Below are 139,416 nucleotides of genomic sequence, written 5' to 3' on the forward strand. Positions count from 1 at the left end.
TAATTTATAGTTTAGATTCCTTAGTGAGTCTATTTCAAAATAAATTAATGGTAACCTTATATGAATTCTGTACAATTAGATATTTGATTTTTAGCGCCAAGAGGTCAGATCTGTCGAGCTGTGAAACAGGGGATACTTTAATGAATAAACTGTACTAACGTGCTAAGTAAAAAATTCTGAAAATTTTATGGTAAGTAGGAATATGAGTCTAGTTTCACGGAAAATTTACGGATTTAAATTTTGAGTTTCGTAACTCAAGTTATAATTAAATTAGTGACAGTTGCGCAGGTGGACAGTGTTGTTATGAACAGTGAATTTAATTTTAAAAGCAAATTTTTATGCTCCGAATCGGTAAGTTAAATTGGATGACATCTCGTACTCGATTCCGGAGACAGTCTCGGGTAAGGGGTGTTACACAAATGCTTCAAACGGAACCATATTTCAAAAATAACTTTAAAACTTAGACATGAGGACAGTACTTAATCAATTTGGTACCAATTTTGTGCGTAGTGAAGGTGCTGATCCTTCCTCATACGTAACTGACTCCCGAACCCGTTCTCTCAAATTTCGTAGACCAAAATCGTTGTTTTAGTAAACCAAAATGTTTTATTAAAATGACCAAACTTCTTGGTGATCCAATCACACCTAAACAAAAAGGATTTGTGGTGACTCTACAATTTGTTTTAAAAAGTCGATCCCCGTTCATTTTTATTGAAAAATGGATTCGACAAGAATTCTACCTGCTGAAGATTAAGTTTAGTGTAGCCTTGGCTAATTTTTCATATTTACCAAAAAAAATTTGAAGAATATAAAAGAGTAGAGAAATGGGATTTTTAAGGAGAATTATTAATAGGTTGGATTATGTCAATTTATAACTTTGTATAGAGTGGAATATTCTTTAAGCAGTAGATACTTTTCTACTTTTTGTTGTAGTTTGTAGCATAATTTTTTTAAGGGTGTTTAAATAGTCGATTCAGTTAATACTTGAATTAAATTAGCATTAACCGAATTAATTAAAACTATAAAAGTTTTAACTTTAACCGTTAATTGAATCGAATTTTTTTTCAAAATCTTTTAATTGATCGAAATAATTTCAATTAATATGAGCGGTTAACCGAATTAACTGAAAATTTTACATTTTTTTCTTTTGTTTTTTTCAAATAAGTTTGAAACGATAAAAAAAAATACCATTGCAATGTCTTTTTTTTTGCTTTTAATTAAAAGAACAAAAAAAAACAAATAACACGATAACAACACTAATTTAAAATCATCATAACAAAAACTATATTAAAAAAATTAAGATTTGAGTGATGAAATGAAAAAAAAAAGATGAAAAATTAGAAAAAATAAAAAAGAATAGAAGATGGTTTGGCATCAAAGAGATGCCCACTTGCTTCTTTTTGGGTTTAATGATGGAAAGAAAAAAAAACTTAAGGCTTCTTTCTTTTATGTTTTTTTTACTTTTTATTTATTTAGTTAGTTTAAAAATATATAAATCTATTATGATATGTTGATTCTTTAATTTTTGTATTTTGGGTTACATAATATATTAAACCTATTTAATATATTCGTCTTATAATATTTTGTTATTAATAATTTTAGTTAATTATCTAATTTAGAATCGAAGTATTCATTAATCAAAATTTAAAAAATATCTTCATAGGTTCCTCATTGAATTAACTTTTGATTAATTGAAATAATTCTATTAAGATCGAACTATACAAAACACTACGTATTAGATAATAAAAAATTTATTTAAAAAAATGGAAGAATTTAGTGTAATTAAGTATGTTTATAAATTACACTATTTATGGACTAAGTTTTAGTAATCTGGGTAAATTTAGATTTAAATATTCTTTATTTTTAAAGTTGTATAACAGATTTTCCAACTCCATAAATAAATAAAAGGTATAATTAATTTTAGTATTTATATCTTTTGTTAATTTTATCTTTATTATTATTAGTTAAATTTAATTATTAATCTTTAAAAATTATATGTCATGTTAATAAATAATTGTTTTATATATAATCTATATGTATTTCATGTACTAACATAGATAATACTATTTATTTTACATGCAACTTAAATAAATAATTTAAAATTTATAAAAATATTTTAAAAAAATTATTAAAATAAAATAATAGCATGAAGTACAACATACTACTATGTGAATAGTCATATTTAAAATTTTAATGTTTTGATCATTTTCGTTAAAAATTAACAATTAATGATCAAATCCGATTTTTTTAAAAGATTGAAGGTTAAATTTAACTAAAAATAAATGAAAATATTAAATTCTAAATTTTATTATATGGTTGTTTAAATGATCATATGGACTCACCAATGCATTGCTACCATAATTGCTAAGCTCAAACTAGACAGCCCCGACTCTAACAGCAATATCCAGTATGATCATAGCTACCTTACCTAGCCGAATATGAATCTTCACCTTTTTTTTATTATTTTAAAATAAAATTAATGATTCATCAGTCACTTCACCCACCGTTTCACAAGTCTGCAAGTGTTCAGATTTCCGTGGTGTTTTAATAATAGCATTGATAACCATGGGCGTTGGCGAACTACTTTGTAAAGATTGACACTACTAGTACTGTTGGGAAAGAAGCTCATTTCAGTTTCAAAATATTGCAAAAGGGAGAGTTCAAAGATCGTGTTTATTCAAATCCTAGTGGTCATTGTGATAATTTCCAGACTCTAGCTTTTGATGCTGAAAGTTATGCTATCCTGGTGTTTTTTCCGGTGTTACTGGTGAATCTTTATCTGGTTATTGCAAGACCAAGCTAGGTATTAAATTGAATTATTATTTTTTAAAGGGGTCAAAAACAAAAAAAAAATATTATTCAAAGGCCTAAAAAGGCTTAATTGAATAAATTAAGAAAACTTCATTTAATCAAGAGGTGTCAAGAGATACCGAGCAAAGTCCAAAATTTGCTGGTGAAACAGTGGTGACGACGACAATTGCATTACATTTGCATGCTATATTTCGCATGCACGTTAAAGAGCAAAATTTTGATAATTCCATACCCTGTTTTTATTTTCTTTTTTGGCGAAAGTATGTGTCAAATGCGTGCATGCACACATGATGTATTACAATTTAATACAAAGAAGAAAACAAAAAAAAAATACGTTTTATCCATTGAAAGTGCCTTGCAAGTTATTGTTCAACGCATGATCACCAAAATCATGCACGTGTTGTGTTTGTGCATGCATGTCATTCAAGACTGAACCAGATTAGGGAAAACACCGGGAACCAAATTGGTATGAGTTATTTGACCTCATGAGCTAATGATTAATTTATATGCAAAAGTTTAAGGGAGGAATATGAGATTAGAAAGTAGAGTTTTTTGGTTAGATACGTAATGAAGTCCAGCGTTAAGCTATACGTTGAGGAAAAGGGTCCACCTTGAACTATACCCACCTAAGCCAAGAGATACAAGTCAAACGTTTACCCTTAATCCACTCTACTTATTATATTATGTAGTATATATGTTCAAAATTTCTCATTATCAAGAAATGGTGTATGCGTCATAAGGTGTTGAAATGAGGTCTGAGATGGACACGTTTACATTGGGTCTTTTTTGTAAAACATATTACTGACCAACAAATCAACGGCTACAAATCTAGGTTTTCAATCGAATGCACGTGTCTTTCAAGGCACTATGGTACGTTAACTTGTTATCATCATATTCATACGTCCTCCATGTCAAAGATACTTGTGCTCTCAAAGACTTATCTGAGACAAAGGGGAGCATGGTAAAGTAAAAGAATCCATCCAATATGAATACAAGGAGTCGTGGAAATTAAGGTTTTTGAAACTGATATGAAGACCATTAGTTACTAATGTAAGTAATGGATCTAAACAATATTTTATTATTACAACTTGCGACAATCATCAATCATGTAATTAGAATTCCATTATAATTGAAAAAAAAAAGTAAAAATGAGATTGAGAGATTAAGAAATTGTAATTAAGCTACCCTTAGATTTTCACATTTTCCTCTATAAACACCCCTATAAAGAATTTACGAAATGGTGATTATAAACCCATTTATTTATTTATTTGAAGATAGGGGTGTTTGTAAAGGAAAATGTGAAAATCCATGCAGGGTCTAAGCCAGAACAATTTTGTAGGTGGGGTCGAATGAAATTTTAATTTTTTATAGTCTATATCTTTATAATTTTTAAAACATTAAATCAATTTTTTATAATTTTAGAGGGGGATAAAGTATAATTTTACCTTTACTAATTTAAAATTTTAACAATTTTTAAAGGGTCTAAATAATAAATTTTCATTTTAAAGGGGCCGAGCTCCCTACCAGCCCCTCTAACTTCAGCTCTGAATCTAGGTGTAGCTTAATTACAACAACTTGATAAGTAGTAAGACTCTTTTTTATATCCGTTATTAAATCTAAACTCAATATTTTAAAATAAAACATTTTTTAGAGATTTAGATCAATCTTAAAACTATATAATATAATATGTGAAATTTAATTTTGAATAATTACATATATAATATTTTAATTAGATTTAATTTTCATAAATTATTAATATTATTATCATATATTGCATATAAAAATAGTAAATTAATATATTTTATTTTTTAATTATGTAGAATTAAATTAAAATTAATGTTTTATACATATAATTAAATAAAATAAAATTTTTATACGTATAATTACTGGAAATTAAAGTTTATATACACACTGAATCATAGAAGGTTATAATTCTCTTGAACTCTTGAAGAAGGGAATAATGTCACATTTATATAACCTTTTTGGATTTAAAATACAACAAGATTACCAATTTAGTGCTATTAATACGGAGATGGTGGTCCTATAATGAACATTTTCTTTTTTAGGAGAAAATTAATGAACCTTCTTGCATATTATATTCTCCTTGAATTTTTACGAGAATTACAAATTTCTCAAATTGAGTTGGGTACACCCATGTTGTGGGCTTTTCAAATCTTTCATTTCTATTTTTTTTTTGAAAAAAATTTATAATTTAAATTATTTAACTTAAAATGAATTATAAAATTATCAAAAAGATATAAATATTTTTACAATAAAATGTTTTATTTTTAAACTTTAGATTTTTTTTCAATCTTTTAACAATTAAATTATTAAAGACTTCATCAGAACCTTTATAAGTATGATATAGATAAAATTAAATTTAACTTTATAATAATATTAAATTTGGGTATTTAGTATTTGGTTAAAATATGTCATAAGTCTTTGTATTTTTTAAAAATTTTGAATTCAATCTTGAACTTCTTTTTTCGGGAATTTAGCTTCAGTACTTTTCAATTTTCATAATTTAGGTCCAACTGCTGACATTATTAATTTTCTTTTTGTTAAATTTGTTGGTGTGACATTTTAAAATTAAAAAAAAATCACCTGATAGCCTTTGTAATTTAAAAAATAACATTGTAATTAACTTGAATTTGACAAAAAAACTTTACAATATTAGCAATTGAATCTAAATTTTTATTACTAAATTTTTTAAGATAAAAATATATGGATTAAATTCCAAAATTTTAAAAAATACATAAACTTATGACAAATTTTAACCTTAATATTTAGGTCCTTCAATTAAAAATAATATAAAAATATGATTACGTGGCAAATAATATTATGAAACAAATCCATAAATTTTCCAAATATAATAATGTCAGTAAATCAAAAGGTTAAAATTAAGGGGCACATGTAAACGTAGTGATGACGAAATGGGTGATGGAATGATGGAGTAAGATTGAAACGAGGGAAGGCGACTGGGGGGTTTTGTAGGAAAATGGGATGAAAAATTTTTGGGTGAATACTTCGATATAGCAATTTTGATTGGGTCATCCATCATCCCATCTCTCTCTCTTTTGTGTATCTACTCACACCAGAACACCCCGTTTTAGTTCCAACGTCGCTTTCTTAAACCAACGGTGGACCCGGCCTGGGATCTCCATATATATATATATATTTACTAGGTTAAATTACATAATCTCCATATTATTTATTTATTTTTATATATCGGCCTTTGAAAGCTGCTCGAGGACTTTATATAAAGGTGGAAGTGGGGCTTTCGGGTCCTTACAGGTATAGAGTTGGTGAGATTAATTACTTGTCTTGCTATTCATACTACTTAGTTTGTGCTTAGTACGACCAAGTTATGGGTAGGCAGCCTTGTTGTGACAAACTGGGAGTGAAAAAGGGGCCCTGGACTGCTGAGGAAGACCAGAAACTCATCAACTTTATTCTCACCAATGGGCAGTGTTGCTGGCGTGCTCTCCCTAAGCTCGCCGGCCTCCGCCGCTGTGGCAAGAGCTGCCGCCTTCGCTGGACTAATTATCTTCGGCCTGACTTGAAGAGAGGCCTGCTTTCCGAGGCTGAAGAACAGTTGGTTATTGACCTTCATGCCCGTCTTGGCAATAGGTGATTGCTTGGAGCAGTTTTGATTAATATCTTTGATTGGAACAGCTTATAGTTAAAGCAATTAATTGACATTGGTTATTGTTGTTTTGTTTTATCAGGTGGTCAAAGATTGCAGCCAGGTTGCCAGGCAGAACCGATAATGAGATCAAGAACCACTGGAACACCCACATCAAGAAAAAACTTGTTAAAATGGGAATCGACCCTGTTACTCACGAGCCTTTAAACAAACAATCTAAGACCGAACAAAGTCCTTCCCATGGTCACAATTCTGCAGATAATCATATCACAGAGAACGACGGCACCGCCGCCAACTCGTCAGAGGATAATTCCAGTACTACACCAACTGAGAATTGCTCCACCACCGATGACTCCATTTTGTTAGACAGCATTTGCAACGATGAATCTTTATTGACAAGCTTATGGCTGGATGAACCTCCCCTGGCTGATGATTCATGGAACAGCACCGTACCAGCAGCTGAAACTTGTAATGATCAGACAAGCTTGCCATCTTGGGAAGACAGCATCGCATGGTTGCTGGACTGTCAGGATTTTGGGATCCATGACTTTGGGTTCGATTGCCTAAACGACAATGAATTAAACACGACCAACACGTACACAAAACAGTAGCCTGATCATGCCCATAGTTGGAAGAAGTTGTGAGTAAAAATTAATCAAAATTACCAAAGTTTTATGTATGTAGTTTGATTATCTTTAGGTCGGTTTTTTTTTTCCATCTATTAATTTCAGAATATTGCGGGAGGGTCCTCGCTTCTTCAGAGGTTTCTTACCTACCAATTCAAAACTGATACCAACCCCCATATCCTCAAGATGTGATATTTGTTGGTGCCTTGCAAATATTGTAATCTTTTCTTCTGTTCAAGACAATTATTATTCATCCAAATATAAAATAGAAAAAGGGAAAAAGAGAGAAGATTAGGGACACAGTGGGCATGATCAAAAGTGCTAGTGGGCTTTTGTGTAGTGATACCTTTTCTGTATATATATATTTGACATTTATATATGGAATAATGGCAAAAGGAGAGTTACTTTGTTGTGATTTAAGTTTTTTTTCCCTTTTTTCTTTTATGATTTTAAAACAGGAACTTGGGGTTTAAATCTTATTGTTTTTGATAAAAGAATAGACATATTTGTTATTGAACTACAAAATTAGTTTCTTTTCTCTTAAATAGCTTATTAATGGATGATCATATTCTCAAGATTGATTAAGATTTGTGGCCAAATTTAATATTATATCCCTCCCATAATTGTTAAATAAGCTTCTTTTACAGATAGTGACGGTCTCTTGTTTAAAAATTCGATAATCAACAATTTATCAATTCATAATAAATTAGTCTAAATTAACCATTTAAGTTTACGCGTTTACAAAAACCTGGATTAATTTCTCAACTTTCTGATAGTACAACAATCAAATTCAGACAAATTAAATTAGAAGGACTAATTTTTTTAATTTTCTTAAAGGAGAAAGATGAACTTCAGAATTTGACAAAAAAAAAAAAGAGAGAAGAATAAATTCTAGTACATATACAAGAAGAAGTATTTGCCTCTTAATAGTTAACTCTTTAAGTTGATTTAGGTAAGTGCAGAGTGCTAAGATCAGTCAACAACTTAAATGCAATAGGAATAGGAACACTGATCCGCTTGCTATAACATATTATTTTTTCCGGTCATGAAAATCTAAATTAATCATTCTAAGCTCAAAAATTTGCGACATACAATAAACTCTATCAAAGTCAATAAAAACTAATTCTGCAAAATCTAAATTCGAAATCTAAAATCGGCTTCTTAACATTTGATCCATAATTCGGTTGGAGCACACTCTCCATTACTAATTGTTTTCAACTTTACACCCTAAACTATTATAATTAGTTCAATCCCACTCCTAATTAAATAAGCAATAAGTTGATCATGCTGTTTCTCTTTGCAGCTCCCTAGCAGAGATGATATCATTTTTTAGAGTTTTATCATTATCTTTTATGGATTAATTAACATTTCTTTTGTCCATAGGGTCAAGCTTGTGTCACATTTATAAACAAAAAAAAAACAATTGTACTGAGTGCAGACAAAATCACAGATAAACATTCTTTTTTATACTCGATAGTGAGTGAATGCCATAACCTTTTGAAGAAAATTAGATTATTAATAAAAAATTATTTACCAATGGGAAATACTTGAATTATGTCATCATGGACTTGATATTAAAGATTTTTAATTCAGCCACAAGTTAATTGACTCATTTGTGACTTGTGATTAGACCTTAAATTCAAACAAGTATTTATCATGACTAAAAGGTTGATAATGAGTTGCTTTACACCACACAGTCTCTTGCTGATGCTTATATAATTTAAATCCTCAAGAAACCCTTAAAATAATGTTTAATTTCGACATACATGAATGTGTGATTTGCAAGCATTTGGTATACCACATTATTTAAAAGCTTTGTAATCATGGTTTTTCTTAGGACACAAGCTATGATGTTTCATTAAATAAAAATCATGCAAACAAAATATGATTATTTTTAACATGATTTGAGTGAAATAATGGAGAAGTGTACAATGACACTGAGAAAGGTGAGTGATCGATGGAGGGAGACACAGCATCTAAAATTCTTAACCTACATTACTCCTATGGTGACCTGATCAGATTTCACCTCACAAAGATATATAGGAAAGAAGCTGTGACTACAAAGTGGAATGTTCAATCATTTGGGTATATTTTTTTGTGGCTAATGTTGAATATGAGATTGATCAGTCGTCTTCTTTAATAATTAGACCATTTTTGTTAGAATCTTGGAGATTTTCAAGTATTCGTTTGAAATACTAGAAGAGTGTCCACTTCAATTGAGATGTGCAAGGAAATTTGTCTCAACAACTCTTTTTGCGGTTTTTAATTTTGAAAATTTTCAAGTAGACAAATAAAATTATCATTTCTCTTTGAACATTCAACTGATTACAATTTTATAATTAAAGTCTACAATTGGGTATAATTTTTTTCACGATTTTAATTTATTTTTTATAGGGACTTTTTTAATTTAAGTTAAAATTCATTGAAACACCACTAGTTCAATCGAAGGTCTTCACTTGCAACTGACAACTAGTCGCAATATATTTTCTCGTGCAGTAACAAACCATGATGAGTATCAAATTTCTTTTCAACTAAACAATGACATGTGATTGTTTCATGATGAGTATCAAATTAAACCATAATTCTTATACTATTTGTCGAAACCATTTTTTTTGGCGAAAAATGGGGTCGACTTTGGTTTTGAAAACGAAAATGGAGTCGCCACAAATCATTTTTATTAGGTGTGATCGGATCACCTCTGTAATGGCCTAAATTCAAAGTTATCAGAACAGTGGTTTCGTAACCACAAATCCGATTTAAAGAGAAATTTATTTCAATATTTTTGCATGAAAATTGATATGATAGGAAAATCGTATGAAAATATTGATAGAAAAATTTTACCGATTTAGTGGTTAGTTAGAAAAAGAAATTGTTGAAGAAATTGGGTAAAAACAAGGTATCGGGACCTGTATCTCGTAAAACTGAGTCAAAAATAATTTTATAAATATTTATGAAATGTTAGTAATATGGTATTAAAATTTTGTTAGGAAATTTTAATGTTTGGGTAGTCAATTAAATGAAAAGAACTAAATTGTAATAGGTGTAAAAGTTGCTAGAATGATTAAATAGCTTAAGAGTCTAATGAGAAAGGATTTAAAAGGTAATTAGACCCAAAATTTATTTGGCTGGACGGCAAAGGCATGAAATCAGCAGGAAAATTGATAAATTAAGGGCAAAATTGGAATATTACAAAATTAACTAAATAAAACTAGGACTAAATAGTAAATATCTAGATTTCTCTTCATTTCTCTTCAATTCCAGCAGCTAAAAACGCCAGAGGAGGGTTCTCTAAGCTGGTATTCCATAATTTTTGCACCAAGTGAGTTAATCCTTGCCTTTTTCCTGTAATTTTTGTGTTTCTAAGACTTTTACAACTAGATCCTACTATTAAATTCATTAGTTTTTGATTTCATGGATGAAATTGAAAGTCACCATGGTTGAGTGCTGTAATTTTATGATGAAATAGAAGAAATTAAAGCTTTAATTTGTTTATGAGATGATTTTATTAGGTAATTTCAATAGAAATTGATTTTTAGGACCTAACTGTGAAAATGCTTGGAATTAAAGTCTATTGCTGAAATTCTGATTCCTAAAGGTTGTAAACTAGTTTAAGGTGATAGAATAAAATGTTAATTGAGAAAAATCAGCTCAATTGAGAGGCTAATTGAGTAGGGACGAAATTATCATTTATTAAAAGCTTAAGGGGAAAATGGTAATAAACAGCTTGCACAAAAACAGTTTGAACAGCAGCAGTAGACTAACTTTGAAAAATCACCAGAAATTGCAGAAATCAAATTAGAAGATGAACAAAATATGGAATTAAAGCTTATTGAGTCTAGTTTCTCATAGAAGAAATAGTGTAAGCAATGGATTTGTAAATTTTGTGAGACATGGTCAAAATGAATTCGGATTCCCCTGTTCTGAATTTTAAAAATCATAAAAAATTGAATAACAATAATTATAGGCTTAAATTTATATGTATAGAATCCTGAATGAGTCTATTTTTAAGAGAAACAAACAAGAACATCATTTGAATCCTGTATGCAGAGATAATTAATTTTTAGTGAAGAAGGGTCAGAACTGTCAGACAACAGAACAGGGGTGACTTTAAAGAATAAACTGTACTTATTGGATAAACCAAAAATTTTGAAAATTTTATGGTAAGAAGATATATGAGTCTAGTTGTAGGAAAAATTAACTGATCTTAATTTGGAGTTCCGTAGCTCGAGTTATAAATAATTTAGTGACTATGACTCAAATAGACAGCTTTGAACAAACTATAAACAATAATAGTTGAATTATAGAGAATGTTGCATATGAACATGAAATGTATTAAATTGATAATTAAATTTATTTATTTAGATCCAGAAGATTCAAATACGAAGCTAGATCGAGAAAAGGAAAAAGTTCGGGATTAGTAGATTTTTTTTGTTTACAAATAAGTATCAAGGTAAGTTCGTGTAACTTAAATTATATTCTTAAATTAATGAAACATTGATATATTTGATAAAATGGGAAGAAATCCCGGTTGAATGAAAGGAAAATTCGATGGATCTCTGAAAAGGAATTGACGGTAAAAAGGATCAAGCCCGGACGGGTGATCTTATCCTGATATAGCCCTCCCGAAGAATATGTGTAAAATGGATTTAGCCCGGACGGGTAATCCAAATTAGGGTCTGAATTTAGCCTGGACTGGTAATTCAGATCCAAGCTCATTAGAGTAATTGTCGTTGTAGGGGATTTAGCCTGGACTGGTAATCCCGACAATACTCTATGAGTTTATATTGTAGGGGATTTAGCCTGGACTGGTAATCCCGCTGCAAGGTTGAGGTTCGTGGGAGTGTGCTCTCTGAAATGGAAATGTGCGCACATGAATATGATTTGACGGACCCGGAATTGTACACTAAAAGTGTATCTCTGAAAAATCCATCGAAATTCTGATAAATTCAACGGGATAAATATAGAAAAATAACAAGGAAATGGAAATTATGATATTGATGAGCTCATCAATCATAGTATATATTATTGGTACATGGAAATCATTGTACTAACTTGAATGTTAAGTTTGTGCATGTTAGGGTAATAATGCATTGAATGGATATAGGAATGTTTATTGTATTGTATTGAAAATATTAGGTAAGTATAATTCTTGTTACATGAGCTTACTAAGCACAAAGTGCTTACTCTGTTTCATTTTCTCCTATTTTGTAGTGTTAAGAGCTCGGAGGTCGGATTTGGTCGGAGACATATCACACTATCAATCTCAGGATTTCGGTATTTTGGAAATCAATGGCATGTATAAGCTAATAAAGTAAATGTTAACGTGAAATGAATGTAAAGTTAGCCATTAGTATAGTTAACAAACCTGGTTTTGGGTATGTGATGACGTTATTTTATAAATATGTATGAATTTATCTTGAAAATATGTTGAATTGGATTGGTCGATGTGGATTGTTTTTGGTTTAAAATTTCAGGGAAGGTTAGATATCTATAAAGGGGTTATATTGAGTTAAAAAAATTTAATTCGTAAACTCCGGTAATACTTCGTACCCTATTCCGGCAATGAATACGGGTAGGGGTATTACAACCTCAAATTAATCATTTTAATAAAATTTTAGTTTTACTAAAACGATAATGTTTGGTCTACGAAATTCAGAAAACGAGTTCGGGAGTCGGTTATGTACGAGGAAGGATTAGCACCCTTGTAACGCCCAAAGTTGGTACCAAATTGATTAATTAACGTCTTAATGTCGAACGTTGAAAAGATTTTAAAATAAATTTTAAAACACGATCCCTCTTTATTAACGTCGATTTTAAAAACGCTTGAGTTAGACTGAAAAGAATATTGAAGACTTTCTCATTTTGAAGTAATAAAACGTCATATCCCGTGAGTTAGGACACGACACTTTGCACCCTCGAGAATAAGTTTGCCTTTAATCTTTATTGCAACATTGTATATTTTAAAATCTAAGTGGATATTTAGCTAGTTAGGTTTAACAAGAAAATCGAAACCCCGTAAGTTAGGGTACTATTTCTTGAATTCCCGAAACGCAAAATATTGTCTTATTTTTAAGGTTTTCTTTTTGAAAAATAACGAGTGTGACACCACAATGTGAGTTTATTTTGTTTGGAATAAAATGAAACAATCTATGTTGGATATGAGAAACTTAAACATGACTTTGAAGTGATTTTAATGAAACGAAATGGAGTGATAGCATCGAACATGGCAGAATAATTTACAAATAAAATGTTATACAAATGAATGACAATAGTATGACAATGCAAAAAAACGAATTATGGTACACGTAGTGGCAATAATCATGTGATATATATACCATTTCAATATTCGCATTAATAAAAAAAAAGAAAGAAGTCATATAAAAAAATTTAAAATAAATAATATAATTTAAAATAAGTAATATATACAAAAAAACAATTCAAAAATAAAATAGTAAAAAACAGTTTAAAATGAACCACATGAAAATTTTAAAATAAATAACATATAAAGCAGTTTACTAAGTAACATATATAGATTTAAAATAGATAATATATGTACAAAAGTTTACAATAAATAATATATATAAAAAAATTAATAAATAATATGTGAAAAAGGTTTTTTTTTTAAAAAAAAAGAAAATAGTTTAACAAACTTTAGAATAGCAAATAAAACAGTTTAGACTAAATAATATATATAATTTAAAATAGATAATATATAAAATAACTTAAGATAATATATAATAAGCTTAAAATAAATAATGCGTAAAAAGAAATTCAAAATAAATAGTATATAAAAAATGGTGTAAAATAAAAAGGTGTATATAAAGATTCCAAAATAATAATATGTATGATAGTCTAAAATAAATAATACATATAAAAAGAATAATAGTTTAAAATGTGTATAATAAACTTAAAATGCATAATAATAAGATGTTTTTACAAAAATATATATGAGAACAAACTTAAAATAAATAAAACAATTTTTAAAAAAACTGAATAAATAAATAAATTAAACAGTCTAGGACTAGAGGTGATCATGGGCCGGGTCGGGTCGGGCCCATACAAATTTTTAGGCCCGTCTACTAGGCTCGGGCCCGGCCCGGTCCGAAATATGGGCCTAAAATTTTGCCCAAGCCCAGCCCGAAATAAAATTACTAAGCCCAAGCCCGGCCCGGCCCGGCCCATATTAATTTTTTTATTTCATTAAATAAAAAAAATTTAAAATATAATAAATCAAATATATTTAAAAACATAAAAATAAATATTAAAACAAATAAAAATAATACTAAAACAATTCTTAAAACAATACACAAATTAATAATATAATAAAAAATGGTTATATTAAAAATTTAAAATAATTAAAAATAAAATAAAAATATATTAATATATAATTCGGGCCGGGCCGGGCCGGGGCCAAAAAACTCTTACCCAAGGCCTGGCTCGTTTTCTAAATGGGCCTCGTTTTTTTTCTCAAGCCCATTTTTCGGGCCTATATTTTTACCCAAACCCTCCCATTTTTCGGGCGGGCCTTCGGGCCGGGCCACCCAGCCCATGATCAGCTCTATCTAGGACTAGACTGGAATCAAATTCAAAATTTAGGGTGCAAATTATAAAAAATAAAAAAAATAATGAGGATCGAAATGAGACGTGCTGAAACAAACAAGGACCAAATGGGAAAATAGTCCCATTTTCAGACACGTGTCCTGTTTCCAAGAGCTCAGCATGCTCGGGATTAAATTGAATCGCATGAGAAATAAGTGGCCAAAATTAAAAAATAACAGAAGGTAACTAAAGGACTAAATTGAAGCGTACTAGAAACTAGAGGGACCAAAGGGACAAATATCCCCAAAAGGCAAAACGCGCGAATCCCCCCTGGAGCTGGTCGGGTCGCGCGCGGGTATGGCCTATATGACGCCGTTTTGGCGCTGTGATGTTGGGTGCAAAACGACACCGTTTTGACTGTGTATAAAAGCCTAAATTTTTTTTTAAATCATCACTCTTCACCATTTTTTAAAATAAATTTCAAAACCCCCTTTCCATCCTCTGCTTCTTTTCTTCTCCGCCGTAGCTCCACCGCGCCGGAGATAAAAGTTTTTTTATTTGAATCTCACTTTTTCTTTCAAAGGAAAAGGTTTTCTTTTTTAAAAAAAAAGATTTGATTTTTTTTAAAAACCAAAAATCAGAATAAAAAGGGAAGAAAAAAGGGTTATTTTAGATTCTATTTTCCCTCTTTTAGACCCTCGTTGGAAACCCAACGGGTTTGATGTGTTTAAACGCCGAAGGTGGCGAGAAAACAAAATGACATGTATATTTATTTATTTATTTTTCTTTTATTGAAAATAAAAATAAAAAGGATAAAAACAACACCTTTTGAAACTCTCGATCTTTCACTGATTAATTTTTTTTGAATCGTTAAAAATCCCCCTCCTTCAATATTACATTCAGATCTGGCTCTTATAGCCATTTCAATACAATATTTTTAAGTTTCTTCCTACTGCTCTGTGTCGTCTGCTGCTATTTCTGCATTTGTTCCTTTTTTGTGCCTTCTTTTGTAGGTTTTGAAAGTCAACGGGGCGGGGTTTTTCCGTTTTGATGCTAGCGTGCTAGGGGAGTCGACCTCTGAGCGGAGTGCACGCTGAGGGCGCACATGGAGGCTGACATGGGAGGCATATGGGAGGTGCAGCGCAAGGGTTAGGGGCTAGGGTTTGATTTTCTGAAAATGTTTAAAGTTTTGGGCCATCTGGGTTTTGTTATTTTTTTGGCTTAGGGTTTAATTTTGGGCTTAGGTATTGGGTTGTTTAAATATTATTGGTTTGGTTTTGTTTTATTGGGCCTGAGCAAATTTGGGTCTCTACGCTATTTATTAAAAATTTGGGAGCAAAAATATAATTAACGAGATATAAAAAAAATTAAGAGTTTTCATAGGAAATAATATTTAATGTGATTATAGTCTTTAAGCTCACATCCCCATCCCAAAAGAATAAAATATCATATCATTTAACTCATAACTTTTGCAAAGATAAAGCTACAAACCATCCTTACAACAACGCGTGACTTTTGCGTAATATAGCTACAAACCATCCTCACATTAAATAAAATAAAAACCTTAAGGGATTACATCAATAAAATATTATGAAGGCTATTATATTAGGAGTCAGATTATAAGGGCCAATTTTTAACAGTAGAAATAAATGTAATTTTTAACAAAATGACTAGTTTGCTTTTTGATTTAACATACATGGACTCATTTGTCCAATTTTCTAGTAGAGAGGAAAAAATGCAATCTGACTCCTAATATAGAGACCTCTATGATACTTTTATCAGATTACATCCCCTCTAAACTTGATCTCCAAAAACAAAAAAAATTAAACAATAAATTTTAATTATTAACATTTCTTACTTATTAAAAATAAGCATAATGACAAATTTAACCTTCAATATTTACATGTTGTCAATTTGATCATTATTCTTTTTATGAGCTAAATTGGTCATTAACCTTTAAAAAAAAGTTAAATTGCTTTTTTAAACGGAAATGCTAATAAAAATATTAACTTTTTAACGACATTGGCGTGGCAATATGCATTGTAGTCTGTCCACATCTACTTCATATTGACATGAAATTATTTATCTTATATGGCATATCAACAAATAATTTAAAAATGATAAAACTATTCAAAAAATAAGAAAAAAATTCAAAAATATATAAATTATAAAGAAAAATGGCATAAAGTGCATGTGGATTGTAATGTGAGCTACTATGTTTAAAATTTTACGTTTTTAGTCAATATTGTTGTTTTAAAAAAAAATTCAACTCTTTTTGAAAGATTGATGGTCAAATTCGACTTTTTTCAAAATAGTGAGAGTCAAATTTAACTTAAAAAAATAATAAGAACCAAATTGATAAAAGATACAAATATTATAACCTAAATTTGTAAATTTATCTAAAATAATGTAATTTATCAAATAAACTTAAGTTTCATGTAATCTTTAACCAAGAGAATCACATTAGGAGGCAATTATTTCTCTAAACCCCCTCAAACTTTGAAGGTATATTTAAACAAATTGAGAAAAAGTTGAAGTTGATCCACTATATTTGATGTATCTCAAGCAAACATTTAAAAGGAAGCTTATATGTATTTTAAATTTTATCACAAATCATGTATTTAGAATATAGGTGTATTAAAAATAACATATAATAAATAATGAAATATAAAATTTGAAGTTAATATCAAGTTGATTTATGACACTAACAGAAGCAATGACATTATCCATATACACAAATTTGGTGAAAGAAAACATTTTATATTAAGAGTTTTTTTTTTTAAGTTTACTCAAGAATTATTATTAGTGTAGTGGTAAAAAATTTATTTATGGATCCATTAAATACAAGTTCAAAGTATGAAAAAACAAAAAAGTCATCAAAATTGATAATAGTAGTATAACACCCCAAAAATATCAATGTCATTAATAATAGTATTTCAAAAGATAAATAGCAAAATTTCCCAAAAAGTAAGAGTTATCCATTGAAGTAAAGTCAAAATTTAACATTGAGAAAGAAAGTATGAATACTGAAGGGTTATAATAAACTGCAAATTTATGAGAAATGGGTAAATTTTTCAAAAATGTTTTTTTATGAATGTGATATGGATATGAATTGATTGGTAGAGTTCGAAACTTTAGATATGGACTAGATTGAAAAGTGATGACAAGTATAGGAATTAAAGTGTAATCTTTTCATTTTATAGAGAACGGATCTAAATGTAATTTTCTCAACTTTTAGTAGATTTTTGGAGGCATAATCATAATATATTGGAATATCCAAGTGTTGAGGTATAAAAGAAAGAGAAAATCTGTGTAGATTAAAGAAGAAATATGTTGAATTTGGATTGGTTGATAATTAAAGAATTAAATTGAAAGTAAAAAATGGAAATATTTAGATTTTCTACATGTATACAAGTGGCAATTGACAACAACAGTAAAAAATATATAAATAAATAATAAAATAATGAAAAAAAGGAAAGGAAAAATATGGGAAAAAAAGCAGACAATTCTCCATCATTGTAAATAGGTCTTTGGGGAAGGTTTTCTTCAAAATTATTTTTAGAAAACAAAATATTTTTTTTTCTATTTTATTCAATTTGTTCTTTTTCTCAATTTTAACCGAAAATCTTTGAAATTTTCATGAAATTAAAGTGAGATTTCACATCAATGTAAAATTTAAGAGTGTTTTGTAACCAACCATGGAGACTTGAAGATAAAGATGGAAGTGGGAGAAAACATGGGTAAATTGTTTAAATTATTATGCTATATTTATTTAATTGTATAATATTTTGTGAAATTGCAAGAATTAAGTGTACTAATTAATACTTGAACTCAACAACTAAGTTCATTTTAGTATTTGAACTTAAATTCCGTCAATATTTGATTATGTGCCACATTCTCACTTGAAAATTAAAAAAAAATATTTTTAGGTGATGATATAGCACAATCCTAGAGTGTCACATTATCAAACTTTTATATTATCCAAGTTCAATAATTAAAATGAACTTAGTTACCTAGTTCGGGTATCTAAGCGAAAAAAGTATAGGTACCAAAACGGATCTAATTGTGAACAACTAAAAATTTCATTAACCCTATGAATTATTAAAAAGAATTAAGAAGGTTTTTTTTTTAAAATTGATTTGGGCTTTTTTATAATAAACCCAACAAGTTAACTCTAGGCCCATGATGACTCATTCTAACCAAATGGACTGTCTTAAAGAGGGAAAGAAAATAAGACAGCCAGCCACTAAGAAACGAAGCTTCTCTCTCCTTCGTTATAGGGTTTACGAATAACCTCGATTTCAATTGTCTTCTTTTGATATATCTCCGGCAATAAACTTCACCGTTTCATTCCATCCTAGAGAGCGGAGCTCCCTTCATTTGTCTGGTTTTGGCTCAGATCGACTACCGGGTAAGAATTCGTGCCTTTGTTTCACAGTTCGACTCCTTATTTCTCTTCTCCTGAAGATTCTTCTCATTTGAATCTTTGCCATTATCGTTTTTACACAGCTTTTCGTTTGGAATTAGGAGCCGACCATAGGCTGGTTGACTGAATCGGTTTCCGTATTCGGTTTTTTTTTTGTAAGCAATTGAAGGAATTGGAATTATAAATCCATAAATGGGTTTTGGATTTCTTTGTCTTCGTTGGTTCAGAAAGTGATCTGTTTGTCATTTATGCTTTTCGTTGGTTTAAAATAGTTAATTATTTTGGAGTAGCATAGGGATACTGCATTGCCAGGTATCAAATTGTACAATGTGCTTGTCACAGGTTTCGAGTGAGAACTCTTCATTAGTATCTAAGTTGTGACTTAAAATTTTTCATAATAACCCATGTTTTGTATCGGTATTATAGTGACTGAAGCGCTCATATATTTCATATACTAATTTTAATTTTATTATAGTATGGATGATCTATTTTCAGTCAATCATCCAGGACAGATGTTTGAGTTTTCATGTTGTCCTTTGTAAATCCTCTGGTCTCTAGCTTGAGTTATACGTGTGTTTTTTGTGCTATGTTAGGCACTCATTAGTTATTTGTTTTGCCTAAGGTCTTGAGCTAGATTCCTGGTGAAAGAGCTTGCTTAGTGAGAATAGGTGTGCTATGTTTTTAATCCATGGTATGTTTCTTTGTTGATGTTTTTAGGTATCTCATCTTGGGTTGGTGGTGACATGGGTGATTTTCCAATCCAAATTAGCACCAGGCTTATCGACCGACTAACTGAAGATGATGAGAAGGTGAAGAAAAGAACAAAGAAAACTAAAACCAGGGTGCCACGAGAGCCTCGACTGCCAGAAACTAAGGTAGATCAGCCGCAAATATCTGATGATTCTGAACAACAGAAAGGGACTAGTACAGGCACTGGATGGGCTGTTCCACCTCCCTTGTTTATGCCCGTAAACCAACTTCCTTACTCTGTCAGTGCAGAATTGGATGCAATTCGATCTGTCGTTAAAGAGAGCGAGAACGTAGTAGAAAAGCTGCGGAAGCAGGAAAAGAACATGGTGCAGGAAGCAACACAAAAAGCCAAGGATCTTCATGATAAGGAGTTCAAGATACCAGAACCAAAGCCTATGCCTTGTTCGGTTGAGAGTAATGCTTGGATGACATGCTACAAGGAGAATACTAATGACCTTACTAAATGCGCTCCTCTGGCGCAAAATTTTGCAGAATGTGCTCGCCGAGTCAGGCAGCTTGCAAAACCAGCTGATAAGTAGTCTTTGATAGGGGCAAATTTTCAAGTCATAGAAGGAGTGCAAGCCACTTGCCATTGCAAATAAAGCAGCGGACGAAAAAATCTACCAATTTGTTTTAACACCCTTGTAGGGTTACAGTTTGTGCCATTTTGGCATCTTTCGTCTCATACTTTTTGTTAACATCTTCTACTTCTCCCTAAAGGCTTTGTTTTGTTACTTAGTATGTTCAAAGCGACTTGAAATGATTGACATGATTTTCACCATTTTAATTTTGGTGCTTTAACACCAAATATTGTTTTCATTAATGTCACTATTTATTGAGATACAGCAAGACTCTAAATTTGGTAATTTTTTATTTTTGTATAATTAAAGTATGTTTTGTGTTTGTGCTATAATTTCTAAAGATTAATCCTTAATTTTGAGGTTTCCTCAATGATGTTGACATCTCTTTTTGGAATTTTGAGTGTGCAATGTCTTTTGCCACTGCATTCAACATTTATTGATTCAAAATTTTTAAATTTTAAACATATATAAATAACTCAAAAATTATTAATTTTACATTGTTAAAAAAATTTAAATAAAAAAAATTATGACACGGTTTAAAGGTTACAACGGATGTTAAAAAATGCACAATTTCAACAGTCATTTTTCCTTTTCCCATAAAATACTCTCCATCGGATCATAAGTGCTGTAAGAGGTTTACTCACTTGGGGCTGCCCTTGGTTTTGTGTGTGACAAGGTTTAACAGAACCCAAGGCTTGAAAAGGTAAATTGCTCTGACAAGCCAGAAGAGAAGTGATTCCTAAAGTAGTTGCTGTAGCAATTTTCGTGTTTCTTATGTTGACGTTGAGCAAATTTTGGTGAAGGACAACCCGCTAATTCAAAAGATAATGGCATCCATTTGATGAATTGCCTTCTAACTTACTTGCCCAAAGAATGTTGATGCCTTGAGGGGATGAGGTTTCGGGATTTTGACCATTTTAATATGGATAATTATTTAGCCTATCATTAATGGAGTGAAAATTCCACAAGGTGATGCTAAGTGTCCTTTTGATTATATTATTATATTATTACATTTTAAATATATGATATTATCTTAGATTTATTTGTTGTTTTTAATAATAATCCTTTTAAGATTGCCTTCCCCGCTAGACAAGCATGGACAATGATAAAAATTTGAATGCTTTTTATGGGCTAACCTTCCAAAGCACATCTATATTTTAACCTTCCTTGATTAGATACCCAATCGGAGCAATTCTCTTCCTAGGCTTGGAGAATTATCCATGAAAGTATTGATTTGCTTAAATAGGGTCTTCATTGGAGCGCGGGAACATGCATGATATTATGATTTTGCATGACCAATGGATTCCTAGTTGTTTGCTTTTGTTTTGCGTCTCCTCCCTTCTATCAAGGTCTTGGAATGATGCATTTTTATGCTCGTATATTAACCATGAAAAGCATAAAGCTATTGTGAAAATCTTGATTAAACACCTACTTCATGATCAACTTGGATGGAATTTCAAAAGAATGATGGTTCCTTTAATAATTGCTCTAGGTGTAGATCACTCTCGTCTCACTCCCTTCGTGCTACGACCGCAGGTTGTTCTAGTTGCTGCCATGGGCTACCTAGTGCAGGCTGAAGACATTTATGGGGTCCCAAAGATTTAAGAACCTGCTATGGAGGGCATGACACAATGCAATGGCAACAAACTAAAATATTGCTAAATGGATCAGTGGAGTAGATCCCTGCAGCCTGAGATTACGGAGTGGAAGTGAATTTGATTAAGCACATCCTCTTTTCTGTCTGTTTTCAAAGGTCGTATGGGATGCTTCGAGGTTTAGCTACAAACCTCTACAAGAGGAGTTCTCGAGTGTTAAATCATGGTGGGATAATATTAGTGGCTATTTTCAGTCTTTCATACTATTGGATTTTTTTTTCCAACCAGTTCAATCATAATTAAATAAAAAATAAAATACAATATTAGTTACTCACTTATTCAATTCATTCTATTTTCATCACCCAATTATTATTCGTTAGTTGACTAACAGGTAAGTTTAATATATGCTTTATTTTATTTGCTTAATAATAAATTTAACCTTTCAATATTTTCATATTTTATCAATTTGATACTAAATTTAAAAAATTCAACAAATTTAACTTACAATATTTATAAAATGTCATTTTAATCCTACTTGTCAATATTTTAAAAATATTTAAAAATCTCAAAATTAAAAAATATATATATAATATAAAAATATTTAATGTTTTTACCCCAATGTTTTTTATATAGCTGAATGCAGAATGCAAACAAAGTGGTTGAATGGATTTCTTGGAAACGAAGGTTGAGATGTAGTAATGCCAAAATTTTCAAGTTTTTAGAGGTTTTCCCTCGTCTTATTTATTGTTAGATGGTTTGTTTTCCATTTAAAAGAATTTATTGGAATGGAAAGATTATTGTATGAATAGTGTCTGGACATTACTTAGGTTGCGAAGGTTTTTTTAATCATAAATAATCGTTTGCCTGTTAATTTTTTATTATGTATCTATTGTTTTTTCAGACATTGTCAATTTCCCGGTGTGTTGCAGGCCCAAGTTTGAGATAAATGCTAATACTATTACTGGTAGACGAAGTTAAAAAAAAAAAAAAGAAAAAAGAAAAGAAAGGTATATAATAAAATAGAGATAAATGGTGATAATATAAGAGAATAAATTATTTTAGATAATTTTATTTTTAATTTAATCATCTTTTATTTCTTTGCTTCTAAATCGTCTTTTAGTCTTTTAGTTTTATGCTGTCAATTTTTTTTTAATTCTTTTAGTTTCTAGGCAGGTAATTATTTCTCATTTCTCATTTTCTTTTAATTTTTAATCAAATTCCAAAATTTGATGACACCTCCAGTGGTGGTTATAATTTTTCAAATTTCGATTTTTTTTCTAATATTTTTTCTAGATTTTTAATGGTTGGTTTCAGTTTTTCTATTTTCATTTTTTGCTTATGATTTTTTTTCAGCTTTTTTAATTTTTCTAGATTTTTAGTGGTTTGTTTCAGTTTTTCTATTTTCTATTTAAGTTGTTTTATGATTTATAAAATTTTAAATTAATAATGATAAAATTATATTTTGGTCCTTTAAAAATAATAAAAATTAATTTTAAAAATAATAAATAATAAAATTATATTTTTATTATTATAAAATTATGCAATTTAATTCCACCCAAAAACAATTTCTTACTCCCCCTAGATTTAAGTATTTTTAAAATTTATTTTGTTGGGGTTTTTTTCTCACATAGTTTGAACATTTCTTTCCCCAAACTTTTAATTATTTTAATTAAATTTAAATTAAATAGAGATGATATTGTAAAATAATATTTGAATGTTATTAAAAATTAATAGTGTGATATTATTTTATTAGTTAGTAAGGATGAAAGCAAAAGATCCTTGTTGCCATATTCCACAAATCACGAACAGCTCATTCTTTGTCTTTTGTGAATTCCTCCTTGATATATGCCTCAATCTGCCCACCCAGATCGTCATTCGTTAACTAGTTAGTTCCCTTTTCATTTCATGTCTCTCCTTTTCACCTTTGTTTTTGCCACTTCAATTTTCTGGTTAACATGGATGTACCTTAAATCCAAGAAGGGGAAGCCGCCACCCCCACCAGGCCCTCTAGGCCTCCCCTTGGTGGGAAACCTTCCCTTCCTTCGTACTGACCTTCACTCCTACTTCTCTGAACTAGCTCACATCTACGGTCCAGTTGTGAAACTCCAGCTTGGAGGCAAGCTTGCGATCCTGATAACCTCCCCATCCACGGCTCGAGAAGTTCTTAAAGACCAAGACATCGCGTTTGCTAACCGTGATGTGCCTGTGGTTGCCAAGGTTGTAACCGGCGGCCGTGATATAGTTTGGAACCCCTATGGCCCGGAATGGAGGATGTTAAGGAAAGTATGCGTTATCAAGATGCTTAGCAATGCTACTTTGGATAAAGTATATAGTCTTCGCCGTCAAGAAGTACGAGAAACCATAGGTTATTTATATAGTAAGGCCGGTTCGCCTGTAAACGTGGGAGAGCAGATGTTTTTAACTATCTTGAATGTGGTGACCAATATGATATGGGGCGGGTCCATGGAAGGGGAGGCCAGGGCGAGCCTTGGTGCAGAGTTCAGGCAAGTCATCTCAGAAGTAACAGAACTTTTGGGTCTACCTAATGTTTCGGATTTCTTCCCGGCGTTGGCCCCGCTTGATTTGCAAGGTGCAGTGAAACGTGTCCGAAAATCAACGGAGAAGTTGGACGCAATTATTGATAAGATAATCAATCAAAGGTTGGAGGAGAAGCAAAGTGGGCACACAGTAGAGGAATTCAAGGACTTTCTACAATTCCTATTAAAGTTGAAAGATGAGGATGATTCCAAGACCCCAATGACCATGATTCATATCAAAGCCTTGCTCCTGGTGAGTCTTCTTTGATTCTTTTTAATTATTATTTGTAATGATATTATTATTAATATTTTACAGAATTGATTTTGGTACCACTATGAGCAAAGCTCCTTTGGGTGCCCTTATCCAACAAAAGGATAAATTAGGAAACCACTTTTGGTATTGAGCCCACAGACAGTTACAAAGTGACTTCTTAAAACAGTTCATAGAAAGAAACGTTTTATTTAGATGAAAAAGTATTTAATAGGTAGGCCTACATGACTGATCCACCAGACTATTCATCGTGGTCTCTTTGCCAAAAAACCAAAAAACTAGAAAAATCTCTTTGGCATTATTATTGGTTCTCAAATGGATTCCCCGTGGTCCAGGGATCGGTAATTATTATCCTTGTCTTGTGTTCCATCATGGCCTCATTGTATTATAAAAACAATGATGAAATTGCATTCCAAATTTGCCTTGGTAACATTGATTATATTATATTTATATTGAAACAGGATATGGTGGTGGGAGGATCAGACACATCATCCAACTCAATTGAGTTTACAATGGCTGAAATCATCAACAAACCAGAAGTAATGAGAAAAGCACAGCAAGAACTTGATGAAGTAGTGGGCAAAGATAGCTTCGTGGAAGAATCCCACATTCACAAATTCCCATATCTCCTTGCAGTTATGAAAGAGTCATTACGTCTGCACCCGGTTTTACCACTCCTAGTCCCCCATTGTCCTAGTGAACCCAGCACCGTAGGTGGCTACGCCGTCCCTAAGGGTTCAAGGGTGTTCGTCAATGCTTGGGCAATTCACAGAGACCCTTCTATCTGGGAAAATCCATTGGAGTTCAACCCTGACAGGTTTTTGAACAGCCAATGGGATTTCAGTGGGAGTGATTTCAGATATTTTCCATTCGGGTCTGGCCGAAGAATCTGTGCTGGAATAGCTATGGCTGAGAGGATGGTGTTGTATTCGGTTGCCTCACTGTTGCATTCTTTTGATTGGCAAGTGCCGGAGGGTAAGAAGTTAGATCTTTCTGAAAAGTTTGGGATTGTTTTGAAGTTACAGAATCCACTTGTCGCAATTCCGACACCAAGGTTATCAGATCCAGCTCTTTACCAGCAATAGTTTTTAGATTTATTTACATCCCTTCTATTCCCGCTCATTTGTATTAATACAACATAAGCCTCCATCAACCATCAACTTACTAAACAAACCGAAAACATACAAGGCATGTTCATTTGTTTATGTTTGTTTAATAAATCATAAACCTTATTTATTGTTAATTATAATATCGTTGTAAAATGTAATCGTACTTTCCCAGGGATGCTGTTGTGATGCCATACGACTCGAGTCATAAATAGAGACCAAAAATGGGTTAGAGAATCCTTAGTTTATACTACAAGACACTTTCAAAATGATAAAATTTTCTGTAAATTACGAATATTTTATCATTCTTTTGATCATCCTAATAGATTGACTTTCGTGAGATATTTGATCAGCCACAGTAGCCTTCATTTTTCAAAAAGTATTTTTTGTACTACTCATGTTGCTCGCTGACACCGTGTCGACGCAAAATGACATTCTCTCTTGTGATTATTGATGCCGAATGGGCTTTAGGGAATCAAAACACGTTTTTGTCCTAAATTGAAAATCTCTTAGCAAGAGAAGAAGTTTGTCCAATTCTGGTTTTGGTACTTATACTATGCCTTAATTTTAATTTAAAAGTCCTCTTTTGGATAAAAAAATATTTATACTATGGATTTAGAATTTATATATATTTCTAAATTGTACAATTAAAAGGTTTATAGGTTGGAATTTTATCAATTACCATAAAAAAATCCAATAAATTTGGTTTAACCAATTTTTTAATTAATTCAATTGGTCTATTCCAAGTAATTTGTTCAAATTTAAGTTCAATATATTTGTCTTAATTAATACACTTATTTTTTTTAGAAAACAAATAGCATTGGACGAGTACATCAAAACGAATTAAAACCATATAAAGGCATCGCTATTAGACAACAAAACCCCTTGTACTAAAGTCGGGGGATCCTCAAACAACATCAAATTCGAGGGACTATTATTCACATACTTGGCCATTCAATTAACAACCGCAATTTGGACTCTCAGTATATGACGAATTCTTATCTTCTAATCTTATTTAAACAAACTATTGATTAATCGAAACTCAACCAGACTACTATTGGCAACACCACCCGCTAGTAGAGACTCCACAAGAAGCTCATTATCACATTCAAACTCTAACTGTCTGTAACCCTTTGCTCAAGCTATGTGCAAACTTTCAAGCATGACTTGTGCTTCAATTAGAAAGATTGTTTCCCTACCAACCATCGTTGAGAAACCACACAATCATCTCGCATCAACATCTCTAAATACCCCTCCAAACGAAGGTTATAACTAGTGGACGACTCTGCTTCATCCTTATTAAGTTTAATCTACCCTTGCTTCGATGGTGACCAATGCATAGCGGACACCATAAGTTTAATCTACCCTTGATTAATCTACCCTTGCTTCGATGGTGATAGTTAATGGAGATTTTTTTGGTGATAGTTAATGGAGATTTTTTTTTCTTTTTTGGAAGTTATGGGAGATTTTTTTTTTTAAATAAGGGCCCAATTTTTCTTATATAGTTGAATGCGGAATGCAAACAAAGTTGAATGGGTTGTTTTGTATTGTAATTGGGGATGTTGTAATCACTATATGTGGCTAACCTCATCCACCATATGACTTATTTTCATTGTTATCTTTGTAGTTGCCTCGGACCAACGGCGAACTTTTCGTCTTTTTTTTTTCAAGTTTTTTAGAGGTTTTCTCATTGTTATCTTTCTAGTTGCCTTGGATCAACAGCAAACTTTTCGTCTCTTTTTTCAAGGTTTTTTTTTTAAGAGGTTTTCTTTCATCTCAGTTATTGATTACATGTTTAATAATTATAAAAATAGTTACTTTTGTTTGCTTCAAATTACATTTTAATCACTTATATTTAAAATATTATGTTTTAATCACTTACTTTATTGTTTTGTTATGAAGTGGTCACTCTATTGTTAAGATACCTTCCTAACGACAGTCCTACGTAGAAATCCAAATAAGTTTTAAATGCCAACTTGGATGTCCTACGTGGCAGTCCAAATTAAAGTTATTTAATTAAAAACCTATTTTCATCCCAGCAACTGGACATCCAAGTTGGCATTTAAAGCTCATTTGGACTATCATTAGGGAGGTTATGAAGTTTAACAGTAGAGTAATCATTTCGTAACAAAACGATAATATTAGTGAGTAAAACTTAACATTTAAAACATAAATGATTAGAATGTAAGATAAAGCAAACAGAAGTGACTATTTTTTAAATTTATCGGTTTAACATTAGATAGTTTATTTTCCATTTAAAAATGATTCATTTGGTCTTTTAACACAAATTCAAATTATATAACTCCAATCCCTACTCTAATATTGTATTAAAAAAGATTTATTGGAATGGAAAGATTATTCTATGAATAGTCTAGGTATATTACTTAGGCTGCAAAATTAGATTGCATATTTTAATCTGAGTAATTATAGGTTTGTACTTCACGAGTTTGAATTTTTTTTAACTAATAAATAATCACTTGTTTTTTTCTTAATTTTTATTATGTGTTTATTGTTTTTTTCAGACTTTATCAACTTGGAGTTTTCCAATTGGATATTAGAGGTTGAATTTATGTGGAATAGAAATATCTCCATGTTATGAAATGAAAAGTTTGAAAATCTTAAATTTTATAAAAATTTCCATTTCAAAAAAAAATTCAAATTTTATTAAAAATTAATGGTAAGAAAATCAAGTTATTAAAATTAAAATTATGATATTTGTTATTTATATTTTAAAATTAAAATTTAAAAAATATTATTAATATAATAATATTTATCTTTTTTATATAAAATTTAAATGATTTAAAATAATTGTTATCTAAAAACTAATATACGTTTTTTAAAAGAGGGAATTATTTTCCAAAAAATGGCTTACTTTTTTTTTTATCAATATCAAACTATTTTCGATAAAATAAATATATAAAAATGAAAAAAAAACATATTTTATAAATATTTTTTCATGAGATAAATATATGCTCTAAATCTATACGTTCGATCGTATATATTTATTTTGGGCATAAAATAATTTTTTTATAAATAGATATGTTTTTAAAGATTTATTTTTATTTTTTATTAATATTTATTAAATATAATAATATGAAACTATAATGTTATATTATTAATTACTAATGTCACATCATTACATTTTAACAGTTTTAGAATATAGATATTAAAATGTGTGAGAAATAAATTAGAAAGATAAATAATATATATGTTTTTTTATTTTTTATTATAATGCATAAATTTAAGTTATGCCAAATATATAAAATCTAATTTACAAATTTTAATTTAATTTTATCTAAGATATAAATATATATTGAGAAAATATTAAGAGGTGAGGCCCTTAGCCACCATATATGGTCGGCCATTGTTGAGATTGATATGTTTTAAAAATATTGTTTTCGTGGCTTCCTTTCATTCCTACAGTAGTAAGTTGCTTTGGATTTTTTCGCCTGTCACTATTTTTGAAAATGAACATGGAAGTAGTGGACAATTATTTCAATTTGTAATTGTTTATTAGCCAAAAATTATTTCAATTACTAAACAAAATCCAATAAAATCCGTTCAATCAATTTTTTTAATTAATTCAATTAAATTCTTTTAATGGTTGTTTCAAGTAATTTCATCAAATTTTGGTTAAATGTATTTATTCTATTTGAAACACTCGTCAATTCTCAATTGGATTTATCGATTCGATCCAATTCTAATAACACTAGTTAAAATTAAAGAAAGTGAATAAAATTATATGATATTGAACTCAAATTTTTAAGTTTACAATATAATATTCTTATCGTTAAGTCATTTCTTCTAAATTATTATTATGTTGGTATTGTTTTTTTAATATAAAAAAGAGATGTTTTTAGAGTGAAATAATATAAGGAGTAGATCAGTCTTTTGGAGTACAGTAGTGACACCACAACGAACGGGGAGAGTCATGGGAGATTTGTTTTTGTTTTTATTTTTGATAGTAATGGGAGATTATTGACTTCATAAAGGAGAAGAAGCGTGGTGAAGAGGAAATCGTAAAGCAGGTTTGAAGGAGAGGGCTTTCCGGTCTAGGCCTTAATAATAAAAAAAACAAACGAGATATGGTTTACAATGTAAATTAAAGCCCAAATATAATACATAAATTCCAGGACTCCCTTACCCACTTCTTATTTTTTATTTTTCATAATATATAATGATAATTTAATTATATTTACGATGGTGTTTGATACAATAATTAAATTTGTTCATGATTGGATCATCCGGCCTAGCCTAAAGATTCACCTGAAAAATAGGAAGGTTTAGGAAAAATATAAGTCTTGAAAAATGAGTTTTGATAAAAAATAAAATTCATTTTCTAAACGAGTTAAGCCTCAAGTAAATTTTTTTTGGCCTGAGCCCTACCTAATTTTGCAAAAAGAAATATTACTATTTTTTTTACTGTTTTTTGATTATTTTGCTATTATTTGACTATTATATTACTACTATTTTATTATTATTATTTGGATATTGTATAACTCTTATTTTATTATTAATTTTACTAGTATTTACTTGTTAAGTTGCACTTATATTAATTTTATTTAGTTTTTTTTTTAAAATTATTTGTTGGGAAACATTTATTTTAATTTTTTAGTGTATTTGATGTATTATATTTTTGTAAATTTATTTTTATATAAAAATAATAATATAAAAATTTAATACTGACGGGCCAAGCTTAGGCAAAATTTTAAGCTAATTTTTTGGGTTGACCCAAGCCTAAAAACATGCCTAAATTTTTCTACTCGGCCCAACCCAGCCTGTGGGCATTCTACTAATAATTAATTTTTTATTTTATAAGCAACTTTCAAAACCTTTTGATTTTATTTGTGGAGTTTAAAAACTCTACTAGCAGTATACTAAATATTTTTTATTATATTTATATTTAATCGCATGTGTTTGAAGATTAAATTGATAAAATTTATAAATATAAGTTTAAATTTATTAAACTATTTAGTCTTAAAATTAAATTAATAAAATGTATAAATATTAAGAATTAAATATGTTAGTATAACAATTAGAAAAAATTCATGTCATCATCTAGTAGTGAGTAATTAAAAAAAATTAGTGATGAAATTAATTTTTTTATAATTTAATAATAAAAAATAAAAACAGGTTAATATATGGATGATTAATAATATAGTTTAGCCTATAATAAAATAGAGATAAATTAGAATATATATATATATATATATAAAAGAAAAAAAAAAGGAGAGAGTGAGAGATCGTTGATCGAGTTAATTGATTGAATCAAAACAATAGAACCGAATAGAATTAATGTAGAGAGAGTAGATTCAGCAATGAAAGGCGTCTCCTTGGCGCCGGGAGATTACATCCACTTCAAGTCCCAAGTCCCTCTTCACAAGATACCTGTAAGGTTCTTTCAAGTCCCTCTTCACAAGATACCTGTAAGGTTCTTTCTTTTCTTTTCCCTTGAATTTCAATTCTTCTTCATGAATTTTCTACTATTTTGTTTATGGGTTTTGTGGTTTTAGCTATTATGGTCTAATTATTATGTGGGGTTTTATGAGAATTCTGATCACGGAATTGCAGAATGTTGTTCTGGTGTGCCTGGAATTTGCCTAATTCTGTGCTTTGTATATTCTGGGTGTGAATTTCTTTCAACTGTGAATGTCTTGATTTATGTGAGCTTAGATTTTTACTCATTTGGATGGATTTTGTGTTCGATTTCAATTTGAAATCACAAGGATTGCTTTTTGGCTTATGCTAAATGATGAATTTGTTATCTCACCCGATGCTTATGCTATTTAGTTTTGTGTTCATTAAGGTACATTCTTTGTTTATGCCTTTTTCAATTCATTATTGTTATCGCTTCAGGACTAGGATGGTTGAGCAAACCTTGTTGTCGGCTATTGCATTTCTTTTTCACCAATTGTGGGTGAATCTCATTTTTGGAGTTTCTTATTTCTCTCACAGATTGGCACAAAGCAATGGCGATATTATGATTTTGGTCCCAAAGTAGTTTCTCCTCTCATATGTCTTCCTGGAATTGCAGGGACAGCAGATATCTACTATAAACAGATCATGTCCTTGTCCATGAAGGTTGTTAGCTTTTATTTTATTACATTTGACAAATTCTGGATAGTTTTTCCTTTTTATTTATTCTTTTTGCTTCTTTTAGTTGTTGGAGAAGTCCTTTGGGAGCTGATATAGGATGTTATATCCAAAAAAGAATAGAATGAAACCTCCATAGGCTATCAGTTGCTGTGTATGTCCATATTCTTGTCCCCTTATTGCTTTTAATATTATAATCTATTAGATACTTCATGGGTATTGCTTTGACTCTTACTTTTTCCAAGTACCCATGTCCAACAACTAGTTTCTGATCCATATCCATACATGAGTGTGGGGATATGATCCTCCAAGAACTCCCCAAATACAAGTACTTGGAAAAAAATTGGACGTATCCTTTTTGTTGTTAGAGAGTTAGTTCTTGGCAATTTATGATCTTATCTTCTTTTTTTTTTTCTTATAACTAGAGTTTCTGAAAAAAAGAAAATAACCATTGCCAGCATGAAGTTTCTCTGATTTTCTTTTCACTGATTGGTGGAAACATAAACTCATTTCCGAGTAATGATTTACTTAAAATATTATATTGTTTATTATCAAACATTATTTAGACAAGTGAAGAGTTTTTTATTCAGGGCTACCGGGTCATTTCTGTTGATATTCCCCAGGTTTGGAATCATCAAGAGTGGATTCAAAGTTTTGAGAAGTTCTTGGATGTCATCAATGTTCATCATGTGAGAGCTTAATATATCTGTGGCCTATGCCCTTTTCAGTGCATATTTCTTATTTACTATTCCTATTATATTTTTCTGAAATAAAGAGTAGGCTGTCTATGTAAATTGGAAATATATTGCTTCTGCTTTATTAGTTTCATAGTAAGTCCTAACAGTAATTTATGTTGAATTATAACATTTGTTTAGTAGACTGAGTAACCTGTTTCATACAGATACATTTATATGGTACATCTCTAGGAGGATTCCTAGCTCAACTTTTTGCTCAACATCGTCCAAGACGGGTTAAATCCTTAATTCTATCAAATGCATTTTTGGAGACATGCAGTTTTGCAGCAGCAATGCCTTGGGCACCTATGTATGTCTTTACATTTCTTTTAATTAAAATCAAAATTGCTTCATTTGTTTTTGTTGGATTGTGCATATCAGTAATTCATCTGCATAAGATTTGCATTACTACTGGGCTGTAAATTCGTCAGCATTTTGAAATCAAATAACTGCATGTGTGCAGTTTAGTGCCACATCAAGTTAGAACAAGTTTCCTGGAAATTATTAAGTTCCCTGTAAAATTGACTCTTTACTTTGCACATGCATTTCTTGATTAGTCTTTTCTTATTTTTCCTATATAAGCTAGTCTTTTCCATGGTATAAATTTACTTATTGCTATACATAGTTTCTTGGGTATTGAGTTCAATCAATATTCTTCTTTTTTTTAGATCCAGTTGTTATTTCTAGGTGTTTCTCCTTAACTGATCTTTATTACCTCTTGCATATAAACGAGAAAATGTTCTCAAGATATTAACTTGCCACATGCAGTGTTGGTTGGAGCCCATCTTTTTTGTTGAAACAGTATGTCTTAACAGGAATTCGCGATGGTCCTCAACAACCTTTTATTGCTGATTCTGTGGACTTTGTTGTTTCTCAGGTAGGTTTCTAGCCTTGCAAACACTAATCAGTGAATTTGCATCCTCTTCCTTTGTTTGAATTGGTCATCCTATCTATAAATGGTCTTTGTATTTCTACATGCTGCATGTTAGTACAAATGTAGTTTTGTTGGGCTTTTAACTTGGTTCTATGAGTTTAGAAATGTAAAACCAGTCAAGGTGGATATTATTCTGTTTATCATCTATATGTCAAGAAACTATTTGTTTTTCCTAAAGTTGCTCTCTCTCTCTCTGTCTCTTTCTCTCTGCCATTTCCTCTGGCTCTTTTTCCCTTTGTTTATTTGTAGTAAGAAAAAAATTGTTTTCTTTATTTGATGCCATTGAAAAAAATTGTTTTCTTTATTTGAGGCCATTTGTGACTATCATTTCAGGTTGAAACGCTGTCAAGAGATGACTTGGCATCCAGATTAACTTTGACAGTTGATACTGCAACAGTTGAACCTCCTCTACTTTCGGATTCATTTATTACTATAATGGATGTAAGTTATCTGAAACTTGCTTTTCATGGGTGCGCGCTCACTAACATGTTTCTATTTTTCATGCTTTTTAAGGAAAATAATGTTTCTTTGCTAAGCTGGACAAATGATGGTCTCTCAATTAATCCTTTCCTTTAGAAGTGAATGGAATAGATATTGTACTTGTATTTATTGTGATTTTATAACATTTTTTTTTCTTATAAGCACAACATGATTTCCTTATAGCAGCATTTGCATTCCATATACATATTCATATTAGGAAGTTGAAAAAACTAAAGGTAAAGCTTTATCTGATAGCTCTATTGTTGACATGGTTTTGTATATGGGCTTGAAGACAAACGACCACTCTGCAATTCCTCAACAACTCAAAGATCAGCTGAGTGAGAGGTATCCAGGTGCAAGGCGAGCTTATCTGAAAACAGGAGGTGATTTCCCATTTCTTTCCCGTCCAGATGAAGTCAACCTACATCTTCAGGTATATCTCACATATATAGTATCGTTAATGCATCGAGCAACTGTTTTTTCAACTGGTTTATCGAACATCGCAGCTACACCTGAGACAAGTTGAAGTTGAAGCTCAGCCAGATTTGGTTCAGAGCATCCCAAGAGGTGGCACCAGTGGGAGCCCTAGCAAAGAAAATGACAAAAAGAAGGATCCAGATGACCAACCAAAAGATAATGGAGGTATTAGAGGTTGTAAAACTGTTAGTTTGTTACAACTATTTCAGTTAAATAGTTTGCATATCTAGCTGATCTATTTGTGTATAAATACACCACCTTGGTATTCATTCAAGTCAAGCAATAATAATTTCAGTTTATAACTCTATACTGTTTCTATTTCAATATTTCACAAGCATTCTTTCATGGTATCAGTCGCTAGTTAGTTACCTGGGCTACCTTTGTTGTGTTCGATGAATCCTGTTTCTCCAGCTGAGTCTGCCAATCAGGCCACTCAGCCCACCTCTGCTCCTCAGTCCTCCTCTTCCCCTGCCCTTGATGAAAGCCAGTTCTGTCGCGTGGTTCAGTCATTTCCCAAACATGACACTGTTAAACTTACCACAAAACGTTCGTTCAGTGGAAACACCAGCTAACGCTTATTATCGAAGCTTATGGGCTTACCGATTATATACATGGGATGATCTCTGCCCCATCCAAGTTTGTTCACGATGCTGAAGGGAAGTTGGTTCCTAATTCTGCTTTTCTTTTATTTCAACGGCAAGACAAATTGCTTGCTTCTTGGATCTTATCCACGATCAGTGGAGAGTTTTTGTCCTCTTTTACAGGGACTTCTGCGGCTCACGATGTCTGGAGCAAAGCCTGCAGTCTTTTCGGCGCAGCATCCGGTGCCAAGATTTCTCGTCTTAAACACGAGCTTCATTCGGTCAAGAAGGGTCATCAGTCTGTCAAAGAATACCTGGGCCAAATCAAGAAAATTTGTGACTTACTTGCTGCGTCTGGCCATCCTGTTTCGACTGAAGAACACAGACATCGTTCTTGTGGGTCTTTCACAAGATTTTGACTCAGTCGTCTCTGTGGCATCTTTTTCACCGGAACCCCTGGCATTAGATCGGCTTATGGAAATTTTGCTCGAATGTGAAAGGCGGTAGCAACGATTCGTGACGGAGGTTCTTCCCCAAGCAAATCTGGTCCAACAGTCTTCCCAGTCTGGTTCGGCGTTAGGAGTTTCTGTCAGTACACCGACTGGCTCGAGTGTCGCCAGTTCGTTCTCTCCTGGAAAAAGGGGGTCGTTTCGCGGTCGTGGCCGTGGCAATCGTGGACGCCCTCAGTGTCAGATTTGCGGACGGATCGGGCACCTGGCTCAGCGATGCTGCTATCGCTTTGATCGATCTGTTGATGGCCCTCCTGTTTCTACGATTGGTCCTTCATCGTTGAGTTTCAGTTCTCCGTCGACATTCTACCCTGCATCGCCGACGATTGCTTCTCAGTCTTGGCATTTTGTGGCTGTCTCTAATCCTTCCTCTCCATCTGAATTTCCGTCTAATTTTGGGCCATATTCCACTAACCCGAATGTTCCTCCTGGGTCATCAACTGGGCGGCGTAGTTGTGGGCTATTTACTCCTGGACACACTAGGCCTGTCCATATGGGCTCCAATATTCCAGCCACTCACCATGTTGTAGGGCCTGCGTCTTGGTCCTCCAAGGCTTCATTAATTGGGCCTGCTGCTGGATTAGAAGACCAAGGTGCATCTGGTTCAGACTTATAGCCCAGAAACTATGATGAGCCATATATTCCTGTCCCGGTTAATTCCGTTGCACCCACCATGTGGTATCCTGGTTCAGGCGCCACTAACTACGTCTGTCAAAAAGCGGCCTCGTTACATAAGTCCACCGATTATTCAGGTAGTATTTCTCTCCGTATGGGTGATGGTACAAGTACTGAAATTGAAAGTGTGGGTCATTGTCAAATTGCCACTACTCGTAAAATGCTACATTTAAATAATGTTTTACATGTGCCTAAAATTTGGAAAAACTTTTTATCTGTCTCGCAATTTGCCCAGGAAAATAATGTTTATTTTGAATTTCATCCGTTTCACTGCCTCGTTAAGGATTTAAAGACTAAGGAAACATTATTACAGGGGCACATGCATGAAGGGCTATATCGATTCTCTCCGGATCAAAAACAGTCTGTTCCGAATGGCAAATCAACTGTTCTCACCGCTGAACTTGACTCCACCAGTTCCATGATTCCCGCAACCGAGTTATTTGAGCTATGGCATAGAAGACTTGGACATCCTCCATCCACGGTTGTTAACTCTGTTTTGAAGGCTTGTAATATTTCTGTTCCTAGTAATAAAATTTCTCGCATATGTACAGCTTGTCAACAGGGAAAATCTCACAAATTGCCTTTTTCACCATCTACTACTGTTTATACTTGTCCATTTGAACTTCTTGTTTCGGACTTGTGGGGTCCAGCTGCTATCAATTGTGGAAATAGTTGGTACTACATTGCTTTTATCGATGTTTTTAGCCGGTTCACTTGGATATTTCTTATTCAAAACAAATCACAAGCTCTTGATTGTTTCATTCAGTTTAGGTCGATGGTTAAGACACAATTTGGCCGAGACATCAAACAGCTTCAAAGCGATTGGGGAGGGGAGTTCCGTTCATTCACATCCTTTCTATCTCAACATGGAATCGTACACTGTGTCACTTGTCCTCATACATCTGAACAGAATGGAGTTGTCGAAAGGAAACATCGCCACATTGTTGAAGTTGGCCTCACATCGCTTGTACAAGCGCATCTACTATTGAAATTTTGGGGTCTTGACTTTACGTGTGCGGTTCACTTAATCAATAGATTACCCACCCCTGTTTTGCACCATCAGTCTCCATACTCGATTCTATATGGCACTTTCCCGACCTACGATCATCTTCGGGTATTCGGATGTTGTTGCTACCCATATCTCCAGCCATACAATCATCACAAACTTGAATTTTATTCTGAACCTTGTATGTTCTTAGGCGACAATTCACAGCACAAAGGCTACCAATGTCTTGCCTCTAATAGCCGAATATTTGTGTCCCAACATGTGGTGTTTGATGAGAGTAGGTTTCTTTTTCCTGAAAAGAACCTACATGTTCCTTCAACAACAAGCCATATCACTACTTGTTTTCCTCTTGTTCAACCACGATGCTCCAAGTCATCCAATGCTACTCCTTTCCACCGTCCACGACCTTCATCTCTTTCTCTGTCAGCCCGTGCTCTTGAATCTCCTCTTACAAATCATGCCGATGAACATCAGAGTTCAGATAATGTCACCTCCTCTCCCACGCCAATATTCCCTACTACGATTGTTGATCCTCCACCCCCATTAGAGAATACGTACCTTATGGTTACTAGATCGAAGGCTGGTATTTTTAAGCCAAAAGTGCTCGTGGTTGAGTTGTGTAAACAAGAACCGCGTACTATAGATGATGCTTTTGCTTCTCCAGAATGGAAAAAGGCCGCTCAAGATGAGTATGATACTATTATTCAGAATCGCACTTTGAGCTTGGTTCCTCTACCACCAGGTCAGAAAGCAGTTGGTTGCAAATGATTATTTAAAGTCAAACGAAATCCTGACGGTACTGTGGCTCGCCGAAAGGGTCGATTGGTTGCAAAAGGATGTTCCCAAATGCATGGGTGTGATTTTCATGAGACATTCAGTCTTGTTGTTAAACCTGCCACTATACGCACCATCCTCTCCATTGCTGTCACCACAGGTTGGTCATTACGCGAAATCAATGTGAACAACGCCTTTCTAAATGGGGATCTCACTGAGGAGGTCTATATGTAGCAGCCTCCCGAGTATGTTCAAACCGATTCCACTGGTCAAACACTTGTCTGTCGCTTACACAAGGCTTTGTATGGTTCTTTGATAAGCCCCGCGAGCGTGGCTTGATAAATTAAAAGGATTCCTTCTTTCTAGTGGTGTTGTTCTCTCGAAATCCGATGCCTCCTTATTCATTCAAATTACTGACGATTTGTGCATGTATGTTCTGGTATATGTTGATGATATAATAATTACAGGAGATTCTTCTTCAGAGATTGACACGTTTGTTCATCGTCTTCACTCTGAATTTTCTCTCAAAGATTTGGGGCCACTTAATTATTTTTTTGGTATTGAAGTGCATCGGTCTTCTGCTGGGGAGCTCCACTTGTGCCAAAAGAAATACATTCTCAACCTTGATCGGTGTCGTATGATTCAAGCTAAAGGTGTTACAATGCCCATGGTTAGTTCCTCTTCTCTGTCTAAGATTGAGGGTACTCCGCTTAATGATCCTTGAGAGTATAGTAGTCTTGCGGGTACATTATAGTATGTTGTTCTAACTCGTCCTAACATAGCTTATGTCGTTAACCGCATATGTCAGTTTATGCATGCTCCAACCAATGTTCACTTGGTTGCTCTAAAACTCATCTTACGCTATCTCCGTGCCACTGTTGACTATGGACTACATATACGACCGTCTACTAGGTTGTCTCTAGTTGGCTATGCCAATGCAAATTGGGGCTCAATTTTGATGATCGTCGTTCCACTACCAGGTACTATGTGTCTTTTGGTAGCAATCCTGTCTCGTGGTGTTCTAAGAAGCAGCACGTCGTGTCTTGATCCACAGCTAAAGCTGAATATCGTGGGTTAGCTACTACAGCTGCTGATGTTATATGGTTAGAATCTTTGTTGAAAGAACTTCGGTGTGAATCTGTTGATACACCAACCATTTGGTGTAATAACCCTAGTGCAGTTGCAATTGCAGCAAATCTTGTTCTACATTCCAAATTCAAACATGTTGAGCTTGACTTATTCTTTATTCGGGAGAAGGTCGCACATGGTTCCCTTATAGTTGGCGAGGTTCCTACATGCGATCAAGTCGCTGATGTTCTTACTAAGCCATTGTCTGCTTCTAAATTTTGTCGCCTTCGAAACCTTCTTCGAGTTTCAGAATTTGGATAGCCATTGTCTGCTTCTAAATTTTGTCGCCTTCGAAACCTTCTTCGAGTTTCAGAATTTGGATAGTTTGGTGAATATTAGAGGTTGTAAAATTGTTAGTTTGTTACAACTATTTCAGTTAAACAGTTTGCATATCTAGCTGATCTATTTGTGTATAAATACACCACCTTGATATTCATTCAAGTCAAGCAATAATAATTTCAGTTTATAACTCTATACTGTTTCTATTTCAATATTTCCCAAGCATTCCTTCAGGAGGCAACCCTGAAAGTACATCTGAAGAAAGCCATTACCTCTAAGTTCATTAGCCTTGATGATCAGATCCTTAGCAATGCAAAAATATGTTCCATGGGTCATGAAGATGCAATTATTTTGATGCAGTCTCAATACACTGTAGTCAATAGTATCCTTCAATCAGCTTGTGAGTTTTTTATTTCTCTTTGCTTCCCATTTATGTTGGGTCATCGTACGTTACTTCAAATAATGTTTGGAAATTCAGACAACTGATGTAAGTAGCATAGAACATAGTAGCACTTTCTTCTCCATTGTTGTTCATACAAGCAAACTGTTGCAGAGCCGCTATTGACAGTGTTGTACCTGTTCTGTTATTAAAGTTATTGTTATTTAATTCAGATATTTTTCTTCATAAATCACTGTTATCTATAACGCTTATACATTCTTCAACGCCTAAGCATATATGCAAATTACAATGTTCAAGCATCCTTTCTAGAAAAAATAAAGGGTGCTATATAGTGTTTGCTGTCAGTGCCAGCAGGTACACAAGGTTAAATTGCTGCTGCTGATTGCTAATAGTATAGAAGGAACCAGAACATAAAATCTAATGGTGAACCAGTGAAGGTGCGACTAGAAAGCAAAATGCCCTTCGTCTACTTTTGCACATAAAAGGCAACCTAAGACACTCCATTAAAATAATGGATCATGCATCACAGCCCCACAGCTTTATTAAAGCTATCAATTAAAGGACCAATCTAAGCTGGCAACGCATCTTTTCAAGCATGTGACCCCTAAGGAAATAGAATCACCTGACAACATGATTGCTTATGAAATCTCGCCATCTAACCTATTCTCAACAATTTGTAGATGAGGATAGTGGTCCTTGCTCCTCCACTCAACCAAACCTTTCTGCAACCATCACAAGTTATAGTTGGACCCCATACTTAAATAAAGAAACCCTCATAGCAAACCCACCTTAGACTACAGCTGATGCAAACTAATGTACCATCAGTTTATCACAAAGCATACTATTTCCTACATAAATCCTAATTCTGCAAACTTTATTGCCATTGGTATCAGTTGAGTTCAGATTGATGTAAGATGAATAAGATACAACACCGGAAATTGATGGAAATCAATGATCAGTTAGCTTTGAGCCCATAAGTCATTGCCAAGATGGTTGATAACAGTGATCCTACAGATCACTTTTAAGGTTCTTTGGAACTCAATGCTATAAAATTATAAAGATGGGTTGGGAAGAGGGACTTTCATAGACATATCAAGAACTATGTGCTCTCATAGAATTCAAGGATTACGTGCAAACATCAACCCCCCTTTCCCTAATAAGAGACAACTCAAGATAGTATTCAACTATAATTAATGCCAGCTTACAACCATTGGCCGCTGCCACAAAACGATACCCTAGTTTCATTTTGATTTCATCTTTCGCTATCAATGATACTGTCCTTAATAGAATAAGAAATTCCCTCATCCACAACCTGTTCTTGGCATCTTCAGTCATTGGGTAATTTGGTCTCTCAGAAGGCATTTTGCATGCTATCCTAATAACAATTAACATAAACACCTCTTCTCTCCTCTCCTCTCATTTCACCAACTCTATAAGATTAATAGATAGAAAACTATACAAACACAAAATTGGCAATAAGAAAGCAATAAATATTATATTACAGAAATTAATCTTAAAAATTTAGAGACGTTTAAAATACATAACTTTGGCATAAAGAACTGAAAGGACCAATGAAAAATTTGTTGGAACAACTAGCTCAAAAACATGGAGGAAAATATAGAAATTTATAATACAAAATTAAACCAAACACAAGAATATTAATATGAGAATACATAAGTACTACACACCAATCAAATTCTCTAAGAAAGAGTGTTACCATTAGTTCCAAAGGTTCCATAGAAACAAACCAAAAAAACAAAAAATTGAAAACACAATATCCTCCGCCGGATCAAAGCCTAGTTTCCCCCCAAAAAGAAAAAAAAACAAGCAAGCAAAATAAACGTTAATAAGCTTTCTCACTTAGCAACCATCCTGGCAATGAATTCCTCGTAACGGATCTTCCCATCTGGCCCGACATCCACTTCCCTGATCCACTCATCGAACTCGGAGGGCTCCAGCTTCTCTCCGATGCTAGTCAGTATATGTCTCAGATCTGCAACGGAGACAAAGCCAGTATTGTCCTTATCCAGAACCTTGAAAGCATCGCGTAGCTGCCTATCGAAGGGCTCAGGTTTCATATGCTTGGACATGAGATCAAAAAAGCGAGGGAAGTCAAAGGGCGCCGTGAGCTTCTCTTCAGCGATAATAGCTTTGAGTTGAGCTTGGGTGGGGTTACCGCCGAGAGACCTCATTAGGATCCCTAGCTCCGATGGAGCGATCTTGCCGTCACCGTCGGTGTCGAAGAGAGTGAAAGCCTCCTTCATTGATGAGACTTGCTCGTCGCTCAGATCCTTGCCCATTTTGTGTACGGTTTTTGAGTTGTGACGGAAGCAAACAGAGAAAAGTCGAAGAAAGGAAATAAAAAGTTGAAGTAGATTTGAAATAAGAGGACTGAAGATCGGACGGTTAAATGGTGTGTCTTGTAAGAAAAGCGATGTCGTTTCGTGAGTTATGAGGGAGGGGGGAAGGTGTCATTTCTCTTGTCCCATCTATTAGTGGAGATCCATTGGGAATTGAAAATGGGTCCACACCATTTCATTTTAATCACTGCTTAATAATAATCAAATAACATCAAGGCTATCAAATTCTAAATGATGAAACATGGAATCAATTTCAATCTATACTTTTAATCCAATCTTTTTTCATACATCTGTTTATCAAAATTCACTTCCTTATACCTTATATTTAAAACCTACACATTCCATCTTTCATTAACAGCTTGTTTTAAAGTTTCTTATTCCTCTCGGTTTTATCATTTATATTTTAAAGAGAATTAGTAAAAATTTACAAAATTTAGAGAATGTCTCAATTAATTAGCAAATAGTCTAAAAAGGCTTACAAAATTTAGAAAGCGCCTTTATAAATTTACGAAAAAAATATTAATGTCGTACAAAATATTAATTATACATATTATACTTGAAGTTGGAACCACCAACTAAAACCTAAATTCCTTTGGTATCCATTTGGCTACCTTGATTTCAAAGGATTGAGGATCGTGCCTCCTTCTTTGAGTAGCGCATTGTATCTACTGTACTTAATTGAATACATCCTTTAAATTATTGGAAGGGTTCAATTCACCATTGGTCGTCCTCGTAAACTTCAACCCTTATATTTTAGCATCGTTAATGCACTGGTATGTTGTTGGTGATTAGGCTCTTAGACGTGGTGACAGATCTCTTTGAATGCGACTATTCATCAAGCTTTTTTTTTTGTTGTTGTTGTATTTAAGATTTAAGGTTTATGTTTTCTTTTTATGTCCGCATGTTACGTTTGACTAATCTATTCTATAGTCTCTAAATAAAAATTTAACTTCCCAAAAAAAATCATTTATATCTATAAGTATTAATGAAATATTATTTCATTAAATTTTTAATTGATTTTAGAAAAATAATTGTAATTTATTTTTATTAGTATAAATTCTTTTCAAAATTCAGTTATTTGTCTAACTTGATACATTAGATATATCAACGTTTTTACTTGAGCAAAAACTTTCATTGACCATTATTAGTTGTCAAATACAAAGACTTTAGGCTTTGAGACTCAAAATGCACAGTTATATATGTGAATTTCCAAAGTTACCATATGCGATTTTCATATTTGGGTATTAGTCCAGTTTGTTAGTTTTAGTCTAGATTGTACTAGTTCATAGTTTATTTGTGCTTGTAATTATTCGATTCTACTTTGTGATTACTAGAACAATCCATGTTGTAATAATTTAATACGTGTGGTCACTCGAATATATATTTGTATTTATATGGTACTTGTAACACTTTAAATAAAATCTTATTTTTTTCATATTAAATAATAAATATAGACTTAATTTTATAAATTCTAAATATATTAAATATATGTAGAAGAAAATTTTGGGGGGGGGGTCGGTGGATGTTAAGGCCCAAAGGATAGAGAAGTTGAGGGTGGCCCAAGGAACCACCCCTTTGTTTTGGGTTTCCTTCTACTAAATAATTACCAACATTATCGGCCCAAAGCTTTTTAACTTAATTCCAACTTATTCTTGCTCACTATCAATGGCCATGGCAATTTTAAGGGTTTGCCAAGCCATAAATACATAAATTTTTAAGTTAATATCTGACTTGAATAAATTTTCTATCAACATCAGAATCTTTGTAAAAATCTACACTTCATTGTAATATTTGAATTACTTTTATCATCTAACTTATTTAAAATAGACCGTTTATATTTTTTAACCTATTTTGGTTATTATTTCGTTGCTTTTGATTTTAGAGTATTATTACTTTCTTATTGCACAAAATTGCATGTATTGATTGTATTTAATATCAAATATATTTTTAATTAATTATTCTAATTTAAAAATATTAATTGACCATATTAATTTTTAGAAAATGACTTAATTTTTTATTTTAATTTTAAAAATTTTTTAAAAACTTTTTTTAATTATTAAAACAATATACAATGAATTATTAATTTAAACGCTGTTTTAGAATTATGTTTTTGTCAAGAAAAATTATAGAAAACATTTTCCTTAAATTTGATATTGAAAAGATTAAAAATATTTTCTATTAAAAGTTATGATGTTCATTAAAATATGTTTTAAATTTGATTTTATAAAAAAAAGTGTTTATAGAAAAAATAATTAAAAATTTTCATTAAAAACATAAAATGAAAAAAACAATGAAAGCATTTTTTTAGTTTGACTTTGTAAAATAATTAATGGTGGATACTACCTAATTTTAAAAAATAAAAGTGTGTAAAGCATTGAGAGTTTGAAAATATTAAAAATTGTAAATAACCTTAACGATTTAATTATAAAATTTAAAAATTATAAATAACATTAATGTGAAAATATTAAAGAAAACACTTGAAGGGTGAAAATAAAAATTATTAGTGGTTTAATTATAAATTTTAAAATTTATAAATTTTTTTTTACTTTTTCTATTTTTTTGTCAATTTTTTTTTAAAAAAAAGTTCATCAATGTCCCAAATATATCAAGCGGCACCTAAATTTAATGTAACAAATAATTCATTTTTATAATTAATTTATTTCTCACTTTATTTTTTTAATTAATTAATTTGTAAATATAATATTTATATAAAAAACCTTAAAAATATATTTTTTATAAAACTTCTGAATTATTTTCATTTTAGTAAAGATTAAATATTTATTTTTACAAAATAAAAAGTTAAAATTAAATTGTATATTATATTCATAAAATTTTCAAATACCTCCTATTGGTTTTCGATTTTCCTATCAACCCTACTTTTTAAAGAGTGTTTTGGATTTTCCGGTGCCATTTTTTCCACGTCGTTTCAAGGTGCGATTAAGGAAAGTCACATCTTTCTTTATATTTTCCAAAAGATAAAATCTCTAACTCTCAACTCTTCCATTTACTTGCCCGTCATTATGGGCGATGTTTATGGATATTATTACACAAATAATGCCTTCATACTTTTTCTAATTTATTTTTTTAAACAAATATGTGGGATGTTTTACCAATGGCCAACTGAAACATAAAAATATACAGGTATTTATGAATAAATTACAAAGTGCAGTAATTCAATCAGATTCATCAATTTTTTTTTTCAAAAAATAAGTTTAAATTAAATCCAAATTCATCCAAAATTTTCTTTCCCGTAGAAAAAACAAGTCTTTGGTATCCACGACATTTGACTAAATTAATAGCGATAGTTATTAGATACCCATCAATCTCAAACACATGAACATGTCTGCGACCAATGATGAAAAGGATGACATTAAATCAATATTAGCATATTTCAGTCTTGTTTTTATATTGTGTACTACTGTACACATTTAATTATTTGTCTTAACGTCGTTGGAATTTGATGGGTTCAACAATTATAGTTGGAAAGAGATTAAATTAATTAATTTATAAATTAATACAAGTCCATTAAATTTGATTAAAAAATTTAATTAAAAAATATTTTTTTATTATTAATAAAATTTTAATAATTTATTTAATTAAATAGGACCAATCAATGAATCGAAGATTAATAATTTAATCCATCCAACTATAAAAATATTGTTAGATAATATATTTAGAATCCAGTATCAGCCTAGAGAAAGTTTTGCTCCAAATACGCGTATAGTTGTTTTCTTATGTTTATTGGAAAATTGCGAACAAGCCCTTTAAAGCGTATTTATTTGCCATTAAATTTAGGTACAACTCCAATGCCAACTCATTTTCCACGTATTTTGAGCACTTTTCTTTTTCCTAATCAATGGAAACGACAATGGTGCGGAGATATTTGAAAACTCCACCACCACTTAATGGAATGGCGCGGTTTTCTTTGTCATACGTCATCATGGCCAAATGGCTTTTATTTGGGTTGTATCTCCACTTTACTTTGACTTAGTATTTGAATTTGTATTTTGTCATCTAGATGTATACCATTTCACTAACTTTAATAGTGTATATTGACATGACATTAGTAATTAATTCATTGATGACACATGATAGTCTTTTAATATGCCACGTAATAGATATAAATTTTAAGAATTTTAAAAAATAAAATATATAAATTAATAAATATATATATTCTTTTTCAATGAATTGGACAAAAAATTATACTTTTTTATTAATTTATTTCATTAATTTTTTTAATTTATGCTCATCACATGGTATACTAAGAAATTACCACGTGTTACCATTAGATTGACTATCAATGCCATGTCAACATAAATTAACGATGTTAGTGTGAAGGTATCAACTTGGATGACAGAATACAAGTCAAGTACCAACTAGGTACAAAAAAAGTTTAGGTACCAACTAAGTAAAAAAAAAGTTCATATACCAACTAAGTACTTTTAGACAAGTTTAGAGGCAAACTACATCTTAACCCTTTTTTAAGTTTAAAACAAGGCCTAATTATTTAAAATATGCCATAAGTCTCTATAGTCTTTGTAAATTTAAAATTTAGTCCATGTGCTTTTATTTTTTAGATTTTAGTTCCTCAACTTTTTAGATTTCAAAATTAAAGTCTAATTGTTAACATTGTTAATATTATTTTGTTAAATTCATATTTATTACAATGTCATTTCTTTAATTACATTGCTACCAAGTGAGTTTTTTATTTTCAATATCAAAACATTACACCAACAAATTTAACAAAAAAAAATAGTGCTAACAATTGCACTTGAATCTTGAAATCTAGAAAGTAGAAATATTAAATTTCTAGAAATAAAAGTATAAAGACTAAATTTTAAATTTGTAAAAAGTGTAAGGACCTATGACATATTTTAACCAATTTTTTTTTTTTTTTGCAATTCCCTAAGTTATGATTCAAATTTTAAATTGGGTTAGAGCTTCAAAATAATTTAATCGAATCTTCAAAATATTAATATCATATTAATCAAGTCCTATAATTAGTCTAACTATTAACTTAAGTGTTAAACATTGTTTTAAATCTAACATTAAACATATTTAAAACAGATAAGCCAAATTCCAAATACATATATATTTACTACATGTTCTACATTATATTTGAATTTATACATTTAACATTTAAGCTAACCACTAAACAAACAAAAAAATAATTTTGTTACATTACTTTTTTTTTTAAAGAGATTGATATAATAATACTTCGAAAATTAAAAAAAAAACATTAATTAGTTTTAAAAAGTCCGGTGTAATTAAAATTTTTTTCTTGTTTCCTCTTGTATATACAAATAAAATTATTTGGTTTAATATAAAATTAAGTTAACGAGGTTCATTATTTTACCAATATATATTAAGTATAATAACAAAGCATATTATACTCTTTAAAAATTAAAAAAAAAGTTGGAATAATAGATAGGACAAAATTAAGAGGTGAAACCGATATTATCAATTTTAATTATTACATATTTCATGCATCCTTCTCATTTCAACTAAAGTTAAAGTCCAAAACAATAATGAAGGCCCGTGACTCTATTTCATTTCGACAGCTTCAACTTATTTGCATATTTAAAAAAAAAAAACCAAACACTTAATTATCAAATAAAGACTTGGTAATTCATTATATGCATATTAAAACAAACTCTTGCATGGAATAGATGAAAAATTAATGTATTCTACCTTAAACATTATTATAATATTAAAAATATATATTTTATACCCTACAACCATCATACTCCTAATACATGAACCCCACTAAAACCCTATATACGTACCCTAAAAAGATTAAGAAAAGCGGTTCTTTCCATCTTTTTTTCATCTCCTCCTTCAAAAGAAAACTCATTTTAATACTCTAATCACTCTATCAATAATTTTTATTCGTATTGTCTTAAATAAAGTGAACCGATCATCTCTTCCATCCTCCATTTATGCATCAACAAAATGTAATTGATATTAAATCTATTTTTGGAGGAAACTATTGAACTATGAAGTTAAGATGATGCAGACAGCCAGATGTCGGCACTGCAACACAACATTTAAACAAAGTTGTAATCAGAGATCTGCAATTCCGACAAAAGAATCCCCATGATATGGACCCTTTTCTTTCCCCTCTTACAAAGGAAAACATTAGCAGCAGTAAGTAATTAGTGATAAAAAAGAGAAGCACGTATTCAACTGTTGACATGATTAGCTTTGAGAGGGTAATTAATTATAATTTACGAGAATCCAAAGATTAAGGAATAATAATCCGTCCTCCTTATAAAATTACTATAAATAAAATGACGTTGGGTCATTTCGACTTGTTGCTTTATTGAAACAAGTAGGGAGATAATTATGATATAAAATTCAAATTTTCCTTTAATTGTGTTTTAAAACATTAATATTTATATCAATCAAGTTATTCTGACAGTTTAGCCATTAGTTTGGATAGTCTATCTAAATCATATGGATCAAATAGTAAACACATATGTACCTATTACATGAACAATTTAAATATGACGTGTTTAATAAATAAATAGCCCTTCTAAATGCTATTGATATTTTTTTTATATTTAACACAACAGATACAAATTGTCCATGCAATAAAGGCACATATATTTATAATTTAATCAATATATTTTAAATATACTCTAAATCAAATTCTAACCAGTAATTAAGCACTTAAATTGACTGTTGGACCAACGAAAAGACTTGATTGATATAAAAACAATACTTTAAAGACTCAATTAAAATGATTTAAAGTTTAGAGACCATTTTTGAATGTAAATGAAAAATTAAGGAATTTTAGTGAAATTAATCCCTTTAAAAAAAATTAAAGTCGGTAGTGTCAGTGTGCAAATTGGGTGGGGGTAGTTTGGTATTCCTTGTAGGCTCTAATTTTTATAAATAGTCAAAGGCCCATGTGAGGGATGGCTTGTTTTTGTTAGGCTCCCTACCCCAATTCCCATTGACCTCCACAACGGTTTTCAAATTAACATCCCACACTACTCCTTTTAAATTTCAATATAATAATATAAAGTATCCCACATAGTTTGAAATTTTAGCCATCTAAAGGAATACCTGTTCCCAAAACAGATCTCTAATTAATATATTCTTTGGATTCATTGTAAATTACTTGCAAAATTCAACCTAAACCATATATCTATAACAATGTTATTGACAGTTTTCACGTTATAAAATTTAATGTATATATTTTTTGCCATTCTAACTTTATCTAATATCAAAATTTAAACCTAAAACTTTTGAGATTTCTAACATATAGCTTTAATTTTATTGACAAATAAATATTATCATTCTGAACCACAGATCTTAAGATTAAGGTCTGGTAGAATTTAGTAAATTTTTCAAAAGATTTAAGAGTTTAGTGAATTTTTTTAGAGTAAACTATAAAAATAGTCACTTACTTATGTTTGAAATATTATGTTTTAGTCACTTATATTATCATTTTGGTACGAAATAGTCACTTTACCGTTAAGCTCCATTATCTCCCTAACGATGGTCCTATGTCAGTCCAAATTAAATTTATTTAGTAAATTTTATTTAAAACCCATTTGGACTGCCATATAGGAATGTCGTTAATGAGGTAATGATTGAGTGACCACTTTGTAACAAAATGATAATTTAAGTGACAAAAATGTAATATTTCAAACATAAGTGACTAAAATGTAATCTAATGCAAACAAAAGTGACTATTTTTGTAGTTTATTCATTTTTAAAGATTGAGGGGTTAATTGCAATTTTTGTGAGATTAACAAATTTTTAAAAAAAATTAAGAGAATTTAATTAATTAAAAAGTATAATGAAAATGTTTAAAAAAATTAAAAAGAAAAATCAAAATTTTGGAGTGGGTTACTCTGATTAGTGAGGAGAAATATTAGGGTTGAAATAAAATGCAGCCGTAATTTTCAATTATTTTTTATACAAAGAAATTCAATTTAAAAATATAATATATTTTCCGATGTGTTTGAAATTTTCTATACGCTTGAAATTCAAATTTGTTGGTCTAGATTGTCGTCCTCTCCTCTTTCTTTCACTAACTCAAATAAAATTTTATCCATATTGGAAAACACTAATTTCTCCATTCATATAAAGTCCAAACCCATATGAAAATAAGTCAATGTACGGTCAATTCATCCATTTACATTTTAGTTAAATTATGTTATTAGTCCTTATACTTTATGAAAGTTGTGGATTTTGTCTTTATACTTTAATTTACTCATCTTTAATTCATGCGCTTTTAAGTTTTAAAATTTTAGTCCTCACCAAACAATAATTGTTAAATTAATTTAGTTAAGTTTTACTATTTCCAAAATTTGATGTATCAAACATATTATCATATGTGTAATATCATGTTAGCTTATTATTTCCACATATTACTCACTAAAAATTTAGTTAATGGATTAACGATTGTCATTTGCGTTAATATTGAAATTTAAAAATTTGAAAAGTATAGGGACTTAGAATGATCCAATTGAAAAAATGGACTAAATTTATAACTGTAGGCTTAGTATATGACTAGTAAATGAATTTAACAAAATGAATTTAACTATTATTGTTTTGGTTAGGACTGAATTTTCAAATTTTCAAATCCGAAACGTAAAATGACTAAAATGGACCAATTCAAAAAATATAGGGACTAAAATTGATCAAATTAGAATATAGGGACTAATTCACAAGTTTCACAAAGTACAAGGATTAATACAGAATTAAACAATTACATCTCCACTTGCTTGGCTTAAAACTTTTCTGAACCCCAAAGTCACAAACAAATCTACCACCAAACTGTTTTCACAGCCAAGGAACTTCACCATCATCACAATTCACAGCGCAATTTCTTGATAATCAGACCTTAAATCAAAACTAAACTACTAAACAAAGAAAAAAAAAAGGATCTAGCGATGGAAAATTGTTTCCGATGGCCACAGTCATGATAGCTAGCTGGCATCTTTCATCATCGCCCATATTTCTTTATCAACTATTCAACTCCCTTATTAAATTTGGAATGGGAACATGTTGAGTTGCTCCAAAAGTCGCTATTAATTGTGCATTTTCTGTTTCAACTTTGGCATGCACTCATCTCTACACTTGCTCCGCTTTTCTTGCCTTTGTGTCTTTTCTTAATTACCCCCTCTCTTCTCACATTCTTCTTCTTGACTTTCATTAACTACTGGACTTACTACGAACATGGCTTCTTTTCTTTGATCTTATTTTTCAACCCTGGAAGATTTAAGCTGAGGGAAAAGATGGGTGTCTCTCAGTTTCGGTTCTTTCTTGTTCTTTTCTTCGTATTCTACGTTCCAAAGTGGGTTCATGGGAACACGGAGCTTAGAGCTTTAATGGAGCTGAAGGCTTCTTTAGACCCAACAAACAAGGTGCTGGAGTCATGGAGGAGTGACGGTGACCCTTGCAGTGGTTCTTTTATGGGCGTGGCTTGTAATGAGCACCGTAAGGTGGCCAACATCTCGTTGCAGGGAAAGGGTCTTTCTGGTAAACTCTCGCCTGCTATTGCGGGATTCAAGTGTCTTTCTGGTTTGTACTTGCATTACAATTCATTATCTGGGAAGATACCACAAGAACTTTCGCAACTTCAGGAATTAACTGATCTTTATCTTAATGTTAACAATCTGTCTGGTAGTATCCCTCCTCAGATTGGAAACATGGCTGGTTTACAAGGTTAGTTCATCATCTGCTTTAAGATTCCATTTACCTTTCAACTGCACTTCAAGTTCCTATTCAAGAACCAACCTAGTTTAAGGTGTAGGAGATATCTTTCCTTTTCCGGGACCCTAGACATTCCGCCAAACAAATCACATGGTTTACGATATTTTCTGTTGTTTGCCCTATTTGATATTAGCTACCTCGACAATATCAGAAAGGTTGAATTCTTATGCTACCAATTTGTTTGCTTTCCTTTTTGTAGTTTTTTGCTGAATTGTTAAGAAATTTTTAATCTTTACTCTTTGCTTGATATCAATTATCATCCAAGTTGAGACATTCGAACAGGAAATTTGTTTGCCTTTGTAGTTCTGCAGTTGTGTTGCAACCAGCTGACAGGGAATATACCTACACAGATTGGGTCTTTGAAGCAACTAAATGTTGTTGCTTTGCAATATAATAGACTAGATGGTAAAATTCCACCCAGCTTAGGGAACTTGAGAATGTTAAAAAGACTTGATTTGAGCTTCAATAGCCTCTTTGATGCAATCCCTCCAACGTTAGCTGATATCCCAGAACTGGAAATTCTAGATGTCCGAAACAATACTCTATCCGGACTTGTTCCTTCAGGTAATGATTTTTCTCTTGGATTAAGTACTGTTTTTTGTGTGGACTCGAGACTGATTTGTAATCTGCAATGGATGATAACCAAGGTTTGAAGAGATTAAATGAAGGGTTCCAAGGTGACAACAACCCGGGTCTATGTGGAGCCGGTTTTCCCTTGTTGAGACGTTGCGGTCCTTTTGATGGTGTGAACATTAACCAGGTTGAACCATTCCGGCCACATTTAAATAACACTGCTCCAGAACCAGGGGTTAACTCCCACCCATCAAATGTCCAGAGACATTGCAACCACACTCATTGCTCACGCCCATCGAGATTCCCCGAAATGCCTGTTATTTCAGGGGTTACTACGGTGGTTTTCATTGTTACGGTTGCTGGACTTTTTGCAGTTATTCACTACCGTAGGCAGAAACAGAAGATTGGAAATACATCTGGTTCTTCCGAAGAGAGCTTTAGCATTGATCAGAAGAAGGAAATTCTAAGGAATGGAAGTGTTTCACCACTTATAACACTTGAATATTCATATGGATGGGATCCATTAGGTGATGGCTGGAGTGGCATTGGATTTTCCCAGGAGCATTTGAATAAGTTTAGGTTCAACTTAGAAGAAGTTGAGTCCGCAACTCGATGCTTTTCCGAGTTGAATTTACTGGGCAAGACAAACTTTTCGGCTGTCTACAAAGGGGTTCTAAAAGACCGTTCTATTGTAGCCATTAGAAGCATAAACGTAACCAGCTGCAAGTCCGAGGAAGCAGAGTTTGTTAAGGGATTGTACTTGTTAACCTCCTTGAGACACGAAAACCTTGTCAGGCTACGAGGTTTTTGTTTCTCAAGGGGCAGAGGCGAATGCTTTCTCATTTATGACTTTGCTTCCAAGGGAAACCTATCCAAATACCTCGATCTAGAAGATGGAAGTGAACCTGTTCTTGACTGGTCGACAAGGATTTCCATCATAAATGGCACTGCAAAAGGTCAGTTTCATATCAGGTTTATGCTGAGCATAAAATATCAATAAACCACCATATGTTTCTCTTTTGAATGATTTCTCTTATATTGCTCGAATAGGTCTGGAATATTTGCACAAAAGTGAAGCAAACAAACCACCCATAGTCCACCGCAACATATCTGTGGAGAAAGTTCTCATCGACCAACAATTCAACCCATTGATTGCTGACTCTGGTCTCCATAAGATTTTCGCCGATGACATTGTCTATTCAACTCTGAAAGTGAGTGCAGCCATGGGTTATCTAGCACCAGAGTACATTATGACAGGACGTTTTACGGAGAAGACCGACGTGTTTGCATTTGGGGTGATCATTCTCCAAATCCTGTCTGGTAAACTTCTACTCACAAGCTCAATGCGGTCGGGGGCGGAAACTAGCAAGTTTGAAGATTTTGTCGATAAAAATCTCAGGGGAGAGTTTTCTGAATCCATGGCATCTAAGCTGGGGAAAATTGCACTTAATTGCACCAATGAAGAACCTAATGACAGACCAAGCATGGAAACAATTATTAAAGAGCTAAATGATTACAGTGTCAGTTCTTGATGGGGGCATTATCTTTTACCCCAACTTGAGAAACTGACGATGATGATGATGGGGTCAAAGAGATTGCTGAAACTTGATTTTTGTTGGTGGTTGTAGATCTTTTTGTCGAGTACTATGATGATTTGAAGTATGAAAAGATGACAATATCGTGTAAAGTGGAGTTGCAGATAGGAGTTTCCTCACTGATGACTAGCAAACAAAAGAAGTACGGAGAAATATTGGGAGAAATAACTTTCTAATCATACAATTTGATACATAGATTTTAATTCGTACCTCCACATGCATTGAGCCAGCAAAACGAGCCAAGCTAGTTGACATTAAGGTTAATAGCATGTCTCTTGGAGAACATCATCCCCTTATTGCTTTTATTTTCTTTAGTGAGGAGAAAACAAGTTAGCGGTTGTAAAATAAGTTTCAACAAGTTGTACAATCGATCTATGCAACAGCAGTATGTTGTTGATCTTGAAACCATTCTGCAGGCCACCAATCTGGTCTAATTGCCATAACCTTTATATCTTCTTGCCCCTGTATCGTCAATGTGTCTTTGAATGCATCGTCGAGCCGCAAGACACCCATTCCACGAAAGCCAAGTGCAGTGGTTACACTCCCTAGCTTCTTACCAGAGGCAGTGTTGATCACCTCTGAACCAGGGGTAACTTTCTCTTCCACCTCTGAAATAACAAAATGTATCAGTTGTGTTGTTGTAAGATAATTAACTTCAATGAAGCCCAACGGTGGGAGACTACCTTTTCCGTTATTATCGAGAAATTTTAAAGGAAGCAAACGCTTGCGAATAACCCCCCTATGGTGTGTACGAGCTATAAGTTCTTGCCCCACATAGCACCCTTTATCGAAACTGATTGCGTTTAGACCTGCGAAATTGTATTCGAGTGGAATCGCTTCCCCTAAACAACATAATAACGATGTCAAAACTGAGACCAGATAGATGAAACATCTTATAATAAATTGAAGATACAAAAATAAGATGAATAGCCATAAAGCAAAAACAGCACCTTTGGGAATTTCAGTTGAGCCCTCAGCAATTCCCTTCTCTAATCTCCACATAAGGTAATTCTCCTCATCTGTTTCTTTATCCGACTCAACTAATGGTGCTGCAACAGAAAAAAATAGGAAATAATTTTAAGGCTTTAAGCAATAGGTGAGTTGCATGATTATTAAGAAACAATGCCATCCTAAATCGATTATTATCTCGAACCCATGACTTGTATTTAAAACGTAAATTAAGAATGAATTTCAGCCGCAACAAAAGATCGATGAACTCACGCATTGTACCAGACGGAAAAATCCCCCTAAAACCTAGACAATCTAATCTGGGATCCTTAAACCATTGCCATCCAACATCACTGCTATGTGAAGCTGACTTGCCAGCACTATCAACACCACCACCCCAACCAACGGAATCCGCCTCTGGTTCTTCGACAGTAGGGGTTTTTCCAGAAAGGTCACGCCCGTACCTCTGCCAGCAACTGAAGTCTTCTGCCACATTATCAATATCTACTTTAGACCTTAACCGGTATCTGCAACAGCAAAAACAGGAACAGTCATTAATTGAAGTTCTAATGTTAGCATTACTATAAAAGACAAGCACGTTTCTCTAGCTGGTAGTACTATAGTCATATGCCATGAAGATACAATAACATTTTCAGATATGTCTCTTTAACAAATCATTTTTGAAAGAAACAACAGCGCCGTAAGAATTCCATACTGATTATGAATTTAACAAATAATAATACTTTGAGGAATCGCTAAGACATGCAGAATAATAAGTTATCTGATAAAGCTAAAAACACAGAAAAATTGACCATGAAACGTAACCGAGAGATCCTATGAAATTCAAATGCAGAAGATAGACAACAGAAATTTATCCTTTTGAAAAATCAATATTTAAAAAATTCAGGAAAATAAAAACTAAAAATACCCACTTCTTAAGAGTCGCCAACAACTCATCCGAGATCGAGTTATCAACATCAGCCAAAATCTCCACCGACCCACCAGACCCATTATCGGGACCCGATCCAGTCCTGTCCAGCTTCTCCTCCGGCCGTGGCGGCCTATATAAGAACAAGTCATACAAAAACCTTCCTTGAGGTGTCAAAAGAGCTGCATACATAGGAGGAACTACAACAGACGCCACGTTCGGCGTAGGAATGGGGGAGTTCTCTTCACGTGGGGGTTCACCGAACCTCCGTACATCGTTTGATAAAAGACCCTGAAGGAATTTGATGGTGTCGGGTCCTGAAAACCGGATTACATAGCGGGATTTTAGGTGAGAGCATAGTGGACCAGCGTTTTGGAGGCTGTGAAGGCAACGATGGTTGGAGAGAAGAGAGGACCTGAAACGGTGCATTTCGGAGTTGTTTCGGACTGGAGTTTTGAATTGTTTCTGTGAGGGTTTAAAGGAAGAAATGCAGGGGTTTAGAAGTGTTCGTCGGCAACTTGGATGGTGGACACGTGGGCAGTCGATCGAGTTTTTGATACGTGGCACACTGACACGTTAACGTTGTTTGTTCGTACGAAGACAAGACACCAGATGTTCGATGAAATTCTTGAATGAGATTGGATTTGTTAGAATTCTGAAGAGGAACATGGGCTTTGGGTTTATATTTGCATATCTTGAGCAGTTGACATGGCAATGCGTCGGGTCTTTGTACCATTTACCACTCCAGTCCCTGGGGCTTAGGCTTCCTGCCTAATCTTTTCTTTTTGAGCAATGCGGCTCCCTGCCAAATCTATTTTTGTTGGATAGCATTTTTTTAATTAAAAAAAGTTATGTTCATTTCTTACTTTTAGTTTAATTGGATATAAAATATGTATTTAGAATATAAATGTGTATTTGAAAATAATATAAAATAAATAATAAAATATATGATTTTAAATTAATTAATAATAACACATAAAATATGTACGGTATTAAAATGAAAAAAATAGATTAAATTGTGATTAAATAAAATTTAAACTCATAAATACATCAAGAAAACTAAATAAGTAGAATTGTTTACTATGGTGTTGTCATCAATTTTAAGTTCAAATCCCATCATGTTGCTGTCACCAACGTAATTATCATGGTTCAAATCTCATCATATGTATATTTTTATTGTTTTTGCTTTTAATGTAAACCACTAAAATATTTTTGAATAATATAATTTATTTTAAATACATAAAGTTATTTTTATAATTTTTCTAACCGAGTTGGTGCCCGATTGACTTTTGACACCAACTCAATTAAATTTTTTATTAATAGTATAGATTTCGTAAATGAGAAAAAAGAATCATTATTATAAAATATTGTTTTTAAAAACAATGAAAATTTATCAAAAATTTATATAATTTCTAAACAAATCATAAAACAGTCTAAACCCCTTAATTAGAAAATAATAAGTGTTTAAACATATTCTAATCACAACCTCCAAATTGCTGGAATGATAACAATGTTAATTAAACTAATATTCAGTGGACCATAATTTATTAAAATGGATTAGATACAACAAGTTGTTTGGATGTTGGGGATGTGTTGTTTATATGAAATCCACAGTTTTGAGATATGTAAAATTGACATTTGATCATTCTTTAATATTTAATAGGGTTCAATTAGTGTTTGATGAATGAGGAAAAGTAGATTTGCAAAAACTAATTAGGCTCGGCCGCCAAAAAGGATTAGCCTAATTCTTAAATGGTCCTAGTCATAAATTCAATCATGTTGGTTATAAACTTTTTCTCAGGTTTTTGCAACTTGTCCTCTTCTCTTGTTATGTGTCCACGTGTAGAATTTAATTTTAAATATTTGTATTTTTACTTATTAATGTTTTATTTATATGTCAGCGGAGATTGATTTGAGTACGTTTAGAATTGAATTAAAAAGTTAGAAGTTGATTTTTTGTTTAAAAATTGCGGAATTATTATATGATGTCACGATATTAATCCTATCATGTCGTGACGAAAAATTATTTATAATGTCACAGCAAGACAAGGAATTCTCTCATGTCGCAACCATGTCGCGATGTCTACCTTATAATTTTAATACTTTGCAACTCAGTCTTAATTTAATATTGGGTAAATTTTAGAGTTTTTGTAAGTTTGTATAAGACTCGAGAATGATTAATTATTGTATTATTTACTTATACTACATGTTTTTGCACGTCTAATGATATGAAATAATATTTAAATTGATCGTAGTTGCTCCAACAATGAACGTGACACATTGTAACTCAGACTCGACGATTGTGTTGAGTATAGGGTGCTACACAACACAAATTTAAAGGTTTTAAAAAAAAAGATAACTTTTTTTTATAATATCAAAGGACTAAATAAGTTATTATGCTTTATTTAATTTAAACTTTAATACTTAAATATTAGATTAACTTAAAATTCTAATATCACAAGTAGAAATATATTTTTAAATCCTATAATCAGTTTAGGTAAAACCATGAAACCTACATAAAATCATAATATGTGAATTGACATTATACCAAGTGAAAAGATATAACTAGAGTTTTGTTTCATTTTGTAATGAAATTTTTAATTGATATACTTAAAATCTTTACCTAAATATGTAATCATGGTGTTGGAGAGACATTAGAATTTGGATCATCCCCTTTACCTAATTTAAGATATTTGGTTGTCCTCATCTTTTAGGACTTGAATCCAAGTCCGTACAATTAACAATGTTTGTAAGAACAATTAATTGGTGTGAGAAAAAGAAATTTGACTAAAAGTTACTAAATATGGGTTGACCAAATGCAGGAAAAACGACCATGTAATTATCACCCGCACTATCTCTATCTAATTTATTGCTTCTACTTAATAAGAAATTAATAATAATAAATAATAATAATCAAACTTCAACCCACTTGTTTTGTCCCCAAAAAATTGCACTTCAACCTCATTTTATAGGTTAATCATGTTATAGCAGGAAAAGCAAACTCAAGTCTCTGTATTTTAAAAATATAACAATTAATTAAAAAACATTTTAAATTAATCATTTTTTAATGTAAGAAATAAATGCGATAATATTTATGTTTATTTAATTCATTATACCATATGGTTTTCATTTTATGTTTTGTGTTAAAAAATAAGTAGCTTAAGCCAGAAATGGTGTGGGAATTCGTAATGGTTGGCGTCAAGACAGAGGCCGCAGCTTTTTAATGTGGGGTGGCGTCGACTGAACCTATCTGTCGTGGCCGTAGCGTCTCTATCATACGGATGAAGAAATAAAATATGTTTGCTGCTTGTGTTTTGACTTTGGTTTATATGTTTTCAAATTTTAACATTGATGAGGAATTGAAAGAGAACAAATTTTCAAACCAAAAAATAAAAACAAGATAAACATGAACAATTGGACGAGACAATAAATAATAATTACTGAAACATGGCTGATTCTTTTATAACTTTAAATATCCAGTTCACATACAAATTTGATTTTTTCTAAATACACATTAACTAAAATATTTGGGTTAATATACAAATTATTATATTTATTTAAAATATTATTTTCTTAACTTAATTGGTATTTAAACTCGACAACCGTAAGTTAATTTGATGCTTCTTTTAAGTACATAACTAATACTATTAAAATATGTTAACATGTTGATGTAGTACCGACGATTAATAGTACAATGACGCATGACAATATCATATTTTAATATATGTTATCATGTCATTGGTCGTCAATATAATATTATTTTATTTTAATAGTGTTAGTCAACTATCTAAAAAAAAGTAACAAATTAATTTACAGTTGTTAAGTTTAAGTACCAATTAGATTAAAAAATTTCAAGTGTCTAAATATATTTTAACCCAGAAGGTTTATATATTTATCTAGTTGAAAAATATTTTTTGTGTCTTCAAATGTGTAGTTTACGTGAAGCCACGATGTGAGGAAATAAAAGATAAATAATATATTTATCTTTGAAACCAAAATAGTAAATATTCTTTTATAGCATTGGTTAATGTTTCTTTGCTAAATCTGGGTTTAGGTAAAAATTTGATAACGTAGTATTATGAAATTATGTCATGTCATCATTTAAAAATTAAATCGTTTGTTTTCAATATACTAAATACTAATTGTAAAACGTTAATACTGCAAAACATCTTAAAAAGTATTTATTTCACGAAATGTAATCTCATTTGTATATGTTGAATATTAGATAATATCATTAGGAATTTATGAAGATTGAATGAAATATTTTTTTTTTGTAAAACTATATAGAAATGAAGTTTAACATTGCAAATCAAAATTTATGTATATTTTTCCTTTTAAAAAATAATAAGAAGTATAAAAAAATTGAAGAGTTAAATCATCCGTAAAGTGATTAAATAAATCCGTTGTTATCCGAAATCAACAAATAAAAAACAATAAATTAGTAGAAGCCATGAAAAAAGATTTTAGATAATTAGTGAGATAACATGAATGATTTATATATATATAGACTATAGGGTGTGAATTGGTCCATAGTATTGATACGAAATAATATGCCATACGTTGAACACTGTTTCGATTTCAAGACGAATAATATTTGATTAATTCGATATTCTTGATTTCATGAAAGACTGCCTTCAAAGAGAAGAAAACAATATTCATTACCAGCAGGCATTATCGTTATTGACTTGGGAAATGCTTATTCTAAACGTAGTTTAATGGCTTAAAATAATGAGTGAAACTCAAGCTAATCACCAATGATGGTTGAATTTCTTTCTTTTCTTTTTAATGGAACCCAACTCCGTACCCTAAACCATCATTATTTCCACATCAGCGCTGAGTTGCAATTTTTTTTTTTGGGTGGGTGGTGGCAAACAAACCGGCCGAAAAAGTCAAAACGCGCATGGATTGGAGTCACTGAGTCAATTTTAAGAGGCGCCGGAACCGAGCCCAGCTAGCCATTCAGCCACAGGGGATTAATACGGTACGGCGGTCTTTGGCTCATACGGACGGACGGAAATAACGTTATACGGAAACCCATTTTCAGTTTGACATTAACCCCAGCCATTCCTTTTCACCTTTTAAAATTAAACCCACTTGAAGAAATTTTTAATATATTTTATTGGATCCGACGATTATGCAGTCATTCTTTTTTATTAAATTAAAATATAATTTATTAATTATATATTTTTAAAAAAATATGTTATCTTTTTTACAATCTTAAATCAAGTGAAAAATATGTAAAATTACAGTCGTGACTCAATAAACATGTAATTTTCTTAAAAATAATTTATTAGATATACACTTTAATTAACATTTCTTAGAAAAGCATTAGCATGAATGTCAAAATTGCATATAAAATATAAAAGTGGGTTGATTGCTAGAAGCATAAATAATGGCATCAAAGTTTAATTATAGCAAATATTGAGAAGAGGGAGTTGGGCAAGTTGATTAAAGCCAAACAGGCTAGCATTAGCTTAAAAGTTTAGGATAAATTCCCCCAACTTAATTAGATGTGTAATTATATCTTAATTAGCAAGTTAGAGAGCACAAGTAAACCCTTATCTTTTCGTTGTAATTAGGGTGGAACATCATGGGTATTTTAAGAAATTATTTAACGAACTTGACATTTGAAATATCGTATTAAAAACCAGGTTTTTCCATATCAGTCACTGGGGAAAAAAAACACATCAATACTAATCCACAGAAATCCTAATCCGCCACACGTTGAATTCGTCAGGGCCACATTGTCAACGCCCCTCCCAACACAACAAAATCCAATCAGTTTGCCATTACTTTTATTTTTTTTATTTTTGTCTGCAATATAAGGCAACCCACACCACCAAACTTTTCATTTCAGCTTGTCAAACAAGAAAAGCACAACTTTAAAACGCTAACAGGAGAGAAAACGAAATACAAACAGAAAAAAAATGAAGCTAGTTTGGTCTCCGGAGACAGCATCCAAGGCTTATATCGATACTGTTAAATCTGTAAGCACTAATCAAATTGTTTTTTTTTTTGGGTTTTTTAAAATTCATTTGATTGATGTTGGGTTTTTTTTTTTGGTTATTTGGTTTGTAGTGTGAACTTCATCATGAATCTGGTGTAGCAGAGCTTGTTTCAGCCATGGCAGCCGGCTGGAACGCGAGATTCATTGTGGAGACATGGTCACAGGGTGGCGCTACCGCCACAAGCGTTGGCCTGGCTGTTGCTAGCAGCCATACAAATGGAAGACATGTTTCTATAGTCCCCGACGAAAGATCAAGATTAGAATACGTCGAGGCCTTAGAAGAAGCCGGTATGTCACCGCCCGAAGTCATCGTCGGGGAACCTGAGGAAGCAATGAATCGGTTAAACGGCATAGATTTCATGGTGGTGGATAGTCAGCGAAGGGACTTTTCCAGGGTATTAAGGCTAGCGAAACTGAGTAACCGAGGGGCAGTTCTTATATGCAAGAACGCTAGTTCGAAAAATGGTTCCAAATTCAAATGGAGAAGCGTGATCGATGATGGTTCACGACGGCTTGTCCGTTCTGTGTTTCTTCCGGTAGGGAAAGGCTTGGACATCGCACATATAGCCACCAGTGGGGGAAATTCAGGTTCAGGCAAAGTCCAAAGGCGGTGGATCAAACATGTTGATCGTCAATCTGGGGAAGAACATGTCATACGAAAATAGAACAATCTTGTATTTCTAGAAGAAAAAAGAAGAAGAAGAAGAAGAAGAAGAAAAGCATAATTTGTATATGTATATCTGTTTCAACTTTCTTGATCTTGACTATTGACTTTTATAGGAATTTGAACCTGAAAATTGTTTGGAACAAGTTTCCAAATACAATCACCTGTTTTGATGGAGATTTTGTAGCATATTTTCTGTTTTAAACAATCTGTTTACCAATTTCCTTTTCTTTTTGACAATATGATTTTGTGAGAATTGAAGAATCACAACATTGTTTCGTGTAAGAACCAGTTGAATCTATACATATTATCCATGACTGATTTGATGTACCACGGCAGCGTATGTTGGTTATAATTACAACAAGGGAGTATAACCGCAAACAAGTTTTAACAAGAAATAAGGACAAAACACTCCTTTAAGCTCCCTTAACTGTCTACTTCATGACTGATTTGATGTTCAGACACCTTTAACGAAGGATTTCTTGTCTGAAAGGGCCTTGTTTATTTTCGAGGTAATTTTGCTTCTCCTTCCTACTGCAGCCCATGAAAAAGAATGGAAGCACAAATAAACAGTAATCTAAACCCAATCACAAATATCATTGAAAAAAAGAGAGGAAAAACCACCCACTGTCTCCAAAACAACACGGAATCACAAAGCAGCAAAAGCAGGTGGCAGTGTCCGCTTGTAAATGTGAACAACTCCTATATCTTTGCAATTTTCTTCTTTTTTCTTATCTTTTGTTTACTGCGGCAGCATCAAAGATTTCATGTTTGGTTCAAGCAAAGAGGACAATGATTAATATGGTTATGTCGCCAAAAATTAAAAGATCAGCAGCATATCATACAATCGCAAACAAAAGATCATGCCGCAGTAAACAAGATATGTTGAATTGCATCTTTATTGCAAACTGTCGAGACACTGAACATTACACAGTATGTTGCAACATTTAATAGCAACGCTCTGAATAATGTTAGGACAACCTGATAATTTTGCCTTGTAATTATTTTTATTGCTTAATATCTATTTGTTATTCTCTTGTACTATACACAAATTTTCACTTTGATATTTTTTTTAAAAAAAATATTCTTAAACTATAAAAGTAAGTGTATTTTATAATAGGAAAACAATCATCACCTTATCGATAAATTGAAGCAAGTGCGTTTTTCTATATAACTTTAGCCTTCGAAACTCCTGAATCCTCTTTTCTCTTGCCTCTCTTTGCTGTCTTGGCCTCTCTATGAGCGGGGGCTCAGCTGTCAAGCCGCCGCTCATATCTCCAACCACGGTTGCTTACATCAACTTACTAATTTAAGCATTGAAAGCATTGTGAGTCAAATTACCAAAATATATCTAAACCATCAAATTAGGACATAAGTTATAAGACAAACCTAGGAACATACTATAAACTATTTACATATAAAACGAGCACAAACTTAATCTGAGCTGAGTCATTGAGTCTCGAATGCTTTCGACTTTAATCTGCTAAACTTGTACGCATCCTGTACATATAAATAAACAAATTGTACGCTAAGTAATGTATACTCAGTAATAATAACATAATTTGAAAAATAATAAAACTATGAAATAAAGGTTAGTAACATGTTTAGAAATCTTCTTATTACATAATAAAGAGTAAACTATCAAAGCTATAAATCACATAAGTTTTCATGTCACCTGACTTGTAAAATCACCCTTGGGGCATTCATTTATTACATTTGATTGTCCAGTATATCAATGCAACCTCAAAGTATTAGCACATCATTTTGCATAATTCAACCTTAATATTCATGTTTACTCCTTAACTATTAACCATTACATTACACATATATTTAATTATCAGCACAACCCTTATTAATTGATTCGGATTTGAGGACGGATATGCAAATCAATCCACCAACACACCATTATACGTACCAGAGTGCTAGTCAAGTATAAATGTAACGTCCCCCTACTCGAGACCGTTGCCGGAGTCGAGTAGGAGACATTACAAAACTTATCTTAGCACTTAAACAATTTTCGTAGTAAACTATCCATCTGCGTCACGGTCGCTAAAAAAATCATATCTCGAGTTACAAAACTCGAAATCTAATTCCGTAAATTTTCCCTGAAACTAGACTTATATATCTACTTACTAATTTTTTCTAGAATTTTTGGTCAGGCCAATTAGTACAGTTTATTAGAAAAAGTCTCCCCTGTTTCAGGGTTCGGCTACTTTGACCCTTGTGCACTACGAATCAAATTTCTTCCTGTACAGAAATCCAATGACTATGCCATTCATTTCAATTAAAAAATAGACTCAATAAGGAATCCATACAAATAAAGTTTGAGTCCTAATTCTTAATACACAATTTATGGTGAATTTCTAAAGTCAGAACAGGGAATCCAGAAATTGTTCTAACCCTGTTTCACCAAAACGTAAATATCTCATAAAATACAAATCTTTTACCTATTTTATTTCTTCCATATAAAAATAGATTCATTAAGCTTCAATTACAAATTTTATTCATTATCTAATTCACTTTATACTATTTTTGGTATATTTTCAAATTTGGACTACCGCTACTGTCCAAATCTGTTTTAGTATAAAATGTTGATAACTAAGTTTATAACATCTTCATTTCTTCTCTCTACAATATTTACCAACACTTCCTCTTATTACTCTTCACTAACATATCAAAACATACCATACTTAAGGTTTTGGTAACATTTACAAAATATACCAAAATATCACTTAACAACTTAGATACTTTCAAAATGACCAAAAGACATCCTAGGTACAATGCCATTTTCCAAAAAGATAGAAACTTCACCAATTTGAGTTTGGGGATCGGCTTATATGCTGAGTCCTTATACTTTCGTACCTAGCCTGCGCATGGAAACAAACCGTACGCTGAGAATATTCTCAGTGGTATTTTTATAAACAATAGCTTAATCAACTTTAAAACATGGTAATTCAAACACATTATTACTATTATTCAATATCAATCAGTACTTTAATAACCTTTACTTTATTTACCCTTATTAACATAACTCGGACACTAACGGATACACGGATCCAACCCACACTCCGGGATAAGCACATAGTGCTTCATCGGAATAAATCCGGAACTTTAACATTATAGTACACAAAGTACTTCATCGGAACAAATCTGAAACTTTAACAGTAGTCCGACTAGCCCGACACTGTTAATAGGGTATTCAAAATCACATTCATTTCAATATGGTAAAAATACTTACCTCATTCACATTTTCATACAATATAAATATCAAATATAGCAATAACGATTAAGCTCGGTTTATAGAAATACAAACCACTATTTATCGAATTTAATCGATATCTTCGTTCACTTTCTCTTTTCCATTCTTTGATGACGTATCCGGTGCTACGTTTGCTACTAACAATCATACAATTAAAAATCATCAATATATTAATTCATAAAACACATTTTCACTTTCTACTAAACTTTTACAAAAATTCCAATTTCGTCTTTTTTCCATTACTAATCTTTTTTTCTTTAACTTAAGCTTCATATTCTCTTTTAATCATCTCATTAACAATTTCTAACTCATAAAATTCATTATAAAACATAAATTTTGAGCTCTATTCAACTTAGTCCCTATTTAAACCTAACTTAGAAATTCCTTTAACTAATCACTTCTAACTTCAATTTCTATCAATTTAACCCATAAAACCTCAATTTATTCAACTAAATCAATATCTAAAAATTCTCTATTTTTCTTCATTTTAACCTCATACATGTAGAACTTTGAATTAGGCATCCATAAACATAAAAATCATAAGAAAATGAGCTAAAACAACTTACCAATCAAACTTTAGGGCCTTAATCCTCAAATTTCCCTTTTTTCTTTCTTTCTTTCTTCTTTCTTTCACGTTTGCTCTCAGTTAGTCTTTCTATCTTCTTTTTCTATTTTATCAATTTTACTTATTATACTATTATTAACCTACAATAAATATAAAACTAACATGTGTAATAGCTATAACATAAAATATCTTATAGCTATTACACATATATACGAACTATTACACACGTTATTCAATATTAACACACACATGGCACTTAGGGTCTAATTACTAGATTAGTCCCTTTTACTTCTTTAGTTGAGTATTCAATATCCTGTCGTTTCAAATCTGCATACGATTTCTGTCTATCAAAAGCAGTTTTCAATCTTTCCCGAATTTTCCTAACTGTACTTTCCGTTTCTTGAACCAATTCAGGTCCAATCATCTTCTTCTCATTCAGTTCTGTCCAACATACGGGTGATCGGCATCTTCGTCCATACAAAGCCTCATACGGTGCCATCTGTATACTTGACTAGAAACTATTATTATACACAAATTCGGCTAATGACAAATAATATTCCCAGTTAGACTCAAAATCAATCATACAGGCTCGAAGCATAACTTCTAAAATTTGTATTACCTGTTCAGATTGACCATCAGCCTGTGGATGAAAAGCTGTACTAAAGTGAAGTCGAGTACCGAAAGATTCATGTAATTGCTTCCAAAACCTTGACGTAAACCTTGGATCTCTGTCAGAAATTATTGATTTTGGAATACCATGTAATCTAATGATTTCCCGAACATAAACCTCAGCAAGTTTCTTTAACAGCTAAGAAATGAGCTGACTTCGTAAGTCGATCAACTATTACCCAAATAGCATTCTTTTTACTTGTAGACATCGGTAATCCCGTCACAAAGTCCATCGTTATTCGATCCCATTTCCATTCAGGAATATTGATGGGTTGAAGTAATCCCGATAGAACTTGATGTTCTGCCTTCACTCGTTGACAAGTCAAACACTTTGCCACATATTCAGTTATATCCTTTTTCATTCCCGACCACCAATACAATTCACGCAAATCACGATACATTTTCATACCTCCAGGATGAAATGCAAATGGACTATTATGAGCTTCTCGAAGAATTAACTCTTTCAACTCAGAATTATTCGGAATGCAAAGTCGATTCTGAAATCTTAGACAGTTATTTCCATCAATGCTAAAATTTTTTGTTGTACCATTCTGAATCATCTCCCTTTTCTTTAACAACTTATCATCTTCTAACTGTGCTGATCTGATTCGATCAAACATTACTGGCTTTATTCTTAATTCAGTCAAAAGGCTTCCATCTTCAGTGATACTAAGTTGTGCAAACATTGCTCGTAATTCAATCGCAGCTTTTCTACTCAGTACGTCGGCTACTACATTAGCCTTCCTTGGATGATAGTCTATGACACAATCATAGTCTTTTAGAAGCTCTATCCAATGCCTTTGTCTTAGATTCAATTTTTTTTTGCGAAAGCAGATACTTCAAACTTTTATGATCCGCATAAACATAGCACTTTTCACCATAAAGATAGTGCCTCCAAATCTTCAAGGCAAAAATTACAACTGCTAATTCTAAATAATGAGTTGGATAGTTGCGTTTATGCGGTTTCAGTTGCCGTGAAGCATAAGCAATGACTTTCCCGTTCTGCATCAGTACACATCCCAGTCCACTCAATGAAGCATCACTGTATACTACAAAATCTCTTTCTGATTCTGGTAAAGTCAACACCGGTGCCTCTGTTAACATTCGTTTTAATGCTTCAAAACTTTTCTGACATTGCTCATTCCAAACAAATGGAATATTCTTCTGTAGTAGCTTGGTCATCGGTAAGGCTATCTTTGAAAATCCGTTGACGAATCTTCGATAGTAACCAGCCAATCCGAGAAAACTTCGTACCTCTGATACATTCTTAGAAACTTTCCACTGAATAACTGCTTCAATCTTCTTTGGATCCACTCTAATTCCATCCGCTGATACGGCATGACCAAGAAACACAACTTCTGATAACCAGAATTCACACTTGCTCAATTTTTCGTACAATTACTTTTCTCGTAGTATTTGTAAAACAATCTGGAGATGTTGCTCATGATCTTTTTCTGACTTGGAATACACCAAAATATCGTCGATAAAAACTACTACGAACTGATCCAAGTATGGCTGAAAAATTCAATTCATAAGATCCATAAAAACAGCAGGGGCATTTGTCAGTCCAAATGGCATTACTAAAAATTCATAATGCCCATACCTCGTACGGAATGCCGTCTTCAATATGTCGCACTCTTTTACTTTCAACTGATAGTATCCTGACCTTAGATCAATCTTTGAAAATACGGAAGCTCCTTTCAGTTGATCAAACAAATCATCTATTCGGGGAAGTGGATACTTGTTCTTGACAGTCACTTTGTTGAGTTATCGATAATCAATGCACAACCGCATCGACCCATCTTTCTTCTTAACAAATAACATTGGAGTTCCCCATGGTGATGTACTAGGTCGTATAAAACCTCTGTCCAATAAGTCTTGCAACTGTACTTTTAATTCCTTTAGCTCAGTAGGTGCCATACGATACGGAGGTATTGATACCGAATCTGTACCTGGGTAGACTTCAATCACAAATTCTACCTTTCGATTAGGGGGTAATCCAGGTAATTCCTTAGGGAATACATCAGAAAATTCACATACAGTCCGAATTTTACTACACTGACTCAACTGAATCCGAATTAATCACATATGCTAAGAAAGTATTACAACCTCGATGAAGAAGCTTGCTAGCTTTAATGGCCGAAACAATACGAATTGATCCACTAGTCCGAATACCATTTACTTCAATTCTATCTTCACTTTCATTCTGAACAATAAACTTCTTCTTATAACAGTCTAAAATCACTCCATGTTCTGATAACCAGTCCATTCCCAAAATAACATCAAAGTCGTCAAATGACATAATCAACAGATCAACAGGGAATATTTTATCTTGAATCATTAACGAACATCTTCGATATATATGGTTCACTAAAGTAGTTTGTCCTAGTGGACTAAACACTTCTATCATAACTTTAGACAATTCAGACTCTAATTTTTTTGTCTCAACTACTTTTGTATTAACATATGAATGTGATGACCCAGGGTCTATTAAAGTATAAACGGGTGCTGAATTCAATAAGAATATACCTGTCACCACATCGTGAGCATCTTTCTCTTCTCGAGTCCTCACAACATACGCTCGAGCTGGAGCTCTAGCTTCAGATTGTTGTGTAGCACTCTCACTAGTTCTTCTAGTACCACTTCTAGCAAACGAACTACTTCGACCTGATCCCCGGCCTCTGGAAGCAAATTCAGATCTTTGCACTACTGTCGGTGTTGTTTCAGATATCTTTGGGCAATCTTTAATAAAGTGATCGGTAGCTCCACAACGGAAACAACCTCCAGTCAACTTTCTACACTCCTCTTTGTGTCGGTTTCCACAATGCTCACATATTGGAATTTCAGTATTCTGAACTGGACTTCGGATACTGCCAGTAGACACAGTAGTCTGTCTTTTTCAACCTCGATCACTCCTTTCCGATCGAGAACTAAATCTCCAATTACCTCGTGATTCCTTTGACCGCTTAGGATGCGGACTTGAACTAACCATTCCGGGACGTTTTTTAGTCGAACGAGTAACTTCAGATTTTTTATCCCTTCCGAGAATTTGTTCAATCATCTTAGCTCTTTCCATTAAATCCACAAACTCAGTGATTCTAAGAGGCATCAACTGTAGTCTAAATTCATCATGTAATCCTCTTAAAAATCTTTTACATCGGTCGACTTCAGTCGGTACGAACTCAGTGGCACATCTGCTCAATCTCAGAAATTCTCGTTCATAATCCACTATGAGCATCTCACCTTGTTTCAGTGTTAAGAACTCTTGTCTTTTGTCCTCTAAGTACATTTCTCCCAAATACTTCCCCCTACCCGAGACCGTCGCCAGAGTCAAGCAGGAGACATTACAAAACTTATCTTAGCACTTAAACAGTTTTCGTAGTAAACTATCCATCTGCGTCACGGTCGCTAAAAAAATTATATCTCGAGTTACGAAACTCGAAATCTAATTCCGTAAATTTTCCCTGAAACTAGACTTATATATCTACTTACTAATTTTTTCTAGAATTTTTGGTTAGGCCAATTAGTATAGTTTATTAGAAAAAGTCTCCCCTGTTTCAGGGTTAGGCTACTCTGACCCTTGTGCACTACGAATCAAATTTCTTCCTATACAGAAATCCAATGACTATGCCATTTGTTTCAATTAAAAAATATACTCAATAAGGAATCCATACAAATAAAGTTTGAGTCCTAATTCTTAATACACAATTTATGGTGAATTTCTAAATTTAGAACAGGGAATCCAGAAATTGTTCTAACCCTGTTTCACCAAAACGTAAATATCTCATAAAATACAACTCTTTTACCTATTTTATTTCTTCCATATAAAAATAGATTCATTAAGCTTCAATTACAAATTTTATTCACTATCTAATTCACTTTATACTATTTTGGTATATTTTCAAAGTTGGACTACCGCTACTGTCCAAATCTATTTTAGTATAAAATGTTGATAACTAAGTTTATAACATCTTCATTTCTTCTCTCTACAATATTTACCAACACTTCCTCTTATTACTCTTCACTAACATATCAAAACATACCATACTTAAGGTTTTGGTAACATTTACAAAACATACCAAAATATCACTTAACAACTTAGATACTTTCAAAATGACCAAAAGACATCCTAGGTACAATGCCATTTTCCAAAAAGATAGAAACTTCACCAATTTGAGTTTGGGGATCAGCTTGTATGCTGAGTCCTTATACTTTCGTACCTAGCCTACGCGGAAACAAACCGTACGCTGAGAATACTCTCAGTGGTATTTCGATAAACAATAGCTTAATCAACTTTAAAACATGGTAATTCAAACACATTATTGCTATTATTCAATATCAATCAGTACTTTAATAACCTTTACTTTATTTGCCCTTATTAACATAACTCGGACACTGACGGATACACGGATCCAACCCACACTCCAGGATAAGCACATAGTGCTTCATCGGAATAAATCCGGAACTTTAACATTATAGTACACAAAGTACTTCATTGGAACAAATCCGAAACTTTAACAGTAGTCGACACATAGTGTCTCATCGACTCAATGTCGGAATATCCTAATACTTCCAATTCCTATGACATGTCAACTATATCCGACTAGCCCGACACTGTTAATAGGGTATTCAAAATCACATTCATTTCAATATGGTAAAAATACTTACCTCATTCACATTTTCATACAATATAAATATCAAATATAGCAATAACGATTAAGCTCGGTTTATAGAAATACAAACCACTATTTATCGAATTTAATCGATATCTTCGTTCACTTTCTCTTTTCCATTCTTTGATGACGTATCCGGTGCTACGTTTGCTACTAACAATCATACAATTAAAAATCATCAATATATTAATTCATAAAACACATTTTCACTTTCTACCAAACTTTTACAAAAATTCCAATTTCGTCTTTTTTCCATTACTAATCTTTTTTTCTTTAACTTAAGCTTCATATTCTCTTTTAATCATCTCATTAACAATTTCTAACTCATAAAATTCATTATAAAACATAAATTTTGAGCTCTATTCAACTTAGTCCCTATTTAAACCTAACTTAGAAATTCCTTTAACTAATCACTTCTAACTTCAATTTCTATCAATTTAACCCATAAAACCTCAATTTATTCAACTAAATCAATATCTAAAAATTCTCTATTTTTCTTCATTTTAACCTCATACATGTAGAACTTTGAATTAGGCATCCATAAACATAAAAATCATAAGAAAATGAGCTAAAACAACTTACCAATCAAACTTTAGGGCCTTAATCCTCAAATTTCCCTTTTTTCTTTCTTTCTTTCTTTCTTCTTTCTTTCACGTTTGCTCTCAGTTAGTCTTTCTATCTTCTTTTTCTATTTTATCAATTTTACTTATTATACTATTATTAACCTACAATAAATATAAAACTAACATGTGTAATAGCTATAACATAAAATATCTTATAGCTATTACACATATATACCGACTATTACACACGTTATTCAATATTAACACACTCATGGCACTTAGAGTCTAATTATTAGATTAGTCCCTTTTACTTCTTTAATCTATAATTAAACTTTTATTCCTTATGCAATTTATCCCTTTAAACTAAATTCAAGCTACTTCACTTAATTAAACACTAAATAACCATTCAACTATAATTCATAAATATTTCTAATAAATATTCATGAATAAATTTCACGGAAACAGTACTCAAGACTCAATTTCTGATACCGTAACTTTCGGTTCATTACAATAAATGCACCTATCTCACCAACCACACCATGAGCTAGTGATACATTTTCAACTCTCAAGATATCCATCACAATATAATATGCACCAACGTTAGATATCTCGCCTATTAAAATAGACCCTATGGTATGCCAACTGTGTAACACCCTCTACCCGTATTCCGAGCCTAGAATAGGGTACGAGATATTACCGAACTTAATATGATCAATCATGTAAAAACATCAGCCATAAAATTTCTTCTAAATTAAAAACTTTCATACATATGTTTAACGTCCCTTATATAGGTCTACGGGGCCCAAAACATACATTCATGGTGGTTCGGGACCAAACCGTAAACATATGAAACTTTTGCAACACTTAGAAAATTTTCACACTTTGGAGAGTCACACGCTCGTGTTTTCAACCCGTGTAACTCTCTGTTTATAACTTCATCACCCTTGTCAGTCGTACACTTCATATAAATAACAAGAAACGTGTATGGGCTTAATTCTCATTAAATTTCTCATATATATACACAATTTCACGTTATGTAATCATACAACATATATCAGCCATATCTCTGTAATCTAAATATATTTTCTTATCTTGATTTCATACTATTTCATATATAAGCTTAAATAACCAAAGTATTTGAAATATCATCTTTATGCAAATAGTACACATGAGGTATATAATTCTATAATTATGAATAAACACATTTATCAAACATTTTCCATATTCATATATCAATGTCTCATGTCTCCATATATCAATAACCGTCATTTTCATGAATTCCGAGTTTAATTTCATAATTATTTGACTCGTGTTCAATTTATTCCATATCGGAATTTTATTCATTAAAACATTTGAATTATCAATACATATGGATAGTACATTCAAGATGAACATTTATATAATCACAAATAAATTCATTTATCAACCAAGTTCTATACTTGTATCTTATCAACTCGTACTTCCTTGTATCACATAATTCCATGTAACACTTACCAAACTTTGTCAAATTAGTGAACGTCTTACGGAATTGAGTACTTCGTTTTCTCGATGCCATAGTTCAACTATGGTCTTACACATCTTCACATAATGATGCCATAGCCCAGCTATGGTCTTACACATATTCATATATCGATGCTAGAGCCTAGCTATGGTCTTACACGAATCACATATCTCACTGATGCCATATCCCAGATATGGTCTTATACAGTAGCATATATCACACCGATGCCATATCCCAGATATGGTCTTATACAGAAATCACTTGTCACTTGTCACTTGTAGCCGAAGCTACCACTATTCACTGATCAGGTAGCCGGAGCTACCATTTTTCACTGATTAGGTAGCCGGAGCTACTACTTTTCACTGATTAGGTAGCTGGAGCTACCACTTTTCACTTGTCATTTGTCATTGATCAGATAAGTGTAGCCGAAGCTATCACTTATCACTTTCACTTTTCCTTGATCAGATAAGTGTAGCCGAAGCTATTACTTATCACTTTCATTTGTCCTTGATCAGATAAGTGTAGTCGAAGCTATCACTTATCACTTGTTGCCATGGTCCAACCATGGTCTTTTCTTTCAATTCATCTTGTCACTGAACTGAAATGCTCAATTTGATCATTTATTCAATTTTCGTGCTTTTACATTATTCACGATTTTATCATCAATACATATGAAATAACACATCATGAAATTCATAAAATTAACAAATAATCACTAAAATTTAGCCATATAAACTCACAAGTTCAATTTTTGTATTATAACGATAATCATAATTTCATAATAAATATTCCAAATAAAACATTATATCATTTCTAATCCAACACTTATCGATTATAATCGGGCATGTGATCAATTTATACACGTGTCATTCATATATTTTTGTATATTTTCCTCCTCCTCTTCTCCATCCACATCCTTAGTATAAACAACACACTTGTAGATAACATTATCCATAATTTTCACTATCTACTTATGTGAATATTCAAGCTGTCCATCTGTGTCATAGTCACTAAATTATTTTTATCTTGAGCTACAGAACTCAAAATTAAGGTCCATAAATTTTCCCAGAAACTAGACTCATATTTCTTCTTACCATAAAAATTTCATAATTTTTGGTAGGGCCAATTAATACAGTTTATTCATTGAAGTCTCCCCTGTTCTGCTGTCTGACAGTTCCGACCCTTCTTCACTAAAAATTACTTATCTTCTCGTACAAGATTCGAATGATGTCCTAGTTTGTTTCTCTTGAAAATAGACTCATTCAAGATTCTAAACATATAAATTTAAGCCTCTAATTATTTTTATCCAATTTTTTATGATTTTTCAAATTCAAAATAGGGGAACCCGAAATCATTTTGACCTTGTCTCATAAAAGTTATTGTATCCCATGATTTACAATCCATTGCTTACATAATTTCTTTTATAAGAAACTAGACTCAATAAGCTTTAATTTCATATTTTATTCATCCTCTAATTTGATTTCTACAATTTTTGGTGAATTTTCAAAGTTAAACTACTGCTGCTGCCCAAAACAGTTTTAGTGCAAAATGTTGATTTCCATTTTACCTCAAATTTCACAATTTATACAATTCAGTCCTTACTCAATTAACCCCTCAATTAAGATAATTTTCTCAATTAATACTTTTTCTAGACATTATAAGTTATTTAATAACTATTGAAATTCATAATTTCCACATAAAACTCTAACTTCAAACTCTTTTACAATTAGGTCTCAAACATTCACTTTCTATTCAATTCTTTCAATAAAATCAGAATATAAACAATTTAAAGCTCTAATTCCATGCCAAATCATCATATACTTCCAGCACTCATCCATAACAACTTCAAAAATTAGACATGGAATCAAAACTAATGAAATAGTAAGTTGGACCTAATTGTAAAAGTCCAAAAACATAAAAATTTCAAGGAGAAAGCAAGAATTAAATTTACATGAAGCTAGAGTATGAAAACCAGCTTGAACCATCCTCCATGGCTGTTTTTCAGCTGATGAATATGAAGAGAAATGAAGAGAATTCTAGATATTCCAATTTAATCCCATTTTTATTTAGCCAATTTTGGCAATTTTCCAATTTTTCCCTTATTTTACCCATTTCCTGATTTTTCTGAGCTATTGCCGCCCAAAATATCTCCTTTGGGCTTATTTTCACTTTAGGTCCTTCCTCATTTGAAAATTGAGCTATTTAATCCTTTTAGCAACTTTTACACCCATTTCAATTTAGTCCTTTTCATTTAATTAATCACCCAAACGTCAAAATTTTCTGACTAAATTTTATTACTACCTCACCAACACTCCATAAATATTTCTAAAAATATTTATGGCTCGATTTATGAAGTCGAGGTCTCGATACCTCATTCTTGACCCAATTTACCTAATTAATTCTTTTAAATCACCAAATTCACTAATTCAAAAATGCTTTTATATTCACATTTGACTCATAGGTATTAATTTATTAAATTTTCAACTCATCCGTCGGATTTAGTGATCTCAAATCTCTATTCCCGATACCAATGAAAATTAAGCTGTTACAAACTGTACTCGTAACTCTATCCGATATTGTTGATAGGACATTTTCCTTCACCATATATAATAAAGTCATATTCACATTCAACCATATAACATAGATAACCTTTTGATATCATTATTACTAAAAATACACAATTGAACATATACCAAATCATTTTCACTGTATACAAAGCATCACAATGCAATCTCTTATATACATATTTCAAGCATTTCTTGATCGTATCAATAGTCAAGTACATACGTACCTTGAATCATGTTTGACAGAAATATTATTCGATTATATTACCTTGAACCAAAGTATAAATTGAGGTCAAATTATAAGTGCGCAGCTTAACCTTCCAATTACCAATTAAAAAATAAATCTTTTTTAATATTCAAATCAAAATCAACTTATATAATTAATTATATAAACACTTTATTTAAACAAAAACTAATATATTCATTTAAACTCAATATGGTACAATTCATTTCAATAATAATATCAATCTAATTAAATTCGTCATGGCACTTTATATTCTACTTAAAGCAAAGCATATTTACCTTTCCATCACATTCATCTAAAATCATCACATTCACCTAGCAATTATATTTTCTATTAATCTATTACCATTTAACTATTAATATTTAACTTTTCACATTCAAATCCATCAAAGTATGACTACCCCTTTTTATTAACTACTTAATAATTAGGTTAAAGAAAACCAAGTGTGCTAGCACAAACTAAAATAGTTGTCCATCTCTAGATTCGCTTTTCTCCCTTTATGTCGTTAACTATCTTGGATAAATTCAATTACGATAATTAAACATTTCGAATATAAGTTACAACAATTTAAACATGAAAGTATTTATTTTAACTTGATCCCTCAAATCACTAATATCTGTGATGCTCTCATCTCATAATTTAGCTAATCAAATTTAATTTTAATTTTATAAATATAATAAAAAGACCTCGTTTTATCATTTTTAATTACTAAACTTTAAAGTTTTATCCTTTACAATTTGATCCCTAATAACAAGTAATTCAGATTTGATTCAAGCTCGATTCCATACTTTCCTACCTCATTCTTACCATAAACTAACTAACCTTTAACATGCATAAATCTAATCTCTTAACATCCAAGTTCCTAAAACATCCAACAATGGAAATTAAGAGTCCATCAAGAATTTAAAAGAGAAAATTTTCTTCCCTCTAGATTTTTGGTTCGGCAATGGGGAAGAAACTAAACAAAATTTCTTTCTTCCTGCTCCTAGCTTTCACGTGAGGAAGAAAAGAATAAGGAAAGTTTTCTTTTTTGTGTCTCTTTCCCACTACCATATAATTTATATTAAATAAAAGTAAACCATTATTAATCAATGGTTAAAAGCCAATTAAGATGTGGTTAGTGCTAATGGACCGCAATTATTGCCACTAACCATTGATTAATTATGGGTTAATTTACTTCAAGGACAAGTTTAATTACTAAACAAGGATCTGTTCAAAACTTAATCAAATTTATTCGTTTAATTCACCTCACAATTTAGTCTCTGTACTTTAATTAACAACTGATCTGATTTATGTTCACTTAATAATTCAACCCTACAATTTTGTATTCAATATATAATTGTTCGATTTAAATTTTCGACTAATTCAATTTTGGAAATCCAGGCTTGAAACTAAATTTTTTGACATCATTAAAAATTAGATCGTTACAATGCGTTTAGTTGTTGATACCGTCTCGAAGGCTTTGGATTAATCAATGTGCCCGACAAGCTCCGTGGTGACGACGATGACCTCTCATTTGATCTTGGCCTTGGCTTTGCTCCTCCTCGCTGATGGACTTGCTGGATGTGGATTTAGCAACCCTGCTTGTATAGGCTCTTCCGATCATTCTCATTCCTCTCCCTACTTCAAGCAGCGGTGGCTGGAGTTGTGTCTAGGGTTGGTCTCCTTAAGGTTTGGGCTAGGCTTGTTTGACCTTGTGTTGATTAGAATGAAATGGATCTTTTTATAATAATAAAAGTGTATTTTACACTAAACTTGTAGGATAAGTGTCTTTTACCATATATATGTTTTATATATTTAAGTTAAATTTGAAAAAAAATATTAATTTATTAAAAGCATGTAAAATTGACTAACAAGTGTTGGTGGAATGGTAAAACATATTGCACTCCTAAAACAAATATGAAATATATAAAAAAAACATATAAAATTGATATTTCATACATTAATTTTATTTTATAAAATCATATCTAAAATTAATATTTTATCACTTTTTTTTACAATAATCTTAAATACTTGAAATCTAAAACTATATTTGTCAAAAGACATTTTAAAAACAATACTAAACCAGAACTAAATCCCAGTTTTAATATAAATTATTAAAAACTACTTGAGGAGGTGTTTACCTAATAATTTCCTTCAATACATTTTTGTTGTGAGCAGAAGCAGCGAGCAAAGCGAAGAATTACTGGGCCTACATTAACCCAACCCTGAAATGCTCCCTTAATCACAAGTCTATTTTTAACTGTGTTGAGATTTTCATTGAAACTCTCGCATGCTCCATGTTTTCTCTTAATTACTCAATTCTCCCAGACCTCGTACTCCAATTTCAAGACTGTTTAATCTTTGTTTTAAACATCCGAGTTCTAACATTCTTTTAACCCTTTATTGGCATCAATTATATATATATATCCTAGTTGCTCCTACATTAAATAAAAAGTCCCTTTTAATGCTACTCTTAAATTTCCATAGCGAATTAGTCCACTATGAGAACTGCTGGCATTACACCATTATTCTTCTAAAGTTTAGCACCTTATTAGAAGCCTTACAATATAATATTCCAATTGTTCAATACTTCATTTCACCCCAACATGTATAGGCCAAAAAACCGCACCAATTGGCCATCAAAGGCACAGCAGAAGAAACCAGCTCCAGCTGCAGAGGAGAGGGAAAAACAACTGTGGACACGTACACGTGATTTCCATACAAAAGACATAAAACTAGGACACAACAACCAAGTCAGCGGCTCCAAACTTTTGTTGGCTGACTCCGTCACTATCAGTCAGCCTAGCTAGCTGGGTAGGCCAAGGACCACATCCCCTCACCACTCCCTATCAGTCTCTCTATAATCCCATCGTCTCATCTATTTATTTCTTCCCATAAGCTCACATGCAAGGCTGATGAGCTCCACCAAGGGGCCCGGGCGGCGACCTAGTTGGTACGTGGTGAATTGCAGACCAGGTCCACATATGGGATACCAGTCAATTAATGAAGGTAGTTGAAGATTTTGGGAAGTAGATGGTGGAATTTAAGAGGGTCTTAAATGTGACAAAGACTGTAATAAATGTTATCGAGATTGTTGATGACTTCATATAGGAGGCTACTGTTTTCTTTTTACTTCCTCTTTGATAAATTTGAGAAAGATTATGTTCCTATTGGTCCCATTGTGAATGCCTTAACTACTACCTAGTGTGTTTTTTTCACTGTTTCTTTCCCATTATACAAGTTATGTAGTACATGGTAATTTTAGGATGTTTCTTCCTTTAGTTTCTGTAGCAGACGTAATAAATTTAAAATGAGTTGATGTAGTTAGTACAAAAACTGTCCATTCAACCCAAAGTGACATGACTTTAAATATAAAATTTACCTTTAATTAATTTTTATTGAAAGTTAATTAAAAAATAAATAAGTTAATGTAAACTTGGATGCTTGACGTACAGATAAGGTGAGGATCAACTAATTAATTCGTTGGCTCTGACACTGACACAAGTACCTCTACATAAATGCTAAAGCTAAAGCACTACTACCAAATATTTACTCTACAATAAACTCTATTTTCTCTCAATAAAAATGGTCATAGTTTATATGCTTTAGGTCAAATTTAAATATTTTAATTAATTAAAAATCAAAATAAGACAAAAATAGAAAATAATAGAAGGGAATAAATACGATATTGATCTTGGAGTTTGGCTATAGGTATAGGGTGTTTGGATCCGTTGTAGTTGGCTGCATGGGACCACGCCTCCTGACTTGCTTTTATTACGAGAATTCTATCGTTCCTGGCAATCAAGCTTTTAAGGTAATTGATAAATGGTTAAATGTAGTTTTAGGTTATAAACTAAGGTCATCCTTACGGATTTTATCTGTACTTATTTGGATTGTAGCTTTCATGGATATTTTAATCAGTAACAACCAAATAAAAGAGACTGAAACATGAGATGACAAACCCAAAAGAAAAACCATGGCTCCTTCTTCTTCTTCTCCTTCATCTTCTTGTTCTGCTTCTTCCGCTAAATCTCCTCCTCCACCTCATCAGTCCCCTTTTTTCACTCCAGTAAGTTCCTTTTTTCATTTTCTTATCATTATTTGGGTATTTTCTTAAAGGTTCCTCGTTTTGGCTGATGAAATAGTTTGATTTTCTTTTTGGTTTGTGGAACAGATTCAAGAATGTGAAAGGGAGGGACAAGAAGATGGTACTACCCCAAACGTAAGCAGGGACAAAGCGGTGGCCCCAAAGCACTTCGCAACACCCCTTCATGCTAAAACCACTGCAAAATCCAACGCCAGGAAACGTCACGAGTCTGCTGAAAATGGTGGTGATGGTGAAGATGGCTCTGTTTCTTGCAACAAGTGCAGGCCTCACTCCAGGGAGAAGATCTCCGTGGTTCCTTTAGACAACAACAATGGAGTTAACAAGCATTCCTTTTCCATGGCAAGTCCTAATGGGATATTCAAGTCCATTTTCCATTCTTTAACAAGGAGGAGTCCCAAATCAACTGATGTGTTTACATCCAGAGAAGAGCAGTGGAGAATTGCTGTCGCTGAACTCACACACAAACTTATTCAAGCTACAAGAAAGAGAGATGAAGCACTGCTAGAAGCTTCGAGGTTGAAGCACTCCATGGCTGAGCTTGAGAAGAAGCTTGACAAGCTTGAAGTTGACTGTCATAATTTGAAGTCAGGTCTGGGTGAATGTAACAGCAACTCTCCTTATAGAATGGGTAAAGCTCATCATCCTCATCAAGATAGGGTCATTAGAGCTAATGAAAAAGTGATTCAACAATTCTTGATCTCTGTCTCTGAAGCTAGGTCTTCCATCAGACTTTTAAGTAGATCACTCAGCATGCAATTAAGGCACACGGGTAGCAAAGTTTGTGAGAGGATATCTCTGCTATTGCAACCTTATGATATAAAGGTTTCCCACTCAAAGAACCCCAAAAGCCTTCTTTATCTCGAAGCTTTGTTGAGCAATGCTTTCTTCGAAGATTTCGAATCCGTTGGGTTTCGGAAGAATGCTGTGAACCACATATTGAACCCCATCGATCGTTGTGAAGCCAAATACGGGTCCTTCAATAACTTACAAGGTTTAACATGGGAGGAGGTCCTGAATAAAGGGACGAGATATTTCAGCGAGGAGTTCAGCAAGTTTTGTGACAGGAAAATGAGTGAAATCGTGGCTATGTTGGGATGGACGAGAGCTTGGCCGGAGCCATTGTTGCAAGCCTTTTTTGTTGCGTCAAAGAGTGTGTGGTTGGTGCACCTTTTGGCCAACTCGGTGCACCCTGGCTTACCAATCTTCAGGGTGGATAAAGGGGTAAGGTTTGATTCACTATACATGGAGGACATGGGTGGTGAAAGAGCCATGAAACTGGTTCCGAGCATGGTTCGGATCATGATCACACCAGGGTTCTATGTCTATGGCAACGTAATCAAATGCAAGGTTATTTGCAGGTACCACAACAACCTGGATACTAGTTTAATCAATAAGGGCTTAACCCCATCCCCTTAGTGTTGTGAATTTACTTTTGCACTTTGTAATATTTTGGTGCTAATTATGTTAATGTGATAGCATAAATTATCTCATGATATGAAAAAGAAAGAGCAAAGTTGAAAACCAATGGCACATGTGGATTGGATGAGGCTTTTGGATCTTCCACTGTTTGTTTGTTTGTTTAATAGTATCAGTTAATGGTCAGTTTATTGTCCAATTCCAAATTCCCTTCTCTCCATGGAAATCGGGATATGGGTACTGCCAAATTTCCAGCCAGAACTGTGTCTGGTTATTTCAAGATATATTGTTTTAAGAAAATTTCCATTCCCAAAATTATTAACTATTTAAGGTGGAGGTAAGGTTAGGACAAAGAGTTGAGGACCACTCAACACAATGTTTGAAAGGCATTGTCTCTAGTGATGCACAGAGAGCAAGAGGTGAAAGAGTTGATTATTCCCTATTTGAAACATCCTTTGTTTATTTTCTATCTGGCTGTGATTTGGGTTCTGTTGTTTGTCTATATTCCATGGTCAAAAGCAATTTAGAATTATATCTTAATAGGGTGAACAGTGAGCTTAAGTTATATAATCCATTTACCTCTTCTCTTGTCCTTTGATTTTGTTTTTCTTTTAAGTTTTTTTCTTTGAAAAAAAGAACAACTCTACTTATAATTAAGCTCCTCCATATCTAAGAATACAATTTAAATTACATTAACAATCGATATTAAAGTCTATCTATAATATTTATCATGATAATTCTAGTTTTATTGGAGTGTTTTATCATGCTACTAAAGCTTCAATTAGATGAGTTTTTTCACATGTTCTACAAATCAGATCAATTCAAGGCAATCAAATGAATCCCATTTAATCACTTGACCTTTATCATGCGTTCTGTGTGAATTTATCACGAGTTTTGATCTGCAGCTTGTGACATTAGGAATAAAACCAATATTAGAGTTGGAACCTCATAAATCATTTACCATTAGACCAATAACATTGTGGTAATTTAGGACAATTCTACATAAAAGGATATAAGCTAAAGTACAAAAAAAGCCTTTCAAAAATAATTTGAAAATCAATTGGGTCCCTAATTAAAAATTGTAATCAATTGGATCCTTCGAATTGTTATTTCAGTTAAATCCCTTGATGGACGGCAGCTACCATGGGAAAATGTTGATGTGGAGAGCTTAATTGATTTTTAAGGATTATATGAAGTTTCTCAATAAATTATATATTTTAAAATATTAAAATATTTTAGAAATTATAGAAAATTATATAAAAATAACTAAAATGAAAAACGAAAATATAAATTTTTTACTTAAAAGCTATAAAAATATTATAAAATTTTGAAAATTATAGAAAATCTATCAAAATTATTAAAAATCATAAAGTTTTAAAAAATATAAAAAATATTAAATTTTATAAAACATTATTTATATGTTATGAAATAATGATAAAAAAATTAGAAATGATAGAAAATTATATAAAAATAATTAAAATGATAAAAAAATCTATAAAAATTTATAAAAAGTTATAAAAACTTTTTGAAAGTATAAAAAGTTGTAAAAATTTTAAAAATATATAAGGAAATTATATATTTTTTTTTATTTTGAAGGTTTTCAATTAGATTTTAATGGAAGAGCTTGAAGTGTGATGGTAATTAGACTTGGATGGGGTGTTGAGCAAAGGACTTGAAAAATAATGGATTGAGTGTTTGGTGGTTTAAGATGAGTGATGAGTAATGATTTTAGTTGATAATGATGATTTATGGTATGATGTAGGGCATCAAAAAAATTTAAAATTTATTAGAAAGTACTAAAATATTATAATTTTTTTATAAAATTATAATAAAATACAAGTTATAAAAAATTATTAAATGTTATAAAAAAATTAAAATTATTGCTCTTTTTTATAAATTTTTATTATTTTTGAATTCTTTTATATAATCCCTAAAAATTAATTAAGCACTTCTAAAATAATTTAAAAAATAAATTAAGCCCTCGTACCAATTAAACCTTTTACATCATCCATTCATCAAGGTCTTAATAGAAATGACAATTTGGAGGGCTCAATTGATTGTTATTTTTAGATTAAGGGTCCAATTAATTGCCTTTTTCAACTAAAAGCTTAATTGATTTTTGAATTATTTTCCGAAAGACTTTTTTAGAGAGACTGTTTTAGTACTTGAGCTGAAGAAATAATAACATTAAAAATGCATTGTTGGGGCCTCCTTGACCTTGAGAGGCTTATACGATAGAGCTTCTATAACACAAGCACTCTATTAGCTAGTATGAAAACGAATGGGGCGCATTCATGTTCCGTGGGATTACCAGTGAAAAATTTGGGCCTGTTTAGGGTATCGAAAGCACTACATTCTTCTTCTTCTTCGATTTTCAAAGCGGCATGCCACTCGTCGACATTAAAATTTAGCATTTTCATTATTGCTATAAAATAAAATGGAGTTTGTATCATATAGTTGTAAGTTTAATTTCTTATCAATAATTAAAAAAATAGATTAAGCCCATCAATTGCATTACTTGAATCGAAAACTGAACATAATATATTAATTTGAGAAGCTTGAGTCAAATTGTGTGTGATTATGTATGAATTATTTACAAATTATGAAGAGAGGATTAAAATAGCAAAACTATTGCGAAGTACATAGCCTCATAGTAGAAACTACTAATGCATCATCAAGTAACACAGTCGTCATACTGCATGGAGGATGTTACAGCAAGTATAAACCCTAATATTGGATATTAGCCACCAATGGTGGAATTCCCATGGTCATGTCTACATATCAGCCACCAATGGTGGAACTCCCATGCTCATGTCCACATTATTAATCATGTGAACCTCAACCTTACCATCTCTTGCTTAAGTCCATACTGCCATGCTAATCGTAACCCATCTATGAAGTATAGAACAGATTCCAACGCCTCTCTAGCATCCTATGATCCATGCGCCATTCCTCATACGGATAATTCCAGCAGCAAATGCTAACCGAGCCATCACAAGTCAATTTTACACAGCCCTCTGATTGGGGAGTCCAACTGATGCGCTGCCGCAGCTTGCAACACCCAGGAGCATGCTCCGTCTCAGCCGATTGTTTTATAGATTGCGCTCACCCCTTCAATAGTGAACAATGATATCCATCCCTGAAGCACACTCCCTTGTTGGAAACACCACTACATTATTTTGTATTAAAGATCATATAATCAACTCAAATACTATGTTTTCGTTAATTATTAACTAATATTTTAATATTTAACTAGAATACACCTAGTCTTTCTTCAAAAAATAAATTAAAATTTTAAATATAATATTATATTAATCATAGTCAATCGAGTTTTAGTTTAATTAGCATTATTATTGTAATTTGAAATATGTGAGTTTGAAGTTTGAATATGCTTAACTGCGTATTATCTCCACTTTAAGGATTGAGAGATATCAAATATATATATATGATAAGTGTTATGATGTAAATTTTAAGTTAGTAAATTTAAAATTAAAATTAAAATTAAAGTTAAATTGTTATGAAAGATTATAAGAAATATAACATAATTTAAGAGATAATAAAATAATGTAAAATGGTCAAAACACATGTTCGTGGTGTCATACATGATAAAAATATCATGTGTTAAAATCTATATAAAACAAATATAAAAATTTGTTTAAATTTATAGTACTTTGAAAACAAAAAGAGTAATGAAAATATAATACAGATATATTTTTCTTTTTTTCCAAATTGAATCCATATAATAAATTATATAAAATATTATATAAATTAATACATAACATGAAAAAAATAATATCTCTAAATTAAATAATTATGACAGACCATATAAAAGATATTACAAAATGAAAGTAATATAAACATGAAGCATGCTAAAATATACGTACAATTAAATTTTAATATGTGAAAATGATATATAATAAAAAAACACAAACACCACATTGTTGTGCTAAATATGGATGAATTGGGACATAGTATATACAATTGAAAATAATTAAAACAAATAATATGAACACGGTACCAAATTTATGAATGCATTAAAAAATACATAAAATTAATTAATAACATAGAAAACTTCAAAAGTAAAAATAAAATAAAATGAATGCGTAGATACAATTAATAAGGTTTAAAAGTTAGATAAGTAATTGTATTATTATCATTCATAACTATTTCTAACCTTTAAATTAGAGGATAATGTACTCCAGTACACTCAAATCCACGTCCTCTTGTACTGACAATACTGTTGTCAGTCGAATTAAAATTTAGTCGGCACGAGATTACAACCTTTTAAATTGTCTTTTGTTACTCTCTTCGTATATCAAGTAAAGTAGACATAGGCACACCAAGCAAGCTTAATGATAAGTGTAAGAAGAAGTACCTCTTTCTAAATCATATTAGAAAAAGTGCATTCAAGAAACAAATGACTTTTACTTTCTGTTTCCCTCTCACACAGCTTGCATCTTCAACATCAGTTCCTCTTTTTAAGTAACCTGTCTTTCGTTGGCAATCTATCCAGTGCTTTGGTATATGCAAAGGAAATCAGACCAATTTGTGCCAGACCTCCCTATCCTTTTGAACACGTATTTTAGAAACTGAAATTAATAAATTATGAATTGGAGCAATTCACTTTGAAGTTTCAGGATTTTCCTCCAAACCCAACTCATATTGGGTCTAGGAACCATCTACCAAAAATGAACATCCTTCGGAGCATAACTCCTCAACCAAGCAATCTAGATTGAACCCTCACCAGTAAACACCTGACGAATTAACTTCAATCTACATGCTTTATTCCAGCTCTCCAAGTCTTTCATACCCAAACCATCTTATGCTTTTCAGAAGAAAATACGACTTCAACTAATTTGAACCCCCTTAGAAGCCACATCCTGTCACACACACACACACAAAAAAAAATATTAGAATTAAGTGACCCGAATCCTTATTTAAATAAAATACAGTGGTAAAATAAAATAAAAGAAGAATTCATATAGAATTACACTTATTTTATTTTATTTTAGAATAAGGTTTTTTAAACCTTATTAAATTCTATCTATTTGATATTGATTAGAATAAGGTGTTTCAGTCTTACTAGAATATTGCTTCACAAGCCTATAAATAGACATAGTCTATTCCTCTTGTAATAATTAGAATTCAACATAGTGAATCTTCTCCTCCTCTGCCTGTGGTTTTTTCCCGAAAGGGTTTTCACGTAAAAATTTGTGTGTTTTTTATTTTATTTTATTTTATTTTCACAAATTGATAACCGAGCTTTCGAGTTGTTCATCTTATTACGATAATGGCGTTTTTGAAGTATGAAATTCTGCTGTTGGATCGTAACACCAGATTTGCATTGTGGCAGATTAAGATGCAAGCAGTTCTTGCGCAGATGGATCTGGAGGACTCCCTGCTAGGAATAGATAAGATGCCTTCAATGAAGAGAAGAAGCGTAAGGCTCGAAAGGCATTAACACAATTACATCTGCATTTTTCCAACGAAAATTTGCAGGATGTGATGAAAGAGAAGACCACCACTGCATTATGGAAGAGGCTAGAACAAATATGTATGTCGAAAACTATAACAAACAAGTTGCATATGAAGCAGCGTCTTTATGCTCATCGTTTGGAGGAAGGTGCGTCTGTACACGAACACTTAACAGTGTTTAAAGAAATTTTCTCAAACTTGGAGGCCATGGAGGTTCAATATGATAAGGAAGATCTAGGGTTGATTCTACTTTGTTCGTTGCCGCCGTCTTATTCAACCTTTAGAGACATGATTTTATATAGTCGCGAGTCTCTCACAGTTGATGAGGTTTATGATTCTTTGACCTCGTATGATAAGATGAAGCATCTTGTGGTTAAACCCGACTCTTAGGGAGAGTGTTTCATTGTTTGTGAGAGACAAGATCGGAATATTGATGATGATCGTGGAAGGACACAGGAACGGAATCCTCGCGGTAAATCTAAAGGTAGATCAAAGTCTTCAAACAGAGGTAAAACTTGTAACTTCTGTAAGAAGAAAGGGCACATTAAATCTGAGTGTTATAAGCTACAGAACAAGATTAAAAGGGAGGCTGCGAATCAAATGGGAAAACAACCAGAAAATTTTGGTGAAGCTGATGTTGTAGAAGACTACAGCGATGGTGAACTTCTAGTCGCTTCAGTCAACAATTCTAAAATGAGCGAGGAGTGGATACTTGATTCAGGCTGCAGCTTCCACATGAGTCCCAATCGAGATTGGTTTACAACTTACAAAACAACATCTGAATGTGTTGTTTTGATGGGAAATAATGCTTCGTGTAAAATCACAGGTGTTGGAACAATTAAAGTTAAGATGTTTGATAGAGTTGTCAGAACACTTAGTGACGTACGACATGTTCTAGAATTGAAAAGAAATTTAATTTCGTTGAGTAATTTTAATTCAAAAGGGTACAGATACACAGCTGAAAGTGGGGTTTTAAATATTTCCAAAGGTTCCCTTGTTGTGATGAAAGGGCAGAGAAAGACTGCCAAGTTATATGTTTTGCAGGGTCTACTGTTACTGGTGATGCAGTTGTCGCTTCCTCTTCCTTGTCAGATGATGATATTACTAAACTTTGGCATATGCGCCTAGGGCATATGAGCGAGAATGGCATGGCAGAATTGAGTAAAAGAGGACTTCTTGATGGGCAAGAAATTTGCAAACTGAATTTCTGTGAGCATTGTGTTTTTGGGAAGCAAAAGAGAGTTCGATTTACCAGAGGAATCCATAACACAAATGGAACATTAGAGTATATTCATTCTGATCTATGGGGACCATCCAAAGTGCCTTCGAGAGGTGGAGCTAATTATATGCTAACATTTATTAATGATTTTTCTAGAAAAGTTTGGGCGTTCTTTTTGAAGAAGATGTAACGCCCCTAACCCGAATCCGTCACCGGAATAGAATTACGGAGCATTACCAGAGTTACCGATTCATTTATCAGATATTTCATTAATCCGATATCTTTTCTTTTCCACGTTCAAGTATCGTATTCAAGTAATCCGGATCTTTATAAAGAAATTTGATCATCGTTTTCATTTATTTCATGTTATAATACATTCAACTAATGCTCTAAACAAAATTATCATTTTACCTCTATACTTTTAATTAATGACGATTTGATCCTTAGGTTAAAATAAAATAAAATTATTGCAATTTAATCCTTATTTCCAGCCGTTATTCTCACACAAATTGATAACAACCTATGAATTCTATAAAATGTCAGAATTTTTCATAATTTCAACACTTTTCAATTTAATCCTTAAAACATGTTTTTCCCTGATCTTGAGCTAAATTAATAATTTCATTCAATTTTGTAATTTAAATAATAAAATAATCCATTTCATACAAATTGGTCATTTCTAACTTATTTTTACAAAATTGCCTATAAAATTTTACTTTTATTCAATTTAGTCCATGAGCCTAAAACATACAAATTAGCCATGCTAGCTGAATATTCATACATATTTTCCTCCTCCTCCTCTCCATTCCACATCCTTAATTTATATAACATGCAACAAGTAACATTATCAATAATTTCACTATTTACTTATGTATATTCAAAACTGTCCATTTGCGTCATAGTCACTAAATTATTTATATCTTAAGCTACAGAACTCAAAATTAAGATCCGCTAATTTTACCTAAAACTATACTTACTTATATTATTACCATAAAATTTTCAGAATTTTTTGTTTAGCCAATAAGTATAGTTTATTCTTTAAAGTTGCCCCTGTTCTGCTGCCTGACAGTTCCGACCCTTCTTCACTAAAAATTAATTATCTCATCGTACGAGATTCGGATGATATTCCCGCTTATTTCTATTGAAAATAGACTCTTTAAGGATTTTAAACATATAAATTTAATCCCTTAATTATTTTTCTCCAATTTTTGATGATTTTCCAAAGTTAGAACAGAGGAACCCGAAATCATTCTGACATTATCTCACAAAACTTATTATATCTCATGATTTACAATTCCATTACTTACACCGTTTCTTCTATAAGAAACTAGACTCAATAAGATTTAATTTTATATTTTATTCATCCTCTAATTAGATTTCTACAATTTTTGGATATTTTTCAAAGTTAGACTATTGCTGCTGTCTAAAACTGTTTTAATGCAAAATGTTGATTTTCATTTTGCCCCAAATTTCACAGTTCATACAATTCAGTCCTTACTTAATTAACCCCTCAATTAAACTAATTTTCTCAATTAATACTTTTCCTAGACATTATAAGTTATTTCATAACTATTGAAATTCAGAATTTCCGCAGAAAACTCTTTTACAATTTAGGTCCCAAACATTCACTTTCTATTCAATTCTTTCAATAAAATCAGCATATAAACAATTTAAAGCTCTAATTCTATGTCAAATCATCATATACTTCCAGCACATATTCATAGAAACTTTCAATTTCTTTCATAGAATCAAGAACTAATGAATTCAATAAATGGACCTAGTTGTAAAAGTCACAAAAACACAAAAATTTCAAGAAATAATCAAGAATTGAACTTACTTGCAGTAAAAATATGAAAAACCAGCTTAAGGGAACTATTCCATGGTGTTTTTGCTGATGAGAATGCAGAAAAATAAAGAGAAATCTAGATAATTCCACTTTAGTCCTAGCTTTATTAAGTAAATTTTGCAATTTTCCAATTTTACCCTTATTTTCTTGGTGATTTCATGCTCTTGCTGTCCAGCCCAAATAGACCTTGGGTCTATTTACCTTTTAAACCCTCTTTCTTTTATCATTTAAGCTATTTAATCATTTTCCACAATTTTGCATTTGATACAATTTAGTCCTTTTTGTTCAATTAGCTATCAGTACTTTAAAATTTCTTGACGAAACTTTAATACTAAATTATTAACACTCCATAAATATTTATAAAAATATTTATGGCTCGATTTAAAATTCCCGAGGTCTCGATACCTCGTTTTCAATTCTAATTATTTTAATATATATATTTTGTACATTTCACTATTTCAAATTTTTTCCTAACTTCACATTTAACTTATACTCACTAAATTAATAATATTTCCTACTCATTTTTCGGATTTAGTGATCTCGAATCACTGTTCCGACACCACTAAAAATTAGGCTGTTACAGCAGAAAAGCGATGTGTTTTTCGCATTTAAGTCTTGGAAAATTATAATTGAAAAACAGACAGGAAAACAAATAAAATACCTCCACATAGACAATGGTTTAGAGTTCTGTTCTGATGAGTTTAATAGATTGTGCAAGTCAGAAGCGATTGTGAGACACTTGACAGTTCACCATACTCCACAGTAAAATGGCATTGCAGAACAAATGGACAGAACAATCATGGAGAAGGTTCGATGTATGTTGTCAAATGCCAACTTACCAAGGTGGTTTTGGGCCGAAGCAGCCTCTACTACATGTTTTTTAATCAACTGATCCCCATCCGTTGACATTGAGAAAAAGACTCCACAAAAGGTATGGTATGGTAATCCTGCTAATTATTCTGATTAAAAGATCTTTGGGTGTCCTACGTATGCTTATGTTGATAATTAAAAATTGGAAGAGAGATTAATTAAATGTGTTTTTCTTGGTTATAAAACTGGTGTAAAAGGGTATAAGTTATGGTGTCCTGAAAATAGAAAAGTTGTGATTAGCAGAGATGTTGTTTTCAATGAAACTGTTATGCTACCTAACTTATCTCTTAAAGACTCTTCCAATAAAGAAAATCAAAAGCAGGTGGAGCATCAGATTAATACAGAGTTGACTTCTTAAACCAGTACAAAAATTAAGAATAGAGTTGCTTCTTCACCATAATACTCTATCGCCAAAAACAAAACTAGAAGAGAAATTAAACTTCCAAAGAAGTATGCCGAGGCTGATCTAGTTACTTATGCTTTAAATGTAGCTGAAGATATCAATGCGAATCAAGAGCTATCTAATTATTTTGAGGCGGTTAACTGTAAAGATTTAGAAAAATGGATGTTTGCTATGCAAGAGGAGATGGAATCACTCCACAAAAACAGAACATGAGATTTTGTGAAACTTCCTAAAGGTAAAAGGTTGTTCGTTGTAAATGGGCGTTTAAAAATAAAGAAGGGACTGTAGGAGTTAAAGAACCCAGATATAAAGCAAGGCTTGTTGTAAAGGGTTACAGTCAAATTCCAGGAGTGGATTTCACAGATGTGTTCTCCCTAGTTGTTAAGCATAGTTCGATTTGAGCTTTGCTTGGTATTGTGGTCGTGCATGATTTGGAGCTTGAGCAGTTAGATGTAAAAACTGTATTTTTGTATGGAGAATTTGATGAGGATATTTACATGCAACAACCAGAGGGTTTTACAGTATTAGAAAAAGAGGACTATGTTTGTTTGCTGAAAAAGTCCTTTTACGGTTTGAAACAGTCACCAAGACAGTGGTACAAGAGGTTTGATTCCGTTATGACTTCTCATGATTTCAAAAGAAGTAATTTTGATAGTTGTGTTTACTTGAAAAAAACAGTGATGGTTCTTTTGTGTATCTACTTCTTTATGTTGATACCATGTTGATAGCAGCAAAAGATAAATGAGAGATAAGAAAGGTCAAAGCCTAACTAAGTGAAGAATTTGAGATGAAAGATTTAGGACCAACAAAGAAGATACTCGGTATGGAGATTCTCAGAGATAGAAAATCAAGTAAATTGTACCTAAGTTAGAAGGAGTACATTGAGAAAGTTCTTTACAAGTTCAATATGCAAAGTGCTAAACCTGTTAGTACTCCTTTAGCAGCCCATTTTAGACTTTCATCGGCTTTGTCTCCACAATCAAATGATGAGATTGAGTACATGTCACATGTTTCATACTCTAGTACAGTGGGATCTCTCATGTATGCTATGGTTTGTTCACGTCCAGATTTATCATATGCAGTCAGTGCAGTTAGCAGATACATGGCGAATCTCGGCAAAGAACACTGAAAAGCAGTTCAGTGGATTTTAAGATACTTACGAGGTATTACTGATGTTTGCTTACAGTTTGGAAGAACTAGAGATAGAGTCATTGGGTATGTTGATGCTGATTTTCCTGGAGACCTTAATAGAAGAAGATCTTTCACAGGTTATGTCTTTACAATAGGAGGTTGTGCAATCAGTTGGAAAGCCACTTTACAAACTACAGTCGCTTTATCTACCACTAAAGCTGAGTGCATGGCGATTACTAATGCTTGTAAAGAAGCTATTTGGTTGAAGGGACTCTTTAGTGAACTCAATAAAGACCTTCAAATCAGCACAGTATTTTGTGACAATCAGAGTGCCATCTTTCTTACAAAAGATCAAATGTTTCATGAGAGAACAAAACACATTGATGTTCGGTATCATTTTGTTCGTGATATTATTTCTCGTGCTGATATTATTGTGAGCAAAATTAGTACTCATGAAAATCCTGCAGATATGATGACTAAGTCACTTCCTATAACCAAGTTTGAGCATTGCTTAGACTTAGTTGGTGTTCGTTGTTGACATTAAACCCCTTAAGGGGTTTTATGGAAGAAGTTGAGAACTTGTTCGTTGAGAGTTCGTGATGAAGAACTTGTTCATTGAGAATTCGTGTCAAGGTGGAGATTGTTAGAATTAAGTGACCCGAATCCTTATTTAAATAAAATACAGTGGTAAAATAAAATAAAAGAAGAATCTATATAGAATTACACTTCTTTCATTTTATTTTAGAATAAGGTTTTTGAAACCTTATTAAATTCTATCTGTTTGATATTGATTAGAATAAGGTGTTTCAGTCTTACTAGAATCTGGCTTCACAAGCCTATAAATAGATATAGTCTATCCCTCTTGTAATAATTTGAATTCAACATAGTGAATTTTCTTCTCCTCTGCCCGTGGTTTTTTTCCAAAAGGATTTTCACTTAAAATTTTTTGTTTATTTTATTTTATTTTATTTTCACAAAAAAAACTCATCCCAAGCTAATTATGTTGGAACGCCGGTACCTCCATGGCACAGTGGGAAAAAAATATTCCGACGATCCAAATCATAGATCCATGTGCGAGGAACGAATCGGGGTGAAAAAGGTTTCGAAATTACTGAAACTTCAATCTGAGTAGACAGTGAAGCCTTGGCAATGAGAATACTGTTTTGCTTTCGAATCCAAGCTGCAATCTTTATGATCCCAACCTCTACGTAATCCACCCAGTTGACAATGAACGGAAGAAATCCCCAAAACTATTTTCAGAGATATTTTTCTTGACGGCTGCTAGACCTAGTAGTAAAGCTTTGAGTTTGTATATATATTCACTTTTAGGGTTTTTCTCCCTTTCTATATATAACTCCCCTTTTAATTGGTATGTATATAACTTATTCTTAATTTATTAAATTTCAATCCGAACATAATAATCATAATTAAAATAAATAAATATAATAATGTTTTAACCGAAAATTATAATTATATTAATTATAAAGATTTTGGTAAACTATATTTATTTAAATTTATATACGAACCAAATTCATATATTAATAGAATTATGTTCTCTTTATGTGTACAACATCCTTGTACATATAATATGTTCGATACTTGATTGCCCAATTAAATTCATGTGACAACCAAACACAATACCAACTATGTTTTATTCCGTTTATTTCAACCATAGGGTGTGACCCTGTAGGTTCTTGTAATGTTAGTAGTAATACTAGAACGATTCTAATGTTACAAACAATGAGTGTCATCTAGCAATGCATCATTGCTACCTAAGTTACAAGAAGTCATGATTCGACATAACCTTTTGTGATTAACCTTTCATGCATTAATCCTTAGTCCTTTATCTCTAGAATGGACACAAGTCATGGAATAGTCACACTTGCATAGTCCATCCCATGTTTCTTGATACCTTGAGTAGACTATGATACACAAATAAGTATGACATCTCATATAAACTTATTTGAGCATGGCCATGCATTTCTAGTCTCACTCAATCAAGTGGCCTAAGATATTACTCCTATTATGTAGGAGAGACTTATACTATATTGATCAATCATATCCCTCTACATAGATTGTGGTATATCCAGCATCAGCCTTTATAAAATAACCAATTACGGTGTACGTTTAACTATATCAAAATATACAACTCACGATGTTGGGATAATGATAATCTCAAGTCTGAGGATCATATACATATTAATCACTATGAGTAATGTTGTGACAATTACATAATAATCCAAGAAACATACTATGTAACACCCCTCTCCCATATCCGACGCTAGGACAAGGTTCGTGGTGCTACCTAACTTGAACTCAACCAACTGTATAAAACTGGGCCGTGAAATCTCAGACAATTTAAAAACTTCTCTTTAAACAATTAATCAGTCTCATTTACGGGCTCACGAGGCCCAAAACATACATCTGGGGTGGTTCAGAACCCAATTGAGAACTAATAAAGAACTTAGAAAATTTCATGCATCAAGGCTCCACACGTCCGTGTGGGTATAGAACACACAACCGTGTGTGAGGGACACGCCCATGTCCCGATCCCGTGTCTGAAAACCTGGGTATTCTACCAAAACCACAAAGCCCAAGCACACACCCGTGCCCTATAACTGTGTTCTTCACACGGCCAAGACACACAGCCGTGTCTTTTGCCCGTATACCACTAGCATGCATACTGACTTTATGACACGGCATTGGCACACACCCTTGTGGCTTGCCCGTGTACTAAAATGACTTTAAAGTTTTAAGTATAGGGGATGCACAACCATAACACACACTCATAGGCATGAGCCGTGTGTGAGACACATGCCTATGTGTATTACCCGTGTGGACAAACTAGGCTATTTCTCAAGCCATTTTGTCACCCATTTTGCACAACCTAAGTAAGACCATGTCAATATACAAATTTCATCATAATGGACACCCATTTCATCCATAGACAGAACATTATATGTGTGACACCCCTAATGTGACCCTAATCGGAAAGTGGTTTCGGGACCACGAAACCGAGTCATAAAAATAATTAACAGTCATATTCGATGCTTATTATATGTGAATATGAATGTGTGGAAGTTTCATACTTTAATTTTATCATTTGTATGCGAAATTATTAAATAGGACTTGTATGAAAAAATTTAGAAATGTGCTAGGCAAATGCTAAAGTGGCCAATTAATATATGTTGGAAAGTGCTTGTACTTGCATGTCAAATTAGCCAAACTATAGGTAGTGGCCGGCCATGCTACAAATTATATAATCAAATATGAATTTTCTATTAACTTTAATTAGCTAGATGCCATATTATCATGGGTGAATGTAATAAAATAAAGAAAGAATAATTAAAGGAAGGAAATGGGTGAAAGAAACAAAGTCTTCATCCATGTTTCTTCCTAGCCGATTCTAAAGAAAGCAAAGAACAACCATTCGGTGGTCTTGAACTCAAAAATAAGGTGAGTAGTTCATGCTAATTCTTGAAATTTTAGTATATTTTGAGTTAGTTCTTAAGTTCTTTGCTTAACCCATGACAAAATTTTGAGTTGGGTAATGTCTTAAGCTTTCGGCCATAGTAGAAATTAAGGGGTTAGATTGTTATTTTTTTTTTGTGGTTATTTGAAGTTTAACTAGTTAATACTTAAGTGTTAGTATTTGTGCATGAAATAGATGAATGTGAAATTGTTGAGTTACTTGAACAATTCGGCTTTGTAATTGATTTTTTTTAGTATAGACCTTGAGTAATGCTAGACATAGATTTTGGTTTTGATAGTGCTTATATGAGTTTAATTAATTCAATTTTGATAATATAATGATAGCTTAAGATAAACAACATTCGGTTATGAATTTTTGTGTTAAATCGAAAATGGATGCTAGTTGAGCTATGAACAATTACTTAATAACGAAGAGAATATAAGCTTAATGCTAAAGTAGCATTCAACCTCGGAGTAAGTTAAATTAGTAGGAAAATAAATTTTGAGATGGAAAATTATGTGTTTGACTAAAGAAAAGAAATCGTTGAAGAGTGTTTGTGAACATGGTAAGTGAATTCGGTTAGTGAGCAAATGAAATAAAAAAATTTGGAATTTGATTTTTGTTTTGGGTATGTATGACCAAGTATATTCGGCCACATAAATAATATAATTACATGATGTTATATTATGATTATTGAGCTTATGTATGTGGGTGCATGTATATCTAGTATTATAATGACATTTGGCTTTGATAGTCGATTGATAAGTTATTACTTTAATTACAAGAGCATTTGGTGAAAGTAACATTTGGGTATGAACATATATTAGTTATGAAATCGGTAGGTTTAAGACTCATTGTGGTAATGATAATATATTAAAATGAGATGGATATTTGATTACCGAATGTGAATAATAAGTAAACACTATTGATCAAAATATTAAACATCTCTATCTATACTTATTTAGCTCAAGAGCAAGTGGGGTCAAAGTTGGATAAGGGAAAGGAAAAAGTGATAGAATAGCTGTTGAAGTCGTTCGACAACGTCCGAGGTAAGTTCTTAAGTAATTGAGTTTGATTCCTTTGTAAGTTTAAGTTTAAAATGGGATGAATATGAATTATGTATATACGTTAAGGTCAATGACTTTTCTAAATGACGGCATATATGATATTATGTTTTAAATATGTGAATGAGAACTTTACAGAGTAAATTGTATAAATTTGCTAGGGACAGCAGCAGTAGCGTGTTTTGGAAAAATTACCATAAATTGTGGGAGTTGAGTTAAAGGCTGAATAAATTATGTAATTAAAGCTTGATGCGTCTAGTTTCGTATAAAAGAAATCATGTAAGTAAAGGGGTTGCCGATAATGAGATTTTCAAAGTTGTGTGAGACAGAGTCAGAATGGCTCCGAAATCCCCTGTTCAGTATTTGGAAAATCATTATAAATCGTACAAAAATTATTATAAGATAAAATTATATGCTTAGACTCCTTAATGAGTCTAGTTTTAAACAAAATAAACGAAAACACATTTTGAATTCTGTACAATGAGAAATTAAATTCTTAGTGAAGAGTAGTCAGAGTAGTCAAGCAGTAAAATAGGGGAAACTTTAAGAAAAATCTGGTATTGATTGGCCAAACCAAAAATTCTGAAAATTTTGTGGATAGAGAATATACGAGTCTATTTTCATGGAAAATTAACGGCACATAATTTGGAATTTCGTAGCCCCAGTTACAAATAATTTAACGACTGTTGCTCAGGAAAACAGCTTGTAGAGAATTTGTGGTTATGTTGTAAACATGGATAAAACTTGTTTTAGTTGCTCATAAGCTATTGATTAAACCCATACGTGAATTCTAAATTGTGATTTTATAAAATGATATATGAGTGTTAGATGGATCTTTGATATTAAAATTTGTGAAATTGTAAGTTTATGGTATTCGAATATGAAATGATAGTATGGCTTGAAATTGAATTATTCATTGGAAAATGATAGATGTAGATTCAGCCAAGACAAAGTGAAAGTATATGTGGTATGTGAAGTATATTTGGATAATTGTGATGTGAATACATGAAAATTTATATTTTGATTTAGGATTTTATGTGATGAATGTGAATGTATATATATGAGCTAAGGCCGAATGGCAAATGTGATGAATGTGAACGTGCATATGTGTGATAAGGCCGAATGGCCAATGTGATGAAGGTGAACATGCACATATGTGATAAGGCCGAATGGCCAATGTGATGAATGTGAACATGTACATATGTGATAAGGCCGAATGGCCAATGTGATAAATGTGAACATGCATATATGTGATAAGGCAGAATGGCCAATGTGATGAACGTGGAAGTGTATATGTGTGATAAGGCCGAATGGCCAATGTGATGAATGTGAACATGCACATATGTGATAAGGCCGAATGGCCAATGTGATAAATGTGAACATGCATATATGTGATAAGGCAGAATGGCCAATGTGATGAACGTGGAAGTGTATATATGTGGTAAAGCCGAATGGCTAATGCGAAACGCGTATGAGATGGATATGTGGTAAAGCCAAATGGCTAATGTGAGATATGTATGAGATGTGTATATATATATTGTGGCCAAATGACAAACGGCGGAAGGTGTATTTTATTAGATATTTGATGAGGTAAATGAATTACAAATATGATAGTCGATGTGAATGTTCTAACATGTGAATAAATATGTATGAAACTCTATGATGTAAACCCGGGATTAAAGACCAGATGACCTATGTGGTGACTATGTCTGGGTTAAGACCCGCTGACTTCGTGTGGAGATTTCATCTGAGCTAAAGGTCTCGCCGATAATCTGAGTAGAGTTTAAAGCTATAAGACTTCGCAATAAAAATTGCTTATAAATATACTCAATGCGAAAGGTTAAACAGGTATGTACTCCAAGTTTATATGTGAGCTTGATTTGAACTAAATCATAAGGCAGTTATGTGATGCATACGTGAGCAATCTATGAGACTATTCTTATAATTATGTGACATCGGATCAGTGTGAGAGGTTATGTGAAATTACACAATATATCTATGTCACATGAGCTCACTTTTATGTGAAAGTTTATCTGCCTATTGTATATGATGAGATGTGCATATTCGGTAAGGGGATAGTATGCCCGAAGGAAGAGTGAAATAAAAATACGAACAACTATGTTATAATTTGATTATTATCTGTTGACACTGCTTAAAACTTACTAAGCATTGTAATGCTTACTCCGTCTACTTTGTTTCCTCTGTTTTATAGATCTCATTTGGAAGCTACAGGCTCGGGGATCGTCAGCAACTAGTCACACTATCACTATCCACTGCTTGTTACTGTTATGTTTTGAATTATTTTATGGCATGTATAGAATAGACTAGTGGCAGAAGAATATTTTGGTTAATGTATATAAGCCATGCGAAAATGACATCTTTTGAATGTTTACTTAGAGAAGTTTAAATTTTATCCCTGGCTGTGCTTAGTACTTATTTAAATGAATGATCTTTATTTCAAGAAAAAGTTCAAAATTTTACGGTTCTGACATGAGTTACAAGTCCGGTAATGCCCCTTACCTATTCCGGCGACGGTCACGGGATAGGGGTGTTACAATATGCATTCATCAAAATGAATAATAGCCATTATTCCAGACTTGGTACAAAGTGAATAGCCTTTGACTTAAGCCAAAAATACATGAATAATTCTATTAATAATACAACTTCCTAGTCTAGCTCTATATATGCCATAATCAAAAAATATAAATCCAACTATACCGAGTATTATGGCTGATAGTGTGATCGATATCTCTGACTTCAAGGGATCCTCGAGCAAAATGGCAATACTGGAAGAAAAAGGAAAGGAAAGAGAGTAAGCATAAAGCTTAGTAAGTTGCATATAAATATATATATACAACAACAACTTCACCATTTATCAATTATGCTCATAGCTCAAAGGTAAGTATAAACTGGACTTACTCATTACCATCAACTCAAATCATATTTTCTAATTGAGCTCATTGCTCATGCATACCAAATAGGTACCTGTAACACTTACAACATCATCATACTTTCTTTATTAAACCTCTTTATTAAACCTCTTTCTTAACTCTTAAAGTTGAACCTTTTTGGAATACTACCGGATATTCTATAAGCCTCAAACATGGGTGAAGTTTCTGTTGCCATATCCCAAACATGGTCTTACGCTGGCTATCTCCATCAAGGCCGATGCCATGTCCCAGACATGGTCTTACACTAGCTCTCGTGTATATGTGCCGATGCATGTCCCAGACATGTCTCACACTAGCATGAAACTTAGCCGATGTATGTCCCAGATACGTCTTACACTGGCTATCATCATCGAGGCCGATGCATGTCCTAGACATGTCTTACACTGGCACTCATCTCTACGCCGATGCCATGTCCCAGACATGGTCTTACACTGGTTATCTTAATGTGGCTGATGCATGCCCCAAACATGTCTTACACTAGCCCTTGTCTTAATGCCGATGCCATGTCCCAAACATGGTCTTATATTGGCTCTCACATAACCCAATGTCATGGCATGAATATCCGGTTTGTTTCTTGGGGTTCTTACTGGATCTTTCGACTTTCTCAATCATAAATACATGTACTGAGTTCCAATTCTAGAAATTTATGCTATATCAAATCAATAACAATCGAATACATGCATTAATAATATAGTTGTATTATTTACATACAACTTACCTCGGTTTACAAAAAAGTTCTTAACTAGACGGCTTATTTGGATTGCTTGATTTTGCCCTGGTCTAGGCTCGATTTTGGCAAATATTGATCTATAATAATATGCATCCATTTAGCCACTAAACACAATTAGGCATTCATAAATTCACAACTTTGGTAAAATGGTCATTTTGCCCTTAGGCCTTGGCAAAATGACCATTTTACCCCTATGCCAGAAAATTAATTTTTATCGAATTTATTTGTATTTCAAGCCTAGATAAACTCTTTTTACTACTAGAGCAATCCCAAATTCTCACTATTTCACACACTAACCACCTATTTTGCAACTTATGCAAAATAGTCCCTTTAGGTGTTTTCATGTTATCACCTTTCACAAAAGTTGTTTATAACACAACTAGGACTCATATTCTTCCATAAAAACTCAGCATATATCACAAATAAATCCATGGAAAAATCCTAAACTCTTGACTATTTTGTAAGATATCACCCTCATTTGAAAGCTCATGTTTCAAGGGTCTCAAAAATGTGAAAATCTTGAAAAAAAACTCATTAAATCACTTACTTATGAGTGCTTCAAGTTGCTGCAGATTTTTGAGCTTTCAAACCTCTCCTATGGCTGGTAAAAATCAGTAGAGAAGAAGAAAATAAAAAAGAAATGGCCTTTATTTTGTTTAATATAAAACTAGTCAAAATTGATGACCTAATCCTCACCTAACTTTGACCTTCTTCTCCAATTTGTCTCCCCATAGCCGGCCAAGCCATTGTACAAAGGTCTAATTGCCCTTTTAGGACCTCCAATTTAAGTTCTCTATCTATCTAACACATTTGGGTACTAAAATGCAACTTTTGCCTTTATGCGATTTAGTTCTTTTTCGCAATCGAGCTTGAAAACTGTAGCGACGTAAAAAATTTACTTTCGGTCGCTAATTGAGGCGATTTATTGAAAATTTAAAAATTGACTTTCAATTTTATTAAAAAGGGAGTCGCCACCGATTCTTTTTCCTAGGTGTGATAGGACACCTAATAAATCCTCTTTTTTTAAAGGAAAATTTATTTTTTAAACAAAAAGAAGACCGAGCTTAGGTCTACGTCAAAAGCCAGAGAAAAAATAAGGTTCGGGAGTCGGTTACGCACGGGAAAGGTATTAGCACCCCCGCGACGCCCAAAATTGGTATCTCATTAAACATGCGTTGTCTTGAATTTCAAAATTGCGAGTTCAATATAACATTTAATCGTGATCCGATTAAAATACGAGAAATTTCAAGTTTTTTTGGTTTCTTTTGAGAAGGATATTCACCCAACATAGCGATGAAATCGACGACTTAATGTTAAATCGGTGCGTTGCCTTACTTGTTGAAATTAATTTCAAAACATGAATGAAAATATTTCTAGATAAAAAAATAAAAGTAAAAGAAAACTAATATTGATGTTGAAATATGATATGAACTAATATGCTAAATTCGGAACAGACAAATAATAATAAAAAGTTAAGAATATACGAAGCAAATAATATATAAAACATCAACAATGTATATGCGATAATAATAGTATAAAACAATAATGCATATGGTATTAAACATGATAATAATAGTAATAATGCAAATATGAAATAGTAGGGAACATACATATATAAAACATATAATACTATATTAAAAATATATACAATACATATTGAAAACAGTAATAATATAAAAAAATCACTAATAATAACGATATATAAATATATATATACGTATTAAATTATATACGTGATAATAGGAATAAAATGTGTATACATAGTATTAAAAATATGTACATAATATGGCGTTAAAAATACATATATAATATAGTTATTAAAATATATATATAAGATAATATGTAAAAAAAATATAATATAGTATTCAAAATATATACATGATATATATAAAATATAATATTAAAAATATATATACGTAATATATATATAAAAAAATGTATACATAATATATACATATTAGAAATAATAATGTTAAAAACACCTATTAATAATATTACATAAATATATATTAAAGATATATACATATATAATAAAACATATACCAATAATAATAACAAGGATAACATAAAAATATATATATGAAATAGTATAAAAAATATATAACTAATAATATTAAAAAAATATACATGATATATATAAAAGCATATAAAATACACATATATATTAGAAATGATAATAATGTTAAAAAATAATTATTAATAATATTACATAAATATATACATATATATTAAAGATAAATACATAATAATATTAAAAGTATGTACATAATATATATACATAATATATTAAAGATATATACATAATATAATAAAACATATGAATAATAGGATAAAAAAATATATACATAATATATAAAAAAATATAATATTTTAAAAAATAATATACATAATATAAGAGTATTTAAAATAATAAATAAAAAATAATGAAGAAATGAAGAAATGAATAAAAATAATAAACATAATAATATAGTAAAAAATTAATCTATTTATAATAAGTACTTAAAAACATCTATATGTATATACGTATAATAATGATAAAAAAAATAATAATAGTGAAAATAATAAATATAATAATAAATATAATAATAGAAACGATAATTCTATATAAAAAGTATATATATACATATATAATAAAATATATACTAATATTAATAATGAATATAATATTATAATACTAATAATAACAATATGAAATTAAAGTAACTAAAAATAATACCATATATAAATATATATACGTATGCATGTATAATGAAAACATACACTAATATATAAAAAAATAATAATAATATTGATAATATTAATAATATTAGAAATAATAATAATATTTAATAAAGAAACAAAAATAAATAAGAATGGACTAAAATTGAACTAATAACAAAGTTTTGGGGCAAATTTAAAAGAAAATAAAGGGGAAATGACTAAATTGCACGCGCAAACAAATAAGAGGGACTAGATCGGGCAATAAACCATTCGGCCTAAAACTCACAGCAGTAGAGGGACCAAAATGAAACAAAAACAAAATTTCTGGGCAAAATTAAAAATACAAAAAAATTGAATTATAAAGCTATAAAAAAGCGGAAGGGCTAAAAGTGCAATTAGCCCTTCCGTCAAAAACACGCGGATCCTAAGCGGGTATGGGTCGGGTTCGACCGAGTTGCATCAAAACAACGTCGTTTTGAGAGGCTATAAAAAGGCCAATTTTTTTTAAAAATTCATTTGCAGCAGCAGAAAGAAAAAAAAAAGAGAGAGGGGAGGGTGAGAGTGGAGATTTCCAGCCGTATGGCCGGTCACCGGCCGGTCTTCAGACCGTCGCCGGCCCCGGCGTCGGCCACCGTGGAAAAGGTAAATTTTTTTTATTTTTTTTGTATTATGTTTTTTTATATATTTACAATGTAAATATGCATGCAAATCAATAGATAAAAAATAAAAAAAAAAGAAAAGAAAACCAAAATCACCTTGGGTATTTGCCTCTTAATTTTTTGATTTCTGATTTTGGATCGTTTTTTTGTTGTTTGGATGATATTCTCTTGATCTTTGTGATGTTTGAATCACGATTTATGAATATTTGTTGTTGTATTTTGAAACTGTTTATCTTTTTCTATTAATGTTTTAAAAAAAGCCCATTTCAATCGTTTTTTTCATTCGGCTTTTATAGCCTATTTACAAGCTATTTTTTTTTCTATTTCTACTTTCTGTCCTTTCATTTTAATGGTTGCAGGTGCAGAGGCGGTGGAGGTGACCCGAGTTGGTGGCCGGTGCTGCAGTGGGTAGGTGGTGGCAGAGGCAAGTGGGGAGGCTAGGGTTAGGGTTTAGTTGAGAAAAGTTTAGGTTGTGGGCTAGGGTTTTTTATTTATTTATTTTGGATTTGGGTAGTTGGGCTTCTGAATTGGGTTTGGATTGTATTGGGTTGCTGGGTTAATTTAGATGGGTATTTGGGGTTGGGATGTAATGGGCTAATAGGTATTGGGTTTGTTTTGGGTAGATTTGGTCTGGGCCAAAATTGGCCTGTAACAAAAACATTAAAATTAACTCCTCAAATTTTTCATGTACTAATATAATCGTACTATAACCTCGTAAAAATAATAATAAAAAAATTTCTATCTTCGAATTTGTAGTCCCGAGACCACTGTTCCGATTAGGCCCTAAATCGGGTTGTTACATACTCATAGCGAGTCAGTCCAATATGTTGTTCTCTAACACACATATTCATGCATTGATTTTGACACTCCATATCAATGACAACTCTTTATCATCAATCAACTACATGTTAGTCTTAATGCATTATTGTTGTCATAGTCAACAATAATACTTGACTAAGGACCTTTTAAGAATAATCATATTATTCTCAGGACATTATTATAAAACAGTTTATTTATACACACAGAAAAGAAACTGAAATAATAATGGCAACGCCTTATATTAATAAACATGGTAAATCAAGTATATTATTACAATTATCTCATGATTGATCTTTAGGCATACTCTTACAGATTTATCTTCCTCGAATCTGATTTAGGCAAAATGAAGCGGTTACTCCAAAATTTTTGAATATTAAAAATTACATACTGAATAATTTGCATTCGTCTAGCATAGCTATGAAAACCAACAAACTATTTCGAGATTCTGTTCCTAACTCTTTAAAACCTGTAACGGATATGATCTCATCCATAATACCAATGGCAATACCAAAAGCAAAACACTCTTGGCAGAATTAAGTAGAAGACCTAAAATCAAGTAAAATGTACTTAAAACACTCCAAATACCAACAACGGATTCAAGAGTTCCTCTAGAAAAAAAATGAGGTCAACAAAACACAGATGAGTCAATTTAATCTCGTGGCATTTATGTTGAAACTGAAAAACTCCATTAGCATCAACAACATCAAGAAACTTAGAAATAACATTCATGGACAACACAAACATATAGGGAGATAAAAGATCACCCTGCCCGATGCCTCTTTTGCCTTTAGAGAAACTATTGATCCCACCATTAATGGAAATATAATACCTAGGAGTAGTAAGGAAAACTTTAATCCACTGAATAAACAAAGTAAGAAAATCCATAGCTTTCAACACCCCAATAATCAACTCCTAGCTGAGAAACACCTTTTGTAAATAAATTTTCAACGCACATCTAGAAGATAATGAACATATATATTGTATCCTTTAACTAACTACTATGCCATAAGAATATTATCTGAAATGCTCCTTTTTTTTACAAAGGCACTTTGGCTTGGAGAAATCATAGTAAGAAGTTACTTTGTAAGTCTCATCATGGTGATTTTAGTGAAACATTTATACATCTTCGAACAACATGAAATGGATGTATAATGTTTCACATGATCAGGGCTAGCAGTCTTAGGAACCAGGACTGTAAAGGACGGATAAGGTAAAGTATGTTAATACAACCACAAATAAATTTATAAGAATTAAATAGGACACACAACAAGAAATAATGTGTGAAAAGGAATAAATAAAAGGATACAAGAATTTACGTGATTCGATTTTAAAGACTACTTCTATGGGCAAAGATGACAATAAATGTCACTATAAGAAGAAGATAAAGATTTTAAGTGTTTTGATACTCAAAACACAATTTTAAAAGTTTACAACTCACACTCTAGAAAAATACCCCAGAACTATTATACAATTGCTCTCAAATTAGCTACTCGCTAGTTAATTCACTCTCAAAATAGACTTGTCTGATGACTTAAAACTAAGGCCAATTTATACTAATTTGCATGGTATTCAAGTTAATAGCCATTTAATATGGCTTGACAATTGGAACGTCAAATTTCTTTGCAGCCTTTCGTGCACCAACTTGATTTTTTGGGGTTTAAAAGCTTGTGAATGCGATCGAACTTCTGACATGGTTTCAGTGTTCTAAATTGGAGCATATAATTGTTGACTTTGGCTTGGAAATTCAACCCACATATAACAAGGACAATTGTCGTCGAGTTAAAAGCAGGAAAAAGTTCGAACATTATAAAGAAAAATACGAAACAACATCAACTAGATCAGCCCCAACCACACTCCAAACAACTTTGAGAAAAAGCAAAGTAAACCCATCTGGACCTGGAAATTTATCATTCCTATGTTCAAACATTGAATCCTTAATCAGCCGTGACCACTCTCTCACCAAATCCTCTTTAGCATCAGCAGTAAAAGAAAACTGAAGTAACTCTTGCAGCATTTGAATTGAAACCCCTTTAAGACTGTTATCAGCCACAACTATAAGCCCTTCATAGAACTTAACAATCTCATCTGGAATTTGTTCATAAGATTCAAGATGATTGCCATCGTCATCCACCAAAACTCTACTTGATTGCTTCTTTTGTTTAACAACAACCATAAAGTGAAAAAACTTCGTGTTTTGATCTCTTTTGCATAACCATTTAGCACTAGCTCTTTGCTTATAGAAAGCCTCTCTCCGCCTCTTCCAAATCTTGAAGATCAGCCCTTAATCTACTCGCTCAACATTCCAGAACTTACATTTGATGATAAATAGACTAACTAAAGATCCTCTATTTCCTTCCTTCTCATTGTCACCCTAGACTGATTATTCACAATAATTGAGCTCAAAACCTCCTCCTAACAATATCATCATTATAATCATGAACTTTTCACTTAAAAAAATATTTACTCTTATTTAATTAAATATTACAATAATAATTATGTGAATCAAATTAAAATTTGAAGAGTATGAGTTTAAACACATTTAAAAAATAATTGACAAATTATTTTGTTAGTGTAAAAAAGGACAAACGAAACGGACCTTTTCCCAAACGGAGAATATCGTAAAACTCAAGGAAACGAGGAAACTTCCCAACAGGAAATACAATTACGATCCTCGTCATTTTGTCAACAAAGACAAGCGATCGATGTCAAAAAAGTAATTTCATATCCACGTAGACCCCCGGTCCATTACCTTTCCTAGTCCCAAACGGGATCGCCAAATAAATATATTTTTGCCGTTTTTTAAATAAAGAAAAATAAAATCCCATAACATCAACTTGCCTTTTTCCGCTTTTAACTTGTTTAATAAAAATAATCATAATTAACTTCGATTTGGCAAAAGGGAAAAATAGCTCCATTCCCTTCCCCTCTTTTGTTTGGTTCCCTTCACCTTTTCTACTCTGATTACTCTACGATCTCCTTCTCCCCGGTTCTCCATTTTAACGGATCGGTCCATCGGAGATTTCAGAAACGATGTCGTATTCGGATTCTGATTCTTCCTCCGCCTCTGGCGACTACAAGAATTTCAGGCAAATCAGCCGTGAAAGTTAGTCTTTTTCATCTTTTTGCTTAAAGTTTCTTTTTCAATCCAATTTAAAGTTCTAATATCAATATTCTGTAATCGTTCTGCTTAATCTATCTCGTTTGACAATTGTTCGTACTAGTTTGACTTAGTCATAAAATTTCAACTGCATATTCTTCGGGATTAATTTGTCAGTTAAGTTGATTCCCAAGGACTAATTCCGTAGCTAATGTTTTCCAGATTTGACTGAGAATAAGCTTTTTAGGAAGTCCTCTTATTTTCATAAAAAAAAGTTAATTGAAAATTAGAAGGAAAATTTGGAAAAAAAAAGGGGGGGTAAGATATCGTGATTTTTTTCGTAACTAAAATGCGTAACTGTAATTTTCTTGATTTTCTGTATTAAACATGGATAAAAAATGTCGAATGACCTGGACATCGAACAATGCTAACTAAAACCTAAATTTAGCGACGTGAACTGTGCTACATGCTGGCACTATTAGCATTTTCTTTCTTTTTTTCTTTTTAATACAATACCTGCTTCTACCATACCCCCAGCCCTTATGTCATAGGAAAATATGTGCTTAAGTGCACTCGAACCGGTGATCTGGTTGTTGCAGTGGTAACGATTCTGATTTCCAACCGAGTGAAAGACTTAATCGGCAGCAATTTTCCTATTTTTTGTTGCTGAGAACCATTTTAATCATTAATCATCATCTTTCTGGAGATTAGAAGAGAGACTTTTTGTATGAGCTATGGTTGCTTATACTGTATAAGGAGTATCCCACTAACTTTCTGCTACAAAATTATGCAAAATATGAAGAAAAGAATAAGTTAAAGGTAGCCTTTGGGAACTTGAATTTCAAAAGTACTGTAAATTGAGGGTTAATGCACATACAAATGTAATATTCAGGATTATTTCTCAAATTTATGGATTTGTTGTACGCCTATTTAGTAGTGAATTTGAAATTCCCTGAGTAATTTCTGAATTTGACAAATTCATGCTTTTTATACTTTCCAAATATACATTAGATTGGAATCCAACTAATTTATTCATAAGGTATGCAGTTCAATATAGTAAATGAAATGCAAATCCATATTTTCAAATTCATATTCCAGAAATAACATAAAGTAGTTGTGATTTTTGCACATTGTAGAAGATTAGTGATGTTTGACCAGTATAGTCGAGGCATATGTGTGCTAAAAGTGAGGCGTCCAACAGTTAGAAATGCCACTGCCCCTAGGCAAGTCTTTTATTGACTAGCGAAAGTTTTCTGCCTGGGCTTCATCTAGTGTTTACTGTTCCTTTTCTTTCAAGGTTATTATATTATTTGGACTTTGTTTTATTTTTTATTGCTCTTTTCATGCATTCTCTAAGCATGATCTTGTTCCTGACTAGTTTTGCGCTTGATTTAATGTTTTATACATAATTGATGCATGTAAAGGATTATTACATGAAATGCTTCGTTCTGCAAAAGTGAAAGATTCAAAGTCTACTTGGAAGGTATGCTAATCATCTTGTTATTCTTTTTGGTCATTTATTGGCTGGCTCTTTTTATTGCTATTGTTTTATTAGTTGCAAGAAATGCCATTTTTATATCTCTTGTTTTTCAATCCCTTCTAAGTAGGTGTTGATCATGGATAAAGTTACGGTTAAGATAATGTCTTACTCTTGCAAAATGGCTGACATCACAGCAGAAGGAGTTTCACGTAAGCTGTGTTTCTTTTTTATCATTTTGTAACTGTTGCATAACAATTGGTCTCTCAGGGTGTAGAATTGAGCTGAATCTTAAATCTTGAAGCCTGAAGGATCATTTTCTCCAGCTACTTTAATGATTCTAGTCTTGTTGTGCAGTGGTAGAAGACATATACAGGCGTAGGCAGCCATTGCCATCGATGGATGCTATATACTTCATTCAACCAACCAAAGAGAAGTAATGTATCTTACTTTTACTATTAAGTCTTTAACTAGTGTATTTTCCATTTTGGACTGGGTTTTATGTGCAGATCATATTTTAATCCATTTTCTTCCTACACTTATTTAATTTTATATTTACAGGGGCATAACAAGTAGTACATTTTCCAACAGTTGCAAACCATATTGAGCATCTTTCCTGTGTTATGTCTACATTCATAGTCTTGACTACCTATATCTTAGATGAATTCTTAATAAACTTCCACTATCAGAAGCTAACCTTGCTATATTTTCTAATTAGAAGTCTCCCCCTATTTAAAGATGCTTGCATGGATGTATGCGTTTTGCAAGATGAAGTTCTGTTAATCAGTTTTAAGAGAGCCATTTATGCGAGACTTATATTCCATAGTGTAACATAATCCTATTACTCCTTAATCCATGTGTGTTTTCTCACCCTTATTTCTGCCCTTGTTTAATTTTGCAGTGTTATTATGTTCTTATCAGACATGTCTGGAAGGACACCCTTATATAAGAAGTATGTGCAAGACTTACTAAATAAATGTCCTTATATTCATGGTTATGTATCCTGAATTTTGAGTACATTAAGTTTCTGATGAACTTTTACGTTGGCATGTGGAAAAGGGCATTTGTTTACTTCAGTTCACCTGTTCCAAGAGAATTGGTTGCACACATCAAGAAGGATTCAAGTGTCTTGCCTCGCATCGGTGCATTGAGTGAGGTTAGGTTTTTGTTTTTCAGATTGGCCATTGCTTGAAGCATCGATTGCAAACTAGTCACATTGTTTTGTCTCCCCCCATCCCCGCCCCCCTTCCATTGATTACTGAGCTGTCAGTAGGTGCTCATTGTTTTTTGGCTGGCATATGCAGATGAACTTGGAGTACTTTGCAATAGATAGCCAGGTATTTTTTTGATCTCTAAGTTGAATACCATACAACAGACACAGGTTGTCAGAATTAATGTTGCACAAATTCAATTGAAATAGTGTTATTTTTTTTAGCTTATATGAGGAATTACGTGGTGTCTTCATAACATTTTGAGAATCAATGAATTTCGGTTTGCTTTGAGCTTGCATAAGAATTTCAAGGTCACATTTTGAGATGCAAATTTTGGTTAAAATTAACAATATGAAAAGCCATTGTGGTTTAAGCTTGAAAAACTTCAGTTGAGGAATAAGTATTATATTTATATGCTTTTATATAACCGCTGACATGTCATATCTTAGGGAAGGAGATTGTTTTCTAAAACAACCTCAATTTTTAAGCAATGTCTTTCATGGCAAACTTATACACTATATTTATAACTCTCTAGTCAAGCTTATATGATCAAACTTTGTCTAGCTAGTTGTTTCTCCTAATGATGTTAGATTGGTAATGGCTTGTCACATTGTTATCAACTTAACTTTGTTTTTCTTCACTACAGGGTTTCATCACTGATAATGTGAAGGCGCTAGAGGACCTTTTTGGTGATGAGGAAAATACTCGCAAGGGTGATGCATGTTTGAATGTGATGGCTACCCGCATTGCTACAGTTTTTGCTTCATTAAGGGTATATGCAACGGTTTTTGAATCTTGATTCTCAAATGCACGGAACATTTTCTGAGACGTGTTTATTTTTCAGGAGTTTCCTTTTGTTCGTTACCGGTCTGCCAAGTCTCTTGATCCAATGACCATGACTACTTTTCGTGATCTAATTCCCACCAAGCTTGCAGCTGGAATCTGGAATTGTCTTGTGAAATATAAATCAATTCCTAACTTCCCTCAGAAAGAAACATGCGAGTTGCTCATCCTTGATAGATCTATAGATCAGGTTTTCATATTAATATTGGTTGCAAGTAATGACATCTACATTGTATATTTGTCCAGTTTTCTTATAACAAATGGTTTATTTCATATCTAGATTGCTCCTGTCATACATGAGTGGACTTATGATGCCATGTGCCATGATTTATTGAATATGGAGGGGAATAAATATGTGCATGAGGTATGCTCCATCAGATTCAATGTGTGTTCTTAAATTCACCGGGAATTTTCTTTTGGTTTCTGTATACTAAGCAAGTGTACTGTTCAGGTTCCAAGCAAAATAGGAGGCCCTCCTGAGAAAAAGGAGGTTCTTTTGGAGGAGCATGATCCAATATGGCTTGAGCTTCGCCATGCACATATAGCAGATGTATGTATGGTGCTTCTGTACCTTCTACACATGACCTACATTTAACCTTTCATTTCACTCAAGTACCAATATTGGATATTTTTCAGAGAAATCAAATTGGCTTTTCAAAAACAAAAAACAAAAAGTAATAAAATACATCTCAAATTAGAGTTGCATATAAGATCTTGCCTCCCACTTATAAGGAAAAGCTTGAATAAAACTGAACGCATCTGTGTATGGACCATATCCTTGTCCAAAACCCCTGAGTCCGATCGACATAGCGTTTCATGTTAAATGCTGATTGACCCTTGGTTTATTGTTAGGCTAGTGAAAGGTTGCATGAGAAGATGACCACTTTTATATCAAAGAATAAAGCTGCACAGCTTCAACATGGTTCAAGGTTTGTGTAAATGTTGGTTTTACTTTGTTTTATTCTAAAGAATGAAGTTCTAGGGATGTTGTTTCACCTTGCACTTTCTGATTGTTTCATCATGTTGTGATCCATTTGATAGAAAATTCTTTCAATTGATTTTGAGTCTTTATTTTATGGTCCTATATTCGTTATTTGATATTTTGATTATTGAAGCTTGATAGTTTTCAGCTCAATGATTTGTCTACCTGGTCATAGTCATTTGCAAAGATTTCACAACAAATTTCTAATACTGAAATGCAACTTCTGACAAATTGAGTTAAATATTCTGTGCCTGATGAAGCTATAACATTTTCTACTAACTGATCCTATTTGAAAATTTTAGCTATGACATGACTCTTGTTTCACCTTGAAATTCAAACGTATTTATATTATAGAGACGGCGGTGAAATTTCAACAAGGGAACTACAGAAAATGGTTCAAGCATTGCCCCAATACAGTGAACAAATTGACAAGCTCTCCCTTCATGTAGAGGTTAGTTTCTTGTCCATTTGAAATCATGGAACTATTTGCCCCTGATTTCTGAATTGGTTAGCAATGAGAAGCTATCTTTCTTACCAGCCATTTCTTACCTACCTTTTTGAGTTCTTTGAACATATTCTTTGTCACTCTTTCATTTGAATTGCTAGATATTACTTATTGATTCGTAATTAGCTCTGTAGCATCTCTTTTTTCTTTTATCCTATATTTCGTTAGTCAATATCCAAATTTTATTAAAGCTTTCTATGTGAAACAAATAATTCACATATTTGGATGAGTCATGGGAGTCTTCACTTTTATCTGCTTAGGCATGTGTTTCCAGATTGATACCATCTCATTTCGGAAATGAATACGCACTTAACTTATTAGTTGTACCTTCTTTTCATGTTAAGAACAACCAATATTTGCCTAAAAAGGATGATTGTTAATGCTTTCAAGCTTCATTTGTTGCCTGACCAATTTCAGATGTATGAATCAGGATATCTTATAACTGAAAGAGAATGTACCTTATTATCAAAGACATATTGTAGGATCCATGGTTTATGCTGGTTTGGTTTTATATTTGCAGATTGCTGGAAAAATAAACCGAATCATCAGGGAGCAAGGGCTTCGAGAACTTGGGCAACTGGAGCAAGATCTTGCTTTTGGTGATGCAGGAATGAAAGATGTAATTAAATTTCTCTCTACTAATGAGGTAAGAACTTTCAAAAGTGTAAATGGATGTATTCTACTTTGTTAATGTTACTAAAAAATAGAAATATCACTTTTTGCAGGTAGCATCTCGCGAAAATAAGTTGCGCTTATTGATGATTCTAGCTGCCATTTACCCTGAGAAGTTTGAGGGTGAAAAGGGTCTTAATTTAATGAAGGTTGCTTTTATTTTCACTATTTTTGTTTTTTCTGTTTCATCCCCGCCCTTCCCTTGTCCTTTCCTATATCCTTTTCATACAGTGTTTGGTAGGAATGACAGAAGGAAAGGAGGATGAAAGGAAAAGCTACTCTTTTATTTCCATCATTTCCTTTAAATTAGGAAGGAAATAGTCAAATAGGTGACAGGATGTAAATGAGTAGATTTAGACCCTTTCTTTTTCTTGTAATTTCAGACCTTCCAAATGTGAAAGATACTCTTTCCAAATTTGGACCTCTATTTTCCATTATTCTTACCAAACTCAATGAAGGAAAAATAACGTTTCTTCCTCTCTTTTTTTCTCTTTCCTCACCTTTTCCCCTTCCCTCCATTCTTTCCTTCCTACCATAGTATGGACGAGGTCAATTGTTAACAGATAGCTGATTATAGTTATCAACCAAATGCTTTAACTTTTTGTCAGTTAGCAAGACTACCACTTGAGGATATGACTGCTGTGAATAACATGGCATTGCTTGCACCTCCATCAGAAGCCAAAAAAAGTTCAGGAAGTGCTTTCTCTTTGAAATTTGATATGCATAAGGTAAACTTTTGGTTGTTCAATTTCTGCTTATGGTGGTCGATTTGGTGTTGCTATTTACTTGTAAATATGGGTTCTTTTCTTCTTTCATGGTCCTTTGCTTGTGAATTGCCAGAAGAAGCATGCAACTAGGAAAGACCGCAGTGGTGGGCAAGAAACATGGCAATTATCTCGCTTTTACCCTATAATAGAGGTGAGACAGAAACACTTCTGTGGCATGCTTTTCCAATGTATTTAGTTTTGTACTATGTCCAGATTGCAAAATGCTATTTAATTAATGAGTGCTTCTCAACTTAACCCAATAAATTTGTCTAAGGCGGTGTATTATATTTCATGCGTTTCTAAATCTTTCAACGAGAGTATTTTTTGCAATTGTCTTGTTATATAATTGATTCCTACAGGCTAGATCTTTCAACAACTTATCCAAAAAGAAAGTAAAAAAATGATCTTGCAATTTTCCATCTGACACTTTAGGAGTTCATGGCAGAACAGCCGGTAACACATGGATTTATTTGTCCTTTTTCAGGAGCTTGTTGAAAAGCTTGGCAAAGGAGAACTATCAAAGGATGATTATCCTTGCATGAATGATCCTAGTCCAACTTCCCATGGCACATCTCACACTGCATCTGTACATGAAGCTCCAGTTGCTCATTCCATGAGATCAAGGAGGACACCAACATGGGCTCGGCCTCGTGGCTCCGATGATGGGTATTCGAGGTCCTGACCATGTCAATTACCTTTATACTCATTATCACTTTTTTCCCCACTGCTGTATCTGCCAGTCAGGACCGGCAACCATTTCCTTAATGCTATTGCTTTCCTATTTCTATGTGATCTTTATTTTAATGTTTTTTTCCTACCTTATCTCAGTGATTCGGTACTAAGACATGCATCGAGTGATTTCAAGAAGTTCGGCAAACGCATTTTTGTGTTTATAGTTGGTGGAGCTACGAGATCTGAGGTATGAAAAAAATTAAGATGTCCTTCCCAAAGACAATGTGATTATATTGTTAAAATGATTGAGCATTTCTGATACTATTTTATCTCCTAAATGTCCATGTACAGCTAAGAGTCTGCCACAAGCTTACGGGAAAGTTGAATAGGGAAGTTATTTTAGGCTCAACCAGTCTTGATGATCCTCCACAGTTTATCACGGTATTGAATTTCGAACGCCAAAATTATTCTCGTTTCTACTTGGCAGATATTCTTGGCCCACTAACTTTTTATTTGTCATGATATTCAGAAAATGAAGCTGCTGACAGCACACGAACTGTCTTTGGATGATCTACAAATATAAAAGCTGGAGTAGGAAACTAGGAATGTGCTTCTTTACTCCATCCTGATTTGATTTGTAATCATAGAGTGTGTCATGCCATTTCATTCTTACCCATTTTTTAACACTATAATGAAAAATGCCTGCCCCTTCTTGATTGTTCATTGCGACTTGCCTGTCTGGCGTTCGTTGTCATTAGCGTCGGAGCTTCATTCTGGGTTGTCTATTGTAATTGATGCACAGTAAGAAGTAACCAAGAAATTCGCCTGTATAAATATTACTGTTGTTGTAATTCATAGAAATAACCCTACTGAATTTTGGAAACACAAAAACATAATTGAAGCCTTACCCATTTTGTTTACCGAAAGCCCAAATTATCTGGATTTATCAGTCCGTCCAGGATGGTATATCCCTCCGAATAATAGGATTCCTACACCCTAATTTTTCCATTTCCAGTTCAATAGACATTTCTTAAAGATGGTTTTCAGTTCCTAATTTAAATTCATCTCTAAGAATATGTAGACAAGGGCAAATGGACAAATGGATCATTTAAGAATCTGCCGATAACCCAATTCTGGTTGAAGCAACTAAAATTAGATCTAAAAGGATGAAACTGAATGGAAGAGATGAAGATTGTGGAAAATGTGGGTCAAAATTAAGAGCTAGTGGGGCTGAAATTTAAAGCTCAGCGGATGAGTTTTGCATGCATTGAAATTGTAGGTGCATCTGGCCGTCAAATACAAAAAGAGGCCGTGGGGTGTGCATACCAAAAATTTTCTTTTCAACTTGACATCAAATATGGATAAAGAATATGGCAAAGTTGAGAAGATGACCAGTGATCAACAAATGGAGATACTATACTTAACCCTTTAAATAATTTTGGGGCACAACTCAAAATACACACCATGATTCTGATTTATAGTTTCTTAGCTTAGACAAAAGGTTGTAAAGACAGGACAGACTTTAAAACCTAGACAATGAGAACTGATATATATTCGTCAAGCTACACCAGAAATCACATTTCAAAATGGCTGTGTTACTCTTCATCTGAATCACTTAAGAAATGTACACTAACAATGATGTCAAGTTGAAATCAGATTTCCATGAGTCGTCACGTGCAAGAGGTATGCTGAAGAAGCTGCTCCAGCAAGTTGCTCTGTTGATGAGCGTCTATTCTGATTTAAGATCTTGGGTAGGAACATAGAATGAAGCCCCATTCTGAGCACCATTAGCTTTAGATTGCTCTTTCAACTGAATCATGCGAACAATGAAATACTTAGAAGAAGAAATGAAACAAAACTCTCATTCTGGAAATCATGATGTGTGATTACATTACAATAACTAAGGAAAAGAACCCAAGGTCATGCGTTCAAAATGGACTCTAGGTGAAGTATATAGTAAGCATGAAAATTAATTTTTGATGATTGAACTGGATGATGCTTGTCTTTCAATCAAGCTCTATGAGTAACCATCAAATGCTTAAGAGTAAACTATTTTTAACTTTTATCCATATCGTCCACCAATGATATATTAGTATCCTTAGAAGCAAGTTAGAAATAGCTCGGTTTAAACCAATCAACCCATTCACATCCTATTACAGTATATTTTGTAGATAATCATGATGTCCCATTTGCTAAACCAAAGTTGAAATGATGGCTTTTGGCAAGTAGCAAAGGATACAAACAAAAGAAGTGAGCAACTTACCTTCCTTAGGACCTTCTTATGGTATCGATAGCCCTAATCACACAAGAAAGAAATTTGTTACCAAATTAAACTATCAGCTGATAGCACTAAATCAAAGAGAAAAAAAAAAAGTAACCATGCATTGCTTGATTACCTTGTCAGTGCCATAGATATAATCACAATAAGTAAAAACTGAAGCAAAGTTGCTCTGGCTTTGTTCTCCAACATAATGATGGTAATCATGGTAATCAGCACCACCATAAAATGGGATAAACCTTGTGGGTGCCCAGGGGAAATCATATCTGCATTACACAATTTATAACTAAGCTAGGCTTCCAAGCATGAAAGTCATATGTCAATTCTTTCATCTCTATGCTTCTTTCATCACTCAAAACCACTTGCAGCAATTACTCTTAAGGAAGCTTTATGAGATAATATATTAACAAAGGGCCAATTTTGTACACCCCTTAACCAGAAAAGAAAACATACATAAAACTACAGTAGCATATTTTTCAAGATGTTGTTCCTTCAAAACCTGCCCTTTATGACAGCAAGAGTCAACTTATACACAAGAAAAGATGAAAAGGAAAATATTTGCAAGTTCTCTCACTACAGATTTTGCCTCCATAATAGACCCAAAACCAATTTATATCGGATTTAGTAATTAGTCAGATTCAGACATCAATGGTAGAGTTATATGTAAGTAATTTTCTACTATATGAGCATAGTAGGATATCAATACCAGTAGTTTGTGCTTTAGTTATTAACTAAAATAGCTTCCTTGCAGAAACTCTTAAAAGAGCTGCTATATGACTATATCAATAGTAACCATGGATATCTTGGCAACCCAGTTAACTCAAAAAAGTGCGTAAAATGACTACACTTCACCAGAACAGAGCGGTCATTGGGGTGGCCGGAAATAAATTTTGAATTATAGCTTTCATTTTGAACAAATATAAGGACATTATGGCATCTTTTTCATAATTTTAGCTAAAACTGCATTCCACATCTTAACTGGTTCAGTAGTAAACCCTGCTAACTATTTCAATGTACAAAAAAGATTGTAGGTAAAAAGTAAAGTTGACAAGAGAAGACATGATCCTAGCATGCATCAAGCAAAGGTAAAATCAAAAGAGCAATGACTAAATTGGAAAAGTAAAATCAAAGAGGTTTAGCGGAGAAAGCATACCCACTGTGTGTCTCTATTGCTTCGATTTGCCGTAAAGCTATCCAAAGCCAAAATGTGATCATATGTCCCGGAGCAATTGCAGGCCCAAGAAAAGATGGAATCCCAAGGATCAAAATTTCCAGCCAATGAGCATATGGTGCAGCAAACCCAATTGGAGCAGCGTATTCATGGTGAACCCGGTGAATGTTCTCATAGCCCCATTTACAATGTAGGAACCTGTGAATCCAATAATTGGTATAATCTTCTATCATGAAATATACCGTCAACTGTGACAAAATCTCCCACACTGACGGCAATGGCAACCCTGTTTGAATCCCAATCATCTGCCAAGGACACACATACAATCTCAACTAAAATGCAAATCCCAAGAGAAAAAACAAATTTTCAACTATTAACAAATCATATTGCCAAAATCTCCAGCTTTCACAAAAATTGGAGCTGAAACGAAAATCCCAAAAATTGGAGGACCATTTTACCTTGACTGAAGGATAAGACACTAACTGTAAAGGACCCACGACAAGAACGAACATCCGCATTACATCTTTATAACACTTGAACATCTCAGAGAACGACAAGCTAACTTTGGGCTGAATCTTGTACTTATGGAATCCCAAAGATTTCATCATCTCCACAAAAACCAGCGGCAAAGGCACCAAAGAGAATATCAGAAACAAAAACAGAATGTTGTGGCAGTAAAGATAGTAATCCGATTTTTTAGCCGAGTAATTGAACCACAATGTCTCTGCCATCGTCAGGTTGCGTCCGAGGAATGTAACAGCCTCCTCGATTGTATTAAACGGCAACATTTTTTTTATGCGTAGCGGCGGTGGCGGCAGCGACTGCTGCTGGTGGTGGGTTTATTGCAGTCAGAAGATGCTGGAATCGACTGTACCTTGCATGACTTAAATAGTAAATTATATGAAACTGCGGCTCATAATAAAGTGGTAATTATTATTATTTTCTTGGTCGTTCGTTTGTTTCCACTAGGAAGGAACCAAAATATATACTGCTGTTTTAGTTTTTTTTTTTTTTTTTAGTTAAAGTTGCTATGGTTTTTTTTCTTGAATTTTGCCTATATCTTTAGTAATTTTGTTAATATTAGTTAAATTTATTTTAAGTAATTTATGATTTTTTTAATTAATTTAGGATGTGTTTGATAAAAGTAAATATTGATTTTGAATAGTTTTGGATCAAAGATAAATATATTACTTTGATTTTTTTAAATAATTTATTTCATTTTTTAATAAAATAAAATCAATTTAATATTTTTTACTAATGAGGATTTATCTATCTATTTATCTCATTCCAATAGTTTTTTAAACTATATATTAAATAAAATATTAAAATAATTATTAAACATATTTAAAATATTAAATATACAAAATTTTCAATGAAAAAACATATCTTAAAAAGGTGATATTATTAGAAAAACCTTAAAAAAAAATTCTTTTTTCTTCGAGTCTTTCGCTTATTTTTTGTTTTGCCTAGCCATTGCTTGCCTTTCCTCCCTCCTACCAACTCTTTCTTTCTTTCCTTCTTTCTTTTTTATTCTCATTCATTTTACGTGTCTATTTTGTGGTCTCATTCATTTTCACAAGTTATGATAGGTAGATAATAGCGTTTGTTGTTTGTCGATTTGGACATATTGTTGTCTTTAAATTTTATATGTTTATTTATTTATTTTTTCATTATTTAATAAATTTTTAGTTCCAGAAATTTTTACATTTTCTAACATATTTTTTAGTCTTATTTATACATATAACTTTCTAATTTGTTGAACACTCCACTCTTTAATATATACATATATGGTATAATTTTATCTACTGCGAATCAACTAATAGATAACATGTTATTAATATCTTTTAGTTAAATTAACTTTATTTTATCTTAAATGATGTGAAATTATATTAATTCACTAATAATATACAAAATTCTCAATGAATCATATATTAACTCATATATATTTATTATATTTCAGCCCTTTTGACAAAAGAAATAATAATATTTTAGTAATTATAGATACTTAAGTGTAGCAGGTTAAATTCTACTAATTAGACTTATAGCGCACACGTGATTTGGGGGAAAAAATTTAATTAATAAATACATTTATTAAAAATTCACATAAAAATTAATTAATACTTTTTTTATAATCATAAAATTAATTATTTATCACCCATGGTGTTCTGGATTAAATTTTTATTATAAATATTTTTATTTATTATAAAATAAATAAAATTTCCCTGATAAATATATAATTTAATTTATATACAAGTAGATATTTTAATATTTTTATAACAAAATTAATGCATTATTGATTGATAACATCAATGTAGTAAAACACTTAAAACAAATATCTAATACAATTAAAGATTTTACAAAATAAAAATAAAAATAAAAAAGCAAACATACGTTATATTAAGAAAAGTTAAAAAAGTATGACATAAAAATAAAATAAGTGGTTCATTTAAAAAATAAAAGTAAAAATGTATTTTTTTTAATTGTAATATGAGTTTGATCTTCATGTAATACATCTCGATCAATCAATACCACTTAACTCGCAATATTAAGCTTGGTTAAAATTTTATTTCATTGATTTAAAGTATGTTGTATGTTGACAGAATGCGATTTTTTTTCAAAAAAATATTCATCAGAATAATTCGTGAAATTTAAAATAATAATAAAATTTGTGGCCAAGAATTTCTCAAGCAACTAGATGTGTATGTATGAAATTGATGGGGGTATGATCCACAATTTTCAACTAGTTCTAGGTTAAAACTGAATCTTGTCCTCTTGTTCGGCCACGTGACCCGCCAGTTGGATACTGACCCTTAATGCGCTCTGCCTTGGACAAGGTACACGTGATTCTTTTCCCTTTGGAACTTTTAAATTTAATAATTTAATCACATAAGCCTATCTATCTATACCTATACCTATATAAACAAAGATCCCATAGGATCTTACATGCCGACACCGGGCAGGGGTTTAGAGATAGTGGTACATGGCTTAGCTATATCTGATGGGTTATGGGCTTAGAGAAAAATTAGAAAACAAGGTAAACTACATCATCATTATTCACTAAATTATATATAATTTTTCGTTTTATTCATTTAATTAAAAATTTATAATTTAGTCATTAAATTATTCAAAAATTTTTATTTAAATTATTAAATTATTAAAATTAATGTTATATGACTTTCTATGTACATATTATTTTTACCAATTAAAAGTTCTCTTTCAACTTCACTTTTACAATTTAATTTTTTTTATGAAACAATTTTATACATCATAAAACTATAAACCATAACTCAAACAATGTTTTCTCTAATCTTCGACACCAGTCATTAAATCGACTTAGATTAAAGATATGTTCTTTTACTCGTCGATGATTACTGATTCACTATACTAATTAGATACTGATGATGGACTTGGAATTATGTTTTTAATTTATAAAAATTATAATAACTTATTTTTGTGTTTTTACTTTTTGAAATTGTATTAACAATAAATTTTTTTCATAAGTTCCTGTACCTCACTCGGATGAATACTAGGTTGTATTTGTTGTTCAACATGGGGAACAAGTCTATTTAGTGTGAAACGATGCCGTTAGATTAGGAAAATGAAAACTATCTAACAATACTAATACACACAAAGAAATGAAGTTACAGAAACAGTCATGGCGGTTCTTAACTCTCTTAACTACCAATGCCCCTTCATTCCCTTATTAACTAAACCCAAAAACCCTAATTTCAATTCTCTCAAGTTTAACCCACATCAAGCTTCCAGGTTTTGTTTTCCCAGCCGTCGCTGCGTTCTCGTTAATGGCACGCTCCAAAATTCTCACCAAAACACTCCAGAAGAAGGTCCCTTTTTTACTCTCTCTGTCTTTCTCTCCCAATACCAAGTCGATTAAAAGTTTCAATTCCTTATTTAACTAATTAGGTTTTCTTTATCCAATTCAGATGATGAAGTTGATAATTTAGGGGTTAAAGCTGCTTTATCCATGCTCAAATTCTACAAAAGTAAGTCTATTTTTCTTTCTTTCAACAAAGAAAAAAACTGAATTGTTCTTGCTGAATTAAACTGAGTAGTAAATTGAAACAGGGGAAATATCGCCTGTAATACCAAAGAGTTGCCGGTTTGTTCCCTCGTGTAGTGAGTACTCAATGGAAGCATACAAGAAATATGGGGTTGTAAAGGGCACAGTTTTGACAGCTTGGCGTCTTTGCCGTTGCAATCCGCTTGGTAATTTAACTTTTTTTCCTTTAAAAAAGAACAGAGAGAAAGATTTATAGTATTGATAATTGGGTCTAATTGAAAATTTGTGGTGATTTTAGGTGGGTCAGGATTTGATCCTCCAAGGTGGTTTGATGAGGAAAAACCCACAGAAGAATGAGAGATTTGGTTTTGTATTTCTCTAGTTATCCACATCAACATCTATGCTTAATCGTTGAATTCTTGTTGGAACTTAAATGAGAACAGCAGCAGTGCAGCTGTGTTTTCAAAATCTAGTTTAGAGAGGTCACCCTGCTCTAGTTTATATTAATACAGTAATCAATCGCCACCCTAGCTTGCTACTGATTTTTCATCATGAGTCCATTTCACGCTATTTCTTTCACTTTGACTCACTCACTTTTTCAAATTCTTCATTGTTTCACATTTCACACTTTCATTTCCTACCAATCCATTGCGTAAAATAGCTTAGAATATAATATTTCGAATATAATTAAGCATATTATATTTGAATATATATATATGAAATAATTGAGCATATTAAAATATTAATTTATTGATGAACAAAATTAACATTGATACTAGAATGTATATATATTTTCTTTTTCCTTTTCTTTTCTTTTTACTAATTTCTATTTTAGGTTTGGTGGATATGTTGCCCGCTTGGTTTCCTCCTCGAGGAAAGCTCTTCGGTGTGGTCTTTTGGTATGTCTTCGTCAAATCTCGTTTCCGGCCTCTCTTGACCATTGCTTGTTGGCCCTTTTCCCCCTTTGGGGAATTTAGGGATTTATTTTGTTATTGCCCCTTTTTGGTACTTGTTTTGTAGATTAAGCTGTTTTGGTGCCCTTCTTTGGGTTTCTTGCGAGTACTGCTGGCCCCAATTTACATACAGGAGCTACGATGAATCTTCGCATCAAGGGGACCGTAGTTCACACTAATGATTAGTGCTCTCTTAAACGAGCATTCATCCATCCTGTGCTATTGCACTAGAGGTTGTGGCATGTCAACAATCATTCACTGCCTGGCTAGATTTTCTGTCAGCTTGGCATGGTAACTTCTGAAATGACATACATGCTATTAGGGTTGAGAAAAAAAATTGATTAAATTGAGAAATTGAGTCCAACCATCAATTCAATTTGCATCACATTACATCAATTCGATTCGGTTTTGTTTTATTCCTTTGGACATCGAAAAATCCAAAAAAAGGTTTATTTTTTTAAAAGCCCAATATTTTTTGAACATATGAGTTCAATATGTAAACTCATTTAAAACTTAAAATAAAGTCCATTGCTTCTAAATTTTAAATATAGTTTATATTATGCTTTTATATATTCTATAATTAAATAAAAATAAATCCTAAATCTAATTTTAGTGTGTCAGTCTCTCATGAATTTATTGCTCAGTTATTATTGTTGTTAAAACTTTCAAGAATTCAAGTGTTTATATATATATTTTTACTTATTATGTACCATATTATTTCATTATTTTTGTTGTTAAAACTTTTAATTTTTTAGTTATCATTATTAACATTTCCAAGTTGGGTGTTTTTTTATATCATTACACGTTAAGAATTATAAAATATAAATAATTTAATATTTGACTATGTTTAGTAAAAATGATTAAATCAAGGTTTAATTATATTTTTAATAATCATTTATAATTATAGATTTTACAAATTATTTTTTAGATAAATATATTAATTGAGATTTTATATATAATTAAAAATTTTTAAAATTATCAAATAGTGTCTAAGAAACATAAAATAAAAATAATTTTTATCTAATTACAGTTGAAAAGTTTAAATTTAAAAATAATTTTATCTAAATAAAATTTAAAAACTCAAAATTCAAAAATAATTTGAAAACTCGAATCGAACTGAACCGATTTAGTACAATTCAGTAATAATTGGTTTCTTATGTTTATCGGTTTGATTTTATTCAAAAATAAAAATTAAATTAAACATTCCGAATCGAGTAAAAAACTAAACTGAATCGATATCATCCCTATCTAATTGTCTCCGAACCGTTTTTAAGGTTATGCACCTCGACTCCTTTTCGTTTTCCGGCCGAATGAGGTATTATTGTTTTTAATAAAAAAAAATTGTTATGAGAAAAAGGAGGGTTCCCATTTGTCGTTTTATATAATTGCATATAAATGATGAGTCACGAGTCGTGATTAGTCTTTAGTTCAAGTAGAAAATATATTATTGGGGAAAAACCCAATGAAGAAGCAATAGCATGCGAAATGAACATACTATTGATGAATACTATTAATCCTCACGATTTTTTCCCCTCGAACTCAAAGCATAGCACATGATTTTTCCAGGATCATGATTAGGAATGTATAATTTATCCATGGTTTCACAGTAAATGATAGGTTATGTTATATAAATCATATAAAACCAGATGGGAGTAATATTGATATTTTAAGAGATCTCAAGATTAAAATAAATTTTTCATAAAAATTTGGAAATCACTTTATTCTTTTTCATTTAAATTTATTGATTTCAAATTTAATTACTATGACTTTAAATATTGTATTAACTATGGTTTTTTTAGTGTTCCTCTACTCTCGTAAGGAATCTTTCTTTGCGAGACGTTCGAAGGAGTGCAATGAAGAAAGGATGTTGATGACACCCCTTTCAAGTACTTCGGGCGTCAATAGTTCTGATGTCCTAGTGTCCTACTATAGCTTCATCTTTCCTCCATTGTGCAGAATGGTAGTTCTATTTTTCCTTGAGTCTGGACTATGTTAATATCTTGAGGATTGTCTTTGGCTTCGAGAAGATTATTCTTCTTCCTTTCTCAGTTTCTCTTTATCCCTCCAAACTCTTTCTTGAGCATATTCTTGAAATTAAGCCTAAAAAAAATCATTCTAGACTTATAACTCTTGAGAATCCTTTTCTGCCCTTAGATCTTAGCAATATTCTTCATATTGACAATTTGCGAAATGGGTGAAAGAAAATGGATGAATACATCCATTTTTCCACTACTGAAATTGTGAATAAGAGGTATGATAAACCTCTATCTCATCTTTTTGGTCTTGATGTCTAGATCCAACCTGGTGTTGATCATAGGAGGCATCTCTGTTTTCTTGTCCATGGTGATAGCTTTTTGAGGGTAGAGACATAACTTTTCATTTGCTTCCCACATATTTCGTGCTTATTTTTATAACAATCAAGTTATATAAGGCGTTAGGGTAGGCAATGATGGTGGTTCAGATTGTAATGGAGTAAAGAACCACCAAGTATGGTGATTTTTTGAGTTGTGAAGGATTTTGAGTAGTGGAGGTTGTAAAATTAATCTTAAGTATTTTTTTTATTTATTTTGGTTTTGGTGTTGAGAAGAGGTATTTATAGAAAACGATTGGCTTGACCAGAGCCTTAGCCATCAAGTACTTTGCTTCATAGGTGCAGAGGGTAAAATGGTGTATATATTAAGTAATGTGGTGTTTTGGCAATGCTTAGACCATCTTCTTAACTAGGCTTGGCTTCATGGAGTTTTTCTTGTCTAAGCATCAGGTGATTCAACGAAGAGTAATATGAGTAACGCATAACAAATATCAACTTTGCCTTTCTTTTTATTAATTTGTATCATATGAAAAAGAAAAGTAATGCTTTTTACAAGACAAATGTGATGATAAAAATGGTTCGGAAGAATTTGTTGTTACAATTGTAGCAATGAAAATGGAGTATTTAATATTGAAGGTAATCCCAATAAAATTATCTAAAAAGATATTTTCATTTTATAGTATATTATATAATTTATATCATTAAAAAATAAATATTTATATTATAATATAAATATTAAAGAATATGTTAATTTATTTATACTAAGAAATTTGATAAAATAATATATAACTATTAAATATTAAATAAAAAGGTTTATATGTTTTGAACTCCATGTGTTGGCTTAATGGTTAAGAGTGTTCACCGTTCCAGATGTGGCCTAGGTTTGAGTCCCGCTAGTTGAGTTTATTTTTCGGGCTTTGCCCTATTATTATGATTAAAAAAAAAAGACTAATTTCAACTAAATTAAAAGCACAACATATAAGGGGCTATTTTGTGTAGAAAAAGGCAAAAAAAGCCTTTTTTTATATTTTTTTAACGCTTTCAAATCCAATGGGTTATAGATAGTATTTGGATTCTCAATCAAATATGCTTTCAGTACCAAACAAACATAAAAATGGTCAAATTTTAAAAAGTAAAATAATCTAAAAAAAGAAGAAGAAAAAGATGGAGTGCTTATAAAAGATGAGTTTTGGGAGGCCAAAATGGAAGATTCCCATGTTTTAAGGGTTAAGAAACGAATCAAACATTCGGGGTAAGCAAATATTTAATTAATGAAATTTGTTTGGACTTCATTGTTGCGTTTTCTGCTTTCAAGTCTTCTTTGGACATATTCCCCAAACCCAATATTTTAACCTCTTTATTCCTTTCTTTGTTTAGGCGAGCCACATCTATAGATCTACCCTCGTTTCCTAGCTTTTCCAATAACTTAATTTATTAAAGTTAAAAAGATTAAAAAACCAAGTCGATTAAATTCTAGTTTGATTAATATTAATATTATTGTTAATACAGGAGGACGTGAATTCTAATGTATTGAAGTGCATTAAAGAGGGGCTATATATAATTCTAAATATTATATAAAAAATAACAGATATTATACGAATCTATAATTAGATTAATGTTAAAAAAAAAGAAGAAATCAAAAAGTGAACAAACATGTGTTGATTGTAAATGCCATGTGTCATGACTGTGAAGAATCTCGTATTGAAAATAAAGTTATAAAAATATTATTAAAAATAATAATTACATCATCATTTGATTTTTTAATAAATTACACATAAAATAAAATAAAAATTATATATCTTTACACTTCAAAAAAATATATATGAATGTAGGACTTGGAAAATGGTTATGAAAGAATTTTAATCGGGACATTTAATAAGATATTAAGTGATGTAATACAGTTAATAGAAATAAATATAATTAAATGAAGCAAGTGGAAATGGCAGTCCAAGAAGTCAATGGCCATGGCATTTCATTGGTTTATGGAATAGTTATCCTTTTTCCAACAATAATAAATTATTTCCTTTTCAACAAAAACTCATTTGTCAATCACTACAAGAATCTAAGCTTTTTAATTTACTACAAGATTTGGGAAACTATAATTTGATATTTTTGTGATTTTTTTATAAATTTATTTTTTAAATTTCTTGTATGACACTTAGATTACATGAGTTTAAATTTTATTATTTTTCATTTCTCTTTCAATATTATATTAATAATAATAAATACATAAATTATGGCACACTCTAAGGATGAAAATAAATATATAAAAAATTTATAAAAAAATTGACGTAAAACTGAAATTGTAAGATTAGTTCGTTTGGTTCAAATTTATTTATAGGTATGTATTTTTAAGATTTTAAGTTGTTGTCACCGTCAAATGGGTCACAAGTTCCGTAGGAAAATTATGAACATGTCATTTTGTAATTAAAATAAAATATATTATTTGAGAGTTCTTTAATTTTTTTATTTAATAAATAAAAATATAAGTATGGTGAAATTTAAACACAAACTAATTGCATTAATAAAACTTTTAATTTACCAATCAGCTAAAATTTTATTTTTATATTTTTATATATTTTAATTTTATTATACACGTTTTATTGCTTCCATCATTTGTGTATCTTCTATAATTATTATTTAATCTCTTTACTAAGTTGGTGTCACTTTCAATCGGATCACCAACTTGATTAGAAAAATTACAGAGACGCCATTTCGTAATTAAAATAAGCTATATTATTTAAATGTATTTCAGTTTTTATTTAACAAATAACCAATAAAAAATATGCATATAGTGAGATATTAACCCAAATTAAATGCATTATTAAAATTTTTAATTCACCGTTCAACTAAAATTTTACTTTAATATTTTTTATAAATTTTAATTTTATTATAGACACTCGCCAATCAAGTCTTTGCTCAATTGGTATAGGTATTATTGTCAATATAAAAATACGTGGGTTTAAGTGCACTGAAACTTATTATCTTTCTATTTATGGGATGTGGAGGAACTATGAGTAATTTTAAAAATTATGACAAAAAGAGAAGTATTATTTAAATCGAAATGAATTAACAAATTAGATTAAGATTCAATTGAAAAATTAATTATTTTTAACCTAACTGATTGAACTGATCAAACAGACAAATCAATAATGTAGCCGATTTAACCACGGATCCGATTTAGAAAACGTTAGGATTTCTACTAAATTTAAAAGGAAAATGGAATAAGTAATAATTTCGGCGATGACGTGCTGGCGGTGGACTAGACCTGAAAGTGGTCCCTACCTCACAGCAAATTGGCTAATGCTAAAGGCAAAAAGGTGCAATGTAATATTTATGGTCAAATTTCATTATTAATCTTTTAGTCGAAATTTTGAAGTTTTGAAATTTAACCTTAATTTTAGTGGTAGTCGATAGATTCAGTTAATTAAATTTTTACTATTTTAAAAATATTATACAACTAACATATTATTATATGTATAATAAAAGTTAATTTATTATTTTTACAATAAGATCACATTATTTTAGTTAATAAATTTAATTTTTAGTGTTTTAACTTAAGATTAAAAATGTAAAATTCGAAAAAACATAAAAATATAAAATATAAAATTGAAAAGTATAGACTAAATTTATAATTTATACACAATATTAGATAATGGCAGGATTAGAAACATATAGGGATTAAATTTTAGTAAGTATATTATAACAACAAAATACACAACTGACATATAGTACAAGAACTAAATATATAATTCTTATAATTATTTAGAAATTATCATTTGAATTATGATTGAAATTTTAAATTTTAAAAAAAATAAAAATTAAAAAATTATTAAAGTGTAATATAAAAATTAAACACACAAATTATGTATAGTACATGAACTGATAATAGAATTTATAAATATATATTTGATAATGGGAGTGGGGTTGTTGGATTTAATAAATAAATTTAGTAAAGATAAGATTTTTTTTTCTTTTTTCAATTTTAGCTTCTTTTTTTTTTGTTCAATTTGTGAAGACATGATTTGGGAAATTTAATTACATATCCCGTAAGAGAGAAAAGACATGAACAACCCAAGCAAAACATTACTCGGGATCCAAGACAAGAGAGGAAACAGCCTGAAAAAACCAACGCCAAACCCAACTAGACTTAGAATCCAATACCCTAACTCCCCCACACTCCCACGCAAACTGCCAGTAACAACCCTATTCCAACTGCCATTCCCTCTTTCCTTAAATCCTTGTGTTTCTCAATAGACAAATCTTAAAAACCAACAAAAGACACAAAAAACAAAGAAACCCCGATCGGCCCTCTTCATTTTATGTCCGAAAAGAGTCTCCGACGACGGCTTCCTAGATGCCGACGACCACGAATTCCGCACCCATCGCCGACTCCAAGGCCACGGACGCCTCCCCCACATCGCCGATCGTTGAGAAGGTCGTCCAAGTACGACAGGATTCTCAAGCGATGTGCTTCTGAACCATGTCTTTGGAGCAGTATCGGTGAAGATCAGCCAAGTAGGAGTAGTTTCGTGGGATCTGAAGCTGAAAGGGCGCCTTTCTTTAGGCCCCATACTTGTACTGGCGTCTTCGCATCTTCCCCTTCTTTGCTGGGTTTTTGCTCTCCTTCTTCTTCAAAGCAAGGTTTCGAGGTATGTTCACTGGTCTAACTTGTTGCCGTCTGTTTTTACACTGCTTTTGTTGAAATTCGCAGTATATATTTTAATAAAGTCATTCATGTTAGTAACCCAGAGTTGATTAATCAATTGGGGGTTGAAATCCAATAGTAACTGAAGTGTTGATTATAGTACTAGTGTAGAAACTGAAGTGTTGAATTGTTTTGTTAAGTTTGGGAGGCAAGGCTACAACAAAGACGCTAAGGTTGTAATCAATGTATCAGTTGAAGGAAGTCCAGGACCAGTCCGGACCATGGTCAAATTGGGGTCTAGCGTCGAAGACACCATAAAGCTTGTCGTAGACAAGTATGTTGAAGAAGGGAGAACCCCTAAACTTGATTGCAGTTCAGGATTGGAATTGCATCATTCTTATTTTAGCCTTCAAAGTAAGCAGCCAGCCTCATGGGGTTTTTGTTTTTTGTTTTTAACATTTTGATGCTCATTTTGATTGCTGATGACTGTTAATTGGGTTGAATAGGTTTGGATAAATCACAGTTAATTGGGGATGCTGGAAGCAGAAGCTTCTATCTTAGAAAGAATAGCAGTGGGCATAGTAGCAATGGTGCATCTACTTCTTTTGTTGATCCAGGAAGACCCAACCCTCCTCCTGCATTTTTGGTTCCGGGTTTCATTGCTCGAAAGCTCAGCAAAATCGTAAGAAGAACGCGTCGGCTCTGGCATGCCTTGGTTTGCTTGAAATGATGAAGATAACCTGCAGGAATTCCTGGATCATATATATACCATTATTAGAGTAAGACAACCTATTATATAATGCTGCTCGGAAAAACAACCTTAATCATATATTAGCTTATTCTCATACTTTTTTTTTTTTTTTGCTTTCTCCCATTCTTTTTAATTGGGATTGGCTTTATGTTATTTACCCTCATTTTGTATGATTGTTTGTATCTTGTAAATTGTATATTACATTCTGAGTTATCAATTTACTTGAAGCACATGATTTGTTGCTACTTTTAACAGTTTAATATCCTCTATTGCTTTGTTTTCACATTTCAAAACAATGAAACGTCTCAAAGCTCATGTCTTTGAATCATCAATCCATTGGAAATAAAAAAGAAATTAGCTTTATCGCAATCCATTGGAACAGAAGAATAGTAATACACCACGGCTCAAAAATAAAGCAGGTTGATATAAACTAGAAATATCCTCTGCTTCTTTTCAATTAAAATGTTACACGTATGAGAAAGCGTGTTCTGCTGATGATAAAAAAGGAAGAAGCATTTTTGTCATATTCGCCGGAAAAAGCTCAAAATTTTGGTCGGTTCGATGATCTGCAGAGTTATGTTGGGTTTTCGTTTTGATGGTCGGGTTGGGTTAGGTTCGATGATCGGCTCAAAATTTTTCTCATTACTAAACTCCCAAATCAGAAGGATTCATACGAAGAAAACAACCCCTAAACACCCTTTTCCTTATGCATTAAGCCACCAGAGTAAATGCCATACCCAAAGCGAAACAAAAAATTAAAGAAAAATCTGAAATTTTAACAAAACATAGAAAAAAAAAGAAAACACAAAAATGGACCTAAAGACATCAGCTTAGGCAAAACACGATCCTCCTGTAATACCCCAAGATCCAAACACCAGAGGAAGCCATACTTGTATTAACTTTTACCCAACCTAACTCTCGATGATTATCTGTTACTACTACTTGGATTGAACTTGAAGAAAGACCCGTCAGCTAAAAATGTAAAATTCAAATCCTTGAGATAAAAAAAAAAAAAAAAGAGTTTGTGTTTTAAGTTAGGCCCATTTATACATCTAGTGCACCATGTCAATTGCCAAGACATGTTGATGTTAAAAAAACCATAAGAATCCAAGAAATTCTTATTGCCCAATCACCAGTAACTGTCTGTCAGCCGCCCTCTCTGGTATTTAAATTAAAAAAAATGGTCCGTCAGCAAAAAAATGAGGTTGCTAGTTGCTGCGAGTTTCAGAAACTGGACAGAGCCCATTAATTTGGTCTGCCCCCCAAAGTGATAATTCCATATTGAAACGATTCAATTTACTCTGCATATAAAATTCATTATTACCATCCCAAACCTAATTCAATGGAACATTCTATTTTTGGCATGTACATTAATCTTTTCACAATTTTATTACATGCCAAGCCTATTCACGTGATCAATGTACTAAAACATAAATCGTATGGTTCATGAACCTATTAACCATATAATTAATTGGTAACTATCAAATAAACATGGAAAAAAAATCATGGTTTCGATTGCTTACCATATATGAGAGTTCACTATAAAGAACAAATAGTTCAAATGTTTACAATACCCATTTCTAATACAAATATTTACTTAATTAAATAAATTCAAACTAATCACCTAATTAGTAATTAGAATTTAAAAATCAATATAGGAATGAGTAATTGATTTGATTTAAGCCGGAGAAAAAGAGCATTAACATCCCATCAATCCCATAGCCATTTTCCCTTATAGAGCCACTTAAAATCTACTTCTAGGAGACGTACGTACAGTCAAGAGGGTGAACAATTTCCTGGAAATTTCGCGCTTCCTATTTGCTTTTATTTACAAAAATCCAAAAACCCTTGAAAACAATCATAACGTAACGTAATTTCAATATTTTCCAGCAAATAAAAAGGAAAACCGTCAGTTTCTTCTATCATTTAATATCAGCACCATGATTCCTCGGGGACTTAGCTCCATCAGGGTTCTTTCAACCTCCGAGAGAACACAACAAACATTCCCACCAGAACATCATTCCGACATCGTTCAACGGAGAGGAGTCCTTGTCGCAGTCCCGGCAAGGTTGACAACCTCCTCGTCTTCCAGGTTTCCGGTTGTCAACGACGGAATATCCCAAAGGCTGACGAAGTTGCTGCTGAATGTGAATATAGAGAGCAGCTTGGGGCCAGTCCATGTGATTATGCCATCAGATAATACAGTGAATGATTTAATCAAAGCTGCTATAGAAATTTACATCAAGGAGAAGAGAAGGCCATTGTTAGAGGAAACTGATCCTAAGCTTTTTCAGCTTCATTATTCGCAGTTCTGCCTGGAAAGTAAGTAAATTCTTTATTCTTCTTTTTCTCTTTCCCAGTCTTCGTCAAATATTTCTGGTCTATATTATTATTGTAATTGTAAATTAATAACCATATATTTTTCTTTTGTTCGAAATAGCATATCATTTAGTTGATGGTAATTACCTTTTTTATAATTAAACTGAATTGAATGTGAAAAAACCAAACGCTATATAAAAAAAAAATTAATAAACAAGTACAATTAGCTTTCTAATTCTATTAATTATACTATTATTTGAGCGGACTTTCTCTATATTAAAAAAAAAAAAGCAGCAGCATAGACCAATTGTTGAATAAAATATTCGAGTTTTTAAGTATTAGTAATTAATTTGTGATTTATGTGATATTATATGAAATGGGCAGGTTTAAGAGCAGGGGAGAAGCTGATCAACTTGGGATCGAGGAATTTCTTTTTGTGTTTGAAGAAGCGGCCATCTTCGTCGGACACTTTCTTATCGGCAAAGGCAAAGTTGGCATCGGAGACTCTGTTTTCTCTGACAAAACTCGGGGAGTTGTTGCTCTAAAACTTTCCTCTTTTCCATTGTAAATCTAGCAAGAAAACGGGTATAGCATTGAAAGCACAACGGGTTTAAACTAAAATTTTTAATTCCAATAGTTAATCAAATCATTAGTTGGATCGAATTGATTAAAAGATTGTTAAAGAGTATTTTATTTAGTTTTTTAGTTGGTTTAATAAGTCTATATCAATTCCCGATTCAATCAATTTAAAACTATTATTCGAATTGATTGATTCTCAATTCAACTAATTTTCAAGTTCAAATAACTTTACTTTTAACGAAATTAAAGAATTTAGTAACTGTAATGTAATGAATTGATGACATTAGTGCTCATATTGTAATTTTTAAAAATTTAATGATCAAAACATAATTAATTATTGTACATCATTTATTTTAAATTTGTGATTTTTATACTATACACATGTGATATAATTTTTTAATATTTGTGAAGGTAAAGATGAACAAATTAACTTAGCTCAAACAAACAAATATAGATATACATTATTTTAAATAAACAAAAGGAGATGAAGTGGGTTTAGAGGAATAGAAAACTTGTGCATTTAAACACAAATTTTTAACTGACATCTATGTCGAGTTTGATACTAAACCATCTTAGATACTTTATTTTGGAATGATTCGTAAGTATTTATATGTCCAACAAATTATACGACGTCGATGTGAAAGTATAGGAGTAATCTAGAGGAAAAATGGTAAAATATCTCATAGATTTCTATATTCTTCATAGATTTAGAGTTCAGTTTTTATATTTTTATTTTTAAGAATTTGATAGTATTTTTTTGTAATAATATTTTAATAAATTTAAATTTAATAAAATAATTTTAACAGTTTTAACTGTTGGACTTAAATTTTGAAATCTAAAAAATAGACAAACTAAATTCTTAAAATTAAGTATAAAGATTAAATTTTAAATTTATGAAAAGTATAGGGACTTATAGCCCATTTTAACCGATAAATATATAGTCCAAAGTGTCGAACGGTAAAAATTAACAAGCCTTTCGAGTGGTAGAGTCAAACAGTACTTTCGAGGCTACTTTTGGTCGGATCTTTCAGGCGTTTAAGAATTCAGAGCACCAAAAGCAAGCCAAACCAACGCTGTTCGTCCGGCACGGTCGAACCCTGGTTTCGCTTCTGCTGCTCTCCGGGCTTTAATCCTCTTACATCGAAACAGAAATCCCAAGCGATAAATAAGACAAAAAAGAAGAAGAAGAAGAAGAAGAATAGATAGGAAGAGAGGGAGATAAAGGAAGGCATGGGAGATCTCTTCATATGGCTTATTTCTTTCTTCATCCTAATTGCCCTTCTTGTTCTCATTGTTTATCAGGTCAGTTCCCTCATTAACCCTAGACTCCATGTTTATTATTTTTTCTGGGTCTGCTTGTAATTTTGCTTTTATCCCTTATATTTGGTTCAAATTATACGATGCTTTGCTATTGGCTTGTTAGATTTTGATTATTTTATTGGTTCTTCCATTTAGTTGCTGGAAAACCACATAATTATTGCTAGAAATTGCGTCTGTGTTGAGGAAAGGAGAGAAAAAATAGTTCTCTTGGAGTGCATTTGTCTGGGTTTGTTAAATTTTGCTGCAAAAAAGGGTGAATTATGAATTATCAGAGAAAAATCTTAGGTTTGAAGTCCTAACTCCTGCTATATATTATCCCACAATTTGATTTTAAGGAACTAGGTGATGGGTTTTTTTATGGGATTTGAAACATGAAAGAACTAAAGAAGTTTGGCAACAGATATCTCTTTGGTGTCTAGCTAATTACTGATGTTATTATTTTGTCTGAAGGTTGTTCTGGTTATATGAGAACAATAATGAGGTTTAACAGCATGAACATTTTGCTGCAGCTCATGTGCTTGGCTGATTTAGAGTTTGATTACATCAATCCTTACGACTCTTCATCACGGATAAACAAAGTGGTCCTGCCGGAATTTATCCTCCAAGGATTTTTATGTGTATTCTATCTCCTAACGGGACATTGGGTCATGGCGCTCTTATGTGGTCCATATTTATACTACAATGTGAGACTGTAAGTTCTTCCCTCATCTTCTTATTCTACCTTTTATTATTTCCCTAGTCTGTTTTGAGGAAAAGTTCAAATGGTAGTTTCTCTAGCTTTAATTCACTGTTAATTTCAAATTACTTCGTTATGGCTCCCTTGTTTGTTTAGATTGCAATGCTATGTCCTGTATGATTAAGCCCCCGTCTGGTTATCCGGTCTATTTTGTTCCATGATCTTGTTTGTTGTGGGCTTTGTGTTCTTAAGACTTGTAATTTCTAACTTGTGCAACGACATGAATAGGTATTAGGTAGCATTGGAGCTTCATGAAAATGGAAACTTTGTTATATGTCTATACTTTGCCTGCATCATGAACGTCCTTGTTGCGAATTTGAGTGTTGATTGTTTGCTCTATTGACCTCTCACCCTCTCTTAGGTTAAATACTCATGCTATAAGCACTAAGTATAAAGAAATGTGTGATTTACCTGATGAGGTGTCATATATATGGGGCTATGGACAATGTTATATCAATAAATAGAAACAATAGAATGCTTTATGGATCTTCACAAGGGAGAAAGGAATCGGACGAGAGTGGACTGATTGGCGGGCATATTAATGACTTTAATTTGGTAACAAACAAATTCCATTGGTCCCAAGCAATATTCTTTGTCCCTTTTGTCAAGTTTATTGGATTTGAGAATTACATTAAGCTAAAAGTTAGCTTTCTTTCGCCCCTTCAATAGATTGCATGCAAGAATCTGGGATCTTGCGGGATTGTAGTTATTTCTATGCTCTAAATGAAATTTCCTTTTACGATACTGATCATGGATAAGAGCGTCGAGACTCTTAGAGCTTATCAAACATACTCTGTGGAGAAAAGCCAGTATATTGCTATTAGGTTTCATGATTTGTTGAGTGCTTTTGAAAATGTATATGCTTTCTGTTGTCCTCAGTTACACACAGAACAAGCACCTGGTAGACGTTACGGAGATATTTAACATGCTTCCCAGGGAGAAGAAGCAGCGCCTTTTTAAGCTTGGCTATCTTGTCCTTCTCCTCTTTTTCTCCTTATTCTGGTAATTTGTTGTTTTCAACAATACACAGGTTTCTCATGTTACTTTTTATTCTTAGTAGCTGCTAACATGGGAACTTTTTATATGCATATGATAGGATGATCTGGTCTACATTAGAAGATATGGACGATTAATCGGAGACAACAGCTTTCTTAACTTAAAGCATTTGGTGCATTGGACATTCACACTCTTTTTTCTTAATCATATTTCAACTTCTGTCTGTTGTAAACTGATATAGCATAAATTTCAAGGCTGTATGATTTGTGAGAATTTCAGTTTATTTTAGTTATATATATAAATATTCAGGCATCTGTTATTTGTTTAGCCTTGTGCTTGGATTTTGCTCAAGCAATGAGCTATCTCAATTTATGCTATTTGAATCGATTGAGTTACAAATTGATAAAAGTCGAAAATTGAAACAAAAATTAACAGTTGAACAAGCTTAATATTTTTTCTTTTATAAATTTTTAATTATTTATTTAATTATTGTTTGTCCAGTAGTCGAATCGATCAAACTAGTTGAACTGAGAACAAGTGGTCTGATTTGTTCAATCATTGGTTTAGTTATTAAAATACTGAATATCTTTAAGATTATATCATATCATCATTTAAAATTTTATATAAATTTTTTAATTTTCAAATGATGATGTGGTATTATGAAATTTTATAAAAATGTACAAATATCGAAGTGAGCTTAGTTATTAAATTTAAAGGCAAAAAATTATATTACTTCTATATTTAATTATGTTTATCAATTAAAAATATGTTAAATTATTTTACGATTTAATTTGTGTTTTTTATTTTGAAATTGGTATTTGTAAAACAAATGCTAGTTACTTCTCGCGACGATTTTAAGTAATTGGGTTATGATTTTTTAATATGGATAATATTTATTCTATAAAATAATAAAAAAAGCTTATAGATTTGTAAAAAGTTAAAATGGAATTATCAATTTTTTGGGGGAAGTTATTTTTTTAAAAATAACTTTTACTATAAGAATATTATTTTTATAAAATACCGGCAAAAGGTTTATAGATCTTTAAAACAAGAATAGCCATTTAAAAAAAATGCATTGTATTACAATTTAAAATAAAAAAATTAGAATGAATTTAAAAAATTTAATATTACTATATATATAAAATTATTCCTTAATTATAGTATTGTAAATAAATTTGAAGACAACAGATTATTTTATTATTATAATTATTGATACGTGGATGCATGTGGTAATTTGTATTCCACATATAGCATTAGTCAATTTTCAACTAATAGCACTTTTGAGTTAATTACATTTTAAAATTCAATAATAATAAAAAAGTTAAATTCGTTAAATAATAATAAAAAAGAGTTAATTTTGTAAGAGTTGGATATGGAGTCAAACACTTTCTCTGGTTTTCTCTATTTATTATATATATGTTATGTTTTACATTCTTTTCAGTCGTGTTTCTCCCTTTCTCTG

The 139,416-nt window shown here is 32.0% G+C and overlaps 14 protein-coding genes and 2 long non-coding RNA genes across 23 annotated transcripts; 11 read left to right on the top strand and 5 right to left on the bottom strand.

Annotated features, from left to right (window-relative positions):
* The first annotated feature begins 6,004 nt into the window (after positions 1-6,004).
* LOC107943446 (MYB-like transcription factor ODO1) lies at positions 6,005-7,498 on the top strand. Its single transcript, XM_016877204.2, has 2 exons — positions 6,005-6,441; positions 6,540-7,498. Exons 1-2 carry the CDS (start codon positions 6,179-6,181, stop codon positions 7,066-7,068), a joined length of 792 nt encoding a protein of 263 aa, XP_016732693.1. The 5' UTR covers positions 6,005-6,178; the 3' UTR covers positions 7,069-7,498.
* An 11,344-nt stretch (positions 7,499-18,842) lies between these two features.
* On the top strand, positions 18,843-20,664 carry LOC107943445 (uncharacterized). Its single transcript, XM_016877203.2, has 2 exons — positions 18,843-19,033; positions 19,766-20,664. The coding sequence occupies exon 2, from the start codon at positions 19,792-19,794 to the stop codon at positions 20,335-20,337; it is 546 nt and encodes a 181-aa protein (XP_016732692.1). The 5' UTR covers positions 18,843-19,033; positions 19,766-19,791; the 3' UTR covers positions 20,338-20,664.
* A 3,066-nt stretch (positions 20,665-23,730) lies between these two features.
* On the top strand, positions 23,731-26,025 carry LOC107943451 (flavonoid 3'-monooxygenase CYP75B137). Its single transcript, XM_041083507.1, has 2 exons — positions 23,731-24,764; positions 25,244-26,025. Exons 1-2 carry the CDS (start codon positions 23,880-23,882, stop codon positions 25,865-25,867), a joined length of 1,509 nt encoding a protein of 502 aa, XP_040939441.1. The 5' UTR covers positions 23,731-23,879; the 3' UTR covers positions 25,868-26,025.
* Positions 26,026-34,228: 8,203 nt separating this feature from the next.
* On the bottom strand, positions 34,229-35,114 carry LOC107943450 (uncharacterized). Its single transcript, XR_001696011.2, has 2 exons — positions 34,976-35,114; positions 34,229-34,641 (listed from the first exon to the last, which is right to left on the bottom strand). It is a non-coding gene; the product is annotated as an uncharacterized lncRNA (long non-coding RNA).
* A 6,482-nt stretch (positions 35,115-41,596) lies between these two features.
* Positions 41,597-42,412, bottom strand: LOC107943447 (probable calcium-binding protein CML13). The gene has a single exon (XM_016877205.2). The coding sequence runs from the start codon at positions 42,256-42,258 to the stop codon at positions 41,815-41,817; it is 444 nt and encodes a 147-aa protein (XP_016732694.2). The 5' UTR covers positions 42,259-42,412; the 3' UTR covers positions 41,597-41,814.
* Positions 42,413-51,052: 8,640 nt separating this feature from the next.
* On the top strand, positions 51,053-54,912 carry LOC107946954 (probable LRR receptor-like serine/threonine-protein kinase At5g45780). Of its 2 annotated transcripts, none has more exons than XM_041083509.1 (4): positions 51,053-52,002; positions 52,333-52,614; positions 52,698-53,579; positions 53,674-54,912. In XM_041083509.1, the coding sequence occupies exons 1-4, from the start codon at positions 51,573-51,575 to the stop codon at positions 54,153-54,155; spliced, it is 2,076 nt and encodes a 691-aa protein (XP_040939443.1). In that variant the 5' UTR covers positions 51,053-51,572; the 3' UTR covers positions 54,156-54,912. The 2 variants fall into 2 exon arrangements, with proteins under 2 accessions (XP_040939443.1, XP_016736953.2); XM_016881464.2 differs by having other exon boundaries at positions 51,055-52,002; positions 52,354-52,614.
* On the bottom strand, positions 54,362-56,862 carry LOC107946955 (putative transferase At4g12130, mitochondrial). Its single transcript, XM_016881465.2, has 5 exons — positions 56,099-56,862; positions 55,440-55,693; positions 55,169-55,267; positions 54,902-55,060; positions 54,362-54,826 (listed from the first exon to the last, which is right to left on the bottom strand). Exons 1-5 carry the CDS (start codon positions 56,521-56,523, stop codon positions 54,591-54,593), a joined length of 1,173 nt encoding a protein of 390 aa, XP_016736954.2. The 5' UTR covers positions 56,524-56,862; the 3' UTR covers positions 54,362-54,590.
* A 4,907-nt stretch (positions 56,863-61,769) lies between these two features.
* Positions 61,770-62,970, top strand: LOC107947651 (uncharacterized). Its single transcript, XM_041083510.1, has 2 exons — positions 61,770-62,081; positions 62,173-62,970. Exons 1-2 carry the CDS (start codon positions 62,022-62,024, stop codon positions 62,764-62,766), a joined length of 654 nt encoding a protein of 217 aa, XP_040939444.1. The 5' UTR covers positions 61,770-62,021; the 3' UTR covers positions 62,767-62,970.
* Positions 62,971-80,499: 17,529 nt separating this feature from the next.
* Positions 80,500-82,449, top strand: LOC121211141 (IRK-interacting protein). Of its 2 annotated transcripts, none has more exons than XM_041083511.1 (3): positions 80,500-80,599; positions 80,685-80,854; positions 80,960-82,449. In XM_041083511.1, the coding sequence occupies exons 2-3, from the start codon at positions 80,762-80,764 to the stop codon at positions 82,307-82,309; spliced, it is 1,443 nt and encodes a 480-aa protein (XP_040939445.1). In that variant the 5' UTR covers positions 80,500-80,599; positions 80,685-80,761; the 3' UTR covers positions 82,310-82,449. The 2 variants fall into 2 exon arrangements, with proteins under 2 accessions (XP_040939445.1, XP_040939446.1); XM_041083512.1 differs by having other exon boundaries at positions 80,581-80,854; positions 80,960-81,521; positions 81,606-82,449.
* A 17,806-nt stretch (positions 82,450-100,255) lies between these two features.
* Positions 100,256-102,085, bottom strand: LOC121211142 (uncharacterized). Its single transcript, XR_005906501.1, has 2 exons — positions 102,018-102,085; positions 100,256-100,575 (listed from the first exon to the last, which is right to left on the bottom strand). It is a non-coding gene; the product is annotated as an uncharacterized lncRNA (long non-coding RNA).
* Positions 102,086-108,462: 6,377 nt separating this feature from the next.
* Positions 108,463-116,794, top strand: LOC107936414 (SNARE-interacting protein KEULE). Of its 3 annotated transcripts, XM_041083515.1 has the most exons (22): positions 108,512-108,751; positions 109,882-110,042; positions 110,170-110,228; positions 110,353-110,434; positions 110,580-110,658; positions 111,124-111,174; positions 111,282-111,378; positions 111,527-111,559; positions 112,080-112,205; positions 112,278-112,466; positions 112,557-112,640; positions 112,728-112,826; positions 113,129-113,205; positions 113,613-113,709; positions 114,284-114,409; positions 114,489-114,584; positions 115,044-115,163; positions 115,276-115,353; positions 115,687-115,877; positions 116,031-116,121; positions 116,226-116,315; positions 116,404-116,794. In XM_041083515.1, exons 3-22 carry the CDS (start codon positions 110,184-110,186, stop codon positions 116,455-116,457), a joined length of 1,905 nt encoding a protein of 634 aa, XP_040939449.1. In that variant the 5' UTR covers positions 108,512-108,751; positions 109,882-110,042; positions 110,170-110,183; the 3' UTR covers positions 116,458-116,794. The 3 variants fall into 3 exon arrangements, with proteins under 3 accessions (XP_040939447.1, XP_040939448.1, XP_040939449.1); XM_041083513.1 differs by lacking the exon at positions 109,882-110,042 and having other exon boundaries at positions 108,463-108,751; XM_041083514.1 differs by lacking the exon at positions 109,882-110,042 and having other exon boundaries at positions 108,463-108,751; positions 115,279-115,353.
* A 475-nt stretch (positions 116,795-117,269) lies between these two features.
* LOC107936415 (methylsterol monooxygenase 1-1) lies at positions 117,270-120,276 on the bottom strand. Its single transcript, XM_016869139.2, has 5 exons — positions 119,782-120,276; positions 119,306-119,628; positions 118,271-118,418; positions 118,138-118,170; positions 117,270-117,684 (listed from the first exon to the last, which is right to left on the bottom strand). Exons 1-5 carry the CDS (start codon positions 120,109-120,111, stop codon positions 117,604-117,606), a joined length of 915 nt encoding a protein of 304 aa, XP_016724628.1. The 5' UTR covers positions 120,112-120,276; the 3' UTR covers positions 117,270-117,603.
* Positions 120,277-122,269: 1,993 nt separating this feature from the next.
* Positions 122,270-124,676, top strand: LOC107936384 (UPF0161 protein At3g09310). Of its 3 annotated transcripts, XR_001694391.2 has the most exons (6): positions 122,921-123,165; positions 123,265-123,324; positions 123,407-123,547; positions 123,640-123,852; positions 124,177-124,240; positions 124,362-124,676. XR_001694391.2 is itself a non-coding variant. In XM_016869110.2 (4 exons), exons 1-4 carry the CDS (start codon positions 122,979-122,981, stop codon positions 123,696-123,698), a joined length of 447 nt encoding a protein of 148 aa, XP_016724599.1. In that variant the 5' UTR covers positions 122,270-122,978; the 3' UTR covers positions 123,699-124,676. The 3 variants fall into 3 exon arrangements, 1 of the variants encoding a protein (XP_016724599.1); XR_001694390.2 differs by having other exon boundaries at positions 122,902-123,165; positions 124,177-124,676; XM_016869110.2 differs by having other exon boundaries at positions 122,270-123,165; positions 123,640-124,676.
* Positions 124,677-130,630: 5,954 nt separating this feature from the next.
* On the top strand, positions 130,631-132,231 carry LOC107936382 (uncharacterized protein At4g22758). 2 transcript variants are annotated; one of them, XM_041083516.1, is made up of 4 exons: positions 130,676-130,856; positions 130,890-131,257; positions 131,454-131,667; positions 131,760-132,231. In XM_041083516.1, exons 2-4 carry the CDS (start codon positions 130,928-130,930, stop codon positions 131,981-131,983), a joined length of 768 nt encoding a protein of 255 aa, XP_040939450.1. In that variant the 5' UTR covers positions 130,676-130,856; positions 130,890-130,927; the 3' UTR covers positions 131,984-132,231. The 2 variants fall into 2 exon arrangements, with proteins under 2 accessions (XP_016724593.1, XP_040939450.1); XM_016869104.2 differs by having other exon boundaries at positions 130,631-131,257.
* A 1,630-nt stretch (positions 132,232-133,861) lies between these two features.
* Positions 133,862-134,996, top strand: LOC107936397 (uncharacterized protein At4g22758). Its single transcript, XM_016869121.2, has 2 exons — positions 133,862-134,326; positions 134,708-134,996. Exons 1-2 carry the CDS (start codon positions 133,945-133,947, stop codon positions 134,866-134,868), a joined length of 543 nt encoding a protein of 180 aa, XP_016724610.1. The 5' UTR covers positions 133,862-133,944; the 3' UTR covers positions 134,869-134,996.
* A 262-nt stretch (positions 134,997-135,258) lies between these two features.
* On the top strand, positions 135,259-138,266 carry LOC107936379 (protein cornichon homolog 4). The gene is made up of 4 exons (XM_016869099.2): positions 135,259-136,204; positions 136,732-136,913; positions 137,838-137,960; positions 138,055-138,266. Exons 1-4 carry the CDS (start codon positions 136,133-136,135, stop codon positions 138,089-138,091), a joined length of 414 nt encoding a protein of 137 aa, XP_016724588.1. The 5' UTR covers positions 135,259-136,132; the 3' UTR covers positions 138,092-138,266.
* Positions 138,267-139,416: the final 1,150 nt, after the last annotated feature.

This window comes from Gossypium hirsutum, chromosome A12 (genome assembly GCF_007990345.1).
Source record: "Gossypium hirsutum isolate 1008001.06 chromosome A12, Gossypium_hirsutum_v2.1, whole genome shotgun sequence".
Taxonomy (NCBI): Eukaryota; Viridiplantae; Streptophyta; class Magnoliopsida; order Malvales; family Malvaceae; genus Gossypium; species Gossypium hirsutum.

Excerpts from the sequence above, each read along its gene's own strand:
- LOC107943446 (XM_016877204.2), top strand. The coding sequence starts at position 6,179 with ATGGGTAGGCAGCCTTGTTGTGACAAACTGGGAGTGAAAAAGGGGCCC. Across the intron at positions 6,442-6,539 it reads CATGCCCGTCTTGGCAATAG|GTGGTCAAAGATTGCAGCCA; the intron begins GTGATTGCTTGG and ends TTGTTTTATCAG.
- LOC107943445 (XM_016877203.2), top strand. The coding sequence starts at position 19,792 with ATGGGTGATTTTCCAATCCAAATTAGCACCAGGCTTATCGACCGACTA.
- LOC107943451 (XM_041083507.1), top strand. The coding sequence starts at position 23,880 with ATGTCTCTCCTTTTCACCTTTGTTTTTGCCACTTCAATTTTCTGGTTA. Across the intron at positions 24,765-25,243 it reads ATATCAAAGCCTTGCTCCTG|GATATGGTGGTGGGAGGATC; the intron begins GTGAGTCTTCTT and ends ATATTGAAACAG.
- LOC107943447 (XM_016877205.2), bottom strand. The coding sequence starts at position 42,258 with ATGGGCAAGGATCTGAGCGACGAGCAAGTCTCATCAATGAAGGAGGCT.
- LOC107946954 (XM_041083509.1), top strand. The coding sequence starts at position 51,573 with ATGGGTGTCTCTCAGTTTCGGTTCTTTCTTGTTCTTTTCTTCGTATTC. Across the intron at positions 52,615-52,697 it reads ATCCGGACTTGTTCCTTCAG|GTTTGAAGAGATTAAATGAA; the intron begins GTAATGATTTTT and ends ATGATAACCAAG. Across the intron at positions 53,580-53,673 it reads CATAAATGGCACTGCAAAAG|GTCTGGAATATTTGCACAAA; the intron begins GTCAGTTTCATA and ends TTGCTCGAATAG.
- LOC107946955 (XM_016881465.2), bottom strand. The coding sequence starts at position 56,523 with ATGCACCGTTTCAGGTCCTCTCTTCTCTCCAACCATCGTTGCCTTCAC. Across the intron at positions 55,268-55,439 it reads TTTTCCGTCTGGTACAATGC|CACCATTAGTTGAGTCGGAT; the intron begins GTGAGTTCATCG and ends TTTCTGTTGCAG. Across the intron at positions 54,827-54,901 it reads TCTCGATAATAACGGAAAAG|AGGTGGAAGAGAAAGTTACC; the intron begins GTAGTCTCCCAC and ends TTGTTATTTCAG.
- LOC107947651 (XM_041083510.1), top strand. The coding sequence starts at position 62,022 with ATGAAGCTAGTTTGGTCTCCGGAGACAGCATCCAAGGCTTATATCGAT. Across the intron at positions 62,082-62,172 it reads ATATCGATACTGTTAAATCT|TGTGAACTTCATCATGAATC; the intron begins GTAAGCACTAAT and ends TTTGGTTTGTAG.
- LOC121211141 (XM_041083511.1), top strand. The coding sequence starts at position 80,762 with ATGGCTCCTTCTTCTTCTTCTCCTTCATCTTCTTGTTCTGCTTCTTCC. Across the intron at positions 80,855-80,959 it reads AGTCCCCTTTTTTCACTCCA|ATTCAAGAATGTGAAAGGGA; the intron begins GTAAGTTCCTTT and ends TTTGTGGAACAG.
- LOC107936414 (XM_041083513.1), top strand. The coding sequence starts at position 108,679 with ATGTCGTATTCGGATTCTGATTCTTCCTCCGCCTCTGGCGACTACAAG. Across the intron at positions 113,206-113,612 it reads CAGCTTCAACATGGTTCAAG|AGACGGCGGTGAAATTTCAA; the intron begins GTTTGTGTAAAT and ends TTTATATTATAG. Across the intron at positions 114,410-114,488 it reads AATTTCTCTCTACTAATGAG|GTAGCATCTCGCGAAAATAA; the intron begins GTAAGAACTTTC and ends CACTTTTTGCAG.
- LOC107936415 (XM_016869139.2), bottom strand. The coding sequence starts at position 120,111 with ATGTTGCCGTTTAATACAATCGAGGAGGCTGTTACATTCCTCGGACGC. Across the intron at positions 118,419-119,305 it reads GCAATAGAGACACACAGTGG|ATATGATTTCCCCTGGGCAC; the intron begins GTATGCTTTCTC and ends TGTGTAATGCAG. Across the intron at positions 118,171-118,270 it reads ATATCTATGGCACTGACAAG|GGCTATCGATACCATAAGAA; the intron begins GTAATCAAGCAA and ends TTGTGTGATTAG.
- LOC107936384 (XM_016869110.2), top strand. The coding sequence starts at position 122,979 with ATGGCGGTTCTTAACTCTCTTAACTACCAATGCCCCTTCATTCCCTTA. Across the intron at positions 123,166-123,264 it reads CCAAAACACTCCAGAAGAAG|ATGATGAAGTTGATAATTTA; the intron begins GTCCCTTTTTTA and ends TATCCAATTCAG. Across the intron at positions 123,548-123,639 it reads TTGCCGTTGCAATCCGCTTG|GTGGGTCAGGATTTGATCCT; the intron begins GTAATTTAACTT and ends TGGTGATTTTAG.
- LOC107936382 (XM_016869104.2), top strand. The coding sequence starts at position 130,928 with ATGTCCGAAAAGAGTCTCCGACGACGGCTTCCTAGATGCCGACGACCA. Across the intron at positions 131,258-131,453 it reads CTTCAAAGCAAGGTTTCGAG|TTTGGGAGGCAAGGCTACAA; the intron begins GTATGTTCACTG and ends TGTTTTGTTAAG. Across the intron at positions 131,668-131,759 it reads TTCTTATTTTAGCCTTCAAA|GTTTGGATAAATCACAGTTA; the intron begins GTAAGCAGCCAG and ends TGGGTTGAATAG.
- LOC107936397 (XM_016869121.2), top strand. The coding sequence starts at position 133,945 with ATGATTCCTCGGGGACTTAGCTCCATCAGGGTTCTTTCAACCTCCGAG. Across the intron at positions 134,327-134,707 it reads TTCGCAGTTCTGCCTGGAAA|GTTTAAGAGCAGGGGAGAAG; the intron begins GTAAGTAAATTC and ends TGAAATGGGCAG.
- LOC107936379 (XM_016869099.2), top strand. The coding sequence starts at position 136,133 with ATGGGAGATCTCTTCATATGGCTTATTTCTTTCTTCATCCTAATTGCC. Across the intron at positions 136,205-136,731 it reads TTGTTCTCATTGTTTATCAG|CTCATGTGCTTGGCTGATTT; the intron begins GTCAGTTCCCTC and ends ATTTTGCTGCAG. Across the intron at positions 137,961-138,054 it reads CTCTTTTTCTCCTTATTCTG|GATGATCTGGTCTACATTAG; the intron begins GTAATTTGTTGT and ends TGCATATGATAG.